Source organism: Myotis myotis, unplaced genomic scaffold, assembly GCF_014108235.1.
Source record: "Myotis myotis isolate mMyoMyo1 unplaced genomic scaffold, mMyoMyo1.p scaffold_m19_p_6, whole genome shotgun sequence".
NCBI lineage: Eukaryota > Metazoa > Chordata > Mammalia > Chiroptera > Vespertilionidae > Myotis > Myotis myotis.
The window spans coordinates 48,067,942-48,212,120 of record NW_023416368.1 but is presented as its reverse complement, the minus strand read 5'-3'; the positions used below and the strand labels follow the sequence as shown (position 1 = coordinate 48,212,120).

At 38.8% G+C, this 144,179-nt stretch overlaps 1 protein-coding gene and 1 pseudogene across 4 annotated transcripts; both read left to right on the top strand.

Annotated features, from left to right (window-relative positions):
• The first annotated feature begins 29,464 nt into the window (after positions 1-29,464).
• LOC118657960 lies at positions 29,465-30,936 on the top strand (annotated as a pseudogene).
• A 6,378-nt stretch (positions 30,937-37,314) lies between these two features.
• Positions 37,315-115,309, top strand: SLC7A11 (solute carrier family 7 member 11). 4 transcript variants are annotated; one of them, XM_036312758.1, is made up of 12 exons: positions 37,317-37,946; positions 41,864-41,990; positions 45,321-45,436; positions 56,566-56,691; positions 60,397-60,496; positions 69,854-69,898; positions 98,097-98,220; positions 100,031-100,134; positions 101,349-101,445; positions 102,893-103,042; positions 104,539-104,716; positions 114,593-115,309. In XM_036312758.1, exons 1-12 carry the CDS (start codon positions 37,670-37,672, stop codon positions 114,658-114,660), a joined length of 1,512 nt encoding a protein of 503 aa, XP_036168651.1. In that variant the 5' UTR covers positions 37,317-37,669; the 3' UTR covers positions 114,661-115,309. The 4 variants fall into 4 exon arrangements, 3 of the variants coding, with proteins under 3 accessions (XP_036168653.1, XP_036168651.1, XP_036168652.1); XR_004968153.1 differs by lacking the exon at positions 100,031-100,134; XM_036312759.1 differs by lacking the exon at positions 104,539-104,716.
• The last annotated feature ends 28,870 nt before the right edge of the window (positions 115,310-144,179 follow it).

The following is a 144,179-nucleotide window of genomic DNA, read 5'->3' as shown; positions in this document are numbered from 1 at the left end:
CTCGGGTAAGGATTAACAACAACAACAAAATGATCTAGTTAAGTCTTTGTAGTGATATCACCAATGTCAAGAGAGTAAATGAACAGTTATAACTGGAATTATTGTCCTAGCTAGCCATCTTGGCTCAGTGTTGGCCTGCGGACCAAAGGGTCCCACGTTTGGTTCCGGTTAAGGGCATGTACCTTGATTGCAGGCTCCTCCCGGCCTGGGCCCTGGTTGGGGCTCATGCAAGAGGCGACCAATCAATGTCTTTCTTTCACATTGATATTTCCTTTTATCTTTCCCTCTGTCTTCCACTCTCTCTAAAAATCATAGGAAAAATATCCTTGGGAGAGGATTTTAAATAAATAAATAAATAAATAAATAAATGGAATTATTGTGAATTCAAGCTTCATTATGGTGTCTGAAGATCAGAATAAATTATTTTGTCATTGTTGTGGTGCTTTACTTTTGTAGGTCAACTATGATTTTTATTTGTTTATTTCCTCTTGGGAAGTGCTTATTTTCACTGCACATAGCTATGCCTTGAGAATGGGTTCCTAATGAACACATTTTTGCTTTTGGCCACCTGCTTCTGTTCAAAATAAATGTAATATCATGAAATCCATTTGGTGTAATGAAATTTCAGATACTGTTGTATTTAGTAGATCCTTAAGGAATTTCCACCCCTCTTCCACAATAGTTTGGAATGTCTCTTTTCCCTGTACCAAGGGCCCCCCAAAATCTCATCTTTCATAAGAGCTTTGCAGAAGTAGTTTCAGACAAGCTTCTCTGACATGTTGAATCAGGCACTGATTCTAGGGGCCTGGAAGTTAATGACTTTAGCTAAAGCTGAAACTTGATTCTACATCTCCCTGGTCTGTGACATAGGGCAATTAGAGTTGAGTGAGATTGGTATACTGATTCTGCTATAACCTGCACAAATGGTGCCTTATCAATTGCAGATGAAGAAAGGGGCCTTTTGAATATTCATCCTAGATCACGAGGAAATAAAATTGCCTTTCATATTAGATTTTGTAGGTTTGTTTTTTGGTGTTTTTTTTTTTACTAAGTTATAATTCCTACCTTGAAATCTTTAGGGTTTTTTTTTTCCTACTTTTCAAATATTATATTTGTGTATTGCAGTTTAGTCAATTAAGACAATTTGGTCATCAATAGTGCAATTTGAAGTATGTGATAAAGTGATTTGCCAATTAGGCACATGATTACTGTCTTCAAGAAACCTATAATTGGTAAACATTATGTATATATTAGTATATATTTGAATAGGAGAATGATGTGATTCTTCAGATACTAAATATCCTTGGAGATTGTTGGAAGTTACTTAAATAATACATTCAACTCAACCTGATGGTATTTTTCTGTTATGATTAGGTTGCTACTTTTTAGATGTTATTGTTGAAGATAAAATGCTAAACTGAAGAGCATATTATAAAAGTGGAGAAGTTGAGCTCTGATACTTTTCAGAAAGCCAAAAGGGAAGAGGTGGAAATAGATTTTGAAAGGTATTTGTGAGGCTAAAATAATGATCTCAATAAAAATGCAGGAATAATATATAGGCTGTGCTCCTATAAACTAGTAACCTCCTTGGCTGGGATCCAAGTAATCATCTTTCAGACTGAGCATTTTTTCTTTAGAAAGAGGCAATATGCACATTGATTTTTCAGGAAAATATGCCCCTCAAGAATCCATTGATAGCAATTCAACTCTAAGTCTGAGAGCATTATTATATGCGATCTGATATTACTCATTCAGAAGACTTTGTTTTCCCACACATGGGATGTTTTCTCCATTTTAATTTTAATTTCTTAGTATAGAGAATCTGTGCTGACTCGAGTGTTTTTTCTCTCCCTTCCTTTGTTTTCAGTTTTGTCTGTATTCTTTTGTCTATATTCTGAAAAGGGCTCACTGTCAGTTATTGACTCTATTACTTAGTCAACTTTTTAAATCATTTTCTACTTGGATGCAACTTAAATCTTAATATGTCTCTAAGGACTCAAAAAAAAAAGAATGTGGTTTTAGACTTCAAGACTCTTTGGAAATGATGTCAGATCTTCCGCAGCGGAAGAGGCGACATAGCAAAGTGCCAAGAACATAGACTTTGGAGAGAGAGGGCATTAAGTTCAAAGCACTCCTCATGGGACTCACTAGCCATGTGTCAGGTTCCTGACACTCTGAACTGTCCCCCCGTCTGTACAATAGGGAGAGCAGTGTATGCCCGTTGTATTGTGAGCATTAAATTGGATAATGTGTGATTAGCAGAGTAAAGTATCCAGAACACGAATGAATGTTACAAAAGACAAAATTTTTATCAAATTACACTAAGGAGCTTGGAGTTTTTCTAATAATAGAAGCTATTCCAATCATATTTGGTCTTGCTCTGTGAGAACTGGGAAATAAAGTATATAATGTGGGTATGTGTGAAAAATTTTGGAAAGGAAGCCCCATGAACTAACTGTTTCTGACAATGGAGTATAGAAGAAAGGTGTTTAAGTGATGGTAGAAGTAGAGAATGCCTGGGCCCTGGGCTGGCTCTCCCTCAATAAGAAGAGAGTGAAAACATCAATTTAAATAAGGGCATCTGAATATCTTATACCCCTGTGGCCTTGTTCTAGGGACTAGGCAAAGGGAATGGTGCAAAGAACAAAATATACCGAATTTCCTGATTTCTTAGAGTTTATATAAGGGTGGAGAAGACAGACAATAGATAAGATAAATGGGTCATTTATAACATATAATAAGAAAGTAGATGCTTTGGAGAAAAATCAAACAGAAACTAGGGAATGCTCTTTGGGCAAAGAGCTATTTTCCCCAGCATGGTCAGAGAAGGCCTCTTTGCTCAAGATTTGAAAGAGGGAGGGAGTCAGCAGATTCCTGAGGATAAAATGTTCCAGGTAGAGAAAAGAGCAAGGTAAATGCCACGGCAGGAAGGAACTGGCATCTGTGTTGCACATTCTGTGAATGTGAAAGAGAAGATAATTTATTTAAAATCTTAAAATATGAAATTGAAGAATAAATGATAACAGTAGCAGCATACATTTTTAATGTTTTTATTGATTTCAGAGAGAGGAAAGGAGAGGGAGAGAGAGAAACATTAATGATGAGAATCATCGATCAGCTGCCTCCTGCAAACCCCACACTGGGGATCAAACCCACAACCTGGGCAAGTACACTGACCAGGAATCAAACCGTGACCCCCTGGTTCATGGATCGACACTCAACCACTGAGTCACACCAGCTGGGCAGTAGTAGCATATATTTACCAAAAGCTTTATCCTATGGCTCAACCCTGAATAGATTATCATTACATAATATCACTTAATCCTCACAACTAATATAGGTGGGAATGTATATATTTCCACATTGTGTAGACAGAACACTGAATTTATAGAGTTTAAGTAACTAAGATCACAAGGGCTAGTGAGTCACACTGAGAAGATATATTTCTAGATTCTAGAGTTTAGACCAGTGACGGCGAACCTCTGACACGCTTGTCAGAGGTGACACGCGTGTCAGAGGTGACACGCGAACTCATTTTTTTGGTTGATTTTTCTTTGTTAAATGGCATTTAAATATATAAAATAAATATCAAAAATATAAATCTTTGTTTTACTATGGTTGCAAATATCAAAAAACTTCTATATGTGACACGGCACCAGAGTTAAGTTAGGATTTTTCAAAATGCTAACACGCCGAGCTTAAACGGTTCGCCATCACTGGTTTAGACTCTATTGGGTCTTCTTTCCTTGATAAGACATTAGATGAGATTTTAAATTTTTATATGGTTATTTATATGCATGTTTATTTTAAATTTTTTCTTTAAATTCTGTCTTCTACTATGAAGCCTATATATATATATATATATATATATATATATATATATATACATAAATGAAAGTTTATTTGCCAAGTTTTCCACTGTAAAATGCATAATTCTGTATTATTTTCTGGACTCAACTCTGGCATAAATTCTTCTAACTGATTTTCTCCAAAAAGACATGTTTGGTGAACCAGTTGCTTCCATCCATGGACACCATTAACATCTTTGGGCATAATTATTAGTTTTTAATAAAACATTGCCTTTCGTATTAACGACCATGAATGATTGAAAATATCTTCATATTTCCACCTCCCAAAGGTTAGCAGTTTTCTGTGAATTATATCAGATTATTTAAATTAACACGAATGCTCAGCAATGGGAGGATATTAAAAACATTGATTCATCAATGTAGACTTGTTATGTCTTGACAGTCTTAAGCCAGTGCAGGTGAAAAGTTAACCTGATCCTTTTTGATATACAGTATATTTCTTTTTTTCATTTAAAGCACAATTTGGCATCCTAAGTAAGTCTTTCCAGAAAAATGCCAGATTTTGAAATGGTTTGAAATGAGCAGATATTTGCCTTGAATCTAAACCCTCTTCTCATCGTTGCAGCCTTTTCTGCTCAGGTTCCATTGACATCATTTAAATCCAGAGTACATTGACTGTTTCTAAAACTCTAAATATTTTTGAGAGCCATATGGAACTAGTGTAGTTTAAGTCCTAGTGGAAATATGATTATAATGACCAATCACAGTTTTAAGCATGTAAAAGGCATATCTTACTTTGCATTTTATACAGAAAGGCTAGTCTTAGTTTGCTGACTGTGATAGGCTGAATAATATCCCTTTAAAGATATCCATATTCTAATCTCTGAAACTTGTGAATTTGTTACCTTATATTGGGAAAAGAACTTTAAAGATGTGGTTAAGGACTTTAAGATGAGAAGATTATCCTTGATTATCTAGATTATCTAGATGGGCCCAATGTAAGCATAAGAGACCTTATAAGAGGGAAACAGGAGATCAGAGTGGAGTAGGAGATGCGCAACCAAACCAAGAAGTTGGAGTGATGAGAGGAGGAGCCATGAGCCAAGGGAAGCAGGCAGCCTCCAGCTGAGTAAGACAAGGGCTTAGATTGTCCTCTAGAGCCTTAAGAAGGAACAAGCCCTGCTGACACCTTGCCTTTAGTCAGGGGAGGCTGATCTTGAACTTCTGACCTCCAGAAGTATCCTATCTAATAAAAGGCTAATATGCAAATTGACCTAATGGCAGAATGGCTGAGCTATGGCGCTATGACATGCACTGACCACCAGGGGACAGATGCTCAACACAGAGGCTGCCCCCTGGTGGTCAATGTGCTCCCACAGGGGGGGCAGCTCAACCAGAAGCCAGGCTCACAGCTGGCAAGCGCAGCGGCAGTGGCGGGAGCCTGCCTTCGCAGCAAAGCTAAGGATGTCCAACTGCCCACGGGGAGCCCCAGACTGCGAGAGGACGCAGGTCAGGCTGAGGGACCCCCTCCTCTCCCCCCCGCCCCCCCCACCAGTGCACGAATCTCATGCATCAGGCCTCCAGTAGGATAATAAATGTCTGTTGCTTTTATCCTCAAAGTCTGTGATCCTTTGCTACAGCAGCAATTAGAAGCCAGCACACTCTCTTATTTCCCTTAGGTTTCTGCTCCCTTGTCATCTGACAGATGAGTCTTTCTCTGGACCTCCCTGTAAACAGCAGTGTTCTGCCTACCAACCTGCCACCTATCGTCCCCTCGCTCCTCAGTTTATATTCTATTCTCCAGCCTCTCGTTAGTGCGGGGCTTCATCTTGGAAGGCAGCCTCGTGTGGTTCATTTCACGAGTCCACAGTTCCTATCACTCCAGCACAGGCACGCCTCACGTTGTCCCTTTGCACCAGCCATGAATTGGGTAGGGCCTGCAGCGCTCACCTGTGGTTGTGATGGTTGCTCATAGCTGGCCCTGCTGAGTTTCCACTAGTGCCCCTTGGCAAGATGGGGCTACGACAGCTCACAGTAGTACCCTGTGCTTTTCCTCTGCTTTCTCCTCCACAGCTGCTCATGCTCTGTGGATTTCTGCTTTGGGTGGCTGAGATTTGTAAGGATGCTGTGTTACGTTATTTGGTTGTAGGTGTTTGTTGGTTTTGTGCCTTTGCTTGATATTCATGTGGAGGTTCATGAAAATCCCAAAACTATGTCTCCATTGCTGTCTCTTCCCAGAATTTTTTAATATCATTTTAAATATTCACAAATCTGGGAATGGGCTTTTTTCAAAAAGGGCTTGGAGAAACACAGAAAAAACAAAAATACATCACTTAGTGATTTTGAAACCAAAATTATTAATTGACACTAAATGAACTGTTGCCCTGGTACAAACTTATACTGAATGTTTTCCTGTGATAGGCCTCTCTTCTTTAGAAGGGAAGTCAAAGACATTTCACATGCTGTATGCCAGCACACGGCTGAGTAATGTAAGTTAAGTCACATATTCCTCATCATCTTATGAGGATGTGTGAGCTCCATGTGACACACAAAAATTCCAGCGAAGTGAAGGTATTTGGTTTGCTCAAGGAGGTGGGTGGATGTTTCCAGAACCCTGGATCCTGAGAGTAATGAAAACCCAAGGGCTCATAAGAAAGATGCAATCAGGGCAGGGCAGAGAAACCGAGGCAGAAAATTACCAACGTAAGCTGGGCTAGCATGTTGTAGGGTTGGAACTTTAGTAACAGGATGAGCATGTGGGTGACCAGGAGCTATCTCACACTTGACCCTGGGGGAAACAGTGCTAAGGCTTTCTCATCCTGACTCCTGAGTTGGGGATAAACATTCATGACCTGTCCTCAATACGAACTGGCTGGAATAAGAGGGGAAGAGTGTCATGGAGTCAAGAAGACGCCACCATGCTATGAACAGAGCAATAAGTTTTCAGTTTTTTGCAAGAGTCAGCAGCCTATTAGAAAATCTATTGAATTATTATGCAATTATTCTTAAAATACATGGAATAAAAGGTTACTCTATCTGAATAAGCAAGCAAGGAGTACTTTGAATGTTTTCATACCAAACAAATAAAAACAAACAAACAAATGAAACCTTTCTACACATACCACCAATTGATTTTAATTAGAAAATATCTTTTGGGGGTTGTGACTTAGCCACTCATATTGAGTATGAATTTCTTCAATAAAAGTTCTCTTTAAAATTGTTGTATGTAAAAGAAAGGGCGTTTGCTTTGAAGAAAGTATTACGGAGTATTTGTGTTATGAGGCACGTTAGTGAAAAGTGGATTCAGTTGGGGAATTTCAGCAGACCAAAAACATAGCAAAAATATTCAGTTAAAAGGAGGGGAAAAGTTGGTTGGAGGATGCCAGTAATATGTTTTTCCTAATTTGCCATTTTCCTAAGTGTGCCATTAAAAATGTTCTTTCTGGAAGACTTTGAATGCCATCAAGTACCCTACTTCACCTTTTAAAACAGCAGAAGTATTTTGATTCTGTCAAACTCATAAAAAAGGGTTGACTCCAATTTCTTTCTCTCTCATGTTTAAAATGTGTCAGATAAACATGACTTCTTGTACAGGTTCCCCCTGCTATCCAAATGGAGAGTGTTCCTATGAGACCTTTTGTGAGCCAAGATGGCATAAAGTACAGAAGCAATTACCTCAGGACAGACCCATCTTGCTCACAGATGCACAAACTAAGCCCAGAGACAGCACAGATGCTCACAGACACAGTTCCCAGGCCCGGGGCTTGATGCGGAGATGCTGAGTGTAGCTTCTGGGAAGGAGCTCGGTGGGGCCACTCTTGCTGCTTGGGGTGCTGCTGCCTCTAGAATGCTCCCTGCAAAACAAAGGCTGAACGTTACTTTTGCTTTTCAATGTTTTTTCCATAAAAAATGAAAGTCCTCTTCCGATTTCTTTCAGTTAGTAAAAACGGGTATTAATGTAGGTCATTCATGGAAGAATGTAGCATGCACGGTACATTCTAAAATGTTATATACCAGTTTTACCGCAATTAAAAAGTTTCTTCCTTAAAAAGTTCAGTAGCATAAAGCAACTTCCAAATAGCAAGGGATACCTGTAGTTGGATGCTTTTTCTCATATGGCATTCTCCTACTATAATTGAAATATAAAAAAATTATTAAAAAACCAAAAATGACTATAAGACACCCAGCTACCTACATATTATTAAAAAAATAACTCCCTTCCTCTCTCCATATTTTCCTTCTTTCCTTTATTTCTTTCCTCCTTTCCTTTTTTAAAAACGCAAATCAGTATTGACTCACTTTGGCAGGAAATGATATTTGACACTAATAGGTACAGTTTGAACCCTGATTTCATTGGCATGTTGCACACCAAATCTCAAAGCTATTATTGGTCCAATTGCTAACCATTTTTACCAAGAAATTTAAGCCACAAAAATGTGGCCAGATAACAAGCCATGATAAATGCATTCAGTGCTGCCACTGGGTATTTCACTAAAATGGCCACCTTGTGAGTTGACATGAGTGGAAGAAAAAAGGCTTTGGGGGCAGGGGGCAAATTAAAAGCTCATTAGAGCTTTGCAAATTTGTCATTGTCAATCATGCTGCATTTGAGTATGTAATCCCCAAGCATAGTGTAACTACATGTTTCAGAATGTTCAGCGTGCTCTCTGAGTCAGCTATACTTACCACCTTCCCCTCCTTTCAGTCTTCTCAGTCTTCTCATGAACACCTGTCAAGGCTTGCTACTTTTTTCTTTCTTTCTTTTTTCGTTTTGTTTCAAAAATGTGTTTGTTCCAGACTTACTGACACTTTCCCAGGATGTGATATGTGTTTTGGGTTAGCTCCAGCCTGGCTTTCCTTTCTGGCTCTTTCACAAGGTGTGTGTTTGATCATTGGAGGCTCAGACGGGACCTACTGCCAGGTTGCACTTCGAGCCTTAGCTTGGCAGGTTGATCAATTCAGTTTCCGAGGAAGGCCACACCAATGGATCACGTTGATGTGTTGGGTATAGTTGTCATTTGAGTGGCCACTTTAACAGGTCTTATGTTTACTATCCCCACCTTTCCAAGCAACATCTCCCCACCACACACACACACACACACACACACACACACACACACACACTTGTGGCTCTTTGACTTTCAAGGCTCACAACTCTGCTGCTATTTCTGAGGTTTCTGTTTTCTTTGTCCTCACACTGTGTTATGCCAAATATTAGACTTTTAATTACTATTTTAGGAACTGATAGACATACATACACATATATGTACAGTTGAACAAAACTTATATTTGTTGGACAGAATCTTATTATTATTGTTTCAGTAGAGTATATTGTACTATAAGGCACTAGCCAGAACTTTAAAACATATTTATTACTGCATATTTTACCTTTCAATATTATTTCTCAAGATTGATTAGTTCTGTTTGCTTTTGTTTTATTTTTTATTTTTATTTACAATATGCTTTCAAAATTGTAATAAGGAGGGAAAAAGAAACTGTCAGTTTAAGAGCTAGGAAAAAAAATCTATCTTCTGCAAAACAAATACATTTCTTGAGATAAGTGTTGGGATGGCCCATTTGTTTTGTGGAATGTCTGCCGGTGTAAGTATAGGCTGGGCTGGAGTGAGAATGCTCTGAATGATAAAATAAGAAGCCCGAGTTCTCTAGACATCCTGAGAATGAGCGAAAAGAAGAAAGCGATGAGGGAAAACCAACAACTAACAGCTTTCCAAGGTGGCCATTTTGTCTGGAAGGAGGTTGACCAGGCAATAGTCTCCTGTGTCAGAAATGGCTAAGAGACTTAAAAATTGGTACATCTTTAATTTGAATTAAGAGGTTTGGTGGACTTTACTGAAAATGAAGGGACAAGGTAACCTGAATACTATGGAGTGTTTACTGCCCGCAGGGGCTGTCATTTGCATTACAGTGTAATCTGTAGAGGAAAGAAGTGAGTATATTCATGCTAAAATACGAGTTTTAAATTGTGCATTTATGTTTGTTGAAATCCAAGGAGATAAAAAAGAATACAAATGAAAAGTGAAAGAAAGAAGAGCAAGGAATAACAAGTGTTGGTAAGGGTGTAAAGAGCCCTTGTGCACTGTTGTTGGGATGTAAATTCCACCATGAAAGACAGTGTGGAGGCTCCTTAGAAAATTAAAAATAGAACAACCGGCCCTGGCTAGCGGCTCAGTTGGTTAGAGCATTGTCCTGCTCACAAAAAGGTTGCAGGTTTGATTTCCTATCAGGGTACATACCTAGGTTGTGGGTTTATTCCCAGTCAGTGCATGCTTAAGAGGCAACCAATTGATGTTTCTCTCTCTCTCTCTCTCCCTCTCTCTCTGGTCCCCTCTCTCTAAAAATCAATAAAACATTACCTTGGGTGAGGATTAAAAATATAGAACAACCATATGATCCAGCATTTCTGTTTCTGGATATTTTTCTAAGAAAATAAAGCCCTAGCTGGTTTGGCTCAGTGGATAGAGCGTTAGCCTGCCTACTGAAGGGTCCGAGGTTTGATTCCGGTCAAGGGTACATGCCAGGGTTGTGGGCTTGATCCCCAGTGGGGGACGTGCAGGAGGCAGCCGATCAATGATTCTCTCTCATCATTGATGTTTCTATCTCTTTTTCCCTCTCCCTTCCTCTCTGAAATCAATAAAGATATATTTTTAAAAATAAAAAAAAATAAAATAAAAACACTAACTCAAAAAGATATATGCAGTGCACCCCCAGGGTAATTGCAGCATTCCTTATAATAGTCAAGATATGGAAACAACTTGTGTTCCTCGATGGATGAGTGGATAAGAAAGATACAGTATATATATATATATATATATATATATATATATATATATATATATACTCTTTTATATATATAATGGAATGCTATTTTAGCTATAAAAAAGAATAAACTCTTGCAATTTATAACAACAGGATGAACCTTAAAGGGCATTATGCTAAGTGAAATAAGTCAGAGAAAGACAAATAACATATGATCTCTCTTATTTGTGGAATGTAAAAACAATAAATAAAACCAAGCTCATAGATACAGAGAACAGATTGATAGTTGCTAGAGGCAGAGGTGGGAGATGGGAGAAATAGGTGAACTATTTGTTTGTTTGTTTTTAGTCAAATAAGTAGAATTAAAAAATAAGAGGAAAAGGGGAAAAAAGGAAAGAGGCAAAAGGCATGTCAGAGTTTTCCTAAAGAGATCGTGAATTTTGTATGCCAGTACCCTATCTCTCTTTCTTCTTTCTTTCTTTTTCCCTTCTTTTATTCTCTCCCTCCTTCCTGCCTTCCCATTCGCATTTTCTTTCTTGCAATGAAAGAGAACAGACTGGGGATATGAGTTGTGTGTAAGCATTTTGGGGGAAAGTAGCTTTCAATCAGTGATTCCTGCTTTCTCTTCGGTTTTACTTGTATGATGCAGGGAAATAACTGTGCGTGAGTGCTCATGTGATCTTTGCCTATTCAGTGGATGAAGTGTATTTACCTAAATATGGAGGTGGACGCTGAGTATGGGCTCATTACTGAAGAGCAGGCTGGGACGCAGCAGAGAAAGGGGTGAGAGGGAGGAAAAGGCTGAGGACGGTTCCTGAGGATATATGCCGGGAGCCGGTCCATCCTTGCTGCTTGACACAGTCTCTGCAGGGAAGAAACACCTGTACAGCATATGTTTCAAGGGACCTGGCGTATATGGCATACTGTTCTTAATATGCTTGCTCCCCTCCTTGGTGCTATGTGTTATAACCAAGGTCACCTCTCTGAGAAAGGTTGTTTCCCCAAGTAGGGATTTTCCCCTGAAGTTAGGGAGGGAATAAAACCCCTTAACTAAGTGCCAGGTGGGTAGTTAATCACATTAGCTATGAACAATCACGCTTAAGCTACATAATCTTTACTCCCTGGAATGGAGATAAGAAACGCCCTAACCTTTGGAATAGAGATTGATAGGATTGGAATCAACTGGCATAAATACAGATGCAACAAGACAACAGGACACAGAACTTAGACACAGAACCTAGAGACAGAAGAACTTCGCTGGAGAGAACATGGCAAAAGATCGTGGACAGAAACTGGCCACAGAACCTAGAGACAGAACCTAGCGAGAGAACCTGGCTAAAGAACCTAGAGACAGAACCTGGCTACAGAACCTGGATAGAACATGGCAAGAGAACCTGACTAGAACCTGGTGACTGAACCTGGCTGGAGAACCTGGAGAACCTCGCTGGAGACCTTGACAAGAGAACCCGACTATGATGATCACCTGAACGCTGCCTTTGTGTCATTCCTTCTTCGCTGACTCCGTCCACACCTTTGGGGACCCCTGGACCTGCTGGGGTTGGACCCCAGCAGATATAGCATTGGTTGTCAGAGAAAAACTATATTGAACAACTGGAGCAAGATGAAGAGGGTGGTTGGTGGAAAGCGGGAGCATGTCCTAATCTTTCTCAGGGATGTTATCACTGATGTTCAGACCATAACCCTGTCATTTAAGGCTCCTATAGGTTTCCTCCTTAGCATTTATTGTAATTGCAACCAATTTATTAGTTGCTACTTCCCTTTTAGATTATAAACTAGACCATACACTTCATGAAGGCATGGTTTTTAAAGTATTTATACATTACTGGCACATGACACATTATCATAGTCATCATTAACCACTAAATATTCCCACCCAATATAATGCCTGGCACATAGTAAATATTCATTAAATATAGGGTGTCCCCCCCCCAAATATATACAATTTAACAGCTGATAATTTACTTAATTTTTACTCCTTTTCAGGTTTAACTGATTTGAAATAATGGGTAAAGCCAGACTAAGCTTTGAACAAAGAAAACTTATTCTAAAGTACCACCAGACATCTTTAAGTTTATAGTACAAAACCAGCAACAGTCGACTAAATGAGGGCACACAAATACCCTAATGAAATGATTCTTGATGTTTACGATTTCATTGCTTTGCATTATCAGCAGTGCCTGGACCAGAATGATCATCAGTTTGACAAACAAGTTATTCATTTCTATAGATTCTTTTAAAATTTGAAAATGAACTGTATGTTAATAAACACTGACTTTATAATCATTCAAAGTGCATATACAGTTTGGGGACACTCTGTATTTGCTGAAATAAGGAATAAATGGACAGATGCACAGGGAAAAAGCATAGATTGAAGAGGTCAGTAAATGGGGGTGGTTCTTCCAAAGGGCATGTTCTCATCTAAGTGTGACATATAGGCAGGTATATGACTGTATATAATTTATATGCCTTCCAAGATGGTCAAATAGAAAGGGAATTTGGTTAGTGTAAATATTTCTCTCTTTTCCGCGTCCAGAGAGTGGTCTGGTTCCTGAGTAGGGGTGGCTGGGGATTAAGAAAATGAAAGAAAGAGACAGACACAGAGATGGAAGGAGAAAGCTGGGACCAGATGGGACCACTGTCCTCTGATGGAGAGACAGTGACCCAGAGCCAATACAGCGCTTTTATTTTATACAGCAAAAACCAGGAAAGTTTACTAAAGGTCAAGACAAAGGAGATTATGTGCTTTCTTGGGTGGGCCAGAGTCATATTCATTCCTGGTGCTTGGCTGGATTTAGATAACGAAACCCACCCCCTGGCGCCTAGGCTGAAGGTCAGGCTGACAACACTCCTGCCCCTGGCAAGGTGTGTTTCCAGGACGTGGCTCTGCCAATGCCACTGGATTCAGCTGACAATAAATAAAGAAATGCCCATGTGCCTTCCCAGGCGCTCTCTACAGGTTAGCAAAATAAATTCAACTATTTACAAACAGATTTGAAAATTAATCCAATTTTAGCAAACTTTTTTCTTCACTATATTATTTTTTATCACCATTTATTCCCCATGTACCCTCTCCCACCTCCTCCCATCACCCTCCCTGCCCCCTGCCCCCAGTCACCACACTGTTGTCCATACATTTTTTTATTTTGCAATTTATTTATAGTTATGATACCTGCTATAGTGAGTCAGCCATTTTATAAAAATTGTTTTGGTGAGTTCTGGCCCTGACTTTACATTGAGATTTTCGTTTGATTCATGACTGAATTAACCAGGTTTGAATTCACAGTTTATTGCTTTTCTTAAATAGGGAAAATGTGTGCATTTGTTTATGTTAGAGACAAAGATTCCACCCTCCCCTACTTCAGGAATGCTTTTATTGCATTTGCAACTACCCTCTGGCAAGTTCCTTTAATAAGCAGGTCCCATTACAAAGTGTGTAAGTACAGTGCCTCTAACGACTTCATCTAGTGAATGTTGATGTAAATCATATTGTAGATATGTTGTCAGTAGTGATGAAGGGTGTACCCTTTTCAGAGATTATAAGATTTTCTGCTTCCTAAAAACATAAGGAGTGGAAAGCCAAGTTGAGACTTGCCTGTAGTTATATTATAATGACTCAATACATGATTGAAATCAAAGCACATGATTCTTTTATAGCTTGCATTTTTGAGATGGAAATACCATAAGGATTATGGTATTTCAGTTGTACATAACAGCCATATTTATATGTATAACATAATTTTATTGTTTCTGAATATTTTTCTCTAGAGTTTACACATTTAAAAAAAAAATCGTATGAAAATTAAAGGTTTTAATTATTATACTCTAGGTGTTTTGAAATTGCTCATTTATGAATGATTTTTGTTTATTTAGATTTAATATAACCTCATCCATCTGTTACACAAGGGTACTTTCAGGCATTCTCTGATGGTTAATAATGGTTAATAAAAATTTATGTTATAGGAGGTTAAGTACTCTCCACATCTCTTCCATGTCACAAGTTAGGCTTAGTTGAGAAAAGTAATTGCAGACAAGGCTGGACACCTCTTATTAGTCCAAGGATTCCACAGATCTCCCTACTGTGGTGTGCTATGAATCCTTACTGCAGTGAGCACTGGGATGTTGGGTAGAGTTTGAGATGTCAGATTATTTTGTCCTGTAATGAAATGAAATTTCATTGATAAAATTATTCAAACCTACAGAAAAAAATATAAAATAATATAACAAACACAATTTAAACTTAACAGATGTTATTTTTCCATGTTTCTTTGACCTCACACCTTATTTTTATTTGCAAGAAATAAAACATTAAAGAATCCAGCAGAGACTCATCTCCATAATTCTTTCCCCTTCTGCTCCTCAAAGTTAACCACTCTTCTAGAGCCGGTTATATCATCATGTGTGTTTTTTGTTCTTTTGCTACATATGGAATGGATTCATAAACAATACGCAAATTGTAATGTGTACTTTTAAACTTTACGTCAGTGGTATCATACTGTGTGCCTCCTACTGCAACTCACTCTTTTTCGACTTAAGCTTACATTTTTGTGATGCTAGTATATGTAAATTTAGTTCATACATTTTACCACTTGTGTCACTTTTTTTTTAAATATATATTTTATTGATTTTTTAACAGAGAGGAAGAGAGGGGGATAGAGAGTTAGAAACATCGATGAAAGAGAAACATCGATCAGCTGCCTCCTGCACACCCCCCACTGGGGATGTGCCCCCACAACAGAGGTACATGCCTAGACCGGAATCGAACCTGGGACCCTTCAGTCCGCAGGCCGACACTCTATCCACTGAGCCAAACTGGTTAGGGCTTGTGTCACATTTTATAGGAATAAATTGCAGTTTATTCATTCCCCTATGTTGAATAGTTAGGACGTTTACACATTTTGGCTGTTGTGAAAGTTAGTGCAATGAAAGATCCTTGTATGTACTTGTCTCCTTTGAGCACTTGCGTGAGAATTTCTTTAAGATAGATTTCTGGAAGTGAAATTCATAACTCATTGGGGAAGTGCAACTTTAACTTTTCTAGATATTTCTAAATTGCTCTCTTAAGTTAAATTTACACTCTCAGATCAATATTTAGGTCTCTTTTTTCTTATAACTCCACTAACCTGTGCGTGTTATCCATATTAAGTATTTGTCAACTTGACAGGGGTGAAATATTAACTTTTCTTTTATTATTCTGTGTAAAAGAGATGGTCAAGATTTGTTACTATGAGACCAGAAGATACTATTACTTCTTTTTATTTCCTTTAAGTTGTCAGGCATAGGAATTACATTTATTGTATCCCTAGGTTCATGATACAAAATCATTTTAAGCCCATGGGTGGCCATTTTTTAATTTACCTGTTTGTTTATAAGTAATGTCCTGGACATCCCTGAACTCTCAAACCCTCTCCCTTTGCATTTTATAACCCTGAACTTTAGAGTGTTTATCATTTCCTTGCCATTTAGAAATTCAGTGTGTGTGTTGCTGCTTTTGCTTTTTGAACTTCATGAAGACAGTATCATATTGAAAAGCTTTTGCGAATATTTTACTTAACAGTATGTAAGATGCATCCTCTTGTTGCATGCAGCTATAGTTTCTTCATTTTCACACTCAATTGTGTGAATAAAACTCAGTTTATTTAACATTCTCCAATAGATGGGAATTTTTTTCCCATTATTTTTGGTAAGTTTTGCTTATGGTTGTTTTTGTGGACATCTCAGAGTGCACATATATAAGCCTTTCTCTTAGTAAATAGCTATGAGTAGAATTGGTGGGTTATAAGGTATGCAAATTTCCAACTGTACTAATCTTTGAAAGTTTTTGTAAGATCGCCTGCAAAAATGTCTGGATCTGTGTCTGTTAAAATCTTATAACTCTCCACTTTCTTTCATCATTCTAGTGCCATTTGAGTGTCTATGTCTTCACAGGTTAGTTTTATTAGGTTAACTTTCTATGGACTTTGTCCATTTCACCTAGGTTTTCAATTAAATTTAATAAGTTGTTGATAATATTCACTTATTACCTTTTAATTTCAATTGCATCATTAGTATTATGTCTCATTTATCATTTGTAATATTATTTGTACATCCTCTGTTTTACCAGAGGTTTGCTTTTATTTGTCACCCTTCAAAGAAAGACTTGGAGTTTATGGAACATCTTTATTTCATCTTTGTCTTCTATTTAATTCTTTTAGTTATCTCTTTTTCTTTATTTTCTTAGGGTTTATTGTTTGTTTCTAATTTTTTACAATGAACGTTTACTCTTTTTTATTTTATATTTTTCATTACAGTTTACATTCAATGTTATTTTGTATTGGTATCAGGTGTACAGCATAGTGGTTAGATAATGACATACGTTGCAAAGTGCTCCGTGCAATATTTCCAGTACTCACCTGGCACCATAAATAATTATTACAATATTAATGACTATATTCTGCATGTGTACTTTATACCCCATGACTATTTTGTACCTACTAAACTGTACTTGTCAACCCTTCACCTTTTTCATCTAATCCCCCAAACCGTCTCCCTTCTGGCAACCACCAGTATATTCTCTGTGTCTATGAGTCTGTTTCTCTTTTGTTTGTTCATTTATATTGTTCTTTAAATCTTCCATATAAGTGAAATCATATGGTATTTGTCTTTCTCTGACTGACTTATTTCAATTAGCCCAGTATGCTTTAGGTCTATCCATGCTGTTGCAAATACTAAGATTTCACTTTTTCTTATGGGGGAATAGTATTCCATTGTATCCTATATAATAAAAGCCTAATATGCAAAGTGCTTGACCGGGAGTTTGACCACTTGCTATGATGTACTTAGACCACCAGGGGGCAATATGGAACATGGCGGGCATCAGTGATGCAGCACTGGCAGCAGGCAGCAGTGGAGGCGCTGCCAGCTCCGATGGACCATGACAACAGCGGGACCACAGCGGGATGGTGGAGCAGGTGAGCAGGTGGCAGGGGCCCAATCACCCTGCAGACAGCGACCAGCGGTGGTAGTGAGGGGCAGAGCTGCCGCCCGGCTCCCATACACTGAGGGAATTGGGGTGGGGGTGGGGGGCGGGGGGAGGGACTAGCCCCGATCTATCGCCCTGTAGGCGGGATGGTGGAGCAGGTGAGGGGTTGGTGCCAGGCCACAGCAGGGTGCCAGGTGGGGCTGTGGGGCTGCAGGGCTGCAAGGCTTGGGGTGTGAGCTGGGGCCCGATCCCCACAGGCCATCTGGAGGGACCCCACCTGTGCACAAATTTGTGTACTGGGCATCTAGTGTGTGTGTGTATATATATATATATATATATATATATATATATATATATATATATGTCACAGGTTTTTTTAATCCACTTTGGACATTTATTCTTTAGTTTAATTTGTTCATCTTTTCGAATGTGACCATTTAAGGCTGTATATTCCCTTCTCAGAGAGGCCTTAACTGTTCTCCATAAATTTAGATACAGTATTTTCATTTTTATCTGTTAATTCTAAGTTAATTTTATTGTGGTCAGAGAACATGGTTTGTATACTTTTTCTCTGAAAAGTTGTGATGTTTGTTTTATGGCCTGATGTTTGTTCAAATGTGGTAATTTTGCCATATGTATTTAAGAAGAGTATTTTTTCCCCTCTTATTCTGTTTTGGATGAGACTATGTTAGCCTAGGGTGGCTGGATGAGAAGGTTTGTTCATGTCTAGGCATAATGTAGGGTAATTTATAATCAAATTGTGGATTATACACTTCTGAGATTGATAGATAAACTTGACCCAGATGAGGTAATCCTGGCACTTACCCAGACTAGCTTCCACACAGAATTGCTCCAGAATTATTTATGTGAGGCTAGATATGGAGAGCAGAAAGCTAGGGTGACCTCAATCATCTCATTCATGTGCTATGGTCTCCAACTGGTGAACGTGAACCTCCACCTGTGCTGAAGAATGTAACTGAAATCTCTGAGGTATATCTTGAATGCACTTGCTTCCTTCTCTATGCTTTAAGGAGGTAACCTCACTTGATTTTCCCAAGTTGATGCTGATCTTTCAGTCAAATTTATTATTGCCATTTGTCAAAAAAGGTGTTTGTATACCTTAATGAAGTAAATGTATTTATGTTTCTGCCAATGAGGTTTTCTTTTCTGTGAATAGTCTGATTAAATCCAATCTGTGTTAAGTTAGTTTTTTCTTATAAATTTGCATATTATCTTTATATACGCAGGACTTTGAGTCTTTCTCTTTTAGGCCATGTAAATGTTACCTTTTAGATATGGCCTTTTTCCATGGTTATGGTGATTTTTAATGAACAGAAGAGTTTCTAAATTTGTAAATGTTTTTCTTAAACTTTTTGTATTTTTATAATTCACAAATGAGCGACTGCTATGTGCGAGTTACTAGGTCTGAGGGATAGAGGAATGAAAGGAATAGACAAAAATCCCTACACCCATCTCTGCAGTGGTAATAATTGCTGTGATGAAAAATACAACAGGGTAATAATGTAGAGAATGTCAAGCATAAACTATGAGGACTAGTATTTTATATCTGATAGTCAAAAAAGGCCATTATCGCCAAAATAATGGCTTGGTTTGGCTCGGTGGATAGAGCGTCGGCCTGAGGACTGAAGGGTCCCAGGTTCGATTCCGGTCAGGGGCGTGTGCCTTAGTTGCAGGCACATCCCCAGTCGGGGTTGTGCGGGAGGCAGCTGGTCGATGTTTCTCTCTCATTGATGTTTCTAACTCTTTGTCCCTCTTCCTTCCTCTCTGTAAAAAATCAATATATAAATAAAAGCCATTATGATTAGGCGATATTACAGCAGAAAACTTATTAGCTGAGGAAACAAGTCATATAGATATGTGTTTTGTTTAAGAAATCTTGCATTATCTGATCATCTAAAATTTACTTCTGTACATTCTTTACTGTTTTTTGGAATTTGCTTTTTATTATTTAGACTTTTTATCTGTCTAAAATATTTTAATGTGTGTGTATAGTCTGAGGTAGGGGTCTAATTTCAAACTTTTCTGCATGGGTAGCTAATTCTATACCATATATCAAAACAGGCCACTCTGTCTCCACTGTTTTGTAATGTTACCTATTATATACCAATAGCTCCATATATATGAGTCTTGTATAAGCTCTATAGTCTGTTCCATTGGTTTATTTATTTGTTTCTGTACCAATATTACACTAAATTAATTACTATATACCTGTTATAAGCCATGGTTCCTCATTGGTTGAATCCTCTTCTTATTCATTTTTTTTTTTCTAATTTGTACTGGATATTCTTAGTTTTTTTTACCATAATATATGAATTTGAAAATGAGCTTGTTGAGTTTTATGAACTGTTAAGTTTTTAATTTAATTTATTAATTTATTTAGTGAGAACTGTCATCTTTAAGATGTTGAGTTAAAGAAAAGTGTATATATCTGTATTATAAATCTTCTTTTAAGTCTTTCAGTAAAGACTATAATTTTCTGTGCCACACCAGCCCGGCCAAGGGTGAACCTAAGGAGGGGCGGTGAAGGATTAAAGAAGGCAGACAAAGAGATTACAGCTGGAGTTTTGCAGATCTCCCATGCCTGGATGAGGACACAGAAAGATCCAGCCTACAAGCCGATGCTTTATTTTATAGTCTGATTAAAACAAGGGTAGATTAACATATATACAAATGTTCTTGTTTTGGCAACACTTGCTGCACCTCCCACAGCTCATTAGCTATTTAGGAAGGAATTAGGGAGGGTTACAAGGTCAGGCTTAATTATGCTAGGAGAGCTCTGTCAGCCAGAGTCTTGACCCTAGAGCTGTTCCCTACAATTTTCTAAACTTTTATTATATTTTTAGACACCATACAAGTTTGTTTAAATTATTAATGATACTTTTTAAACAAGGGGTAACATGGCATTGCACCTTTGTTGGTTGTTTGGCAGGTATCAGATAATCTATAATAATAAAAGCGTAATATGCTAATTAGACCGGATGTCCTTCTGTCCTTCCAGTCAGAGCCCAGTCCTGGGTGCCAGCAACGGGGTGAAGGAAAGGCTACTCTTGCAAGAATTTCGTGCATCGGGCCTCTAGTGTTTCATATATTTCTCTTAGCTTATTTAATCCTCTGCCACAGACCTATAATTTAGCCAATTTTAATTAATGATATTTTTAATTATTCTTTTTAAACTGTTATATTTTATACTTATTTATCCTATATGTTTAGAAATGCATTTTTTCTATAATGATTTTATATCTAGCAAACTTATTGAACATTCTTATTTTAGTACATTTATTTTTATATATTAATAAATATGTTTATCTAATTTATCTCAGACTTTCTATTTAGATAACATCTTCTGTAAATAACAAAGATTTCTTAACTTTTTGTTTCTTTTTCTTGTTTTTTGTTTCTTAGGAATTACAATAAAATGGTAAATAGATTATGTCTACATTTTACTATGTTTGCATAGATAAAAATAATATATTACATATAAAAGATATAACATTTGTAATTATAATTTTTCATTCAGCAATAATGCAATTAAAAGATTACACTGATTTTTATGTTATTAAATTCACTTTATATATCTAAGATAGCCTGATTTGATTATTGTGAATTAATAAACATATTTTTGAATATAGTTTGTTAATATTTTTAGGATTTATGTTAATACTTTAGCATGCATTTATCTGTGTTTTGAGTAAAACTGGACTTGCATTTTTTAATTTTTATTGTCTTTTTCTATCTTTTGATATCGAGATTATACTAGCTTAATAAAAAGAGTTGGAAGGTTTTTTTTTTCTCTTTCACTAATCTTGGGAACAGTTCGCTTAAGACTGGAATTTTTTGTTTTTTGAATGTTTGTGGATATTTCATGTATAACTACCAGTATGTTTTTGTTCATTTCTTATATATGATTTCTAAAATTGCTGATTCCTTAACTACTAAAGATTTCAAAATTTCTATTTACCCTTGAGTCATTTGGTAATATAGATTTCTTTTTCTAGAAAATTGCTCATTTAATCTGATATTTCAGATGAATTGGCTTGAGTTTGTACCACTTTATTAGTTTGTAAATTTATATTTGTTAGTAATTATGACCCTGTTTTTTTTTTTAACCTTGATACATACATCCTATCAAAAGTATGCTTAATTGTTAGATTTTCATAGAATCATATGATGCTTTTGTTGTCATATTTATTTTGTTGTTTTATCATATTTATGTCAATTTCTATTATTACTTTATTACCCTCTATTTCTTTGCAATCTTTGGAGCTTTCTCCATTGTTCTATGCTGCATTTTATTTTGTTGTTAAAATAGGTATTCATTCACAGTAGTTAAATATCAAAGAACATTTAAAAAAAAGTATATAGTGAAAAATTTTCTCCTACTCTTACCCTATCTGCTCAGTTTCCATGTGGAGGTTTAATACAATAATTTATACACACCCACACAATTGTTGTCCTTCCTTTGTTACTTAATGTGATTTCTATTATATTATATTAATTTTAGAAATCTATGTCAACATTAAGAAATTTGAAGTTTTTAAAAATAGCTGGTTAGGGAGAACCAAGATGGCGGCATAGGTTAACGCCGGAGTTTGCTGCCTTGAACAACTACTTCAAAAGTGAAACTAAAAGACGGACCGGACATCACCCAGAACCACAGGAACGCTGGCTGAGTGGAAGTCCTACAACTAGGAGGAAAGAGAAACGCATACGGACACTCAGAGGAGGCGCAGTGCTGAAGTCAAATTCTGAGGTGCGGAGTGTGTGGAGCGGGCTGGCGGCGGAGGGCACGGTGGGCGTTTTCAATCGGGAGGGAGTCGCAGACTCTGAGCTCCAGATACCGGCGAGTCTTTAGGGACCCAGACTCAAACGGGAGAAGCGGGACTGTCTGGCTTCGGTCAGAGCGAGTGCAGCTTTCTCTCCGAGGTTTGCAGCGGTCGCTGGGACTCAGAGAGGCAGAGCCCCTGGGGACAGGACTGAGAGCCGCCATAACTGCTCTCTCCGGCCCACCCTGTTGATCCTGTGTGACCTGACCCGCCCCGCCCAAGCCCTGCACAGAGGCATTTGCCGGATAGCCTCAGGCAAAGGCTAGATTAGCACCTCCCTAGAGGACAGAAGTTCTCTCACTGCAGACACAGCTGATTCTCACAGCCACTTGGCCTGGAGGTCAAACCCTCCCTGGTATTAGCTACAACAATCAAGGCTTAACTACAAGACTGCACACAAAGACCACTAGGGGGTGCACCAAGGAAGCATAACAAAATGCGGAGACAAAGAAACAGGACAAAATTGTCAATGGAAGATATAGAGTTCAGAACCACACTTTTAAGGTCTCTCAAGAACTGTTTAGAAGCCGCCGATAAACTTAATGAGATCTACAAGAAAACTAATGAGACCCTCGATCTTATATTGGGGAACCAACTAGAAATTAAGCATACACGGACTGAAATAACGAATATTATACAGACTCCCGACAGCAGACCAGAGGAGCGCAAGAATCAAGTCAATGATTTGAAATGCGAGGAAGCAAAAAACACCCAACCGGAAAAGCAAAATGAAAAAAGAATCCAAAAATGCGAGGATAGTGTAAGGAGCCTCTGGGACAGCTTCAAGCGTACCAACATTAGAATTATAGGGGTGTCAGAAGATGAGAGAGAGCAAGATATTGAAAACCTATTTGAAGAAATAATGACAGAAAACTTCCCCCACCTGGTGAAAGAAATGGACTTACAGGTCCAAGAAGCGCGGAGAACCCCAAACAAAAGAATCCAAAGAGGACCACACCAAGACACATCATAATTAAAATGCCAAGAGCAAAAGAGAAAGAGAGAATCTTAAAAGCAGCAAGAGAAAGAAACTCAGTTACCTACAAGGGAATACCCATACGACTGTCAGCTGATTTCTCAACAGAAACTTTGCAGGCCAGAAGGGAGTGGCAAGAAATATTCAAAGTGATGAATGCCAAGAACCTACAACCAAGATTACTTTATCCAGCAAAGCTATCATTCAGAATTGAAGGTCAGATAAAGAGCTTCACAGATAAGGAAAAGCTAAAGGAGTTCATCACCACCAAACCAGGATTATATGAAATGCTGAAAGGTATCCTTTAAGAAGAGGAAGAGGAAGAAAAAGGTAAAGATACAAATTATGAACAACAAATATGCATCTATCAACAAGTGAATCTAAGAATCAAGTGAATAAATAATCTGATGAACAGAATGAACTGGTGATTATAATAGAATCAGGGACATAGAAAGGGAATGGACTGACTATTCTTGGGGGGGAAAGGGGTGTGGGAGATGTGGGAAGAGACTGGACAAAAATCGTGCACCTATGGATGAGGACAGTGGGTGGGGAGTGAGGGCGGAGGGTGGGGCGGGAACTGGGAGGAGGGGAGTTATGGGGGGGAAAAAAGAGGAACAAATGTAATAATCTGAACAATAAAGATTTAATTAAAAAAAATAAAATAAAACAAAAATAGCTGGTTAGTATTCCATTATATATTTGGGTACTTATTTTGACCATTGCACTTTTGATGGGCATTGATGTTATTTTGAAACTTTTGCTTCTACAGATTATGATGCAATGTTAATATTTTACTATATTTGGCTTATCCCTCTTTACACATGTTCTTGCTGAACCATTTGAAAATATATTGCCCACATTATAACATATATATTTCACATACATCTCTGAAGAATAAAGATATTCTCCTATGCAATCACAATTTTATTATCACACCTAAGAAAATTAATAAAAATTCCATATCATCCAAAATGCATTTCTCATTAAAATTCCTCAGTTATCCCAGATATCTTTTATATTCTTTTCAGTTTCTTCTAATATAGAACAGTCCCTCTTCCTTTATTTTTTTAATTATATTGATGTCTTTGAAAATTCTAGACTTGTTGTTGAGTAGATTTTCTCTGTTATGGATTTTTATGATTGTTACCCTATCAGTGGATTCAGGTTAAACAGTTTTATCAAGAATTCTACATAGATGATATTGGGTTACCTATATAGGTCCTATCAATAGGCACTATTGATGATATTTATTTTGATCACTTAAGGTGGTGACAGTATTGATAAAAAAGTAGGTGTCCTTGTTTTTTAATATTCCTTTCTACCTGCACCCCTTTTCTTACTCCCCAGGGTTAACACATTTCCTCTGAACCTGAGTTTTCTCATTCTTTGCTCTTGGATGTTATCCAATGACCCGCTGATCTGATAATGTGAAAGTCTGACACCCATGCCTTGGGTTGAGACGAACTCTAGGGTATAATTTACCCTCAAGAGTTCCTCCTGCAGGATCAGCTGGGGCTTTATCTGAAATTGTATCTTTGCTTGTCTTCTTTCCCATCCCTGCTCTGCTCTCGGTATTCCCTTACCTGTATTCATGAAAGCATTACTTTAGCAAATCACTTGGATAGGATTTATCAATTCATGTTCTTTTTCTATCTGAAAACTAAGACAACTGATACTAAAAGTATTATAGTCTAGAATGCAAACTTTAAAAAAGTGTAGTTACTCACCTGTCAAATGGCAGGAAGGACCCCATCACTAGTAGCAAGCAGAGTATTGATAGCCCTGTCAGGCTGTTGTATTGCGGTTATTAAGCCTTCCACCTGGGGTGAACTGGGATAAAACAGTTGGAAAGGGATGCACTGCCTTGTGCAAGCTCTTTGGCCTCCAAATCTTTAAATAATATGCTCCTGTTATTTTTTGGTTATATTTATGTTATATATCAACTTTCTACTGTGAAAGATGATGACTCAGCTCTTTTGCTACTCCTCTCTCTCCCTAACCCACCCCTTGCACTCTCCCAATAGAACTCTATAATAACATTGTTTATGTTTCCGGGAGTTAATAACGATCAAATGTATACCCAGTACTTACTACTTGGTAACAGACAGATGGGCTAGGCATTTTGAGATGCAGAAATAAAAAATTAGTCCAAGATCAGGGAGTTCACAATCTAATGAGGGACAGAGAAAAGTAAAACAAAGGAACTCTGCAATGTAATGATTGCTGTGATAAAAGGTACTACAGGAGGTGAGAGACTGAAATGTCCAGATATTATGGGAACAGAATCGCAGGCAGAGGGAATAGCAATTTCAAATGCCATAAAGCTGGAGCATATCTATCTTGTAGGAGTAACAAGCTCTGAATGAGCAAGAGGAGTGAGTAGTAAGAAAAATCAAGGAAGAAATGGGTTGTCAGTTCCTGCATATTCTTTTAAGCCAGGTTCAGCAAACTTTTTCTGTAAAGAGCCAGATGGTAAATGTTTTCCGCTTTGTAGACCATTCGGTGTCTGTTGCAGCTACTCAACTCTGTTGTTGCAATGTGAAAGCAGCCAAAGACAGTATATAAATGGGTGGGGTTTTAATAAAAATTTATTTATAAAACCTTTGTCATAAGTCATTGCAATAGCTCTGAGTGTCTTATCCTTCGCAATCAAGATATTATCAGACTAAAAGCTGGCAAGTTCCCCAGGAGCTAAGAACAATTTTTACATTTTTAAAAGGTTATAAAACACACACACGCACACATGCACGTGCATGGTATTGGCCAGAGACCATATGGGGCCATAAAACTTAAAATATTTATTACCTGGGCTTTTACACAAAAAGTTTGCCAACTCCTGCACTAGATTCAAAAAAATGAGTTGGATAGTTCTTCTTTTTTTTTCATTCTCTTAAATAACTTCTCTAAGAAAGAGATTATTTCATGAAAATTTGGTAGGCCTTACCTGTAAAATAAATGATGCCTAGTTTTGTTTTGCTATTTTTTTTTGAGTCAAATATATCCTTGCTTACCAATTTTAAATAGTTTATTTAATGTTTCAATTTTACTACTTATTTTTTTCTTATTTCTTATAGTGCCATTTCAGTATTTGTTTTCCAGAAATATGTGCACTTATTCTAGGTTTTCATATTACTGGCAGATAGCTGTTCATTACATTCCTTCAGTATTTATAAACTCCAGGTCTCTAAGATATTTTCTCTTTTTATTTCACTTTTATTAATTTCCTAATTTTTTTCAGTTTTGTATATTATTTGTCTTTAAAATAATTAAAATTTTCTCTTAAGAATATTTTCTATCACTTTTTTGTTCTTACTTTCCTCAGTCTTAGAATTATCTTTTTTTCCTACTTTGAATATAGCCTTTTTCTCCAAAAATTTGTGTTGACTATTTAGCTTACTTGCTTTAAATCTTTCTTATGTGTTGATTAATGTAACTTATAGCTTTAAATTTTTCTTTAAGTAATTTTAATGAGTCACACAAATTAGAGCAGGCTTTTCATTATTCAATTTTAAGTATTTTGTGAATATTTTTCTCACATTTATTAATTTTTTAAAATATATTTTTATTGATTTCAGAGAGGAAAAGAGAGGGAGCGAGAGAGAGAAACATCAATGATGAGAGAGAATCATTGATTGGCTGTCTCCTGCACACCCACTACTAGGGATCAAGCCCGCAACCTGGGCATGTGCCCTTAACCAAAATTGAACCTAGGACACTTTAGCCTGCAGACCAACATTTTGCCCACTGAGCCAAACCAGAAGGGCCTCACATTTATTGTTTAATCAATAGATAAGTTTATGGTATGTTTTTAAATTTCCCAGACATACAAAATTTATTTTTTAGCTCTATAATTATTATTAACTAGAGGCCCGGTGCACAAAAATTTGTGCACTCAGGGGGAGGGGGGTCCCTCAGCCCGGCCTGTGCCCTCTCGCAGTCTGGGACCCCTTGGAAGATAACGACCTGCTGGCTTAGGCCTGCTCCTGGGTGGCAGAGGGCAGGCCCAATCCCTAGGTGCAGCCCCTGGTCGGGCTCAGAGCAAGGCTGATTGGGGAGTTGGGGTGCCACCCCCTGTCATGCACAGAGCAGGGCCCATCAGGGGGTTGGGGAGCTCCCCCCTGTCATGCACAGAGCAGGGCCAATCAGGGGGTTGGGGAGCTCCCCCATCACTCACAGAGTAGGGCCAATAGGAGAGTTGGGGCACCACCCCCTGTCACACACAGAGCAGGGCCCATCAGGGCGTTGGGCACTGCACCCTGTCACCCTCAGGGCAGGGCCGATGGGGAGATTATGGCTCTAACCCGTCACACACAGAGCAGGGCCCGTGGGGGGGAGGGGGGCGCCACCCTATATCACCCACAGAGCAGGGCCGATCAGAGGGTTGGGGAGCTCCCCCCTATCAGGCACAGAGCAGGGCTGATCAGGGGGTTGGGGCACCTTCCCCTGTCACGAACAGAGCAGGGTGGATAGGGAGGTTGTGGCCCCACCCCCTGTCACACACAGAGCCACAGGGCGATCAGGGGGTTTGGGCGCTGCCTCCTGTCATGCTGATCCTGGTGCTGGGAGGCATATTACCCTTTTACTATATAGGATAGAGGCCTGGTGCATGGGTGGGTGATGGCTGGTTTGTCCTGAAAGGTGTCCTGGATCAGGGTGGAGGTCCCCACTGGGGTGCCTGGCCAGTCTGCGTGAGGGGCTGAGGGCTGTTTTCAGCCTGGCAGGTGACTGAAGCTCCCAACCGCTCCTTTTTTTTTTTTTTTAATTCTGGGCCAGCTTTAGCTCTGAGGCTTGGCTCCAGCTCTTAGGCCTCCGCTGCTGAAAGCAGGTATCTGGTTTGTTTCGGTTCTATAATCGAAACACTGTTTCAACTCCAGCTCTGAGATCCCAGCTGGCTGAAAGCAGGTTTCTGGGGTTTTGTTTAGCTTCTATATTTGTTACAATGTTTCAAACTGCAAGCTCAGAGGCCGTTAGCAGCAGGCAGGGAACATTGGAGTCCTCCGTCACTGAAGCAAGCAAGCCTCATGTTCGCTTCAAGCTGCCTGGCTGCTGGCCGCCATCTTGGGTGGCAGTTAATTTGCATATAGCCCTGATTAGCCAATGGGAAGGGTAGCGGAGGTATGGCTAATTACCATGTTTCTCTTTTATTAGATAGGATTTCTAATTTTATTACATTATAGTAAGAGTGTATAGTTTTCCTGTTAATTCTTTAGACCTTCTTAAGGTTTCTCTTGTACCTTAGACATGGCATATTTGTTAATGCTTTATATATGTTTTAAAGTAATCTGTATTTTTTATCTGGTGGATAGATAGTTCTCTATGGAATGACTGTCCTAAGTTTATGAATCACTCTTCAAATTTTCTATAGTTTTGCTTATCTGTCTGCTTGATTTTTGAGAGAATATCATAAATTTTCTACTAAAATGCTTATTTTTTTTTAAAAGTTGAATTTTACATAAAGAAAGGTAGAAAACTATAAGTGCACAGCCCATTGAATTATCATAAAGTTAAGACACTCAGGTACCTACCACTCAGGTTGTAAAGTAGTACATTACTAGGACCCTACAACTGTCTTCGTGCCCCGTCAATCATTGGAATCCGACTATCCCCAAAGGTAACAATCAGCGTTCTCCCCCATAAAGTTCTCTTACTTGTTTTTAAACTTTATGTAAATTGAATCATTTAGCATATGTATTTTTGTAACTGTCTTCTAACATTATGTGAAAGTCATCCATATTATTTACATAGTTATTGTTAATTCTTTTTTATTGTTTTGTAGTATTTCATTGAATAAATACAATGGCACATGTATTCATTCTGCTGTTTATGGACATTTGCATGTAATATGACTATTATAAATGATGTGCAATATGAATATTTTCATCCATGTCTTTTGGTATGTGGATATCCTGCAATTTTATTGGGCATATTCCTAGGATATGTGTATGTTTAACTTAGTCAATATTACCCAACAACTTTGCATAAAGATGCAACAACTGCTCTGTCCTAGAATGCTTTAGGGCACAAAGGATACCCACGTCATCTTGCCTCCTTCCAAGACCACCCTTTTATGTATTCCATGCATGGAGTTTGTAAGGAAGGAGAAAACTGTCGCTACTCACATGACCTCTCTGACAGTCCATATGGTGTAGTGTTCAAGTATTCTCAGTGAGGGTACCGCGTTCATGGAGACTGATGTGGATATGAACATAGCAAACCATCGAAACAGGAAGAAAGAAGCAACTGCTACAGATCTAACTGCAAAATCATCTCTTGCTCCTTCCTCAACTCTCTCGTCAGTAGTTGGACTGATTGTTGAAATGAATACAGGCAAAGCTGCGTCAAGAAATTCAAACTTTGCAACTGCAGGAGCAGGTTCAGAAGACTGAGGGAATGCCATTGAGTTTGTTCCTGGCCAGGCCTACTGTAGCCGCACTGCCGCTATGCTGAGGTTGGGGTACACTAAAGCACCCCTTCAAGGCTCAGTGACCAAAGAAGAATCAGAGAGAAGGTGCCAATAGCAATGGAGACAGAGAAGTAGCTTTGCCCCTATGCTGAGGTTGAAGAGTGCTCGTATGGGGAGAACTGTGTGTATCTCCATGGAGACTCCTGTGACAAGTGTGGGCTGCACATCCTTGTCACAGGAGAGATCACAGCACATAAAATCTTGCATTGAGAAGGACATGTTGCTCTCATTTGCTTTCTAGCACAGTGAGGACAAAGTGTATGGGATCTGCACAGAGGTGATCTAAGAGAAAGCCAACCTCAATGAGCACCACTTTTGGATCCTCTCCAACTGCAACCACACCTACTGTCTCAAGTGTATGCACAAGTGGAGGAGTGCTCAACAATGTGAGAGCAAGACCATTAAGTCCTGCCAGAAGGCCGGATCACATCTAACTTAGTCATTCCAAGTGAGTACTGGGTGGAGGAGAAAGAAGAGACGCAGAAACACATTCAGAAATATGAGGAGGCAGAAACCGGTTTGGCTCAGTGGATAGAGTGTCGGCCTGCGGACTGAAAGGTCCTGGGTTCGATTCCGGTCCAGGGCATGTACCTGGGTTGCGGGCACATCCCCAGTAGGAGATGTGCAGAAGGCGGCTGATCGATGTTTCTTTCTCATCGATGTTTCTAACTCTCTATCTCTCTCCCTTCCTCTCTGTAAAAAATCAATAGAAATATGAGGAGGCAATGAGCAACAAGGTGTGCAGGTAGGTATTTTGATGAGGGACATGGGAGCTGCCCATTTGGAGGGAACTGTCTTTACAAACATGCGTACCCCGATGGCTGTAGAGAGGAGCCACAGAGACAGAAAGTGGGATCATCGAGCAGACACTGGGCCCAACAAAGGAACCACTTCTGGGAGCTCACTGAGGAAAGGGAGAAGAGCAACCCCTTTGACAATGATGAAGAAGAGGTTGTCACCATTGAGCTGGATGAGATGCTGCTTATGCTTTTAGCTGCAGGTGGGGCAGCGAGCTGACTGACTCTGAAGATGAGTGGAACTTGTTTCAGGATGAGCTGGAAGACTCTTATGACTTAGATCCATAGCAGCTTTGCGTGGTGTGTGAACTGGTTTGCTGAGCCCCAGACAGTAGCTGTCCCCCGTGGTGATGTTGCGGTACCCGTGCTTCTCCTAGGCAGGCCTAGCAGCTCCAGGTGCTGTCATAATACTTCTCCCCAGGGCCTGTCTTCTCACTGCCTCACCTTTCCCCAAGGAGTATGTTGTTTTCTCTGGTTTAAAAAGTTACAATAGTAAACCTTAAAGTTAGCTTTTTGTGACACAAATTTAACAGTCAAGCAGCTGGTGTACGTTTGTTGCATCATCTGTTTTCAACCAGATTCACACCGTTGGAGGGTGTTCAAAAGTAGCAGCATTGGCCCTATATGAGGGGTGATGGGTGAAGGATCTGAACTGTGGCAAGCAGCCTGTGCTACAGACTTAGAGGCGGATATTTGAGGTTTCTGGTGAAATCTGCACATCTGTGTTTTTATATCTGTTCCTTATCCAACAGTCCCCACCCTGTGCACTTGTCCTGTGGTTTCAGCCTCTCGTTTTATTGCACACAAGTAATAACTACTGGGTAACCATAACCAGGTGCGAATGTGTTGAGATTTTTGCTGTTTAGTATGACAGGAATATTCTGGAAGAACACATATGAAAGATATACTGGCGTAAATGAAATGCAGAATTGAGGTTGACTCCCAAGAGCTGATAGATTTGGTATATGAGAGTATGAGTGTGTGGTAAGCTTTTCATCCCTGCAAAGATGCAGCATCCCTAGCCTTAGTGGAAAACCTTGGCTTCGTGGTTCAGCATAGTGTGGCACTGGATCTTAAAGGACAAAGCAGTATGTTACTAGTTATTACTAGAGCAGTGCTACTTTTGTCTGTCTATATAAAGAAATGGGCTTAGCTATAGAGGGTAAAACTACCTGGTTATCCCATATAGTAACACAAACTGGGTCTTGGATACATGGTTGCTTTTAATGCTTAATGATCCTTTACACTCTACAGTTCAGGCGCCTTTTGTCAAATCTTTGTCCTCGTTTGAGGGGTTTTGTTGTGGGGTTTGGGTATTTGTTTTTGTGTGGGTATTTGCCTCATTCCATGCCTGTGCTTTGCAGGTAGACAGATTTGATTCAAAACTTTGTTCTAAGGTGTTTCTTGTAGTGGAGTCATTGGTTTGCAGTAATAAATTATGCTTTCCCACTAACGGGGGGAAGTGTTGGCAATCTACAAGACAAGGTAAATTGTTAGAAGAATTCCTCGCTTGGAATATTTAGCTTGCGTTTGGTTGCTGTTTCCTGAAAACAATTTGGAGATGCTCTGAGTTGTCCCATCTACTGCTTTGATTCCTTGGATTCCCACCATTCTCTCGCTTTAAGAAAAAACAACTCATTGTTACTGAGGTCTCTGTATTTTACAGCTTCCCTTTTCCTCCAAAAAAGAACAATAAAAAACAAAAAAAGAACAAAAAAGATGCAACTAACATTCCCAGCCCCAGAATATAGGTGTTCTAGTTGCTCCACATTTTTACCATTCCTGGTATTGTCAGTCTTTCTCAGGTAGCCCCAATGATGTTGGGGATTAATAACCAATGATCTTTTTAGTGTTAATTGGCCTCATGACAAATGCTGTTGAGCAGTTTTTTACAAATGTATTGACCACTTTATCACATGTCTATAAAATGTATGGCCCATTGAGCTGTCTTTTTCCTTTTGATTTGTAGGAATTTATTTATTCTGGATATGAGATCTTTGCCAGTTGCAAATACCTTCTCCCATTTCATGGTTCACTTTGACATTCTCTTAATCATGTTGTTTGATAAAATGAAATTCTTTTATTCTCCTTTTAAATATGATTTTTATGAATTTTAGAGAGAAAGAAAGGGAGAAAGAAAGAGATACACATATAGAGAAACATTGATGTGAGAGAGAAACATTGATCAGTTGCCTCCCATATGCACTCTGACCAGGAATCGAACCTGCAACCTGTATGTGTCCTGACCAGGAATTGAACTTGCGACCTTTCAGTGCATGGGATGACGCTCACTCAACTGAACCACACCAGCCAGGGCTGAATATTTTAATTTTAATATATCCTAATGTATCATCATTTATGGTTAGTAATTTGTATGTCCCTTTTAAGAAATCCCTGCTTACGCCAAGTTGAGAATTATATCCTCTTTTCTTCTAGATCAGCACTGTCCATAAAAACATAATGTGAGCCACAAATTTGAACCACATATATAATTTTAAATTTTAAGTAGCCACATTAAAAAAACAGAACAAAACTGGTGGAATTAATATAAACAATCCTATCTAATAAAGAGGGAATATACTAATTGACTGCCCTGCCCTCAAAGATAGCAGCACCCACAGTCAATAAGGGGGGAATATGCTAATTGACTCCCAGGCCCTCAAAGATGGCAGCACCCACAGCCAATAAGGGGGGAATATGCTAATTGACTGCCAGGCCCTCAAATATGGAGACGCCTACAGCCAATAAGGGGGGAATATGCTAATTGAGTGCCATGCCCTCAAAGATGGTGGTGCCCATAGCCACAAGCTGGCGGTGCCCAGTCCCCTCAGCCCCACCGGGGTGGCAGGTGAGCCTGCCTCCGGAGTCCCCCAGTCCCCTCAGCCCCCCAGCTGCCCAGGGTTGGCCCAAGGCTCAGGTAACCAGGTGTGATGGGGCATCGCCTTCCCCTGATCACTGAGTCACCTCCCGCCCCTGAGGGCTCCCGGACTGTGAGAGGGGGCAGGCTAGGCAGAGGGACCCCCCTCCAGTGCATGAATTTTCATGCACCAGGCCTCTAGTATAATTATAAGAAGATATTTTTTCTTCATTCTTTAAAAATAAGATTTCAAATTCCAGTGGATATTTTACACTTACAGCACATCCCATTTTGAACTAGCCACGTTTCAAGTGACTGTAACCACATGTGTCTAATGGCTGCCATGTATCATATCAACCCCACTTAGGAGATTTAAATATCATACCACTTCCATTGAACCCTGCCAACCATGTGTAACTGTTCTCTGTGTGTGGCACGAGGCAGCATACCTAGCAAGGAAAGGAGGTAGCTTTTTATTGATAGAAATAAAAGATCCTCAGGACCCACAGCCAATCTGGGTCCCTTAGGAACTAAAACAGGGCCCCACGATGCTGGCACATTCTAAGTTTCTCATCTCTGCATAGTCTCAATTTATTTCATGGGCATTTTTTCAACATGACAGGGGACAAGGCACCCAGTTGTTCTGGAGTCACATCTCCACAACTTCCAACAGATGAGAAAAGATAAATCTAATTCTGTTTAGAAATAGCCCAGCTCAGGTCACATTCCTGTACCCCACTGTCGGGGAGATGATTATTTTTGGCCAGGCCATTATGTGCCCATATTTATAATCACAGCACAGAAATAATTTATTACCAAGGGGAAGCTACCGTAGTACATATATCATGTCTGTTTCTTCCGTGAGACATGTTTAGGGAACTGGGACTATTCCTTGTGCCCCATAAGCACTAGATAAATATTTGTAAATAGCAGAAGAATAGTCTCCTAACTTGATAGGAGGGTTTAGGACAGTGATGGAGAACCTATGACATGGTCAGAGGTGACACGCGAACTCAGTTTTTTGGTTGATTTTTCTTTTTAAATGGCATTTAAATATATAAAATAAATATAAAAAATATGTCTTTGTTTTACTATGGTTGCAAATATCAAAAAACTTCTATATGTGACACGACACCAGAGTTAAGTTAGGGTTTTTCAAAATGCTGACACGCCGAGCTCAGAAGGTTTGCCATCACTGGTTTAAGAGAAGGCCTAAAGCAGGAGGAGGAATATAAATGCATGTGTTTGGAACTCATTTCTGTGATATACACCTAGTTTATCACTGTTTAGAACCATTGACTATTAAGGTTGGTTAACACTAAAAATAACAGCATTTTCTTTGTAATAGCCATTTTCTGCCAATATCTAGGCATTAGAAGAACTGTACTGGTGTCTTTCATAAATATTTCTCTCTTTTCTGCATCCAGCACGGCTAGAGAGTGGTCCAGTTTTTGAGTAGGGGTGGCTGGGGATTGAGAAAATGAAAGAAAGAGACAGACACAGAGATGGAAGGAGAAAGCTGGGGCCAGATGGGACCACTGTCCTCTGATGGAGAGACAGTGACCCAGAGCCAATACAGCGCCTTTATTTTATACAGCAAAAACCAGGAAGGTTTACTAAAGGTCAAGACAAAGGGGATTATGTGCTTTCTTGGGTGGGCCAGAGTCATATTCATTCCTGGTGCTTGGCTGGATTTAGATAACGAAACCCACCCCCTGGCACCTAGGCTGAAGGTCAAGCTGACAACACTCCTGCCCCTGGCAAGGCGTGTTTCCAGGACGTGGCTCTGCCAATGCCACTGGATTCAGCTGGCAATAATTAAAGAAATGCCCATGTGCCTTCCCAGGCGCTCTCTACAGTCTTTGGTAACTATGTGCCACTTTATGGAATTTTTTAGTGTGACTCTGTCTTATCCAACAGTACAATCCTTTTGGCCATTAGTCTAACTTTAGTGATTTTTCTTCATTAATTTTTTTTTTAAATAGTGCAAAGAAGGAGACTGTTCTTTCATATTGAAAGAACATTTTTTTCCTTCTTTAGAATTTATCTAACTTCCTCTCTGAGTGAGGTCTTAGTCTCAATTTATTAGTTCAGTCATTTAGCACAAAATGTAAAATTACAGTGTGCTCTGTGCTAGTTGGAGCCAGAACGCTGTTCCCTGGGATGCTGAATGTTCTACTTTTAACTCATATTTCTTCAGAGCGAACATGTTCCCCCTTTGGGCAGACAAAGGCCTCCTCTCTCCATTATGTTCATTCATCAGGAGAATTGTGTGAGTGGACGGACTTGGAGGAGGAAAAATAGAAGAAGAATCTTTCCTTAGTTTTCATCTTTTAGGACCTTCCAACAAGATTGAATGAGAAAAACTATCCATTTTTGCTTTTTTAAAACATAACATCTGGGTGAAAGTATTTACTTTGGCTGTAGAAAAAAACCCTGATTTTGGTCTACCCAAAGCAAATTATGTAGGGCCAGGTAGACAATATAAAAGGAAATGATGTAGCCTCAATTATTTGGATGGTAGAGTATTTATTGATGTGGTATAATTTTCTAGGTGCCAACAGCATGAAATAGTTCTTACCTCCTGCACACTGCTCTCCTAGTGGCTGTTTCTTTCTTATGTCATCCCAAACCTCTCCCCACCCCACTTGCTGTGTTTGTTCAGAAATCCCGAAGCATATTTAATAGTGTGCGTAACTGTAGCTTCAGGGTAATGTTAATGTGCAATTCTCATGGAATCCCAGACCACCTAAACCACAAACGTGATATCTGGGATTTCTTTTTTTTTTGGTATTTGTTTTATGGACCCGATTAAGAAAAGTTAGTAGGGTTTAAAAATGTTTTGCTTTTCTTACTGTTTCAAGGTAAACAATTTTATCTTAGCTTATGGTTTTCATTCATTTTAAATTTATAATCATAATATAACAATAGTTCATACACTTTAGAAAAAAACTTTATACATGATGTCATTACCTTCCAAACTATTATTCTGTGTGTTCCTTTTAAAGCTTTTGCTATATGCACATTTTTATGCCATTGTAATTATTATTCAATTTTTAAATTAGTGTTTTTTAGTAATTCAATGAAGTAATGCAAATTCAGTAATGCAAATGAAGAATATTTACCATTTATTTAGTTTAGGGGATCACCTAGGATTAATGAGAACCAGAAAATGACAATTTTCTAGAATCATTGGGATTTTAAAACTTGTCACACTAAGATGATGATTTTAAATACTGGCTTATTATTGGCAGTAAGAATTTTTATCTTTTAATGTTGAGTAAGGTTCATAATTGTTATGTGCATGACAGCAGCCATACAGAATCTTTCTAGCTTTGTAAATATTAGATTTGATTGTGTTGCTAGGAAACCTCTCTCAAAATAAATAAATAAAACACGCAGGAAACAGGTTATAAAATCTAAATTTTGTTTCATAAACAATGCATTCTGGGTTACATACTATTATCAAAACAGTTGCTTGTAACAGAAAAAGGGAACTCCACTATGCTCTTATCATTTCCTGTTTCATTTAACACTTTCTTTCTTGGGTCAAGAGTTTTTGTCCCTCCCTAGGCGTTGCTTTAAATCTCTGGGAAGGTCTGTTATGCATTTACTATTCCTGGATTGGTTAGGATCCCTTTTAAGTGGGTGTGCTTTGCTTTGTTCTCTGACAAGCTTAGGTCATTTGAGCAACATCCTGCTACTGTTAAAAAAAAAAAAAAAAAAAGAGCTGAGTCATGCTGGAGCCTTCTCATGTGGCTGATGCAAACCTGGAGAATTTGCATCATCATTTAGCTGGAGTAAGTTGGTGTGACAGGCAGGAGCTTAAATACCAGCCCATGAGGAAGCTGAGCTGATCTTAATGATAGGGCAGCCGCGGCGGCCACAGCACAGAGGTAGTCGGAGGAGGTGGAGGAGCAGAAGCCCCAAGAACTCACAGGTGCTCCTGAGGGGTAAATAGCTGTGAAGGAGAAAATACACCTCTGAGTTTTTACCTGTGATCACAGTAGCACTGAGAGACAGCCTGGGAGCAAGGAGGAAAAGATTGGTTCCTCACACCAAGAGACATCAAAGTTGAAAGTTTCAGGTTTTGTTTTTTTTTCTTCGTTTTTTTTTTCTTTTTTCCCCTCCTCTGTTTCATTTTTCCCACAGTGTGTCACTACAATGACCAGAAAGCCTGTTGTGGCCACCATCCCCAATGGAGGTTACCTGCAGGGGACTGTTAAAGGGGGGCTGCCATCCCCGGGGGGCAAGGAGCCCCCTGGGCAGGACACAGTGAGGCTGAAGAAGAAAATCACTTTGCTGAGGGGCATCTCCATCATCATTGGCACCATCATTGGATCGGGAATCTTCATCTCTCCTAAGGGCGTGCTCCAGAACACGGGCAGTGTGGGCATGTCTCTGATTGTCTGGACCGCCTGCGGGGTCCTGTCACTGTTTGGTGAGTGCAGCTTCTTCTCAGGGGGTGTGTCTGCGGAGCTGGGCAGTTCTCTCTCTGGGAAAGCAAAGGGTAATGTTTAAGCAGTGAATGAAATGGCCAAGGCTGTCCTCCAAATTTTCTGATTTCTGTTTAGATATGTGGGCTATGCAAACGCAGCGTCCACTATTGACAGGATCCTGAATTCCTTCAGGTCTATTCCTGCAGGCTGTCTTCCCTTTTCCTAAGACAGACTGTTTCCTGACTTTTCCCTGGGGCGACCAAAGCAAAGGCTAACTTTGATGGCCCAGTGAAATCCATGCGAGCTTTCTGTCCCGGGCGGCTGTGCTCCGCTGTGAGTTCGGGGCGGCTCAGCAGCTGGCACGCTGAATGCAACACCTGTGAAGTGAAAGCTGGCGTGGCCTATTTAGACACGGAACTGAGTGTTCAGCAGAAGTTTTACTGACTTTTTTTTTTTTTTTTTGCCAAACAAATGGGTGGCAGTCTTTTCCTTTTAAATTTTTTAACTTCATGTGCTTGTCAATTCCTAGGACTCTTTCAAAAGTCCTTGATGTGGAAAGATGTGTGATGGCACATGACTCAATCATTATCATGAGTGGATGTATTGCAAGGGTCTGAGCATACTACAGATTTTTTTTTTTAACCTTTCATCTCTCACCTATAAATTTTTGCAATATAAACTGTGAAAATGGAATTGGGCATTAGTTTGCTGTGCTTGCTCAGAGCTGTTTTCTTCATTTATAGTCCCCTTGGTCTCTAGAGATGCAGTCCATTTGTCTACCTGTTCACTGAATGGAACTGCTAGGAGAAATATGATTATTAATTTTCCTTCGAGATCAAGATTTCTTCTATCGATTTGACAGTTAATAGTAAAGAAGTAATAAATGTCCCCTTTTGAGGTGAACAAATTACTAGAAAGCTTACATGAGTTCGTTGTAAAGGTGACAAAAACTGGTGAATGGTCCAAAAAAAAAAGTTTCTTTTTTGCTGTGGGGTAAATGGTAAATGTTTAAGATATATTTGCTTTTCTCTGGAAAATTGTGTGTTTTGATTTCAAAAGACACTACTCTGTAAAGGTACTAACTCTGTTATAACTCTAGGACCAAGTAAGTACTAGCTCTTGGTTCTGCACATATCAATCCATTCATTCTTAAGGCCTTTTGATGTTTTAATTCATTGGTTTGAGCATTCAGAGGTTCTCAACCTGTGGATCGCGACCCCTTTGGCGGTCAAACGAACCTTTCACAGGGGTCGCCTAAGACCATCCTGCATATCAGATATCTACATTACGATTCATAACAGTAGCAACATTACAGTTATGAAGTAGCAACGAAAATAATTTTATGGTTGGGTCACAACATGAGGAACTGTATTTAAAGGGCCAGAAGGTTGAGAACCACTGATTTAGAGAACTCAAATTTCTATTATTTGTAACAAGGCATTTATTTATTTTAAAAGAAGAAGGTATTTTGAATAAAACTTGTTAAACCAGAGCCTTAGTACAAACAGACCCATGCAGGAAAAATTTTTAGATTTTTAAAAGGAGGTCGTGGTACTCACATGGTCTGGCATGTACATCTATAGACAAAGAGAAACCTAATGGTTGATCATCTTAACAGGAAGCAAAGCAAAATGTAAAAGGAAAACTCTGGAACTAAAAGTAAAGAATCTATATATTTGGTTTATGATTCTTTTTTAAAGCCAAAGTCAATACATGGATTTTTATATTCTGTTTTGAACTTTTTTTGTGAGCTTGAGAATTTTAAATGAAAATCTCATTTCCCCAGAATTCAATTTAAACGTAGTTTAACCATCCTGGAGCTTCTGCAAAGCATGCACAGGTCTAGGTATTGGTTCTCTGACAATAAATACTGGGGACTTAAGACTCTTTACAATATCTTTTTATATTGGATGCTTTTCTGCACAGCCTATCAACATGGTTTCCAACAGAGTGTAAATTGCAGATAGTTATAGTTAATTATAATTAGGCAAACTCTACCAGTGATCCCCAACTGTCAATCTGCGGACTAGTTACTCTAGATTCTAGAGTCTAGAATCACCTGTGCAAATTTTAAAGTATTAGATTACCTTGGATTCTTTTATTGGAGAGTCTAGACCCGTGTTCGGCAAACTGCGGCTCGCGAGCCACATTCAGCTCTTTGGACCCTTGAGTGTGGCTCTTCCTAAGCCTTAGGAGTACCCTAATTAAGTTAATAACAATGTACCTACCTATATAGTTTAAGTTTAAAAAATTTGGCTCTCAAAAGAAATTTCAGCCCTCACCGGTTTGGCTTAGTGGATAGAGCTTCAGCATGCAGACTGAAAGGTCCCAGGTTCGATTCCCGTCAAGGGCATGTACCTTGGTTGCGGGCACATCCCCAGTTGGGAGTGTGCAGGAGGCAGCTGATTGATGTTTCTCTCTCATCGATGTTTCTAACTCTATCCTTCTCCCTTCCTCTCTGTAAAAAATCAATAAAATCTATTTTTTAAAAAAAGAAATTTTAATCGTTGTACTGTTGATATTTGGCTCTGTTGACTAATCAGTTTGCCGACCACTGGTCTAGATTCTCTTGGTTAGAGTATGGGTCTGGGATATGACCCTAGAATCTGGTTTTTTGTTTGTATTTGAATAGAAAATTCCTCCTGGGTAATTCTGATAAAACGCTAGGCTCAGGAATAGGATAAGTGATATTAAGATTTCACTGAGTATCGAAATTCTATTCATGTTAGACAGTTGTACCTAAAGTCTTGCTGACTATTGATAATTTCCCATACTTTTAGCCTCTGAAGTAGCTCAAGCAAAAATCAAGTGTTACATTTGAATACTTAGCAGTATGGTAGGACTTTTTACATCACAACAAGATATATTTTCCATTTTCCTGATAAGTAATTGTTCAAATTAATGGATATAGCTGTTTTTCAAGAGGTACTGATTCCAAGTGTGAGACCCAGTCATGTCCTTGGCACCTATTATCACATTGATACACAAAACATGACACTGAAATTTTAGGAGGTTACATAACTTACTTAAGCCCATGTGAATTGTATTGCTAAATGTTAAAATTTGGTTCACATGAATTTTATCAAATGTAATAAATACAACTTATAGCATCTCTTTTTTAAAAGTATGTTGTTTCAACTACTCAGAAGTATATACTTTTAAATCATCCAGGAAAATGTTTTTCATAAATAGAATATCTGAATTAAATTCATTTTGTTGCACGAAAGACATATCCTACAAGATAATTAAAGCTTTTCAAGACCTAGAATTTATACTTTTCTGAAAAACAGATAAATCTTCTTTTATTATTTACTGGTAAGAGAGAGAGAGAGAGAGATAAATTTTGTTCCATTTATTTATGCATTCATTGGTTGATTCTTGCTTGTCCTTGACCTTGGATCAAACTCAGTACCTTGGCATATCAGGATGATGTTCTAACCAACTGAACTACTGGGCCAACGCTAGATAAATCTTCTTTATTTTGATGTAGCACAGACATATTTATTAAAAGGATTTTCAATAGCATGAGGTCAGTTTGGGATAACATCTTAGTGTGAAGTTATGCTTTAAAAATAGGTTACTATTATTGGCATCGATCTCTTCTTTTTCCCTTGTTCTCAGGTTTGTGATTCAAAATTCTTAATAATATGATATTGTTTTAGAAGTTTGTCTTTACCATTTCAAATAAATTTACACTGTTCGAACAGAATGAACTAGATATCAAATTTAAGGAAGTTACAAGAAGAATTCGGTGGCTCTCTAGCAATTAGATGACCATAATTTGTCTTAAAATAGGATGTCATTTATACCAAAGCATGTAATAATATTCCATGCAATATAAACATTGTTGTTGTAACTCTGTGGCAGAATGACTTGGTGATATTTATCTTAGTACCTGTTTATTATAAATATTTCACAGGAGCCATGTCCTATGCTGAATTGGGAACAAGTATAAAGAAATCTGGTGGTCATTACACATATATTCTGGAAGTCTTTGGCCCATTACCAGCTTTTGTACGAGTTTGGGTGGAACTGCTCATAATCCGGTAAGTGCATAAGTAGGAAAAAAAAATAAGGAAAAATAAACCTATTCATTACACCCTTCTTTGAATTACCATGATTATTTTAACCAAATTAAAACATGCATGCCATGTGACTATACTGTAAATATGTCTACTTTAGGACACAAAGTCTGTGATGAAATACCTTTTCTCAATTAATGTTTTACATGCAGTTTTGCCACAGACAGTAGTTTGCCAACCATGCCAAACTTTTTAGCAGCTGCTTTTCTTTAATCTTCAATTATTCCTTATGACATTTCAGGCAAGATGTTAACCTGAAAGGACATGAAGCATCAAAATCCACCTGGATAGCCATAGTCAGTTTGGCTCAGTGGATAGAGCGTTAGCCCACAGACTGAAGGGTCCTGGATTCGATTCTAGTCTATGTCACGTACCCCAGTTGCAGGCTCAGTCTTGGTTGGGGCCATGCAGAAGGCAACAAATTAATGTGTCTTGCTCACATCGATATTTCTCTCTCTGTGTGTCTCCCCTCCCTTCCAATCTCTCTAAAAATCAATGGAAAAATATCCTCAGGTGAGGATTAACAAAAAAGTCCAGGTTGATAAATCACATCTTTTGACCAGCCAGACAAAATGAAGCCCTAGGCTAGAAACTGGCGTTGTCATTCTTGTGGATTACACCACTAAGGCATTTCACTTTCCTCAGTTTTTGTGACTAGGAACATTCCGTGCTTCTTCACAACTTGGTGTGTCACCAAGTTTAAGGCTTTACAAAGAAATAAGACTTTACTCGACACAAATGACTCACATCCTCAAGTTAAACACATCAGTGGACTACAGTTGCGAAAATCTTTTTTGACTTTACTCTTGTAGCACTGTGTTCCTCTTCCCGAGACTCTTGGTTCAGAATCAAGCCCAGTTGTGCCAAGTCACCCTGACTAGAAAGTTCCTTTCAACTTCATGGGAAACTTATGATGTCATTTAAAGTATCCCAACCCCTTAAGTTTAATTGCTTTCAGAAAACACGACCTGCACATTCTGATCACAGAGCTTAACAGAAATAACTAGGAAAACTTGTTCTTCCTGTAAACTTACCAGTAACACACACCTGAGAGCTCATGAGCTTTTATCGTATCTAAGTGGCAAAGACAGCACTGATTTATAAGCATTGACTTAACACTAGTCTTGATTTTTATAGTCTTAGGAGTCTCTTTTTTAACAAAGACCTTCAGAGTGGAATTTACTTCTTTGATAAGTCTGTTCTCATTTTAAACAATTCTACTTCATTTAAAACTTGTTATAATGAAAAAGAACTACTTTGTTCTTTTTATAAAATCTGGGATTTTCCCAGAATGTGCCTTCCACTCTTTTCTGGTGATTTAAATCTTACTCCTCAAAGGTCAACTTATATTCCGTCTTTTTCACAGTTAATTTCCTGTTCACCCTAGTTAACGGTCTTTCTTCTCTAATTCTTGTGAAACATGCAGTCTCTGCTTCTCCTTTGACGCTGAACATACTATCTGTATTCTTACTTCATATTTTAGAAGTCTGTGTTCTGGTTCCCTGTTAAAATTGCCAGTAATCATCTGTAAAAGGTAGATTTAAAGAAAAGAAATATCACACATCACTACAAAGCAGGGGCCATTAGATTGAATTCACACATTCACCATATAGTCAATATTTATTGGGTTTCTATTACATGATAGACATTATACTGAACACTGGGGATAAAATAGTGATTAAGATGGACACAGTTTTATATGCATGGAGCTCAGGGTCAGAGAGGGAAATAGTTATCAATCAAGAAATCACATAAGTGAATGTAAAGTTGCTACTATGATAAGCACTGTGAAAAGGAAGCCAGGGGGTTCACTAAGAGGGTATACCAGGGAGATCTCACACAATCAGAGGACTGGAGGAAGATTGAACTAGCTCTGAGTTATAAAAAACTGTCAAAGAGTTGCAGGGGCTCCAGGCAAAGGGTATGAGGATCCTTCTAGTGGGAAGAAGCAAACTGAAAGAAAAAGGGAAAGTTTACACTAGCTGGAGCCTGGAAATGAAGGATTTTTGCATATCTGGAGCATGCTTTGAAAGCACTAAAATGACATGATCAGATTTTAATTTACACATCAAAAGACTTATAAATGATGGCGAACAGGAAAAAGAGTCCTGTTTTGGAGTAGAAAGGGGGTCTCCAGGAAAAGAAGGATGTCAGAGTTGTAGTGCTGTCTGGTGCCAGCAGGCCACACAGCCTACTCTAGGGCAGTGATGGCGAACCTTTTGAGCTCGGTGTGTCAGCATTTTGAAAAACCCTAACTTAACTCTGGTGCTGTGTCACATATAGAAATTTTTTGATATTTACAACCATAGTAAAACAAAGACATATTTTTGATATTTATGTTATATATTTAAATGCCATTTAACAAAGAAAAATCAACCAAAAAAATGAGTTCGCGTGTCACCTCTGACACACATGTCAGAGGTTCGCCATCACTGGTCTAGGGACTGGGTGTGGGTATTGGGTGACCACAGGAAAGAGGAGAAGCTGGAAGGGAAAATTGAGAAATTAGATAACCCCATGGCTTCTCTGTGTATACAAAGAATGAATATATATATATATATATATATATATATATATATATATATTTAAACTAAAAAAGACATGTATAATTTTAAGAGAAATATTTGAAGAATTAAAAATGAAAGGGCCTATTACCTATTTTGCTATATACCTATACATATTTCATTTTCTTATTTCACACATATTTTCTCACTTGTGTAAAATTACAAGAGTATTTCTATTTTTCAGCTTATACTTTGAATCTAAATATTTCCATGGAATTATGGAATTAAGAATAATCGCTTGGCTCTTCAAGTTTTTGTCCATACTGGAAAAGTAATAATAGTGTCAAGGATGTAGGCATATATTTACAATAAACACTAATTTTTTGTTGAGTTTTGTGTTCATTTTCCTGACCATGCCCCATCCCATTAGATATGCACTATTAACACATTCTTTCTGTGGCTTTAGTGAGAAAGAAGCCTGCTTTTGGTGAAGCTCAGCTCTGTCAGGATCTCGAGTAATAAACTAGACTTTTAAGGGGGAAAAGGGCAAATATGGGAGAACAGAGCCTTGCTCACAAAGAAATGGGAAGTTTAAAACTATCCACCAAAGTTATTGACAAAATTTCACTTGAAATGTTGGTGACAACCTAATCAAATATGTAGTTCTGAAAATTATAAACTCTCATGTTTAACATGTTCCATGTGCTTGAATAAAAATACCTCATAACAGAAAAAGTTTATTGAAGATGCTATTTTTTTCTGTAGTAACCTAAATATATATGTTTTCTAGCCCTGCCAGCACTGCTGTGATATCTCTGGCATTTGGACACTACTTCCTGGAACCATTTTTTATTCATTGTGAAATTCCTAAACTTGCAATCCAGCTCATTACAGCTGTGGGCTTAAGTGAGTATGAATATGAAATACAAAAACACACCACAAAAATGATTGGAGATAGTTCTTCAGACTTTTTACATGGTCAAACCTACTTCCTACATCATGTTCTTTTTTTGCTTATAGTTCCTTGCCAAATTTGTGTTGGAAAAGAATAGTATTTGGAGAGATACCCCATTATGTTACATGTCAGTTTTCCATTGGCGCAATATCCAGAATAGCTAATCGTTTAAAAGGCAAAGAAAAACCACCTTGTTGGTAAAATAGAAATTGGTTACATGGGGAGGAAAAACAATTACAGATGAAAACCAAATTATTGTTTTTTTAAATATATATTTTATTGATTTCATAGAGGAAGGGAGAAGGAGAGAGAGAAGCATCAGTGATGAGAGAGAATCATTGATTGGCTGCTTCCTGCACACCCCACATTGGGGATAGAGCCTGCAACATGGGCATGTGCCCTGGCTGGTAATTGAACCATGACCTCCTGATTCTTAGGTCAACACTCAACCACTGAGCCACTGCCAGCAGGGGGAAACCCAATTATTTTATAGATTTTTAATATTAGAAATTCTCCTTCCTCAGTGATAAAACATGCTGAATTATAACTCATTTATCCTCATGGAGTGATGTGTGTGTGTTGGGTGTGTATGTTGTGTTCATACATTTTATGGTGTTAGCAGCTGTCTCAGTGTTATGGGTTTAGTTGCCCATTGGTAATCACGATGAGTCTTCTTTCTATATTTGATTATTAGTAGCATTTCTTAGCTAGGAGTTTTCTTTACAATCTCCAAACTAGTAACTTGCTCATTTTTATCAATGGGCACAGGTTGTAGAAAATTTATAGAAACAAATAAAAAAAGAGGATTTTGCACAACATTACGTAAGAGATATAAAAGCCAAGTATGACTAAGTTTTTAGAAGGGTGTAGCTTCCAAACCTTTGACTCTTACTGGAAACGATAACTTAATTCTAGATGCTAATTGACTCAAACTATTTTAAGAATCAACATTTGATTATTTAAATTACTCAGAAATAGAAAGCTACACAGAAATAACTGAATTATATACTCATAGAATTTTTAGTTATGTGTAGCGCAGGTATTTCGATGGAACAATGAGGAGGATGAGGACGATGCACATTTGGTAGCACAGAGGTGAGTGGTTAGTTTTCAGGAAAGAGGAGTCACACATAAAAATGTGGTGGTGGCTTTAGCTCAGGCTCTGGAGGCCAGCAACCAGGAATTGAAACTTCATGTCTCAACTGCTTAGTTGTGTGGTTTGGGCCTAAAAATTAAACCACTTTAAGCATCAGTTTTATTTATTGGTAAAACACCTGTGAAAAGATCATTTATCTTGAATGGCTGTAGAAAGATGAAGCTATGTTAAATGTTGAAGGCCTTTAGCAGAGCTGCCCATAGAAAATTCTTGATAAATCTGGTATTCCACTATGGGACACACTAAAAGCCAATGTTGTGCCCATTCTATTCTGGTCTCTGGATTGACTGAGGCAGAATCATACTACAATTATTATGTTTGAAAAGAGAAAGGTAAGGGTAGTGTGTTTGAGGGCTCTATAAATTGCCAATAGAAGTTACTAATTAAAAACCATAACTAGCAAACTTTAAATACATTCTATGTAAACATTTACAAATCCACAAATATTGCCCACTTTGGCCTGGAAATAAGCTGGACAAATGTTAATACATTACTATTTTGGGAAGCCTAGGTGACTATTTTCTTATATTTACTCAAATTCTATTTACTCAATTCTTTACTCAAATTCTTATTTACTCAAATTCTATTAAATAATTTTAAGGGAAAATTTGAATTTTAGGGAAGTTAATGGTAACCATACAAATTAAAATTTTAAAGCAATTATATGTAAGGATAACTAAGCATGTTATAGTTTGCAAAACTTCTTTATGTAGTAGAGATTGGTGACCGAATAGTTAACAAAGAGTCAGTAAATCTTGGATGGAGCTAGGCATTCCCTTCTATTTCTGCAATTAGTTATAACATTTGTTTACAAATTCTGATGTTCTTTTAGAAGCTTGAAATTTTGAGGAAATGTGTTCCTATAATAAGAAGCATTAAAAGAGAAAAAAAAACAAACACCCAGATATTCTCATGACTCAGTGGGAGTTAATGTAAGTCAGTGGCTAATTGGGAAGAATTTAGCTTTAATGGAGCAACGGGAACTGGAGATGGCAATAGAGAAGGAGAAATTCACCTGGGGCAAATTTCTCACAGTCTGCATTATTCAAAGAAAGATAGGTGACTCTCTGCTTGCTGGGGGTGGAAGATTAGTGAGAAGTAGAAAGTAGAGTTTAATTGTATGAACTGCTTCTTCTATTCCCTGGAGAAGGAAATCATTTGTGGTATTTCAATATAGAAGAGCAAACCTGAAGGGTTGTGTTATAATCCAATCACAGGAAAAAAATGAATTTCAAGTTTTTTGAAATGTTAGCCCACCATTTAAGAAATGAGAGTGGGGTGGGGATGGAGAGTTACTGAATGCTAATTTACTCCTCATCCCCCTTTAAAAAGTACAGAGGTCCCTGACTTAACAGTGGTTCGACTTATGATTTTTATTTTTTTAAATATGTTTTTATTGATTTCAGAGAGGAAGGGAGAGGGAGAGAGAAATAGAAACATCAATGATGAGAGAGAATCATTGATCGGCTGCCTCCTGCATGCCCCCAACTGGGGATTGAGCCCCAAACCCAGGCATGTGCCCTTGACCATATTGGAACATGGGACTATTCAGTCTATAGGCCAGTGCTCTATCCATGGAGCTAAACCGGCCAGGGAGACTTACAATTTTTAGACTTTATGATGATACTATAATGATTCACACTGTGGACGAAAGGGGCCACATGCTAACCTGACTAGCTCAGGGAAGGCCTGTGTGGCAGTCTTGCAAACTCAGAGACCTAAAGTAACCACAAAGGATGGTCTGAAATTAAACTTTAACTAAAAGCAGTTATGGTGGGTAGTTACATCCTAGGCCAGTATCCTCACTGACAAGGTCAGCCTTTACCTTAACTGAGCCTATCTGTCTTTTTGCATCTATGATGACATATCCTTGAAATGTCTGGGTGACTTGTAACTTCCCTTTTTTCTGGACCCCTTGGGGCACAACCAAATGTGCCTGGGCACCAGGACAGATACCACAAATTCCTTCATTGTTATCATGTTCATTGTTCCTGTACCCACCTAAGTATGTGTCTATCATTTTATTTTTTATCCAATCCCAGAGGTTTCCCCACTTTGCTTTCTCCTGCCTCTCTAGTCTATCACCAGTGGATTGCGCGTAACTCACCTACATCCCTTTCCTTTGATTGCAATGTATAAATACAGATGTAACCCGCCATTCTCGGGAGCATTATCTCAATTCATTGAGGTTCTGCTTCCTGGCATATGTCGACAGTTTGGCTCAAACAAACTCACAAAAATTCTTTACAGGTTGCAATGTTTTTTTTATGTTAACATTACTAAGTAGAACCCAAACTTCAAATTTTGATTTTAATATTTTTTTACTATATTCTGAGCATATTTAAGGTAGGCTTGGCTAAGCTATGATGTTCAGGAAGTTAGCTGTATGAAATGCATTTTCGACTTAGAATATTTTCATCTCACAAAGGATTTATCTGGTTGTAACCCTATGGTAAATACAGGAGCATCTGGGCTCTAGTTCATTTCTGTCAAATTAATAAGGATGAGAAGCTGTGTTTATTCAAAGTCCTCTCCCTTGGGGTAAACATGCGAGTCACATGGAAGTGTAACTGGGAAATCTTATATTCAAGTTTGGCATTCCCCTCTTTCCCAATACTGACATTACTCCCTTTACCTTCGGTGGAACCCCACGAATTTTCACTGTTTTTGTAGTTTCAAGAAGCACTGATATGCATATGTTGAATATTTAAAATGATATTTTGTCTGTTGTTCTGGTCTCATGAAACTAAATCCTAAATAAGCATACACTCTAAAGGAAGAATAATATAATAAAAATATTTTTTCAAAATGTGAGATCTACTCCCAGATCCAACCCTCACAACCTCTCTGAGTTTTTGAGTTTAGTTTATGTAGGTGAGTAGACAGCCCTGCCCAGCTTCTCATGCCTGTGAGAATAATTAGGGGAAGCAAACAAATTAAAAATAACATGTGATTGCATTGTAAGAAAAAATTAGCCAGTTCTACAAATGCATTACTGTATGTTCCTTTCTAAAACTGTATTTTCCTGGCATCAGTGACTTACATGAAAGAAAATCTAGGACCAGTTCTGTGCTAGCATTTCTAATATAGCACGTGGAGTGGATTTGTTTCATCTTCTGAAGTCTGGCTGTACTTATTCCTTTTCTACCATAACTAAATTACCAAGACAGCCAAGTCTTAGGTAGATATGCATAGTATTTAAATCAGGGGTACTCAAACTACGGCCCGCGGGCCACATGCAAATACAAATATTGTATTTGTTCCCGTTTTGTTTTTTTACTTCAAAATAAGATATGTGCAGTGTGCATCGGAATTTGTTCATAGTTTTTTTTTAAACTATAGTCCGGCCCTCCAACGGTCTGAGGGACAGTGAACTGACCCCCTGTTTAAAAAGTTTGAGGACCCCTGATTTAAATACACAAGTACTGCAGACAACAACCATTTTCTTCAGGAGGATAACAATGAAATGTGTCACTGAAGTGTCCCGAAATCCCAGTCAAGACAAATATGAACTTTAGCAGAGAGGGGGAGTCACCAGAAGTTTGGAAGAACCAGGTGTTCCAGCGAGATCATATTCTTTGAGCTACTTCCTCCTTGTTACCTAGGAACTAGTGGCAAAAGTGAGGACTCTGAAGGCAGCCTACCTTGGCTCCAATCCTATCTTCACACTTACCTATGTGAACATAGGCATGTTCAATAATGTCCTGAGTCTTATCTGAAAAATAAGGCCAGTGATGGTAACCACATCATAGAGAGGTGAAGATTAAATAACATATCCGTGTCAAGTCTTTGCACTGTGTCTGCCATGTAATAATAGTTTGCACTTGTGACCAGCCTAAAGCAGTGTCTTTGCCTACACACGTCAAGGCCCAATAAGACACCAACAGGAGTTTGTAGCAAAGTAAGGGTTTATTTTTAGGAAGTGGCTTACGCCTGGAGACAGGTGAGCTAATGCTCAAAGAAATGGCTCCCCCATGGCTTCCAGGGCATGGGTTATATAGGGGAAAGATCATTAATCACGGTGACTAAGGGAGATCCGGTCATGGTCTCTACTGATTGGTCAGAGCTAGGTGCTGGGGTCCAACCCCAGCAGGTCCAGGGGTCCCCAAAGGTGTGGACGGAGTCGGCGAAGAAGGAATGACATGGAGACAGCGTTCAGTTGATCAGCAGCCTAGCCAGGATCTCTAGCCAAGTTCTGGTCAGGATCTCCAGTGAAATTCTGGTTAGGATCTCCAGCCAGGTTCTGTGTCCATGTTCTCTTGCTAGGTTCTCCAGTCAGGTTCTCCAGGTTCTCCAGCCAGGTTCTGTAGCCATGTTCCCTCGCTAGGTTCTCCAGCCAGGTTCTGTCCAGGTTCTCCAGCCAGGTTCAGTCACCAGGTTCTAGTCAGGTTCTCTTGCCATGTTCTATCCAGGTTCTGTAGCCAGGTTCGGTCTCTAGGTTCTTTTGCCATGTTCTCTCGCTAGGTTCTGTCTCTAGGTTCTGTGGCCAGTTTCTGTCCAGGATCTTTTGCCATGTTCTCTCCAGCGAAGTTCTTCTGTCTCTAGGTTCTGTGTAGGTTCTGTGTCTAGGTTCTGTGTCCTGTTGTCTTGTTACATCTGTATTTATACCAGTTGATTCCAATCCTACCAATCTCTATTCCAAAGGTTAGGGCGTTTCTGATCTCCATTCCAGGGAGTAAAGATTATGTAGCTTAAGCGTGATTGTTCGTAGTTAAAGTGATTCATTACCCGCCTGGCACTTAGTTAAGGGGTTTTATTCCCTCCCTAACTTCAGGGGAAAATCCCTACCTGGGGAAACAACCTTTCTCAGAGAGGTGACCTTGGTTAAAACACATAGTGCCAAGGAGGTGAGCAAACATATTAAGAACAGTATGCCATATTATCCAGGTCCCTTGAAACAGCAAGGATGGACCAGCTCCCGGCAGCTAGGGTAGGGGGTTATTAGTCAGTGCATTTGGTCCTGGTGTCAGCGATGGCATCTCTTTGTCTGGTTTTGCCACTTTTTTTTTTTTTCTGGACCTGGAGCTGAAACACAACTGAGGCTTAGCTGTTATCTCTCATTTGACTTTGACTGTAACTCTATCTCTGGGGTCAACAAACCGGAGGCTTTGTTCCTCAGGTCATTTGATGCTGATCAGAATTTCTTTGTCCTGAAGGCTTAACCCAGCGGATCTCAACCTGTGGGTCACGACCCCTTTGGGGGTCGAACGACCCTTTCACAGGGGTCGCCTAAGACCATTGGCAAACACATATATAATTATATGTTGTTTTTGTGATTAATCACTATGCTTTAATTATGTTCAATTTGTAACAATGAAATTGGGGGTCACCACAACATGAGGAACTGTATGAAAGGGTCGCAGCATTAGGAAGGTTGAGAACCACTTAACCTTTGAGGGAATGGCCCTGCAAGAGAGAAGGAGGTAGGTGAGTCAGGATGCCCAATGAGGCGGGTAAGAATCAAAAGGAAAGAAAGAAAGGAGAAAGGGTCATATTAAGAAATGAAGTTTCTACAGTTACACATGATTTAATGCTTACAACTTTTATTTCCAATAGTAAGTTCCCTAGATATAGACTCTCTGTTTATTTACTGCTACACATTTTCTCTGAAATTAGTGCATCCAGGAAATAAATGCTAACGAAGAGATAAAGGCAGTCGAGGCAGCTATTAGGAAAACAATGACACAATCCAAGTTAGCTCAGCCATCTAACACCCATACAGCATTCATATATTTCACCAGGGTAACATGAAGCAGTCAGAAGTCCGAGCCAGGGAAAGCCCAATATATCCAGGTTCAGTAATCTTAACTCTGCAAAAGCAAGGCAGACTTGAATTACAGTAGTGCAGCAAGACATCCTGCCATTCTAAGTCACAGACTCAGTCCTTAACATTTCCCTAAACATCCTCTTCAGAAATAGTTCCCTTCAAATATGTATTTCTTATCTCCAGGATTTGTACATATGGCTTTCCTGGCTGCATTTCAAGTCTTAGGAGACTGCATCATAAATAAGTGCCAAAAAACTCTAGGTCCCTGAATTTTCATTTTGGTAACATTTAGGATAAGCAACACTATAGTAATAATCATTATCATCGTCATCATCATCATCATCCCAAATTTATATAAATATATAATGTGTGAAATTAACAATAATTATTCAATGAAAGTAAAACGAGGACCAGAGAGCTTGCTCAGATTTCTTTGATTATTACATTGTGGGTAGTGTATCAAAAACAAAGTAGGCATTATTTGTCTCAGAAACTCAGAAAGCTCTTGCTATAGTGAGTCCCAGATCCTTTTTCAATATTATTGGATAAGCAGCATTCATAGACTTAACTTTCTCTGTAAAGACACATGATGAAACAGCAGTTTCAGCCAAGTGAGAACCTTCGCTGCGCCTCTGTACTGGCCGCCTTGTTCCTGGTTCAGCTGTATCCTTCAGGGTGGCAGAGGTACACCCCAGCTGTACCACATAATGAGTGCAATGTCTGGATGCTCAAATAAAGCAGCGTTTTGAGAAATCTTTGAGAGAAACCAGTCTTAACCAGTGTTTTTATTTCAGCTGTCTGAGAGCAGAGCGAGGTGAGATGATCAATTCCTAATATCAGTTTAATTTTGTCTTCCATTTTTCTAAGAAGACTTAATCAAATACAAAAGAAAATCCCAAATACTTTTTTTCTTTTTTAATAGGCACTGAATACTTATATTCTTTATGAAAGTTACAAACCCTCTTCCTCTTCTCAAATATATAGAGCTTCCAAAAATAAGAGTGCCTCTTTCTCTTTCTTCTTCCTCCCCCATCCCTTCCTCCCCTCCTCCCTTCCCTCCCTCCCCTCCTTTTCTCCTCCCTTCTTCCCTCCCCTTCTCCCTTCCCTCAATCCCCTCCCTTCCTTCCTCCCTCCCTTCCTTTCCTCCCCTCCTTCCCTCCCTTCTTCCCTCCCATCCTTCCCCTTTCCTTCCTTTTTTCCCCCCTTTCTCCTCCTAGTTCTCTCTTCCTCTCTATGCAACAGCTCTTGTCTACTGTGGAGTACTTCCAGAAATAGTGTTTGGGGTTTTAGGAGCTCTGTTTAAAAGAAAACAGTGCTCTTTTGTTGGTGGTGGGAACATAAGTTCCATTTTCTTTTAGGCCAATGCTGAATCTCCTTAACTGAAAAAATAATCCCCTTCGTATGATGATTCATTTATCACAGAGTCATTTGCATAGAAACAGGAGAAGAAATCACTGGATGACAAAGATGAGAGCAGAGTTGCATTGTATTATTTTTGACATATAAGTACTTTATATTGGAGAGAGAAATAATTTTATTTTTTATCCTTTCTCTGATAAAATAATGCACTGTGCCATTAATGCTGTGTCTGTTTCTTCAAGTTTTAAGCTTCAAACGTAGGTAAAAACTTTCTCTTAACCTCCCATGTAGCTTATTCCAGGCCCAGCCTTTCTGATCATCCTTCCTTTAAGCCTTTCTTCACTAGGAAACTCCAAGCTCACTATATGGGGGATCTACAGAGCCCTTAGTTTTTCCATCTTTGAATTTTTTTCAAAAATAAAAATTGCTTTATTTATTGCATAAAAATGCTGCATGTTCATTATAAATTTATTGAAATAATGCAGGAAAATAAATAAAAATTGAAAATTAGTTAGTGTTCTAACATCTATAGATACCTTCTGCTAATGGTTTAATACATGATTTTTTAGATTTTTTTCATTTCCTTTCTGCCTTTGTGTGTTTATATCTGTCTATCCATCTCTGTCACTTGCTTTATTGGTCAGTATTATATCATGAACACCCTTTTGTATAATAAATATCTGACTATATCATGATTTTAAATGCCTGCATAGCAAACCATTAAGAAATGTCCGTTAATCCACCTTCTTTTAGGGGTTTAGGCTATTAAGTTGATAACATTTGTACTGATTCTTAAATTCTGAAATGAGTCAGTGATTATGTCAAGCGGTGGAAGATGAAAAGATAACTCATTGCTGCACATAAGGAGAGTTTCCTGTTGCAATTTGAATAAGAGCTCTGTGTTTTGTTTTATCTGTGGAGAAATATCTTTATACATTTTTTGTTATTTGTTTGGGAGGAACATACATTTTAAAAAATAAAGCTTATAGATGATAGCTGCAACTATGGAGTTGCTTTTGGGTGGGAAGAGGTGGTTAACACAAAGCATAAGGCTTTATAAAGAAGCATAGCATTGCCAAAACCGGTTTGGCTCAGTGGATAGAGCGTCAGCCTGCGGACTGAGAGGTTCCGGGTTCGATTCCGGTCAAGGGCATGTACCTGGGTTGCGGGCACATCCCCGGTGGGGGATGTGCAAGAGGCAGCTGATCGATGTTTCTCTCTCATTGATGTTTCTAACTCTCTCTATCTCCCTCCCTTCCTCTCTATGAAAAATCAATAAAATATATTAAAAAAAAAAAAAAGAAGCATAGCATTGACATCCACTGCCTGGCCCTAGAGTGACCCCTGTCATTCCTGCAGAGTCCAGGAGGCAGCATCTATCACCATTCATGTCATGCCTTTTTGGCCCACGGTAGTGGTTTTTGGTTTTGTTTGTTTTTTAAACTGAGTATCCAGCTCATTCACTCATTCAACAAAATGGAGCTGATGATCTTCCTAGGGCAGGCGTGAAGCTGGATGCTAGCAACGCAGAGATGGATATGGCTTGTATTCTCCTCCAGGCTCTCATGGTCCACGCAGGGTGGGTGGCGTGGCTGGTTCTGTGCTGCTGAAAAACCACAGGCAGCCTCCTTAAGAAAGGGACATGCTACTGGCTTCGGACCCAGGGTTCATCCTAGCCTGGGTGCTCTTTTGGACTCATCGCTTACAATGGTTTTTGTCCAAGTCCCAAAACATGTCTTGGGAGACGCTTTGTTTTGGGTAGGTTGGGAGCCACTCTTGGCCGTGCTAATTGGACAGTGGAGAGGAACAGCAAGATTGCTGGCCAAGGCTAGTCCTGTGAGTGAAGAATAGGGTCCCAGCCATGTTCTTAACATCTTACTTCTTCTTGAGTGTGATTCTCACTGAGAGGTGAATATGCACACAATCACTGAGGGAGGAGATAGTTGCTGCCTTAGCAAGCTGAAGAGTCGCATTCAGCAATCTGCGCACTGCAATGACTTCAGGATTTGCTTAGAAGATATTTTTATATAATCATTAGGGCACTATACTATCAATTCACTCTTATATTAAAAAAAAAAAGAACAAGAAATGACTTCTCACTGTTCAGAGGTTTTATCTAAAAGCTTCGCAAACTTTAATGTGTATAAAAATCACCTAGAGATCTTGTTGAAATGCAGATTTGTATTTCTTGGGTCTGGGCCATGCCCGAGTTTCTGCATTTCCACAGTGCTTCCAGGTCATGCCAACACCTCTGGTTCCCTGGATGGCCCTTAGAGCAGCGGTTCTCAACCTGTGGGTCGCGACCCCTTTGGCGATCGAACGACCCTTTCACAGGGGTTGCCTAAGACCATCGGCATATCAAATATTTACATTACGATTCATAATAGTAGCAACATTACAGTTATGAAGTAGCAACGAAAATAATTTTATGGTTGGGTCACAACATGAGGAACTGTATTTAAAGGGGCAGAAGGTTGAGAACCTCTGCCTTAGAGCCATGGTCGGCAAACTGCGGCTCGTGAGTCACATGTGGCTCTTTGGCCCCTTGAGCGTGGCTCTTCCTAAGCCTTAGGAGTACCCTAATTAATAACAACGTACCTACCTATATAGTTTAAGTTTAAAAAATTTGGCTCTCAAAAGAAATTTCAATCGTTGTACTGTTGATATTTGGCTCTGTTGACTAATGAGTTTGCCGACCACTGCCTTAGAGTAATCAGGACCTACGATGTCTTCATGCCAATAAGGATTCTCCTTTTGTAACTTTGTCTGTTTTTTGTTTGTCATTTGTTTGTTTGCAGCTGCAGTGATGGTCCTAAATAGCATGAGTGTCAGCTGGAGTGCCCGGATCCAGATTTTTCTAACCTTTTGCAAGCTCATAGCAATTCTGATAATTATAGTCCCTGGAGTTATGCAGCTAATTAAAGGTATGGACTGAAAAATAAATGCTTTTTAAAGTACGTATCTGCTTTTGGTCTCTCCAACACTAACTTTCGCTTGTACTAGCAGAATCCCTTAATTAGTCTCTACTTGTGGATCTTGGAATCTATACTGTCATCTAATTGATATGAAAGCTTGCTACCCTGAGGATGAGTTGGTATTTAGAGCTAAATGGCAACAAGAGCATTAAGACTGGGCCAAGCAACAAAATAAGGCATCAGTGAATTCTTTCTCGGTGTAAACTGTTTGAAGTGAAAACTCAAAGTGGAAAAAAAAAATCTGCGGTTAAACTTTAAACTAGTTCAGGGACAGTAATGAAGATTAAAGATATCTGGAACATAATAAAAGATGATCAATAATTCTTTTTCTTTATGGTTACTATTCCCTTTACCTTAAGAATAGAATTTTGGCAGGGAGACAGATAAGGGAGTAGCATTCCTAAAATCCAAATATTATCTGACAAAAATGGTGGTGAGTACTCAATTATCATTGTTACATTACTCTGCATTTCAACAGAAATGTAACACCATTTTCTGGGAATACTTGCCTTTACAGAGTTGACTGTTTAGTAAGAAACCTGAGGTGGTTGAGGGGGTGATGTCATTTTGAGTTTCAGTTGTTTTAGGGAAGGAGGCACATGCTATAGCTTGGGTTCAGGGGAAGTTGTTGGAAAAGAAGCAGGCCCAGGTGAGTTATTTAATTAGCAATGGGCATGATAGTAGGAAGTAAATAGGAAAGTGAGGTGGAATTATATGGGAGTGACCTATAACTTGAGCATGTAAAGTATTTAATGTTTACATGGACATTGTCAGTTCCAAGGAATTTATTGGGAAGTTTAATGAAGTTGCAGAAGAATTACACAAGGCAAAGGATATGCCAAAATTCAGCAAAATGGTAGAGGCATTAAACCAGTGGTTCTCAACCTTCCTAATGCCATGACCCTTTAATACATTTCCTTATGTTGAGGTGACCCCCAACCATAAAATTATTTTCGTTGCTACTTCATAACTGTAATTCTGCTACTGTTATGAATCGTAATGTAAATAGCTGATATGCAGGATGTATTTTGTTACAAATTGAACATAATTAAAGCCTAGTGATTAATCACAAAAACAATATATAATTATATATGTGTTTTCCAATGGTCTTAGGCGACCCCTGTGAAAGGGTCATTCGACCCCTAAAGGGGTCGAGACCCAAAGGTTGAGAACCGCTGCATTAAACAATAACAAACGGCAAAAGGTCAGGGAAAGGGATTTGCTGTTGTCCAGTTAAGGAGCCCAGTGGGAATTCTTAGAGTCCTCCTGGCTAAATGTTTGCATTCAATCCAGCAACCTTGGCCTACTCAGAATAAACACAATAAAGAGAAGACATGAGCTGGCTCTCCTTATTCACGTTGGTCTCCACAGAGCCGGCCTGCTCAGGTTTTTATCTGATCCGTGAGAACTGTAGGGAAAATGATGTCTTGTTAGTGCTTTCCTTTTCTGGGCTAACTCTTTAGTCTTCTGTAAGGCGCTTCTTCCATTTTTGGAAAGTGTGGAAACTCTAGATCATTGACCCTACTTTAGTTCTAGCTAGGGTTCCAAAAGGTGACATATCATCCTTGAAAACCAAAATCCCTTCCCTCCTTATCCTTTTTGGTGTAATGTATGACTGTAGTCAGTTTTTATCACTTACTTAAATGTGTGTGTGAGATGAGAGGAGGTTGCCCAAATACTAATGTGTTGTAGATTCCTTGAGAAGAGAAGCCATGAGATACCTTTTGGATTTTTCTCAGCACTTTACACTAGAATGATCCTTAGGATAAAATCTTCGAATATCCGTGTTTAATGTGACCAGGCTTCCTTATATATCTAATCTGAAAAATGCCCCAAGAGTATTACCACATTCAAAGTAAATTTTAACATTTTGGAGAGCATTCTTAGCAGGTATATTTACTCCAGGACTATGAAATGGTGAGTTTCTTTTTCTCTAACTAGATCATATATTTTCCACATGAATTTGAAACTCTCAGAGAGAAAAAGGGTGTTTGTTGTTTTGTTTTGTTTTACTAATATAGGTTGTGCATTTATGTCTACTCTAATCAGATCCTGAAAAATAGTTCTATGGTCTCTATTTACTTATGAGAATGTGTTAAGCTTTCCTCTGAAGATCATGACTCCCCTCTCCCCGAGACCTCTGTGATGCAGTCGCAATATCCCTGGAGTTCAGCAAATCCTCTCTTCTGTAATACTCTAAGAAGGCACTTACCAGGATTTGGTTTCTCCTACTGATTATTCAGTGCTGTTAGGAATCCTTAGGCCAAGGATAAAAAAAAAAAAAAAAAAGATACAACAGATGTTTTTATCAGAGTTCCAGCATTTATAGTCCCCACTTATGCAGAAGAGATGTTTTAGTAAAATAGGTATTTCTGAATTCACTATATCATTTTAAAAAATGAGCTGCATTCGGGAATTGGATGCTTAGAGGGAAAAATCGTTTAGTGTATAATTCAACATTCTCCACTGTTGGTCTCAAAACTCACACATATGATGTTGATATATCTGTTGTTGCTGGGCAACCCAGGCAGCAACTGAGATAGGACTGAAGAGAGAGGGTCTCATGTATCAGCCACCTCCTTTAATTTACTTATGTGAAGACCAATTTTGAAACAGTGTCACACTTCCTATTAGGATAATCTCATTTGCTATTTGCTTTGGGACAGAGACTTTTTTTTATGCTTCACTTCAGATATTGGCTGACTAAATCTGAATTCTTGTTTTTTGGTTACTGTCTAAAAGACATACAAGAAAAGGGCCCATTATGATTCACAAAGTAGAGAGAAATGTGATCAATAATAGTGTTCAATCCACATGTTGATGCAAAATTTGTTAAAATGTATCTATTTTAAAGTTCAGTATAATTTCAGTGTTTCTAGAAGGAACCCATGCCATTCTCTAGAACAACATCAGTGGACTGTCTGCACAGGGCCGATACTAAATCTTCTTAATTTTGCGTGCCATATGGGCTCTGTCACAACAACCCTACCCTGCTGTTTTAGGGTGACATCAACCATAGACTGGCGGTGTCAACCATAACACTAGTGGGCCTGGCTGCACTCCAATAAAACTTTATTTACCAAAGCAGCTGGGGTGGTGGTGGGGGCATGGGGTGGAGCAAATTTAGTTGCAAGGTTTTCCAATTCCTGTTGGTGTCTCATGAACTACTGGGGGAAAGCAGGAAGTTAAATAACATAAGAATGTGCTTCAGGGCTTTCTTGCCACCTCCTCCTTGAGAATAAATCATGGATATTTCCTCCCAAGCATTCTATTATCTTCATCTTAAAGAATTCTATCACACTCCTATAAACTGTAGGTTAGCAAAGATCCTTTAATCTTCACTCATGGTCAAACTCTGTCAAGAGTAGAGGCACACTCAAATAAAGGATTTTAAAAAAATACCATTTTCCTCTTTGCTATAATTTTATTAGAAGAGAAGTGTAAAGTAGTGTTAGTGGTGATCAATATACTTTGGGGACTCCATCTCTAGAATGAATACAGTATTAATAGATAACATTGGCAATGGGCAGATGGTAAGAAACCTAGACCCCAAACAGTATAGTTTTTATCCAATCCCCCCCTTCCCCCTCCCCATGTTTATGAATAATAACCAATTCTTTGAAAAGTCTTCAAATCTTTTCCTTCTCATTGCAGGGCAAACACAACACTTTAAAGATGCCTTTTCAGGAAGAGACGCCAGTATCATGGGCTTGCCACTGGCTTTCTATTATGGAATGTATGCATATGCTGGCTGGTAAGTGGATAACTGTAGATGGTAGTTAGTCTAGGTTCATTAGCTCCTTCGAGTACTTCAATTTATTGCCAAGCAAAGTGCTAGGCAAATGTAACAATCCAGTGCGATTTACTTTACTTGACGTGAAGAAGATGGCGTGGCTCCACCAGGCCCATTCCTGAACATGTAACTTAATGTGAACATAACTGAGGTTCCCAGTCGAGGTGACTGCTAGATTGAGCCTAATGTCATAAAACAAGCCAATGCCGGGTCTTAAGAACCAGTGCAAATCACTTGTAAGTGTGGATCAGGTAGGACATAATAGTGCCAGGAGATATTAACGATGGCTACTTTGCTCGTCAAAAGACCTTTCAGCTAAAGCTTTAAGGGTGTTTGCAAATAGCGACTGATGATTTTTCTCCACCTTCCCATGAGAAAGAAATAATACAGATGTAGAAATAAGTAAGATTTCATTGTTACAAATTGAACATAATTAAAGCATAGTGATTAATCACAAAAACAATATGTAATTATACATGTGTTTTCCGATGGTCTTAGGCGACCCCTGTGAAAGGGTCGTTTGACCCCCAAAGGGGTTGCGACACACAGGTTGAGAACCGCTGTGCTAGATAATCTGTTACGTTTTAAGGGACCTTACAAATTCCTTAAAACGTTCTCAACATTTGAAAAGAAAATATGCAGCCAAGTTCATGAAAATCACCAGATGATGGAAGTGCATCTTTGAGGCACATCCAACTGTGGTACCTTCCCAGGGAACATTGGAACTTTGTATTTGTGCCTTGTTTTGTTTGGGAATTTGAATAACAATAACTGTGGATAAGAGTGGGATTTTTCCTAATTTAATTTTATTGATTTAGTACAGTGATTTCCAACCTTTCTCATCTCATGGCACACATAAACTAAATTTTGTGACATACCGAGAAATATATTTTTTGCTGATCTGACAATAAATAGTTATAATTTTGATTCATTCACACCAGACAGCTTTTGTTGTGTTGGCTGTTGTCATTTTTTTTTTTTTTTAATTTGACAGTCTAAGGCAGTGGTTCTCAACCTTCTGGCCCTTTAAATATAGTTCCTTATGTTGTGACCCAACCATAAAATTATTTTTGTTGCTACTTCATAATTGTAATGTTGCTACTGTTATGAATCGTAATGTAAATACAGTGGGGCCTTGACTTACGAGTTTAATTCGTTCCGTGATGGAGCTCGTAACTCAAATTACTCGTATGTCAAATCATAAAGTGAACGAGTGAGACACGTGATGCTGGGCTGATGTTGTGGCGTTCACTGTGACGTTCGCTGCGCCAACTAGCGGTGGGGTATCTGAAGCTGGCTCGTAACCCGAATTTTAGCTAGCAACTCAAAGCAAAAAATCAGCCAAGAGACGGCTCGTATCTCGAAAAACTCGTTAGTTGGGACACTCGTAAGTCAAGGCCCCACTGTATCTGATATGCAGGATGGTCTTAGGCAACCCCTGTGAAAGGGTTGTTCAACCGCCAAAGGGGTCGCGACCCACAGGTTGAGAACCGCTGGAAGGGAAAAGAGGTCAGTGCCCCTGACGAAATAGTCAGATATTGCATGTTTAACAAATTTTTGTGGCACACCAGTTAAAAATTGCTGACCTAGTAAGATTTAATTGAAGCGACTTTAGCTAGAAAGCCCAGTAGGTAGAAATATATTACTTAAATATCAAAATTATTGTAGTCAAATTAAATTTCACTGTTTTGGAGTGATTAGTAGCAATATATTTTTTAATTATTTATAGAGCTAATAGTAGTACAGGTTTAGCTGTGAGAATGTTCTGGGTCTAAAAATAATATCAGGAAACTACACTAGTTCAAAAATTATGTAAATACATTTCAAACACAAATACAATTTCCTTTTGTTTCTTTAGTTTTTAACATCTTCCCTTCCAGCTAATGCATGGCATATACAAATATATTTCAAAGTAAATGGAGTGTTTACCCTGTTAATCTCATTGAGTTATGAAAATATAGCAGTAGAGGAGAATTAGGAGAGAACGGGAATTTAACTTAAAATTTTAACATGGCTTTTGCAGCAAAATATGTTTGAAGGTTGTTAAAAGATTGTAGCTCTAAGGAATCTAGCATAACCTATTTGTATATTACTGGAATATTTTTATATCCATTGCGTGTGAGCGTTAGTCTTGAATCCCTCAGAGTTTTGAAGTCTTTTTAATTTTTGTCCAAAGCACAATGTGGTGCCGGGCAGAGAAAGGAACGGAGTTGTGATCACAGGGTTAGCATTGGAATCAGCTCTTCTGTGGCTATTCAGCCTGGATCAGAGCTCTGCAGCCCTGGGGCACCAGCCAAGCTACTGGGAAGGTCACTAGGAGACACCAGCGTGAAGTGGGGCGGTGGCAAAAAGCTTTCAGCCAGAGCCAAGTGCCTGGAGCCTGGGAGTATTCAATCAAGAGTGTGGAATGTGGAGATAGTCACAAGGGAGATTTGATTAATTCTATTGAATGAAGTTTCTTGTGGGTACGATGCATCTGTTCCCACGGAATATTAAAAGGTTCTTCTACCTAGCTCTCTCCCCGCCGCTAACAGCACTGAGTATTCAGGTCACCTTCTTCATCTGGAGCACATCTCTACTTCTGTAGGCTTTTGAGGGCTGATAGATTTCTTTATGAATAAAGACTCTTTTCATGTTGAATTATCTTGTTACTTTAATTTTTTTTATTTTTTTAAAAATATTTTTATTGATTTCAGAGAGGAAGGGTGAGGGAGGGAGCAATAGAAACATTAATGATGAGAGAGAATCATTGATTGGTTACCTCCTGTATGTCCCACACTGGGATTGAGCCCACAACCCTTACATGTGTCCTGACCTGGAATCGAACCGTGAGTGACCTTCTGATTCATAGGTTGACGCTCAACCACTGAACTACGCTGGTCAGGCTATATTTAATTTTATTGACATTGAACCCAAAATGTTACTCTTGTTAAAATGATTTAAAAAGACAATGTAGGTGATACAAACAATCGTGATTTAGTACTTCATAAAGTGGGCAGTCTCCACTCTCAAGGGTCCACAGAACTGCACAGTGGAATGGCAGACAGGAAGCTTTTATTGGGTAAAGAGTAAGGAACAAAGAAGAGAAAAACAGAAAATGAATAAAGAGCAAGGAAATAAGTATAGAGCCCAGAGTTGGCTTGGTTTTGGGGGATCCAGCAGCTCCATGTTGGGCCTAAACATTTATCTCAATACTGTTTATAGGGTAAATGGGGTTTACATGAACCTTTACCCATATAATCCTCATGTCTACTCCCTGTTTTAAAGAATAGGAAACTGTTGCTTTTCTTATATTCTTGAGGATTCAATCATCGTCCTGGAAATTAAGGCCAGGATTTTAAGTGAAATGTCATCTGATACAAGTGGCTTAGGTAGGGGACAGATAAGTAACTATATTTCGATCACAGGTGGTTATGCTACCTGAAAGCTGCTTTGTGGATAGGCAAAAATAGTCTGGTTGTAATCTATGGCCATCAGCCTTAGGAAAAAAATGAAGCTGTGTTTAGAAGAAATAGTCTGTTGGCCTGAAGTTCCCTCAGAAAAGTTAATATCTGGATATAAATGGAACAAGAGGGAGACTAAAAGAGTTCCCAGGGAGAGGGGTGTTTATTAATTTTTCAGATGTGATCCTTTCTCTCTGACCTCTCTCTGACTTTCATGAGATATTTACAAGACCGGGTTGTGGAATTATAAATGGGGCCCTAAATGAGCCTCCACTCCCTCTACTGCTGTGACAATGTTGATGGAAAAAAATAAAAAGTATGGGGGACATTGCACAGAAGTAAGACAGAAGCTGCAATTGTCATCAGAACTTACCCACCTGGGGTGTAAGTGAAAGCAGCAAGAGCCTGGTTGTCCTGGAGGTCCGGCTCCGTGCGCAGTTCACCTCCCGCGTGTTGAATAGGAAAAAGACACTGCCAGGCCTTGGCTGGGATGCCGGAGGACGTTGGCTGTGAGGAGTGCAGAACCTTTTTAGAATGATAAAAACTCCTTCACAGAAACATGATTAGGGGGAAAGAAATCATTAACCCAGCCAGGTCACAGAGTTGGGTCAGAACAACTTTAATATTCTTGCCAATGTCTGTATTCAGAGAAATATGCCTGCCTGTTTCCCTTATGGCCCAGGGGAGTTCAACCAATTTCAGCCTCATACCTGATCCAAAGCTAAATATTGGTTGGTGGGATTTTTTTTTTTTTTTTTAAACTGCATGATAGAAAATGGGTTTTTGGTGTCTTTTTTTCTTCCTTTTAAATCCTATCCTCAGTGGATTTGGTCTTTCTAAAGCACCTGTGGGGATTATTTTGTACCATTGTGTCAAATCCCATCTAAAGAATAAGCTTCTTTTTAAAAGAATTCACATGGTTGGGTACTGGAATGCATTGTCAGCATTGCGGTGCCTTTTATACACAATCGTGGAAAAGCTGAGACAATAGATCTTGTGAACATTCTCTGGAGGCCTTGAGGAGATGTAAGGCAAAGAGGATGCTCTTGGACTCATTGCTAGAGGCAAGGAGAACATAAAGGTGTATTTCCCGCAGGATGGTAATGTTTGGACCAAAATAAGAAGCTTTCTTATCCCCACCCCTACCCTGCCCCAAGCCCTTTCCTTGTCTCTATTCTCTGGAGCTATGACAAATATTTGAAATTGTGTTCTTTTTCATAAATATTTCCTTTCTTGCTTTAACATTGTTGGAAAAAGACATTTCTAAAACAAGTGTTAAGACGGAACTGGTTATTTTTGATATGAGAACCTTGGAAATATTTCTTCATTTGTGTGCTTTTTGTTTTGTTTTGTTTTGTTTACATTTTCTTCCTGTACTTCCCATTGCCTTGGGCTTTTAACAAACACATCAAATCCCTAAGAGTGCATATTCCAGATGTAAGTATTGATTGCTGCTTGCCTTCCTGGTATAACTACAACCTCTATTTTTAGAATGTACACTTTAGTCATTAAAAGATATCTTTGGCTGCTAACTTAAAAAAAAAAGTTTTTATTAATTTTTTTAGAGAGAGAGGAAGGGAGAGGGATAGAGAGATGGAAATGTTGATGAGAGAGAAACATCCATCAGCTGTCTCCTGCATGACCCCTAATGGGTTTCGAACCTGCAACCCATGCATGTGCCCTGTCCAGGAATCAAACTGGGGACTTCTTGGTTCATTGGTCGGCTCTCAACCACTGAGACACACTGGCCTGGCTGACTGCTAACTTTTTATTTATTTATTTTTATTATTTTTTAATATATTTTTATTGATTTCAGAGAGGGGGAGAGAGAAACATCAATGATGAAAGAGAATCATTGATTGGCTGCCTCCTGCACGCCCCCTACTGGGGATCCAGCCACAACCTAGGCATGTGCCCTGACTGGGAATTGAACCTGTGACCTCCTGGTTCATAGTTTGACCACTGAGCTATGCTTGCCAGGTAGGCTGCTAACTTTTTAGGTCAACATTATCACTACCATTTTCTCAGCTATTTCCACTTAAAACATATCTGTAAAATATTAGATACCTTAACCTTGTTGAAAGATAAATTTATAAAATTAATAATTCCAAGAGTTTATTTGAGCAAAAAATGATTCCAATTGGGCAGCTTCCCATCTAGCAGATAGAAAGGAGCTCCAAGGAGCTGTACAAAATGCAAGACTTTTATAGGCAGAAGGAAGTGGGAACAAGAAAGTTAGACTACACTACACCAAAAAGCAGGTTGGTTACTGCAAGGTTACTTACCTGTCTATAGGCAGATGGCCCAACTAGTTCTGGTCAGATGATTCCTGATTGACTGGTTTCAGAGTCCATTTCTGGGAGAGCTGGAACTTTAATTAAGTCTCAGTTTGGTGACATGTGGCTTAGCATAAGTGACTCCATTGGGGGCCTGTTGTCTTGTTTTGAACAACCATGATCATTAACTGCCTACTTATTAATTTAGATAAGTGTTTTATAAAGATGGGATGTGATAGGCTTTCTCATCTTTGTTGTAAGTCACGAGAAAGTTTAAGTATATTAAAGGCTGATGGGCTAATAGGCCAGCCATTTGGTTTTAGGTTATGAAAAATTTGTACTTGTGGACCCAGGCTTTTGTGCACCTAAATAATTGATATTTTACCTCCTAAGGAATACTAAGAGAACAGAAGGGTACATTGAAAATATCACTTAATTATTTTGTGGAAATTTCCTAACCTATGAAATGAAGAGGTAGACAGGTCTTTTTCTTTATATGTTCAGCTTTCCCCTTTATGAACCCTTAGTTTTCCCATCTTCATGATCTAGTTATCTATGTATGTGTATTTGAGGATGGAGTCTGCCTCAATCTTATATATTTCGGAACCCTGAGAGGGAACTACAGGGCTTTAAAGGGTCTCTAGCAGTCCTTTTGGTTGGAAAAAGAAGTCATGTGTGCAAGGTGGTGGACATTCCTGAATGGGATAAGTAGGGTCGCAAGTTAAAGAAAAGGAACCCCTAAATTCTTTTGGGCCATAATTTTAGGGCAATATTTGCAACTCTATAGAACTTGAAAATGTAATATGTTTGCCCAGAATGCTTCCTGTCATGTAATAGACCCAGAAAAGTGTTCAGGCCTTGAGAAATATTCTAAAAGTTCTGCTCTTGCCTGGCCAGTGTGGTTCAGTTCATTGAGTGTTGTTCTATGCACCTAAAGGTTGTAGGTTCAATTCCCAGTCAGGGCTTATAACCAGGTTGTGGGTTTGACCTCTGATTGGGGCATGTACTGAGGCAGTCAATCAATTTCTCTCTTTCTCCCTTCCTTTCTCTAAGCAAGTCCTTGGGTAAGGATTTCAAAAACAAGTTTTGCTCTTTAGTTATCAACTTTGTATAATGCCTAACACTGTGCCTAAACTTAGTGGCCTAAATATACAAAAAAGAAAAATAGCAACTTCAGAACCTAGTGACTTGAGCTTATTTGGTGGGACGCATACTGGAAAAGAGTGAATTAAAAGGGAGAAGTGTGAATTGAGAATTTATTATCTGTTATCCCATTTCAGTTCCTACTTATCCTCTGTTTATATCTAGAAAGCCAGTTCCCTAAAACTGAGCAATGCTCTTGTCATACTTCTATTGCCCTACTAGTTTTGATAGACTTGACACCACTACTAAAGTCTGGATTCTCAGAAGCCAAAGGCTATGTGTACTTAAATTCTGTCCTCACTCCCGTGCCACAATGAGTGCTGTAGAATACTCAGTCATACATTACTCATGCCCTGTGCTCATGTGCTCTACTCAGTCTGGGATGTCCTTACACCACTTCACCAGGGTAAATCTTAAACAGTTTTGAGGACTCAACTGAGGTGATGCCTCTTCTAAAAATATCTTCCCTGACCTGCCCATCTGGGTTAGACCTGCCCCGGCTCCCATGGCGCCCTGTGTGTGCCCCCCAGCATTGCCTCCTATGCTGTATCACACTATTTTATGGACCAATCTATAAACCATGAACTCCTTGAGGACAGAGACTAAGTATTTTCCACTTTCGTGTCCCCAGTGACTGACATATGGTAATCTCATCTGTTACTGGAGCAGATTTTAGAGATGGTAGAAAATAGTTGGCAGTAAACATACCCACCCTATGATCCAGCAATCTTATTCTGAGCATATAACCAAGTGAAATGAATGCATAGACATGTACAAGCATATCAATGGTGTCTATATTCAAAATAGCTATGAATTAGAAGTAATCCAAATGTGCATCAACAATAGACTGTATAGTGCTACATTCATTCCATGAATAGCAACAATGGAAAATACTGAATCACTGCTACACACAATATGGATGAGACTCACAAACACAAAGGCCAGCAAAAAAAGCCAGACACAAAAGAATAAATATTGTAAAATTGTTATACAAGCAAATATCAGCCTGTTGTGATGAAATAAGCAAATCTAATCTATGGTGGTAAAAGTCAGAACAGTGGTTGCCTTTGCAGGAGAGTGGGGGAGATGGTATTACTGGAAAGGGCTATGAGGAAACCTTCTGGGAGGCCAGACATGTTTTATCTCTTGATCTTGTTGTTGGTTACACAGGTGTGTAAAAATTCATCATTACACATTAAGATGTGTGCACTGTACTGTTAGTATGTTATACCTCTATAAAAATGTTAAATAAAAAAGAACTCCATCAATGCAGTTTAATAGGGAACTGATTTGCAGGAGCTTTTGGTTGTGGAACATTTCCATCTTACTGTAAGTGTTTGCTTATAAAGTTTTCATAATTCTCAGGTTGATTTTAAACAGTTATACAATATATGCCGGGAGCCGGTCCATCCTTGCTGTTTCAAGGGACCTGGCATATATGGCATACTGTTCTTAATATGTTTGCTCACCTTCTTGGCACTATGTGTTTTAACCAAGGTCACCTCTCTGAGAAAGGTTGTTTCCCCAAGTAGGGATTTTCCCCTGAAGTTAGGGAGGGAATAAAACCCCTTAACTAAGTGCCAGGTGGGTAATTAATCACTTCAACTACAAACAATCATGCTTAAGCTACATAATCTTTACTCCCTGGAATGGAGATAAGAAACACCCTAACCTTTGGAATAGAGATTGATAGGATTGGAATCAACTGGTATAAATACAGATGTAACAAGACAAGAGACAGAACTTAGAAGACAGAACCTAGACACAGAACCTAGACACAGAACCCACACAGAACCTAGACACAGAACACCTAGACACAGAACCTAGACACAGAACCTAGAGACAGAATAACTGCTGGAGAGAACATGGCAAAAGATCCTGGACAGAAACTGGCCACAGAACTTAGAGACATAACCTAGCGAGAGAACCTGGCTGAAGAACCTAGAGACAGAACCTGGCTACAGAACCTGGATAGAACATGGCAAGAGAACCTGACTAGAACCCAGTGACTGAACCTGGCTGGAGAACCTAGCGAGGGAACATGGCTACAGAACCTGGCTGGAGAACCTGGAGGACCTGGCTGGAGAACCTAGCAAGAGAACATGGACACAGAACCTGGCTGGAGATCTGTTCCAGAACTTCACTGGAGATCCTAAACAGAACTTGGCTGGAGATTGTGACTAGAGATCCTGGCTAGGCTGCTGATCAACTGAACGCTGTCTCCGTGTCATTCCTTCTTCGCCGACTCCGTCCACACCTTTGGGGACCCCTGGACCTGCTGGGGTTGGACCCCAGCAAATATACAGGTGGCATGTCATAGAATTGTATACCTGAAACCTATATGATCATATTAACCAATGTCATCCCAATAAATTCAATAAATGAATAAATTTTGAAACTTTGAATTATGATCATAAAATATATTAATTGCTTATAATTTATTTATATCTTTTTAGGTTTTATCTCAACTTTGTAACTGAAGAAGTAGAAAATCCTGAAAAGTAAGTATCCATATTTACTCTGAAATACTTATGAGGAATAAATGTAAGGCTATATAGTTGAAAAGTAGACCTAAAGAAGAAATTTAGTGTGGGCTAATCAACTTTATACTTATCATAATCATCATTCTCTTAGGCAGATAAAATTTATTTGTTTTTATCATAAATTAGATGCCAATAACTTTATTGTATCTTCTACATTTAGCATTAAATTATAGAACCTGAAAGCATAAAATAATAAAGTTATATTTTTGGTAACTTATTTTATACATCTATACATACACTTAACATGGATTTAACAGGGCCTTAACTTCGCACATTGATAATATCAATGTTTCCATATATATACAAATACTGAGGGACAATGATGTATTAATTCAGTGTTTTTTTTATTGCAAAGAAAGTTCATCTCAAAAAAAATGAAAATACTAATAGCATCTGCCTCATTGGGTTGTGGAAATGAGTTAATGTATATAAAGTACTTAGATTAGTGACTATTGGTTTTTATTCTCTACACTAGAGGCCTAGTGCATGAAATTAGTGCACAGGGGGTGGGGGTGTCCCTCAGCCTGGCCTTCACCCCCTCACAATCTAGGACCCCTCGGGGGATGTCCGACTGCCGGTTTAGGCCTGATCCCGCTAAACCAGCAGTTGGACATCCTTCTCACAATCCGGGACCACTGGCTCCTAACTGCACACCTGCCTGCCTGCCTGATCACCCCTAACCATTCTGCCTGCCTGCTTGATCACCCCTAACCACTTGCCTGCCTGCCTAATCACCCCTAACCACTCGCCTGCCTGCCTCATCGCCCCTAACCACTTGCCTGCCTGCCTGATTGCCCCTACTCACCTCTGCCTCGGCCCCTGCTGCTGGAGCTTCATCCAGAAGGACATCCAGAATGATGTTTGGAAGGTTGTTTGGATGTCCGGTCTAATTAGCATATTATGCTTTTATTATTATAGATAATTGTTTGGTTGTTGTTACTATTATTATATCCTTATTTTAGGAGCAAGGTAAATATTACCCATGTAAGAGTGTTTTCTATATTTCAATATCCTAAGCTATTCTCTTTCTTCAGTGTTTTTGGTAGAAATATGAAAAATTATTTCACACCATAGTGAAGCTTGTTCTCTGAACTTTCAGTACTAAAGTTGGATGTGCATTTTATGATCTCTCCTATTCTTGTGTACAGATTCATTGAATCTTTATATTTAGAGAAAATAAACTTGCATTTTAAAAGAGAAACATCAGCTATAAGAGTTTTATAATAAATTAAAGTAACAAATCTGATGTAGACTAAGATTATTATCACTGGTTACCTTGGATAAAATATTTTCATTTTCTGGAACTCATGATTCTGAAAACTATATTAAATATTCCTAGAATACTTTTATTTTGATATGACATTTTAATGTGTTAAACTAAGGAACTTCTCAGGAGAATTTAAGTAAGAATCTCTGGATTTTTAGGTCAAGATAATGAGTAACTATTGAAACTTCAGTTGAAGAAAGACCTGTCTGGCATTATTCTTTTTTCATACTAGATACTCAGATATTTAGTTTTTGCATGGAAGATTTTACATAAGACTTAGCCAACACATTTATTTTCTCAAAATCAGAATCCGAGATAGCCACAAAATCCCCTTAATGAAAACTACTGATTAAATTTGTACTATGCATTATTTATCAACCAAAGAAATTCAGGGTTTTGAGCAATTTATTCAGTGTATTAAATTAAAAAATAACATTTCCCTGCAATGTTGACAACCAGTCCAAGCCTTTAAAAAATAAATCTTATTTTTTTTAAACACAAAGAATGCTTTGGGACATACTCATGGTTGAATATAGAGAACAGATGGTAAAATTATGTGGACCTATTCCAGATGTGTAATTTGTATTATTTTGTAGGTCGACACAGCTCCAAAATACCTTTCGTTACAAGGGAGAATAATTATAATTTCATCTCCTTTGTGACGTGCCAAGATAAATGTGTTTCCCAAACAGTCGCAGTGCGTGTGTCCAGGTGTGCGGCAATGTGCAGCTCTCTGGCAGCTGGTGAAATGAATCATCAGCTGCAGGTACAACACCTTGTGGTATCCTCCTCTGCCGAGGCAATAAATTTCACCTTAAATTGTGATGGAATAGAAAAAGTGGTCATTAATTTCGATCAGCGAAAATGTGATTTAAAATATATAGAACGGAGAATACGGTTTCGTGATCACTATTGACAATCTTTTATATATAATTTGATATCAGTGGAAATCTTTCAAATTACCTAACATTACTCTACAGAATAATTTCTTAACTTCTAATAGGAGCATGACTTATGGAACAGTTCTGTAAGTGTATGGCAAATGAGAGATAAGCTGGGAGATTAATATCATCAAAATAATTAGTTTGTGACTTCTTTCTTATTATCTCACCCATTCTTAATAGCTTATAAGACACTAATCCTAAAATTTGAGGCAAAATTCCTGCTGTATGATTACATTTGTAATGTTACAAAAATGTTCCAATGATATTTCTTATAATGTTTTCTTCTCTAAAAGCAGCTTTGGACTATAGAAGTAGCAATCCTTAAAAGACATTTACCATTTTTATGTGAAAATGCAATAATATCTTTGACATTTTGCAATAATATAAAAATATTGCATTTAATAATTATCTATAGCATGATGACTGGCTCCACAAATGAATATATTAAAGTAAGAATAGTATTTTGAAGAGCATAAAAGTCCAAAGTTTAGATCACATAAGTGATAGAATCCCAGTGAATATCTGAATTTTAAAATAATATTGCCCCTCCCCCCAATGAAGTGTGTAGTAGTAGTGATTGCTAATGAGTACCTTTGCTTTTAAAAATCAAAATGTTTTTATTTGTAAATCTAATAGGCTTTCCCTATGATATTACTTTTGTGGTGACTGCAATCCATCATTGTTCAAAAAGTTACACAGTGCAAAGAACATATCATTGAGATGTATAATGTTTGTAATCCTGCTCTCAGATTGATAAATCATGTCTTGTGTTGATGAAAGGCAAGAAATGAATTGCTTTACTTTGACCTTGGGAGTCTGAGATTAGTCGGTTTGCCTATTAGCCTTGTTTCAGTGTTCTTCTCACTTCATTTATTCCTTCTGTTCTGAGGAGTTGGAAATAGTAGACTTGGAGGAAGTCAGTAAAGCTTGATATCATCAGTCATTTTTGAAGAGCAGGCTATCAACATGCTCTAAATAATCAACTGTAATAGGAGGTTTAAATAATCAGAGTGTCATGTTTAATTAATACTATGCCTGCTGCCAATTTATATTAATTGATGCCTGAAAGTCATCACACCTTGTACCAATGATAACTTCAAAGAAGAGAAACTTGGATTGGGAAAAATGCCCAAAGACATTTAAGGCATTGTGATGCGATCAGACTGGTTCATAAATGGTCCACTATCACGTTATTTTCATACAGTTCAGTCATTGCATGAATTCTTAGTATATGGGTTTTTATCCTTATTGATTTGTATTAAGCTAGTGTAAAGGTATCTATAATAATAAAAGTGTAATATGCTAATTAGACCAGACGACCTTCCGGATGAAGCCAGGGCTTCAAGGGAAGCCGAGGTCCTGGTTGCCAGAGGGGAGCTGGTGCTGGCAGCTGGGAGAAGGAAGGCCTATTCTTGCACGAATTTCATGCATCGGGCCTCTAGTCTATATATATAAAAGCCTAAGTGACCGAATGAACAAATGACTGAATGACCATTTGACCAATCGCTATGACGTGCACTGATGGGCGCCAGACACCAGGCTCAGGGCTGACAAGCACAGCTGTGGTGGTGGCGCGAGCCTCCCGCCTCTGCAGCAGTGTGCTACCGAGCGGGCTGCAGGCACAGCAGGGCGGGATGAGCGGAAGTAGCGCGGGGCTGGCTGGGGCTCAGGCTCCTCCCCGGCCACCTGCCACATCACATACTGCTACATCCTTCAGGGACTGTTGGACTGCCAGTTTTAGCCTGGTCCTGGTCTGCGGGGATCAGGCCGAAACTGGCAGTCCAACATCCTTCAAGCGGTCCCAGATTGCAAGAGGGCTCAGGCCAGGCTGAGGGACCCCACCAGTGCACGAATCTGTGCACCGGGCCTCTAATTTATTAATAATGCTATATTTTTTATAAGGCCTATTTCTTATAGGACATATAAAACTATTAGCCTGGTTAAAAACATAGCAAAAGAAAACAATTTAAAGATCTTGCCCAAATGTGCTGTAGTGAAGTTGCATGACGGCGCATTAAAGGTTGAGTTAAAGTCATTGATCTTGTATTTTGGCATTTTAAGAGTGCAGTTTTCTATGAGAGACAAATTTCCCTGTTTATGTGTTGTAGCTTTCTAACTTAACAGGTGCTAGGAAATAGCATATAATGTCTCAATTATATGTGCAGATTATAGCAACATTATGTTTTTTCATTTTTTAATTACAAAGTAAGGTTATCTATATTTTCAGAAAACTTGCAGTTTCCTTCACAAATACTCAAATAGTATATGTTTTTAAGGTACATAAACTAATTGTCACAGAAAATTACCTCATTGTAAATAAATGTATATAGAAAAATCTAGGTTATTAAGCAGAATTAATTTGTAAACATATTTGCTGAATGAATCTCTTAAAAATGATGTCTCCTAACCAAGTTGAATTTTAAAATTGAATTTATACCCAAGTTTATAAAGATTTCTTTGGCAAAATGAGGCATCTCTTTATCAATGACAACAAAGCATTGTTAGAATTATCTTAATATGTGACAGTACATTTCTTCAATTGTTGAAATCATTGATACTTAAATTAAATTCATTCTATTCAGTGCATTTTTTTTTCTGGAAACAGAAAAAGTTTTGCAAATCAACTTTTAAGTATGTTTCACAGCAGGAGTATAATTGTACTGGTTGAGCCACTGAGGCAGGCAAAAGGTCAGGATTTGGCCAGAAGTTACAGAAAATAGATGATTCTATATTTAGAGATCAAGGTCATCAAGTTACTCATCCTTGCCTTTGCTCAGTTCAAATATTTCTCACGAATGGGACATGTGTTGATGTGCCCTAAGTTCAAAATGCTTGCATTTCTCAGCTTCATATACGTATAAAAAATACATTTGGTTGAAAAAGTTTGTTCTCATAAGGTTAATGTGCCAAATATGTGGTACAAAATTATAGGATTATATTATAATATTTTATCAGGCAATAAACAAAGAAGACAGATATTAATCCTTCAAGTGCTTTGTGGAAGTCATTTAGATTTTTTAATTTTATTTTAAGGATTCTAAACCCCATTTTGAGACCAAAATTTGAAGGTCAATGCTTTTAACTGTTCTACATCCTTTCATATTAGTTGTTTCTAAGTTTGAATTTTAATATTATTGAAATTTATATTTTCAGTGTAGACTCATAAACTCATTCTTTAGGGGCAATAATAGTGACTGATTTAATTTTATCCTCTGTTTTTGTTCTCTTTAGTTATCCATAAGATATTCAAAAATTTTCAGAATTAGAGGGGACCATGGATACTATCTAATCTAGCCTTTCACCACGTGCATGAATCTCCTCAATACTATCTTTAAACAGATATAATCCATATACAATAAAATGAGAATCTTACTGTAACTTCCTTGAACTGAGCTACCAATATGTTCACTTGCATGTGATTAGCAACCTGCTAATTCTTATGACCATTCCAAGCTTTGATAAATTGTGCCTTGGGTGGCATAGGTAAGTTAGGCCAAATGTCATGACTGTAATAGGCACAACACAATGAGAAATTAAGTGACACACACTGGAGATAACAGAGTTGTAATCTTCTTATCTAAAAGGAAATACTTTCTACAATCAGAAGCAATAAGTCAGCCATTAGTATAGTCTCTGCTTTTGAGTTTACACTTTAGTAACTCCCTTAATTCATATTCTCATTTATGTAAATCAGCTATCCTTCTCTATGCCTGGATTTAAAAGTTGATGACTATACCCGATAGGTGGCTCATAAATAAATTTTACATTCAGAATTATATTATTCACTAATCTCTAGTGTGTGGCCTGCTGGGTGGCATTCATTAAGATTCAGTGTTGTTTTAAGATTCTCGCAAAAATAGGATAATATCCCATGTTATTTATTATAGGCAGAGACAAGATGCATCCAGGCCATTATACTGACACTTGCGGTGCACTGAAATAATTTTGATAGTTTTGTTCTAGTCATATTCAAACATTGACTCTGCGTATCAATCTACTCAGGAAATTGAGCAACTTTTGAATTTGTATAGGTGCAGCTAGAATGTGTTACAATGTAAACATCTAAAGTTAGCCAAGTGAAGTTGAGACTTTCCAATAAAGAAGGATTTCCTTCACTTTTATGAACTGTAAAAATACTCACTTTCTGAGTCTTTGAAAACAGCACTGGTTCAGGAAACCAAAATTCGAATCCTGCCCTCTTTTAACTAGCTGTTTGACCTTGGATAGACCTCTAAATTGCTTCTGAATCTGTGTTTACCACTTTTAAATAGAGGGTAATAATCTTCCTATTACAGTTCTCATGGGATTGTGTGGATAAAATATGTGAAATTCACAATGTTAATGAGCTCGACAGGCAATATTCAAACACCATCTGCAACCAAAACCTATATTCATCAAAGATTAGAATATTTCATAATCTTTGAAAAAAAATTAGAGGATTAGCATAATTGTTTTATGAACGTGGGTGCCTCTTCTACACACATGACCTATTAATCAGCTTGAAAAGTTGTTCTGCATCATCAGCAAAGTACCGATTATTAGTAGTTAAAAGGTTCAGAAGATGATGAGAACTGCTTTTTATTTAATAGTCTCTAACCTCCTTCAGGTGGGAATACCCTCACGCATCATAATCAGAATGAATTTCTTGGCAGATTTTTTTTTCCTTCTGAACCAAATATTTCTATGCCCACACCCAAACTGTCATCCTCACACTGTTGACTGATGGCGCAGATATAATGGATGGATTACTTGTACTTTCGCTGCAGTCACCTATTTTTAGGTTCACTATCTTACCAAGAAACTCTTTATGAAATCTGACAAACAAGGTCTTGATCTGAGTGGTTGGTATCACGTATTTAAATTGTTATTTTTATTTGTAGAAAAGAAGCTATTGAGTTGATACAAAACTGAAGAACACCAGTGTTAATTTACCCCCAAATAGTTTTTATGAATTTTTGCTTAATTTAAAAATGTGTAACTTTTATTAAAACTATCAATGGTATTTTTCAGTCTGAATACTAGTTGGATTACAGGGTAGCACTTTTAATAATATGATGTATTATTTCCTTTCTTCAGTTGAGAAAGTTGAAGCTCATGAAAGTGAGGTCACCTTTCGTGGCCACGTCGGTAGTCCATGAGAAGACTAGGATTATAATCCACGTTTGATACAAGGCATGGACTATTTGTCTGGCTCTAAAGCTCATACTCTTTCCAACCTGCCAGTTTGTCTCTTTAGGAAGCAAAGCAAAGTGAACCATGGGTGTGCCAGGTGGTGTAATGACTGATTAAGGAAGTAACTTGACTATGGAAGAGGAAGTTGGAAGAAAAGTAGAACTCAGAAAGGTCAAATAGAGAAGTGAAGGCATCTGAGACAGGGAAGGGTATACCTCAAGCCTTGAACTGTTTAGTGGTTCCAGGCAATAATGTGTAAACTGCTCTCCCTAAAGCAAAGGATTGTGAAGAGTAGAAGACAAAATGGTAGTAATGTTTGGAAGCTGGGATGTGGTGAACCTTAGCCTCCATTACAAGAGTTTTGGACCTGATCCATTGGCCAATGGGACAGGGTATGGGGGGCTACACTGGAGGTTTTAGTGTATGTGAAGCAGTGCTTGGGGAAGATGAATGTGGTTGCAAGTTCAGTAGATTTTTTGCTGTTATATATACAATTTAAAGGGAATTATAATCTGAAAAGTTGCATTTCAATCTTTTTTTATATGTTCGTTTTTAATAAAAACAAATGTCATTGTAAAGCTAATTGCCTTCTAGAGTTGAACCATTGCTAGAGTCAAACAAGGTGACATATCATGTGGCAGAGAATTCTGGTAAATAGCATCATACTGTCCCAGCCCAAAGATATGGGCTACAGAACTGCTTAAAGAGAAAGGATGAATCAACATAGTGTTCACATATTCTCTTCCAAAGCATCAAATTGTCTTGTTTTTTTTATGAAGAGAATGCTATCATTTATTAGTATTCTGCATGCTAATGGAAGAGCTAATGAGATTAAAATAAATGACAAGAGTTTATTTTAGGGTAAAATGTATGTTCAAAAGTGTCAAAGAAAGGGAATTTGGTTTGGCATTGGAATTCTCAAAAGAGATAAAAGGGATTATCATTTAGCTGTAATTCTTTAGATATGCAGGTTGAATAAAAGAGGCAGACCATTGTCTGAGTTTGCTTCCAATTCTATACTATTATGGCTCTATTGTTAGGCTAGTGAATGTATAGGAACCAATGTGGGGAAGCATGTACTACACAGGAGTGTCTGGTACTAGTAAGATAAAGGAAACCCTCAGATTTTAAGGTCAAATGGAAATCCTAAATCAGAGTTTGGAAATATTTTAAATAAGATCTGTTAAAGATCTGACTTTTAAACATTTGGTATTCTAGGGGAAAGGTAGGATTAGAAGAGGGAAATAGCAAAACCAGTATAGGACAAGAGTCGGCCTGGGAGGCAACTGGCATACCAGGCACAGTGAGATTCACTCACGCTGGTGTTGTGAAAAGTGATCCACACTGGTGTTAGGAAAGGGGCTCTGAACTTAGAGTCAAGTGACTAAGGTTCTAGTTCTGGTTCTGGAAATATTTAATTTTGTGACCTTAGCTACATCTTTTATCCTCTCCGAGCCTCCGATTTCTCAGCGATAGAAAAGGCATGGTAGAGTAGCAAATTCGGAGTTTCCTTTCAACTAACTGAATATGTGTTATAATTCTTGTAGATGACACACAAGTACCTGGTTTGACAAGTAGAAAATATTATTTTGGGAGCATGGCCAAGGGATAGAAACATAGGCAGGAGATCTGTCTCAGGCGTTAAAAGTGTCAAAAATACTGACACACAAATGGGATTCTGTGGCCAATTTCTAGATCTCATGACGAATGGAAGATTATATAGGACTAAAATTTTTTGAGTTATTTCAGAAATGGTAAGTTTGAAAGGATGCATGTGGACAATGAAGCTGGATTGGCACCCCAATGGCAAGGGGACTTGATTATTAGGTCTGAAATCTAGGGTTAGACCAAACTCTGGCATCTGATTCAGTGGGTCACCTTAAGTACAGGGTCCGTGATAGGTGGAGTGCACCAGGAAGAATATAGATGTTAATAGACTTGTTAGGGTAGTCAGTAATGTAGGGTAATAAATCCTGCATTCTTCTCACTGTTATTATCATACTAGAGGCCTGGTGCATGAATTAGTGCACCAGTGGGGTCCTTGGCCTGGCCTGCAGGATTGGGCCAAAAACGGCTCTCTGACATCCCCCGAGGGGTCCCAGATTACGAGAGTGCGCAGGCCAGGCCAAAGGACCCCACCAGTGCACGATCGGGGCCAGGGAGGGACGTGGGAGGTTGGCCAGCCGGGAAGGGACCATGTGAGGGCTCCAGGGCATGTCTAGCTCGTCTCAGTCCCGATCAGCCGGACCCAAGCAGCAAGCTAACCCCTGGTGCTCAGTGCACATCATAGCGACTGGCCAACTGGTCAACTGTCTGCCCCCTGATGGTCAGTGCACATCATAGCAAGTAGTTGAGCCGCCTTAGCATATCATTAGCATATTACGCTTTGATTGGTTGAATGGCCAACTGGTCGACCAGACACTTAGCATATTAGGCTTTTATTATATAGGATATACCTACAGAAGATATAAAATGGTATAGAAACCTCTGTGCTACAGGATGTTCATACTAGGCTTTTACTGTGTGTTTATTTTTCACAAGAGTCTACATACATATTGAGGTAATTGCCTATGCAAAGAGGTATCTTCTCTGATAGGTCTATTTTTTAATTGATGTTATATTTTAGAGAGAAAGAGAGAGAGACCAATGTGAGAAACATCTGTCTGTTGTCTCCTATACACCCTCCAACCAGGATCGAACCCACAACCTGGATATGTACCCTGACTGGGAATAAGACCCATGACCCTTTGGTGCACAGATGAAGCTCCAACCAACTGAGCCACAATAGCCAGAGCTGATAGCTCTACTTTAAGCATTAGACATTTCCAATAATCCAGTTACGATTGCATTATTTTTTTTTTTATGCTGTCTACCTAAGGAAGGGGAGAGAGAGGGAGAGAGGGAGAGAGAGAGAGAGAAAGAGAGAGAGAAAGAGAGAGAGTTTTATATTTACTCCTTACCCAATGGTAAAGTGGATTCTAATATGCATTCTAATGCTTATTTTGCAGCATTTTTGTGAGAATTAGAAATAACATACTGATTGATGTGTCTGACAATACCTTGCTTATAGTAGACACTTATTTAATGGTAGACCATTTAGTTTTTATTATTGTCATCAAATATCATGTCTTTAGCTCATTTGTAATCTAATAGGGATTATCAAATCAGGATTTGGGAATGTGGGCAAACTATTTCTTTCCTTCCGCACTGCCTGTGTTTTGGGTTTGAAATCCATTATGAGGAAGTAAGGGATACCTTGTTTGAAGCCATAGAGATGGATTAATTTGTCTATATTTACAAGTTAAAATCCCGATTCCTTTCTAGTCTTCTTTCTAAACAGTTAGTGTTGTTGAATACCATGGGAAGGGAAGCAGAAATTATCTCAGTCTCAGAGTGAGGCATTTCTAATCTCTGACATTTGGAAGTTGTTTTTAAAAAACATATAGTATTTCATTGATTTTTTTCTTTGGAGACAAGCTCATAGCTTTCAAAAATCAGACGGTTTTCCCAGGTAACTCTTTACTACTGTGCCATATTCTCATTTTCCCTTTTTTCTCATATTCCCTTTCTTTTAGATGTAGAACAGATAGGAAAAGCTATCTATGACAAAAACTTAACAATATTCAATACTATGCATATTAGTTGAGTATTTGGTGGCCAAATGCTAAGGCCACTGTTTTATACAGTACGATGTACGATATTATATGGAAAATAGTTTATGAAATGAAGTCTATGGCATAACACTAATATTTTATAATAAATGAAAAACTAAAGCTTATAATATATAATGCATAATGAGAAAAAGACTGAAAATTATAATGCATGATTTTATCAGCAGTCATTTCTTGATCCTGGTTGATTGCTCACCATACAGTGCTTTTTATAAGCATCTTATGTCTCAGTTTCTCCAAAGTGTCTTTCCTGTTAACCTTTCATGATACCACTTCTCCTTCCTTGACATTCTACCATCATGTTCATTCTCTCAGGGATAGGATAGGATAATGTCTCTAAATTGTTTGAATTTTATATGACCTGTGTATACAAATAGTTCTCTACACATTTCCCTTCTTCCCTTCACATATTAGCATGGCTGGCCAAGTTTATTAGTCTAATTCACTGTCACAGTTAAAAACACAATGAACTTGACCTTGAAAGAATAAATTACAAAGGCCTGGAATGTTAGAATCAGAAGTAGCCCTCAAATTATCCAGCCCCTTAATTGTAAAGATAAATAAATTGAAGCCATAGAGATGGATTGATTTGTCTATATTTACAAGTTAAAATCCCGATTCCTTTCTAGTCTTCTTTCTAAACAGTTAGTGTTGTTGAATACAAATCTGAGGGAGTTGGATATGGCAAGATTGTAGCCTAATTTCAAGCTGGAGGAGGGATGTAATCATTAGAAGTGACCTGTATGTCATTTAAGAATGGAATAAAACTGCTTTTAAAAATGTGTAAAAGCATTAACATTTGCCTGCATTCAACTTTCTAAAGCTGTTATTCAAACACATAATGGATGAGGTTTGGCTAGCAGAATTAAATAATCTATTCCAGGTCATTTGTTGAAGGTCATTGGTTACAAGATTAAAACAGAAGCTTTAAGATTAGAAACTGGTAAAATGATAGAATATTATCAGGAAATAGCTGCTTTTTATTTTCTCTGACATCTTTACAGATATACTAGTCCTTTAAATAGTTCTGATATCTATTTGGGGGGCAATATTTATTCTTTCTGTATTGGTCTTGTCAAATAATCAAAATCTCACTTCCTATATTCTGGCCTGAGGCAAGCGAAAGAGAAATTGATATAGGAGACACAATAAACTTTGTTTTGAACCAGCAAATGACAAAAGAAATGAGTGAGATAGAGAGGAAGAGGAGGTCATGATTTTGAAATCCTGTTTTGTAGCTGCCCAGGGTCTGGTGCCAGAAAGGTTAAATGTGTCTTAAATGTACATAAGTGTTTGGCTCTTTGGTCCCATAATGCTGCAACACTTGTCAAGGAGAGGTGATCAAGTTGCAAATGTTGGGAAAATGCAACTGCTCATTGATCTCAGAGATGTCCCTCTCTGGGTCTTGGAGCTGTTTGTCTTTAAGCCAAGCCACAGCCTGCACTCTGAAGTGCAGTGGGGAGGAAGCTGCAGTTTGGGTTCTTAGGTGCTTTTCAAACCGTCATATGTGTGATGCAAGCCTGTGACTAGACAGAGTGGGAGTTTCCTGTTCTCCCCCAAATATGTAAATTCTATTCCTGTGGTTGCCATTTCTATAGCAACTCCTGGGCCTGTACCCTCACCTCTCAGCCCTGCCTGCCTAACTGCACACTTCTGATCTAGGGCTACCAAGAAGCACAAGATATCCTGAATATCTTTGTTCTCATATTTTCCTAACAGACATAACTTGTTTATTCCATTCTTAAAGGCCCACAACACAAATCTCCACCCAATTGTTGTGGTCAGATGATCCATTCAATCAAGTGATAGAAAGGGGAAAAAATTATGTATTCTGTACCCTAGGTGGGAAAAAAAGTCAAAGTAAAACATGATGATTTTCATAACTTTTCAATAACAATATGTAGCCTTTCCCTCTTTCTTTTGATAATAGTAGGTGGTCCATTTTCAAGTGCCAAAACATATGTAGAAGAAAATTAAAATCACCTATCATCTCATTTTCACATCAAAGTACTATCTGTTATTATTTTGACAGGTGTTTTCCACTGTGTGTGTGTGTGTGTGTGTTTGTGTGTGTCCCAGTGGCATGCATGTGAGCACTACATTATAATACTTAAGATAAATGTACACATGCATGTTCTTTATTACCTTGGCACTATATGCTATACTTACTTGTTTGTTTATTGTCTGTTACCCTGTGAAGACCGGAGCCTCCTCTGTCACTCATTGCTGTATCCCCAGCAGCTTGAAGCTACCATGAAGTCTCTCCTGCCGCCTAGATTTGCTGTATCTTGGCTCAGCTTTACCTCTTTCTATTCATATTCTAGATCTATCCTGCTTTTTTCACTTCATGTTATTTCATTTATTTTTCCTAGATCTTTAAAGTCTTAGTAAATGCCTTTTTTGAAAATTTATTTCAGAGAGAAAGGGAGGGAGAGAGAGATAGAGAGATAGAAACATCAATGATGAGGGAGAACCATTGATCTGCTGCCTCCTGCATGTCCCCTTCTGGGAATCAAGCCCACAACCTGGCCATATTGCCCTTGATGGGAATAGAACCTGGGAGGCCAACACTCTTATCCACTGAGCCAAACCAACCAGGGCAAAAAATACCATTTTTAATGGTGGTATAGTATTTCATTGGGTAGATGTACCAATATTTACTCATTTTCCTGTTAGGCATTGAAAATGTTTTCAGTTTTTCTTAGTTTAATAATGCTATAACATGCACTTAACATACAAATCCTTGTGCATAGTCAATTATTATCTTAGGAAGAATGCTAGAAGAGAGTTAGTATATCAAAGACAGTCCTATATAATAAAAGTGTAATATGCAAATCAACTGAATGGCAGAATGACCAGTCGGCGGGGGGCAGGGCCGGCGAGCAGGTGGCGCCAGTCTAGCCAAGGAGCATGCCAGAGGGCAGAGGGAGGGAAGAGCAATGGGGGTTGGGGGGTGGCAACCAGCAGTGGTGGAGGGGAGATGGGGAGGGGCTGGCATCATCCCCTGATTGGCCCATCGGGTCGCCTCCCACAGAGGGAGGCCAGGCAGCAACTGCAGAGTGATGGGGACAACACTGTCCCCTGATTAGCCGGCCCGGTCGCCTCCCACAAAGGGAGGCCAGAATGTGGCTTAGGCCTGCTCCCCATGGGGAGCGGGCTTAAGCCCTTACCAGCGGTTCTCAACCTGTGGGTCATGACCCCTGAAAATACATCCTGCATATCAGATATTTACATTACGATTCATAGCAGTAGCAAAATTACAGTTATGAAGTAGCAACAAAAATAATTTTATGGTTGGGGGTCACCACAACATGAGGAACTGTATTAAAGGGTCGCGGCATTAGGAAGGTTGAGAACCACTGCAAGCCGTCAGTAGGACATCCCCTGAGGACTCCTCGACTGCAAGAGGGTGCAGGCCGGGCTGAGGGACTCCCCCCCATGGTGCACACATTTTCGTGCACCAGGCCTCTAGTGAACTTATAAAAAGTCTCTTTGTGGGTGACCAAGTTGCTTTCCAGAGTGGGTATATCAGTTTCCTCTCGAAATAGCTATAGCTAAGAATACTTAATCAGCATGGATCATTATTGACAAAAATCTTTGTTAATTGAAAAGCAAAAATTACATTTCATTGTTTTAAATTGCATTTTTTTAAAATCACATAGGAGGCTTAATATTTCCCCCATGTTTAGTAGTTGTATGTGTTTGCCATTTGGGAGCATGAATATTTGTGATTCAACAGAATTCTTTATATATTATGGGTACTAATTCTTAATTATATATTTTGCAAAAATTTTGTCATACACTTTCATGTAAATAAATTTTCTTTATTGAGTCAGGTTATAGAACTTTGCATTTAAATATATTAATTTAATAAGCTAAATATTTAAATTGAACTGCGTTTAACTGTAATCATGTGTTTTTCACTTCTGTATATTGCTTTTATATTATAAATCTTTCTGTATCCCTAGATCATTTAAATCTCATTGGGATTTTCTGTTTGTTTTTTCTTGATTTCTTTTTATGTCAACTTTTTAACTAATCTGGAATGGATTTCTTTTAGTGTGATTCAATGTAGGCTCTAGATTTTCCTCCAAATATTTCAACATTTATTGAAAACTCATATTGCCCCTCAGTTTATGATATTTTTACTAGTTTATAATACTCACATTATAAATTTTGACATATATCATTATGTTATATATTAAGTTTTTATGTTTTAAACTAAGTTGTTTTTTAAGTTAATCTATTCTGCTTCACTTATCCTTTCTATTGATATATCTGCCAATTTTTATACAGTTTTTATTATTAGAAGTTTTAAAAAATATATATTTGTATTGATTTCAGAGAGAAAGGGAGAGGGACAGAGGGATAGAAACATCAATAATGAGAGAGAATCATTGATTGGATGCCTCTTATATGACACCCTCCATTGGGGATCCAGCCTGCAACCCGGGCATGTGCCTTGACCAGGAATTGAACCATGACCTTCTGGTTCATAGGTCGACGCTCAACCACTAAGCCATGCTGGCCAGACTATTATTAGAAATTTTAATACTCTATTCTTCTCTGGGGGAAAGGTGGCATTGATTATTATTCTTTTTCTCCAAATAAATCAGCATTAAGTATAACTTATACTTGTATGAAGGCCATTTCTACTTTTAGCTTTTCATGCATGGGGAAATAATCTGTATAATGCTTTGCAATATAAAGTTCATAGTTTTTAAGTTGTTCTGGTTATATTATTTCAATATAATCTGTGCTATATAAGTATATATTATACATGTATGACTAACTCCCTTTTAATCCAGAAATTTCTTTTGACTACTAGGGTTAGTTGTTAAGGTGGTTTCTTCATTTTCTTTTTTCAGATTAAAAAAAACAGTAGCTAATGAAAGTAACCTACAAGATAGCTGCCAATAATATTAGTTTTACTTTTTTACCATTTTGGCCTTTTTTTTTTTTTAAAAAATAAAACCTCCTGAATTCTACTAATAGAGTACCTTTTATAATGATTTTCTATTTTCCAGAACATTTTTAACAAAATGCCCAAATATTAATGGAAATGTCAATGGAAACATGCAAAAATTATTTCTTTATGATCCTTATTATTATTGAAACTGACCTATAAGGGATTAAAAATGAATGAATTTAGTTATTATATATGTATCCAACTAGTTGATTTATATTTCTGAGAAAAAATTCTTTGACAAATAGGTTATAAACAGAGTATTACATACAGTTCCTAAGAAATATATATTAGAAAGAATAATAACTTTTTTTTGACATCCTTATTTTTGAACCAAATATCTGTTGGAAAATATTTGAATCATATTTTTACACATTTCTTAGATGTATCTACTCTTCTTACTAAATTAGAAAGGCAATATTAGGTTATTTAATTACTAGCCTTTGTTTTATTTTTTTAAATTTTTATTGATTTCAGAAAGGAAGGGAGAGGGAGAAAAACATCAATGCTGAAAGAGAATAATTAATTAGCTGCCTCCTGCACGTCCCATCTGGGAATTGAGCCCACAACCCAGGCTGCCAGGGAATTGAACCATGATGTTCCTAGGTTGACACTCAACCACTGAGTCACACCAGCTGGGCACTACCCTTTGTTTTCTCATGGTAGTTCCAATTCACTTGATATATTCTGAATTTATGTACAAAAATCAACATAAAACACAGTTGTGTTGCTCTCTTAAATCCAGCAGTTGTTTAGGAAGCTCAGTATTTTGACCAAGAGTGGGAGCTACCTGCTACAGTATATGTAGAAGTGAGTGTTCCTTGCACCCCTACCCTTCCTTGGTGACATCATTTCAGTCTGTGGCCCGTTTCCATTGGCTGCTTTCTCTAGGTCAGCGGTTCTCAACCTGTGGGTCGCGACCCCTTTGGGGGTCGAATGACCCTTTCTCAGGGGTCACCTAAGACCATCGGAAAACACATATATAATTACATATTGTTTTTGTGATTAATCACTATGCTTTAATTATGTTCAATTTGTAACAATGAAATTGGGGGTCACCACAACATGAGGAACTGTATTAAAGGGTCACTGCATTAGGAAGGTTGAGAACCACTGATCTAGATTGTGAAGCCTGATCCTATCCATGGTTCTGACACCCTGTTTGTACTGGTACTGCTGACTCCCCATTGATGGCTGCCCACTGGTTATGTCGTGCTGTGTTTCTGTTTTATGGGAAATGTTCATGAGGGCTGCTGTGTTTGATATTAAATCTGAGATGAACTTCAGGAGGTTTCCAGTTTTTTATTAAAAATGATTTTGGCTAGGGGCTGTGTTATCTTGTTCATAAATCAGGTGTTCTTAGAGATTTAATAATTTACAATTCACATGAGCATTTGGTGTAATAACATTTCTTTTCCCTGTTAAAGCTGTCTCTTAACTGTGCTTATTTATTAATTTTTTTTAATTTTTTCTCTTCACTGCTTCCATTTATTTTTTTAAGTCTTCTTTGGGGAGGTTTGTACAGATTTATCTCACAGCTGTGTAAATAATATAAGAGGAAGAGTCAAAATGATAGCTTGGTTTGATTAAAGTCATTTAAATATGGTCAAGCTTTGCATGTCTTCCCATCACTACTGGAAACAAGCTTTTATTTTAATTGTGTGTGCGTGTTTTTAAATCCCAAGTTATATCTTCTAAAGTAGTTACCTTATCTCTCTGTTTTAACGAACCATTTCTTTTAGGACATATCTTAGAAATAAGAGGTTGATAAAACAAACAAACAAAAATATCAAAGGCCAAGGAGGCCAACAACCCTTTCCCTACATGGTTACAAGCGACACAAAACGCAGAGTTATCCTTGAGGGTTAAAAACATTCCTGGCAACCCCTTTCAAACGTGTTTGCACTAGACATTTAGAGCAAATACTTTGAAGGCACTTTATAATGCTCAGTGAATGGTTTTACTTTCTTTGTAGACTTTGGTGAGTATGGATACATAAATAAAGATATTTGAAAAGACAGGAGTTAGAAGATGTTTTGTTTGTTTGTTTGTTTGTTTCTCATTAAAAAGAGTAGTGGGTGGGTATTACTGGAGCAGGGAGTGTACTTAGGAAAAGAAGGGAAGATTTTCCTGAGAGGGAGACTCTGATTTGGGACTGACAAGATTGAGGCAACCATGTGCGGACCCAGGGATGGTGAGAGAACTGTGTTCCAGGAAGAGGGCCCTGCGAATCTTACCTGTTGGAATTTTAGATTCCATGGGAGAATACATTTTTTTGTTGTTGTGGCTAATATCTTTATCCCTTTACTTATAACAATGCCTAGCATAAAGAAGTTATTTGATAAACATTGGTTAAATGAGTAAACTCTATATAAAGGACTTTGATAGAATGCACATGATAACATCCTTAACAATATTACTACAAATGCCCTCCTGAAATTCAGGTGGATTTAACAAATTTGTTTGCCATTAAGTTTTGATGAATCTACAGGTATAAAATACAGCAACTTATAAAGACAGTCCACGAGTGTCTGTGATAATAGGTTCCACATATGTAGCCTTTTGGAGGCCTGGCCTGATCTTCAGACCACATTTTAGATTCTAGAAGAGTGAACAGTCCACTTATCCTTTACATGATCTTCGGTAATGATCGATTTTTTCCCAGCCAGGCTGACACTTTGAAGTTGTAGTGATGGGAGGTGATTTAATGCGCTGGTGTTCCTGGTTGAGAATAGAATCATAATCTTCAGAACACAGGAGAAGAGATTGTAAAGTTGGCATCCTATTCTCGCCTCTGATTGACAGAACAAGGCAAAGGCAGAAATTTCCTTAGGGTGCTCTGATAGATGAGCAGGTGCCCAACTGACTTTTCAAAGTGTTCTGTTAAACAATCTTTATGGGTTTACTTTATTTGCTAAAGGGATTGAATCATGAAATTTTAACTGGAATGGACTTTATATTTCATTTTTCAACACCCTTTTCAACTGATGAGTAAGTTTAAGCCCAGAGAGATCCAGTGATCCCCTGTGTGCCTTCTAGTGACTGGGACATGACTAGACCCAGCCTTGAGATTGCTGTCCAGAGAGTTTTTCTTAATTCTCTGAAATCAAGTTAAAGCAAATGTCAAAGGTGAAACTCCGGAGAAAAGATGTTGTGAAAAGACAATTTACACTTGAGATAGTATATATAATTTTTTTTCTTTGTGGTCATGTTTAGTTGGGTAATGGGACTAAGAGAAAACGTGGAAGAGAAAGGAAATTAAGTGGTGGGTATATCTAAGGACCACCTCTACTTCCCCAGGACAAATAGTCCCCAGGCCAGTGCACATTGTGCGTGACTTGAATAAATTATCCCTGGAGAGAGGCTTGCCTATGAATCTTTGTAGTCTAAGAAAAGTCATAATACATATAAAATGAAGGCACAAAAGCTTATTTTTCAAAAGATTTAACTTTTGAGCTGAAAGATAAAAGATCACAACATTTCCATGTCTGCTGGGAATATGAATCTCTGTAAATGGACAGCCTGAGGAGAAGAGAGGGAGGGCGTGCGGAGGATCTGCCATCCGTGGGCCTTTGTGACCTTTTCAGGGAGCTGTCAACTGTTCCAATCACAAGTCTTCATCATCTCATTTTTTGACGATGACATATCATCTCTTTAAACTAGCAGGGTGCTTAACCCATCAACTCTATTTCTTCTCATCTTCGCTTTTCTTTACTGCTCCATTCAGCCGCTGTGTCATGTTCTCTGTGGCCCTGCCATGTGGATTTACCTCTTTGACTAAAGCCAGGCCATAGCTATTGGTGCTCCTATCCCTTTATAGCTTTCCCACTAAGAATTTTCCCCTCAGTTACCCTGAGTATAACAGGAATTTGTTGCATTGAAAAATTATTTTAACTTCGTAGGGTCAAATATATACATACTAGTACATACCTACATAATCATTCATATATAGCCACTTTATGAAACCGACTCACATATTTTTAATACTCAAGGAAGCCATCATTGGCTCCAAAAACATTATCTAAAGACATAATTTGGCCGAAACCGGTTTGGTCAGTGGATAGAGCGTCGGCTTGAGTACTGAAAGGTCCCAGGTTCGATTCCGGTCAAGGGCATGTACCTGGGTTGCGGGCACATCCCCAGTAGGAGATGTGCAGGAGGCAGCTGATCGATGTTTCTCTCTCATTGATGTTTCTAACTCTCTATCTCTCTCCCTTCCTCTCTGTGGAAAATCAATAAAAAATATATATTTGAAAAAAAAAAAGACATAATTTGACTTGCAGAATCTAGAGCAGTCATTTTAAAATTATTTGAAAGCATTGGTTTATTTCAGTTGTCTGGCAGAATATTAATACATAAAACAAGTAAAGAGGACTGATCTGGTTGAGGTGAGTGCAAACAGAGTAGCTTGTAATCCTATTAATTGTCCTTTAAAAAAAAAATCCTCACCCGAGGACATGCTTAGAGAGAGGAAGAGAGAGAGAGGGAGACATCAATGTAAGAGAGAAACATCTATCAGTTGCCTTCTGGACATGCCCCAACCAGAAATCAAACCCACAACCCAAGTATATATGTGCCCTGTTGGGGAATCGAACCGGCAACCTTTTGGAGCACAGGATGATGCTCAACCAACTAAGCCACTCTGGCTGGGCCGATTGTCCATTTTCTATTTTGGTTCCCAGAGCACCGAATTGGAAAGCCAAATATCCACTTGACCACCAGATATCAAATTGAAATGATAAATAATAATTAGACTCATCATTGTTGGTCAGAAGAATTGAATCAATTCATGGTGGTAGAAGCAATGGTTCATTTGTTATGGGTGACTGTTCCCATGTTTACCTGTTCCATTTCCTATTGTGTGCTAATCAGAAAAAATGTGATTAGACCTGATTTATGTGTATGTAGAAGTGTTATCAGTTCCTTCTAAGATATGTGTTAATGGCATGAGGGAATTTTGACCCTAATTCTCATTTACTATGCCAAAGTGGGTGTATTTATTTTATGTGGTCTTGTTTTTAGTATATTAATTTAGCATCTCATTATCTTATTATGTATCCTTGGACAAAACAAGGGGCAATTGTGCTTTGGTATTTGCTGCATTAGTGAGGGTTCTCAGGCATGCAGGAGAGTTTATATTTTAAAATAATGGGCTCTATATTTGCTCTGTTTCTGGGCAAAGTTTGAATAATAAATTTTTCACTACCCTAGCTTTTTTGGGGTGCAAATATTTTTATTTGATTTTGTCATTTGGGACATTATTTGAAGAATTTTATATTACATACTGGTTTATTATAAAACAAGAATAGTATAGGACCCATTTTAAGTTTTACCTAAACCAATGAATTGAGATTTACAAACAGTCTTGATATAATGTAGCCCATCATTGTTAGGGTAATACCAGCTGCTGTAACAAACAAACCACACATTTTTAATGGCTTTAAATAACCAAAAGTTTAATTTTTAACTTAAGTAACAGTCATCCGCTGTTGGTGTCCCTGGCTGACTGGTGGGCTTGCTTCCACAGGTTGGTTCTGTGACCCAGATTCCTTCCAGAATGTGGCTTTGCTACTCTTTAGTTGTCAGCAGAATGGGGTGACAAGGCAACCCACTTCTTAACCACCTCACCTCGGCCTTTATTGTCACATTAATTGAAACACAAGAATGAGTCACATTCCCACCTAGAAACAAGAGAGTCTGGGAAATGTGGTCCATCTGCTGCTTCTCAGGAATAACGTCTACTTTGGAAAGAGCAACACAAAATCGTGATGGGTGGTCTAAGCCATATACCCGAATCTCAGGAGCTCCGTTATAAAAAAAAAAAAAAAAAAAAAAAAAAAAGGTTCACTGAGATGTCGTATTATACTTTAGACCAAATCCTGAGGAAAATAATGACAATTGAAGAGGTATATTTTAAAAACAATAGAACAAAAATAAGCCTTGAACATTGGTGTGAAACTTAAGTTATTAAAATATTCTGTCTCAGATATTTAATTGCTAACATTTTATTGGAAACCAATTTCCTGTTTGCACACTCAAACTCACCTACTAATATTTTTAGGTTTACCCATAAATATGGACAACTGTAATATATATGGAAGACATACTCTAAATCTTTAGACTATGAGAAAAATGAGAGGCAGACGATGCAAATTTTTACTTGTATGAAATTCAAGCAAATGAAAATTTACTCTCAAGCTACATTTTGCTGAATAATTCTATTTAGGCATGAATTTATTCTAATAGTAGGATTAAAAAATAAAGTATTTTAAGGGATAAAAATGCTCATACTAATGCTTCTGACTGCTTATTACCCTGTTCTGAATTGTAAATTTTAGTTCATTTTTCTGTGTGGTTTTGCTGCACTTTTCTCCCTCCTTTATGTGTCCACGTACATTTTTCCAGGAGCCTCCTTTAGCCCTGCAGTCTCTTAATCTGTGTCTGTTCATTTCTTACATCTCCCTACAGGTCTCTCTGTCTTCTCTCTTTATTTATGGAGTTCTTCATCTGTGGACAATGGAAAATGGTGAGATTTAGATGAGATGTCAGTGGTATTGAAATGCAAAATGTCTCAGTGAAAACAGCCATAGCCTTCATGTTACTGTAAGAAGCAGAGGGCAGGTGTTTAATGCTTGAAATCAGTGGGATCGCTGTGTACCTATATGTGACAATCTGCTTCTCACATCACTGTGTTCAGCTTTGGCCCAGAAATTGTCATTAAATTAGAACATGAACCATGGATCTTTAAGGGTGTTCATAAATAGGTTTATTAAATGTATTCTTCCTCTCTCACTACATTTGTTTTCTTCCAGTACAACCCATGCCATATCTCCAATGACTTGCTGTGTTTTCACAAATGCATTTCTTTAAAAAAAATGTTATTAACAACGCAATCCCCACTCATGATGGAAAACAAAGATATAGTAATTGCACTAAATGACAATGAGGCAAAATCACTGAAAACACATAAAGGGATTCATATGAGTGCAGTCATCTGTAATCTAATTGTTTCAAGTCTGGAAAGCTATCAATCCCTGCTAAAAATATCAAAAATCACATAGCCAAATAGGACAGCTCCATTTCTAGGGATTTCTGGAAAGTTTGGAATGATCAAGAGTCAGGGAAAGTATGTAAAAATGTATGGAAGAAAAATCATATGAATGAAAAATATAGATAATTTTTTTGATATATACTTTATCTTTTTGTCTGTAACATGACAAAATTTTGAGGAGTGAGATAAAATTAACAGCAGTGGTAATATAAAATCAACAGTAATTCTGCAAAAAATAATTATAAGTAAAAAAGAGACATGCTCGAGTAATTTATGGGTCAGATATAAAGGAAAGCTTTCAAGATCTCCTTTGGGTCATTATAAAGAAAATGTGAAATAAGTATGATTCTAAAATGAATACTTGTAATCAAAAGATACTTAATGTAATTTTAAATACTTTATGTTGAGATGAATCACAGTTACGTTTCAATATATAAACAAATAGTCTCTAGTTTGCTTACAGAATTGAAAAAATACTTTGAAAAACCCTGTTTTCCCTTTCTTTTCTTTTCTTTTTGGTATCTCACATATTAAGAAGTTTGGCATTTTCTTATCCTTATGAATCCCTCCTCTTATTCCTCCCTCCTTTTTCCTGATTACAAATACATGTGTTAAAATATTAATGATTTTTAAATAGAAAGTGTGAAGCATCAACAACTTGTCTTAAAGATTTCAGAATACTCAAATACCCTAGGGCAGTGGTCGGCAAACTCATTAGTCAACAGAGCCAAATATCAATAGTACAATGATTGAAATTTCTTTTGAGAGCCAAATTTTTTAAACTTAAACTATATAGGTAGGTACATTGTTATTAACTTAATTAGGGTACTCCTAAGGCTTAGGAAGAGCCACGCTCAAGGGGCCAAAGAGCCGCATGTGGCTCGCGAGCCGCAGTTTGCCGACCTCGGCCCTAGAGTAGGTTTTAACAGAATTGTCATCATGGCCAGCCCCCTGGCTCAAAGACAATTTTAGATGCCCCAGGATCAATGACTTCTGTGATTCCCCATTGTGTGTGTCCAACACAGGGGATTGTATGGAACTTATTTTGGTTCATACAAATCTCAGAAGATTTTGTTCAGATTATAAAACAATGTTAGTAGGATCCTAAATTCAAGTAATTATGGAATTACTCATATGTTCCGCATATCAGATATCCCTGTAACCTTTAGTTGTGCTCAACTCTCTGGAGAACCACGCTAGGTTGACTCATTCTGCTTCCCTACCAAGTCTTTTTAGCCAATATGAAGCCCTGGGAACAATGTTTTTTCCTGGATCTATTATAGTTGCAAAGCATATGAAAAATGCAACCCATGCTGCATGTGTATTTGTGATGACTCTTAGCTATGTAGGAAAATATTTTTGGCTTGAAATATGTCACATTGTAACAATCTGATATTTGTGTCACTTATATAAAATATCATACCTGTTTGTCAACATGTAAGGGTACTAGGGACCTTGTACATAGAGTTAAAGTAGGTACAATGCAGCCATGATATGATAAGATATATCATGGATGTGGAGCTGAGAGCTGGAAGGTCTAGGTTCAAGTTCCAGCCCTTCCATTGACTGCTTTCATTACTTTGACCATGTCACTTAACCCCTCTTAGCCTTGGATCCCTTGTTTGAAAATGGGAGTATTACCTCCTATTTCAATGGTTTGTTGTAAATTTTGTTTATTCATTATTCAGACTGTAGCCCATTCCACACAAAAATCTGAAATGACGTGTAGATTTGAAGATCAAATATATTTGCTAGTGCTTTGTAGATTATACGAATGTAAACTATGAGCCATTACTACTGGGACCATTTGGATTCTTAGAATAAAAGTGCTCTGAAGCGGCTCTTCCAGACTTCTCTATGTAATAATTTCAAATGAAACAAGTATTTATCCATAGATATTTGTTGACATAGACTGGTCATTGGTACCAATCCAAAATAAATCTATGAGAAGGGTATTTCAAGACCTTTTGATTGAAGACCATTTGCAACTAATATGAAAAATACCATATTCTCACAAACGTAATGCCTGTTACTTGAAAAGACTATGTATAATGACAAAAAGCTCTTAAGGATTAAGTGACTCTTTTCAATACATTTGTATTTTGTCAATCAGAACAAACATTCGCAAATACTTGAGAAAGAGTAGACCTCATAGGTGTAAGTCATTTTTATTCAGTGTCAAGATGATGGTTTTGTTGCTCTTGGAATTAGGGGCTGCCTCCCAGTCACACAGCGGCTGTGAAACATCAGTGGCCTAGCAGTTCCTGCAACTCCTTTTATTATCATGTATCATTTGCTTTAATCTTGGGTTACTAACCATGCTTATCTCCCCTCTGTGTCTAAAGCCCTTCTGCATGCCAAGCCCTTCTGAACAAATCAACTGATTTACTCCTGATTGCTGTATAACTCAAGGCAGCCATGATTCCCTCTCTTCCTTCCCTATTTTGCCACAACCCTTCCCATTCCCGGGGCTTAATTTTACTTGGAGAGGAATTACTAGGTGTGTTAGGAATTGCAGCAAGGTTAGGCCATCTCTCTTGTCACATACTTTAGGCTCCTTTGATTCCTCCTCCCCCTAATATCTATCTAGTATATTCAGCTGATAGTAAAATTGTTCATCTAGTTCAGTTTACCTGACGAGCATGCTTGCTTTTCCTTCTTTTCTACAAAATTAATTAAGTTAGCCTCTATTGTCTTTTTAATTTTAAAAAGAAAATCTACTACCTAAACAGTGAAACTATACATTATAGTTCATGTTACACAGGGAAACTGTAGAAATCATGGAATAAGTATTTTCCCCTCATTCATGGCAGCTGCATTCTCAGTGACTGCATGAGAAACACAGCCTTGAAAAGAGCTCTCCAATAAACATTATATTCAGCAATTACGATTTCTCTGAAAATTAATAGTCAGTGTTTGAGGATCCACACACAGGAGACAGTGTGTGCATATTAGTGGTTAAAATGCTTTGACTTCAAGGTAGGCGAGACCTTGCAGCTCAACTCTGTTTCCACTTACCAGCTGTGTATCCTTGAACAGTTATTTAAATTCTCTAAGACTTCATTTCCTCATATATAAAATAGTGATGATGTTTCCAACCTGCAGGATTTTCCAAGGATAAAATCAGGCAAACATGTAATGTGCCCAATAAAATGTCAAGCACATAGCAGGCACCACATAAATGGCAACAGCTGCTGGTGTTTTTGTTGTTGTTGTTGACAAGCTGAGGGGGGGAAAAACTAACCTGGAAAGTTAGGTTTTTTTGTTTAGTTGTTTTAGGAACCCTTCTGTTAAGATCAATTTAGAAAACTTTTCTCAGAAGCACCATAATCCCCAGGCAGGAAACAGAGGGGGAAGCTGGCATTCTGGCTACCATGCTGGGAGCCCACAGCCCAAATTTGATACTTACTTCTCTCTACTGTTTTGCAGCATCATGTGGTGAGACAGGACTACCTGTCCTGGGCGGTTAGGTCGCTTCACTGCCCTGAACCATAAGTCACCTCACTTTTTATTACCAGAACCTTTTCATTGCTTGACCATTTCTTAATTTCATTTCTTAATATTATTCTTTCAAGGAATACAGAGTCTCTCTTCCCCTCTTCCTGTTTCTCTCCTCCATGGAAAGAACTTAGCATCCCATGTGGGCACATTATAAAGCTGAAAGGGTTCAAGTTTATAACAATTCAGTGAGTGATTGAAAGGTTGTCTATACGCCTTCATGTTCCTCTTCATTCCCCTTTGCATTTCCATGTAACCTTTCTTTCAAAGAAGCAGAACTCATCTTTAATTGGCCTTGTGCCATTCACTCTTTTGTATCTAATTGGCCTGCTGGTTTCCTTTGCTTAAATTGAGCATTTATCCATCACAACTGGCAGCGCATGTGACTGTGTTAAGAGGAAATTCCGCAGGACCCTCCCCGCACTGGGGAAAGGAAGCATCTGCTCCTTTCCTAACGGGATGCCGGGATTTAGAGGTCAATGTGTTTCTCCATCAAGGCTTAAGACTTTGGGGACCAGGGGAGTGCCAGGCTCCAAGCAGCATAATGAATGGCAGAGGCTGGCTGGCTAGGTTTGCCTGTTCTCTACAGCACTCTTTAGCATAATGAGCTGGGACTTAGCGTGCTAAAACCTGCCTGGCTTGGGGAGTGAGGCAGGCTGTATCTCCCCCGCCCCCCCCGCCCCCCTTTTTCCCCTTGGTTCTGAACTGTATTTTCATCTTGGAAAAAATTATTTATATTGAGGTCTTCATTAGTGACATCAGCAGGGTTAAGGCTCCATGAGGGCTGATAAGTTCCATGGCCAAAAAAAAGAAAACCCATCAGCCTTTACGCAGGGAGCTGAAGGTTTAAGTTGCTTGAACGGGAAAGAGTCTGAAGAGGTGATTATGTGAAGCAAGTAATGTGTATCGGTAACATGGAATCAAATTATTGGGGTCAGTAACTTCCTGGCTTTCCAAGTGCATTAAATGAAGACATAACCTTGCATTTGCACTGGGTATTTCTTGATGCTGCGTCCTGTCAGCACCGTCCGGCCCTATGTGCTTCCCAGCACGTCACCTCTGATTTCATGGGATTATCTTCGCTGCTGCTTTAATAGACATTCATGATCTTAAGCTTCCTTTGAACTCGCAGCAGGGCCATGCAAAGTCATTATTGTGAGCACTTCTGTGCTTTTTGTGTTCTATGCAAAATTATTACTCCTATCATTTAGAAAGGTGGCTATCTCCTGCTCTCAGACTTCCAAAAAATATTTTGGAAGTATTATTTTCTGGTAAGGGAAGTTCCTGAAGGGGAAAATCCCATGAATGTGAAAGATCATTTGGGGAGCTAGTATCAGAAAGGTGCAAAGGCAGCGAATTAGTACTTGAAAGGTGTAGCGGACAATGGTTCTCAAAGTGTGGCCCCCTGGACAGCAGCATCAGAATCCCCCAGGTACCTCACTCCAGTGAAATGTTTATGCATACCCAACAGAGCCTATAATGATCATACCTACCATTTAATTTTTTGTTTGAATTAGCCTATCGTCCTTGATTTTGGAAAAAGAATAACGAAAGATGACTAATAAGCGATTCCTTTGTGCATTTCAGAAACATCCCCCTTGCCATAGGTATATCCATGGCCATCGTCACCATCGGCTATGTGCTAATGAATGTGGCCTACTTTACGACCATTAGTGCTGAAGAGCTCTTGCTTTCAAATGCAGTGGCAGTGGTAAGTCCAAGTTGGGGAAATGCCAATTTGAATTTAGGTTAATGAGTTGATGCAATTTTATACTAGTTCCTTCCAGCAGAAAAGGGTTTTGAAATTCAGTAATCTTTTCTTGACCTGAATGATAATGAGCATCTTAAAAAAAATTAGAACACACCTTAGCATATTCCATTTAACTGATACAGCTAAAATCCTATATGATTTCTCTGTAGTGTTAATGTCATGTAAGACATTTCTGCATATACATGCTTGAAAACACATTTCCACATATACACAGTCTTCCAACATGTCTTTAAGGACAGGTAGGCAGAATTTAAAAGAATGCAGTTTGGGGTATGCAAATCGCAATTATTCTGTACTCTTTCCCATTTGTAAACTTTTCAAACATTTTTCCCAAAGTACCACTTCAAGAATTTCCAACTTGACCGTATATGTTTGTTTTTTTCTCTTATATCCTTTTGAATACTAGTCATGGGATATTATTAATTTGGGGGAATAATGAATTATTCAAAGTTCACAGATATCATTCCTGTAGCACTTCTCAGAATAATAAAATGCTAATGTGCATTTTTAATTCCTTAAAAAGTGGATACTCATAATTTTACATTTTCCACAATTTATGAGACTTCAGAACTGTCTTTGCTCCCAAAGGTCGTACTATGGGACTGTTATTCTGTGACACATACTTTTATTTTGTAAAAAATCATAGGTAGTAAGACAGCCTTCACTTATGACATCATAACAATGAAGGGGGGTAAAATAACTTCCAATCATTAGCTGTCAGTTCCTTTAAAAATAGTCACTATTACCTCATATCAGCAACATCCATGGAGAAAAAATGACCTCATTTCACATGAACCTATGTATGCGTTCACTGCAGTTAAAAAAGGCTTCAGCCAGTGCTGTAAGTTCTAGCAGACACCCACATGTACAAGGCTTACTGCTGTCCGGCCAGTCATCTCATCTTATTGGACAGAGAGAGGGCAGCACTTATTCCTCGAGCGTAATGTGGTCCATTAATTACACAGCACCAGTTGCATCAAGGACAAATAAAGAATCCCACTTTTTTTTTTTTTTTTTTTACAATACAGCCTTTATGTCATGGCATAAAAGGAAATTTCGGAAGTTTTGTTTATCTGTTGTCTTTTCTGTGGCTTGATTTCCTTGGACTTGTATTTGTAGTCTAGCCTTTGCATGGGAAACACAGAAGGAATTGCCAGATAATTGATTTGATAAACACAGATTCAGCTGATGTGATTATTCTAGGAAAAAGATTTTCAGAACATCTCATAGATATGATATCTGTGATTAAGTCATCAGTTATTTTCTGCCACACTTTTACATCACGACGGTGGGATTGGTATATGAAACAAGTGTCCATCATTCTTCTCAGTGTACATTTATGCTTCACTATCCAAATGTGGCTTTCTGGGCTAAAGAGAAGGTATTGTGCAAAAGGATTTCTGTCTCCAAAAGCAGAAATTTTTCTGAAGAAGCTTTTTCCACTTACCAGAATGATAGAAGATTTTGGCCACAGTTTATAAAGATTCGGTAAATGGATCGTTGCCTTTTGAAAGTAAAGAATAGGTACTTGTTTAGACCTTTGCCCACATTTTTGCAACAAGCAATGCCATGGCACCTAATTTTGATTATTGTCTACGGAGTTAGCCTGACCCTAACCAAAGAGAAGGGTTATAAAGCATACGCATATCACCAGGCTAACAGAGAGTCATAGAGCGCGTCTGGCGTACATTGTTTCCTTTATTCCACTTTCCGGCAAAGCACTAGTTCGCGTCCTTCTGTCTTTCACTAGACCTTTGCTGAGAGGCTCCTGGGAAATTTCTCATTAGCAGTTCCCATCTGCGTCGCCCTCACCTGCTTTGGCTCCATGAATGGGGGTGTATTTGCTGTCTCCAGGTGAGTGAGTTCAAGCATTTTCAGAAATGTATTTCTGTTTTTGAGATTGGATGTGATAAGGATGACTTTACAAAGAAACAGTGCCTCCTAACCTGTTGTTTTTAAAGGGACAGGCAGGATTGAAGTCTTTGTCCAAGTAGCAACAGCATGTCTCCTTCTGCCCATTAGAGGGCACTGCGCCTCTACTCATAGCCGAGTCTGAAGCTGGGCCTGTGGCATTTTTTTTATAGTATGTCTACAGAGTCTAACAACAGCATTTTATTTCTGGTGATAAAATCTGTTGTTTCTCTAAAGGTGACAAGAAAAAAGTAAAGTAAGAGATGCCAGAAATCACCACTTCACCCTATCTCTATCCCTATTGCTTTCTTTGATGTAAAAGTACCTTTTGTTTTAATAGAAGATTAAAACCCAATCAGATAAATATGAATGTTAGATGTGTTGTCATCCTTAAAAATGAAATAGCCAGTTGTTTACCAGAAAAATGAGATTATTCGGAAATAGCAGAGGAATCGCAATTCAGAACGTGCAAACTATGGCAAAACCACAGGAGCATCCTGAGAACAAAGGAGAGGGGCTTGCTTTTACAGAGGAAGGGAAGTCGTTGGGCGTGGAGTTTTGATGGAAAGGCCGTTGGAATAGAGTGGGATTTCAGGGTTGCTGTGGCTTCTCTCCAGCTGGGTTATTGCTGGGTCAGGAGATAATGTCTTTTCTCCTGTTGGGGGAGTGAAGAAGGCTTCTTTCTGTTGAGGCCCTTTCAGGCCCTCCCAACTCTATTTTAAATGAGGTTTCCTTTATTCATGTTCACAGTGTGTATGTACATGTGCATGCAGAGTGTGTGTGCATGTGCATGTGTGTGTGTGCATGTGCGTGCATGCGTGTGTGTGTGTGTGTTGTTTTGGTTGGATAGACAGCACACCTACAGTACTGGAACCTAGAACTAAATTCATTATCAGCTATTTATATGTAGGGAGAGCCATGCTGAGTCAGATGTGGCTATTGTTCTCAAAGAAGAATATAACAGTTGGCAGATTTTATAAAATTCCGAGACAGACTTCTCATGATGGTCTGAAAAGTGAAATCTAAGTAATCATCTAAGAAATGTCAAACCATTTGGGATGAAAAAGATGCAAGTTTTATCTTAGGGTTCTGGGATATTTTCCCCCCTGCTATGATCAATTATGCAGTCAACCCCACCCCTGTTTTTCTCCCACCAGGTTATTCTATGTTGCGTCTCGAGAGGGTCACCTTCCAGAAATCCTCTCCATGATTCATGTCCGCAAGCACACTCCTCTGCCAGCTGTTATTGTTTTGGTAATGCACATTAACAAGTGTCTCTCGTTATAACCTCTAATAGCAGGTTAGCAAAGCGGATCTCACCCAGACATCAGAGTGCGTGACTTTCTCCTTCATTGAGAAATGGGCTCTATGGAGATCTTGGCAGCGTGTGGGAGGCAGGGTGTTTTCCGCTGCTTCCCTTGACTCAGTATTGCTGATGCATATTTGATGGTATGGGGCAAGAGCCACATCACTTTTTCTTCACCTTTGTAGAAAGTAGTGAGGTGGAAGGGAAATTAGTTTGGCTCCTACCATTGACAAAGGACCTGGTAGAAAAGGATGCAGAGTAATAAATCCCAATTCTAAGTGCAGAGAGTGGAGCTAAAAACTACAGTCCAAAATGACCCAGATGTCGCATAGGCCCCTTATAATGAAACCACACAAAATTATAGAAAATGCAACGATGAAATTCTAGACAGTGCAGTGATTCAGTGATTAAAAGTGAGACCTTTGAGAGCAACCCTAGAGGGAAGAAATAAAAGCACCGAAACTTAAATTTCGGTTGTAGGATTCTTTATGCCGAGACCAGTACCTGGGATACAAAAGACTGCGTAAGGTGTAACAGTCCTCAAACACCCACTGGCAATGTTATGGTCCCTTTGTACCTACCATTTTGTAACATTTTTCTCAAATGCAATCTGCTGCCAGAATTCATGGAACATTTCTTCTCCATGCATTTAATTTGTTTGAAAATGTTTCCTTGAAATTTCTTTGTAAAGTACACAGTACTCTGTGTGAGGAATCCGGAAGGCAGCGGTCACTTGTGGGAGCAGAATGTATTATTCCGTGAAGAGGGCTTCGCTTTAAGCCTCTGCGATCAGTCATGCTGTCCTCGGCGGGCGCGGCAGAGACTCCCTGTGCTGATCTCTGCGCCGCATTCCTTTGTGCGGTCCTGAGGGTCACCCGTGGCGAACACACGGGGAGAGGGAGCGTGGAGGAAGGAGAGGCCGACGTTTTGCATTCAGGGCCTGGCAGAGGCACTGAGAAGTGGCCCGTGTTTCATGTGTGCGTGGCCAAGAGCGACGCAGACCCCACTGGCAGAGCTTTCTGCAGACTCCCCAAGAGGGGACACTTGTGATGTTGATTATTATTTATTAGTCACCTCTGGGTCCTTACATTTTCAGTCACTGACTGTGACTTTGAAAATATAGTCTCTTCAGTCCAATGTAAAAGCAACTAAACACCAAACATCCATATAAAATTCCTTCTCAATAAGTGGCAGGGACGATGGCCCTCTCATTCTGTTACTGGCATCGAAAGGGATTTTAAGAGCAGAATATGGAAAGGAGGTTAGGTTTTCATCAACACGGTAGTTTAAGTAATCATTTGAAAAGGACAGTAAGAATGTCTAGGTATGTGATGCTTCGCTATCACCTGTGTTCCCTGTAACTCACCGAGTGTGGTTTTGTCCCCCTCCTCGCAGTATCCTTTGACGATGGTGATGCTCTTCTCTGGGGACCTCTACAGTCTTTTGAATTTCCTCAGTTTTGCCAGGTGGTTTTTTATTGGGCTAGCGGTTGCTGGGCTGATTTATCTTCGATACAAACGCCCAGATATGCATCGTCCTTTCAAGGTAACCTCAGCAATCTTGATGGGTTTACATAAATCTTTCTCCTAATACCTAGTCCTCCCTTTGTCATAGCTTGATGATGGGGAGCTTGGGCGGGCGGGGGCACCATCCTCTGTCATCAGGTGTTTAACTGTTGCAGGCAGTGCCTTCAGATTGGACTGATTTTCCCTTGGGAAATAGTTCATCACATTGTTTTATGTGCTGTGCTGAGCTCTTTAAAAAGAGGTGGTATTAATAGAGGATGTTTGTTATGCTGGTTGTTCATGACATGTCCAATGACCTGATAAATTCAAAGCATGGGATACTCTGATCTGCCTTTATGCTGAACATTTGTGGACAGCCAGACTGAGAAAGAGTGATGCCAATACGTATGGACTTGTGTCACTCTTTAAAACTCTAAAATGGATGCCGCTGTACAAAATAGGCATTTTCAGTATTTTTAAAGGTTATGACTTATTACATTGCTCTTTTTTTCTACATTATACACTCCAGAAGGAATAAAAATGTAAAATATGGAGGGAAAGCGAAGGTGTATGAACTTACCACTTAATCGAAAGCACAGTTCCCATAACTAAGCATTCCTTTGGGGCGGGTTGAAAAATACCCTCTTACCTGTCTCTTTCAGCCTCCAATGCTCAGAGATTGATTTGGCCTCACTGTTCATTTGCTTTGAAGAAATAACAGATCAGTTTGTCAGTTACATTGTCAGAATTTGTTTCTAATTATATTCATTGCCTAATCCTGGCAACATCTTTATTAGAGGTCGAATAGGAGTTGGCCTGTTTTGTTCTTGTCCTCTCTTACTATGAATCTCCAACAGAAAATCAATTTTCCCTGAAAGGATTTAAGATGTAACTAGCAGCCCATGGTCTTAGCTCCACATTAAAGTGGACTCTAATCATAATTATCAAAGAGCTCATCTTTTAATACCAAAAACAGAAATTATAGTAGTACTTAAATCAGGACTTCTATAATGAAACACACTTATTTATCCTTAGAGTTTTTTCCTATCCAAAGTTTTTTTTTAAATTAAGGGAATATCTATAATAATAACAGTGTAATATGCTAATTAGACTGGACAACCAAACAACCTTTCAGATGTCCTTCCGGACAACCTTCCGGACAAAGCCGGGGCTGAGTGGGCCAAGACCCTTGCAAGAATTTCGTGCATCGGGCTGCTAGTGTTTAATATATTCTCTGTGTCCTTTAAAGAGACTTCGCTACTGCCCAGCCAGCGTGGCTCAGTGGTTGAGCATCGACCTATGAACCAGGAGATCATGATTCTATTCCCGGTCAGAGCACATGCTTGGGTTGTGGGCTTGATCCCCAGTAGAGGCATGCAGGAGGCAACTGATCAATGATTCCCTCTCATCATTGATGTTTCTATCTCTCTGGTTGTGTATGTCACCCAATGTCATGACTGATGGGCTCACCTTGGACCACTGTCCATCTCTTGCACTGTGTTAAAAGTGATTTTTTTTTTCTGTGCTGTGTTCCAGGTGCCGCTGTTTATCCCAGCTTTGTTTTCCTTCACGTGCTTCTTCATGGTTGCCCTCTCCCTCTATTCAGACCCCTTTAGTACGGGGATTGGCTTCATCCTCACACTGACTGGAGTCCCCGCATACTATCTCTTTATTATCTGGGACAAGAAGCCCAAGTGGTTTAGGAGACTGTCAGGTAAGCCTCTGAACCTTTTTATAGACCGTGTTGTAGAAAACTCATCTATGTGTACACCCATGACACACAGTTCTTAAAGTTCAAATTTATAAGTGGGACAGCTGCTAGTGTGAATGCGTTATTGCGTTTCCATTAGAACTGGAAGAAAGAAAAGTGGAAGGATGTTTAAGGTGCAGCCACTGATGGCTTTCAGAGCAGGATTCAGTTGGGATGCGTAGTCACTTCTTAGGACAATGGCTTGCATAGGGAGAATTTTATCAGCATTTCTGAAAACGGTCTCATTGCTCTTATGAATCCTTTCCTAACCTGATTCCTTTTATTCTGGGTTGAATGCAGGTTAGTGATTCTATATCATAACAGACTACTTGATGAGTGATATGAGATTTGGTAGGGAGTTAGGCAGAGACCTGCAAAGGTCTTAAATATCATGATTACAACTCCACCCTATTTAATAGACATGGTAAGTCACACATGCGTCACAAGACCAGCGAGAACAAGGAAGAGAAGAATAACAGCTCTCATTTACTGTGTGATTCTATGGATTAGCACATACATGACCTTATTTATTCTTTAAAACCCGTAGGCAGGAAAATTATTATTTCTATTTTATAGACTTTGAGTTATAGCATGGGAGAACTCACACCACTTCTTACACATCACATAGATATTAGGTAGAAGAGCTAGAACTCAAACTCAGGCAGTTTTATGCTTTAGAAAAATCACCCTGGAGGCAGGGAGCCTGGGTTAGAGGGAGTCGAGGCTGAAGACAGAGAATAGAGGTTAGTTGACTCAGTAATCCTGACGAGGACGGAGGAGGGTCTGAACTCAGGGTGTCAGCAGGGTCCAAGGGAAAGGAAAGATATTAAAGAGGAAACGCCCACAGAGCTTGGTGACCAGGTAAGTTGGAGGAGAAAATAGTAGATCAGTAGGAGGAAGGGTGCTTAGGAAGGAACAGCCCCGGTGGGAAGCCCAGCCCTCTGTCCCAGACTCTGCCGAGGGAGCCCTTTTCCCCGCATCATCATCTCTCTTAATCCCCCACAAGATTCCTCGCGAGATGGTGTTACTCCTACAGCTGGGTGGGGAACTTGGGACTCAGGGAGTGGGGATTTTATTTTTGAGTGTACAGAATTTAAACCATTAAGCTAGGATTTGAATCCACATCTGCTGGATGGGGTGCCTGGGGGGACGAGAGAGAGGGGTCAAAAACACAACTCGAGAAGCATATAGGTTCTTGCTGGTGAGTTTGGTGAGTTTAGAAAACAAGTTTTGTTCTCATTTGTTTTAATTTACTTATTTTGCCATAATTAATTTTTTGAAGTTCAGCAAAAAGTTCAGAGAGATTTCTGGTAAAATTTGTTTATAAATATTGTCAGTGCTACTAAAAAATAAAATAACAATGTGGTATACATATTAAATCTCGAGTGTCCTACACGAACTCCTTCAGAAAGCAGTCATTTAAAATAGAGTTTTGCTACTATTCCTCTTTATTAGTTTTTAATTGGTATTTGGTGTCTTTAGACCTTTTATATACTATTTATACTGAAATTTGTTTTCTAGCCGGCAACACTATTCCCCAAGGAAGTGTTACTATGAAAATTAGGTTCTTTAAGGCTAACACAGGCACACTGATCGCCTTGCAGGGCATTTAATCTCTACTTCTTGTTAGATCACATTCATTTTCTGTAGAATGGTTTTAGTTATGTTTTTCCACTTGTAGGCAATGCGATTCTGAAAAAAACAAGACTTGGTAAACAGTATTTACCATTAGGATTGCTCTCCTCGTTACCAATGTTCAGGACAGATTAACGCTCATCACTATGAGATCTGTGTCTATCTCAGATCCTGGCCAGAGACAGTTAAAACCCCTGAGCGCCATAGAAAGCCAAGAGAATGCAGGATGGAAGAGCTGGCAGCCGCAGGGTTGGACCACATCGAGAAGGGAGCACTGTGAAGGAGCAAATTCCTTGCTTGCTCCCACGTAGTAGGCATTGTGTTCCTCCTGTTCGTAGCCAGCCTACTGCAATACTTCTTTCCTTCGGCTAACATGTGCGTACTTCATACCACGCTTTTGCGAGTGCATGCCTATTGCTATGTTCCATGCTTGATCTTTCTTTGATGTGTTTTCCTGCTCATGTAATTTTCAAGTTTGGGGTTATTTTTCTGTCTCTAGTGATGTTTTGGTCATCTCCAAGGACTCCAAATTTAGTGTCAGCCACTTGTGAACATAGCAACAATGTAGCAGCCCCATAATGATTGTTTGGTTCCCAAAAATGCCAGTAAGCCTCGCCAAGGAACATGACAACTCTGCCGTTTAAACTGCGATCATTGTCACCCTTTATCTCTACAGCTGCCTTGAAAGCCTTTCCTCAATTTTGTTTGATTTTCCTCTTAGGCAGCATTCTTGTAATAAAGTAAAGTAAAAATTCATAGTATTTATTGCTGCAGTAGCCAGTATTTTCCTCGCCTTTGGCCAAAACAGAACACTCACACACAGACACACAAAACAGTGGAGTCCTGATCCAGAACGTCACCTCTCCCCCCAGCCACCTCCTTGTCAGAGACAAACTCCGTGTGAACATGGAGGCCAGAGAGCCTTGGGCAGTGATTACAGATCCGGTTGTCTTGGTGGCTAACATTCTTTAGCCTCTGTATTATCATTTCTCTTTACCCGAATACACACAAACCCATTAGCCCTGTGAAATGTCGGTAGATCAGAACACACCTCACTGAAGGTGCTTCCATAAAAAATGCGAGGCAACCGGACAGCTCTCAGAAAACGCTGAAAGGCTGCTCAGCCCAGACAGCCAGGGCATGTGACGAACCCGAGGATGGGAGAGGTTCAGAGATTTGATGAATTCCTCTGGCCACAGGATGCCAGTATTGAACCACGTTCTGTTTGACAGATTCCTAGGGTGAAATGAAGAGGGGCTCTTGGGGGACTAAACACACAGAAAGCTTTCTTCTGCCATCTGTGACAGCGTGCTTAATTCTCCTGGCCCTTTATGTATTTATTTGTTTATAGAAACACCAGCTTCTCACCCAAGGAAAATGGGCCAGAATAGCCCTGATATATTTAGCAGATAACTGGGTGATATCCAGCCCTGGCAAAACCCAGCCAGGCTCCCAGCAGCCACTTTACTTGACAGTCTGGGTTTACGAGCCAGGCCCCGTCACGACCGAGAGTGAGTGGGGTCACTGGAAGTTGGTCCCTGTTGCTCAGGGCGAGAGAGGAGGACAGCTGCATTTAAACAAAGTATCTGATTGTAGGGACTCATACTGGGCAGCACCAGCAGAATGACTATCCATCTCCGTGATGGTGACTAGGCAATGCCCCAGTCCTAAAAGCATATGCTGCTTACAGTGTGCTGCTGTGACTTCATTTATGATTCCTCAGTGAAAGCTGCTTAGTGCATTGGACAGATGCTTCATGCAGACTGCAGTGCCACATGTGAGATTAGTTAAGCTTGCCCACATTTCTTGGGGGCCCAAACCATCTTCATTGTAGGATAAAATGAGACCATCCATGTGAAAAGGTTTTGAGGTCTTTAAAAAAAAAAGATATTATTCTAATCCCGACTTCTGGGGAAGATGGTTCTTGTGCTAGTATTTCACGACTTCTGGCTGTAGTTCCTGTGATTGTACCAGGTGTGGTTGGGAAATCAGATTCTGCAAGGTCAGTTGTTTCAACTGGTTTCAGGAATACCTACTGAATATGAAAGGTAAAACTGAAAATACAATTGCTGTTTGGTCTTGTATCTTGTAGTTACTGTAAACAGCAAATACAGACTCACTGGCTCTACTTTATTAAAAAAAATAGTATCATGGTTGATTATCCACAAAGCCGAAGGACTTACATGAGCACGAGTGTAATTGAATGCCACACGCCTGGGCTTTCCTGCAAGCAGGAAGCTTCCTCAGAGGCTTACTTGTGTCTGTTGAGACCCCATCAAACAGCATAGCTGTAGATAACCTAGAAGAAAAAGTTGGTGTGGCTCAAATAGCTAGTCAGAGCCCAAATCAGCCACTCCATCCAAACCTCCATAATGATGAAGATTATCCAAATCTTGAGCATAAGAAAGCCACAGGAAACATAGGACTGGTTGAATGTGGAAGAAGAGAAAGGAAGGTGTGAAGAACTAGAAGAGAGTGTTGGCCCCAGATATGCTATTGAATAGAAGATCTAGACTGAACATTCAGGAAGGAGAATGTCACACTAGGAAAGCATCAGGGTCCCAGCACTGCTCTCCCTTTGTCTAGACCCAATGCAGTGTTGTGACCTGGGTAAGCAAGTTGGCTAAGAAAACAAAGGGCTGATGGTCCCAGAATAGAGAAACACACTTTGGAAGATGCTTCTGTTAGGACATGGAGGAGCAGCTTAAAAAGTCAGTTATTAAAAAAAGAAGAAAGGAAAATCTCAGTAGATAAATGCATGGACACACACACACACACACACACACACACGGCAGTTGTGGAGATAGTTCAGTTAGCTACAGCAGACTTCTCCAGTGAGGAAAAAAGGGTTGATGAGGATGTCAATTTAACCCCACTGTTTTTGCATTTGACCACTGCAGACAACTACAACCCTTGTTTCACCTTATCAGATGACTCTAGCTCCTTCTCTGCCTATAAAGCCACCTCTTCCTGCTTTTGATTGACACTTTTCTTCTATTTGTTTTTCTAGGATAATCTTACCATTTCGCCATTTCCCTTTCCTGTAAGCATGGAGTTTCATTGCTCTTGAGTGTTCCCTTGTGCTTCATGTACATCTCAATGTAGAATGGACTGTGACAAAATATAATTTATTTGCGAAACATTTACATAGAGTTTACCATTTGCCAGAACTGTGCTGGGCCCTGTATCATAAATATTGCTTGGAAGGGACTATTACAAGTGACAAGTCATAAAAGAGGAGAAATGCTATATGTCTAGATGAGAGGTGATCTGGGTCTGAAGCCACCAAAATGACATGGTAGGCTTGAGAGGCTCCAGGGCCGTGGTCGGCAAACTGCGGCTCGCAAGCCACATGCAGCTTTTTGGCCCGTTGAGTGTGGCTCTTCCTAAGCCTCAGGAGTATCCTAATTAAGTTAATAACAATGTACCTACCTATATAGTTTAAGTTTAAAAAATTTGGCTCTCAAAAGAAATTTCAATCGTCGTACTGTTGATATTTGGCTCTGTTGATTAATGAGTTTGCCGACCACTGCTCCAGGGCCAGTAGTAGTCTAAAGAGGTTCTGTAGAGGTTGATTACAAAGATAAGAAGTGACCAAGAAGTAATGTCCTGGGAAACCAGTCACAGAGTTCAAGGACTACCAAGATAAAATGACCTTAGAAATGATCTAGTCTAGTGGTTTCTACACTCTAGTGACTAGTCTATCTGAATCACACATTTCTAGGCTCCACCTTCAGTTTCCAATGCAGTGGTTCTAGGGTAGGGGTTGTAAAGATGCTTCTTGAATATCATAGCTGGTCTGCAGAATACACTCTGAGAACCACAGACCGAGTCCAAGTCCCTCATTCATCTTTGTTAAATTAATTTATTTTTATTGAGATACTAGAGACCCAGTTCATGAATTCGTGCACACGTGGGGGCCAGCTGGGGGAAGGGGCCCCAGGCGGTTGGCGGGCTGGCCCCACCCCCTGGTTGAACTCCAGTCGAACTCCCAGTCAAGGGGACAATTTACTTATTACTCTTTTATTATTGGCATATAACATTGTGTATGTTAAAAGTGTAAAATATGTTGGTTTGATAATTTATATACTGCAATATGATTACTACAATAGCGTTAGCTAACAATAGCTTTATTATGTCATGTATTTATCATTTCTTTTTTGTGTGTGTTGAGAATAGTTGAGATTTAGTGTCTGAGCAACTTTTATAATATGGTACATTGACAGTAATCACTATGGCATGCATTACATAGAAATTACTTATTTACTAGTTTTAAGTCTGCATCCTTAACATCTCCCCAATTCCCCCACTCCCTATCCCCTGATCATCAACATTCTACTGTCTTTACATGTTCAGTTTGTTTAGATTCCACACACAAGTTATTTCATATAGTATTTGTATTTATCTGATTTATCTCACTTAGCATGATGTCTTTATTTTTTTAAATATATATTTTTATTGATTTCAGAAAGGAAGGGAGGAGAGAGATAGAAACATCAATGATGAGAGAGAATCATTGATTGGCTGCCTCCTGCACATCCCCCAACTGGGAACCGAGCCCGCAACCCAGGCATATGCCCTTGACCGGAATCGAACCCATGACCCTTCAGTCCTCAGGCCAACGCTCTATCCACTGAGCTAAGCTGGCTAGGGCAGCATGATGTCTTTAATGTCCACTCATGTTTTTGCAAATGGCAGGATTTCCTTCTCTCTCATGGTTAAATAATATTTCACTGTTTATATGTGTGTCACATCTTCACTCATTTGTTGATGGACACTTGTGCTGTTTCCAAATCTTACATATTGTGAATAATGCTTCAATGAACATGAGTGGGCAGATATCCCTCTGAGATACTGATTTCAGTTCCTTTGGATGCATACTCAGGAATAGGATTGCTGGGTCATATGGAAGTGCTATTTTTAATTTTTTGAGGAACACCCATACTGTTTTCCATATGGCTGTTCCAATTTACATTCTCACCAACAATGTATAAGGGTTCCCTTTTCTTCTTATCCTTGCCAACATTTGCTATCTCTTGGCCTTTTTAAAATATTTTTTGGAAGAATATGAATTTTTTTTTTATTGTCTCTCTTATGTAAGGGTTTGGTTTGAATGTTTTGGCCAGCAGGCCTCTGTGCTCCATTTAACCTTCAGGAACCCTGGTCTCTTCATCCCCTGGGGCAGTGCCACTTAAAGTATGGACTGCAAACAAATCTAGCACATGAACTGCTTGGTAACAGTACTATGAATTGAGTCATAACATCCTAACTTATGTAAGGTAACATCTCATTGTGGTTTTGTTTTGCATTTTTTTCTTTTTGACGATTAGTGATGTTGAACAACTTTATGTATGTCTGTTGGCCATTTGTATATCTTCTTTGGAAAAAGGTCTATTCAGGACTTTTGCCCTCTTTTTAAATTGGATTATTTCTTTTTCTGCTATTGATTTATCTGAGTTCGTCGTATATTTTGGAAGTGTGCTTTGCTAATATTTTCTTCCATTCTGTAACTTGTCTTTTCAACTTATTGTTTCCTTTGCTCGGCGGAGGCTTTTAGTTTAATGTAGTCATAATTGTTTTACTTTTTGTTGCCTGTGCTTTGGTGACTTAACCAAGAAATCATTGCCTAGATCAGTGGTCAGCAAACTGGCCCCTTGAGTGTGGCTCTTCCACAAAATACCAGGTGCGGGCGCACACGTACAGTGCGGTTGAAACTTCGTGGCCCATGCCACGGGGCCAAAGACCTGCATGTGGCTCGCGAGCCCCAGTTTGCCGACCATTGGCCTAGATCAATGTCAAGGACCTTTCCCCCCATGTTTTCTTCTAGAAGTTTTGTGGCTTCAAGTCTTACATTAAAATTTTTGGTTCATTTCAAGTTAATTTTTGAGTGATATAAGGCAAGGATTGTTTCATTTTTTTCTTGCATGTGGATATCCAGTTTTATGTCCTTTCCCTGCTGTGTGTTTTCTTGGTACCCTTCTACAAAATAAGTTAATTATATAGGGAGGTTTGTGTATCCGTTCTCTATTTTGTTCTACTAAGTTATGTGTCTATTTTTATGCCAGGGCCATACTATTTTGATTACTATAGCTGTGCATTATAGCTTGAAATTAGGTATCATGATGCCTCCAGGTTTGTTCTTTCTCAGTATAGCTTTAGTTATTTGGGGTCTTTTGTGGTTTCAAACAAATTTTATGACAATTTTTCTACTTATATTAGAAATGCCATTGGAATTTTGATCAGGATTGCACTGAATCTATAGATCATGTTGGGTCTAATGGACATTTTCTCAATATTAATTCTTTCAATCCTGGAACACAAAATATTTTTCTATTTCTTTGTGTCTTCTTTAATCTCTTTTATCAGTGTCTTATAGCTTTCATTTCCTTGATTAAGTTGCTTCCAAGTATTTTATTGTTTTCAATGCTATTGTAAATAGGATCACTTTCTTAATTTCTCTTTTAGATAATTTGTTGTTAGTGTTCAGACATGCTATTGATTCCTGTATGTTGATTCATACCCTGCAATTTTACAGAATTCATTCATTACTTCTGACAATTTTTAGTGGCTTCTTTAGGATTTTCTATATATAAGATGTCATCTGTGAACAGAGATAATTTTACTTCTTCCTCTCTGATACGGATATCTTATACTTCTTTTTCTACTTAATTGCTAATTGCTCTGGCTAGGATACCAGTACTATGATGAGCCATCCTTATATTTCTGAGATAAATCCCACTTGATCATGGTGAATGAGCCTTTAACATGTTGTTGAATCTGGTTTTCTAATATTTCGCTGATAATGTTTTCAGCCATATTAATCAAAAAAGTCTTGGTGTTCATTCTTCATGTTTGGTAGAATTCACCAGTGAAACCATCTGTTCCTGTATTGGGAAAAATTGATGGGTTTGATCCTTGAGCTGCCTGGGGAGTGGGGCCAGGGTAGTGACAGTGCCCCTAGCAATAATGGACTAGAGCCAGTACCTGGGACCCAGGGGGCAGGGCTTGGGGAAGCAAGAGCTATTTCAACAATGACAGTTCAGAGTCTTGACCAGGATGGAGGGAGAGGAGGGTGAGGCAGCACCAACACAGCCCTAAATAATGGCAGGCAAAGTGTTACTTGGGACCCTGGCGGCTGGACTTAGCAGGGGAAGCTGCCTCAGCAATGCTGGGAAAATGCCTGACCTGGGCCCAGTTGGGCAAAGAGAAGTGGCAGCTCAGGTCTTGTGTATGGTAAGATGCTGTGGCACCCAGTCCCTGAGAATGGGGCACAGCAACCAGGGAAGCTGAGGCCATCTCACTTCAGCAACAGCTCCAGGATCTGAGAATAGATTCAGAGGTGGGGGCGCTCCAGGCTGCTCCATCAGGGGATCAGCATGTTCAAGACTGTGGGAGACCTCTCTAGCAAAAGTTGCAAATGTCCACACTGGTGTGGTTTGCTGGGGTTCTCCTGCTCTCTTTCTCTGGGAACTTTCTTAGATGTCTGGCTGGGGGATGCAATGATGTAGGCAAAATACTTTTCTTACTTAACTATGTGGCAATCCTTGATTTCTGAGCTCTGCCAGGTTTTTGCTGCATTTTTGTTGTTGTCTAGACTCTAGAGCTTTTCCTGAGCTATTTTCTTCCATTTGTAGCTATTTATTGTCCTTGTTTTCTTAAGGCGGTGATGAGCATTGGGACCTCCTAGCCTTTTAGCTTGCTGATGTCACTCCCAAGTCCCTCATTCCTATAGATGAGGCAAATGAGGTCCTGGGAGATGAAATGTTTTGCTCAATAATACACTACAAGTTTGAGACTGGAAATTTTATTCTGATTCTTCTCTTGATTTTGCTGAGGAATTGATTGTAATCTCATAGGTACAAAAACAAAGCAATTTAAAACTGAATATGAAATGTGTTTTTGAACAGTTATTTACATCTTGATCCTATTGTCTCAGAATATTTTCAGCCTCCCGATTCATAAATAAAAGTCCTTATTTTAATAGAAAATATTAACATATTCTTCTGAGACGTCATCATGGGAAGTTATAGAAGTGACATGCATTAATTGAGCATGATAGGATTCTAATGAAGTAAATAATTCTTGTAAGTGCTCTATGAAATAGTTGTGTGTTTTCAGTATTCCCAAATAATTCACATTTTTCTGTTTTTTAATGTATTTCTGATTTCTGTACATTTTTAATTTTTCTTCATTATTTCTTTGTAGGCAGAATAACCAGAACATTACAAATAATACTGGAAGTTGTACCAGAAGAAGATTGTCATAAATTATAAATTAATGCATTTGAAATCTTGGCAATCTATCCTTGGCTTTGTTTCTGCCCAAAGGGCTGAAACAAAGTATGGACATTCACTTCATTTTATGAAAATCCAGAGGAACTGCGGCTTTGGTGATGGAATAAAGGAGTCAGTCATTTTTATTCAGATCTTTTAATGTATTCAAACTGGTTTCTAAGAAATTTAGTTATAACTCCATGTAATTGTAGAAAGCTGATATGCAGCTCTACCATGAGTTCACGTGATTCTTGTGTCCCTGATACCTACCTGTTGAGGTGAGGGGAAAAGACTACGGGATGGACAATTACCTCAGTGGTCTTTCTCTGTAACATATCATGGCTAAGAAACTTCAAATTGAAGACTGAGGTGTTTTCTGTATATATAGGTTTTGTAAAAACATTTTTTACCTACTATAGAAGGCCATACTGTGAAAAGTGTTTTCTATTCTTCTAGAGAAAGAACAAAAAAAGCGTACGTCAACACTATGGACAGAGGAAAGAAAGAAATTTATGTTACATGGGCATTGCATTGCTTCCCCTTTGGTGCCAACTTAGATGTCATTCATCTTTTAAGGGTTAATACTAACAGCATTGTGAACAAAGGACAGAGGGGGTATGCCTAACTTTAATAAATACATTAAAGAAGAGCTTCTAGGAGCTATTGTTTACAAATTCAGGAATAATGTTTGTATAAAAATCTTTGAGAACTTAATATGTTGGGATATATTTTCTTCACTCCTCATCAAGAAGCTTTGTGGTTGTCTGACATTTTGTTTTCATGGCAGCCCATTTGATCAGGAAAGGATGTAAGTAACATCCTTCTTACAGCAAAGCAATAGTCAATTTGGTATTAAATCCTTTTAAGCACCATTACCTGTTTCACAAATAACTTGCCCTTGATAAATATATCTAAATATGTGCATTTTCAAATCTTCAAATTAAAATACCAATGTTAAAACAGAAATCACCAAGAAAGAAAATGCCCAAAATATTATACTTAACCCTATAATCATATCTATGTGCAATGATAGCAATTCTGGACAATATTTTTAGTTTATAGTTATTTTTACATGGTGATGAATTTTGACAGGTTCTACATTTCCTAATTGTATTTTATATTGTTAAAATATCTCCAGATAAAACTGTGCAGATCAATTAGGAAATGACATATATTTACATAAAAATTGAGGAAGAAATGCCACTGCTAATAAGATTCACAACTGATGTTTTAAAAATTTTTCCACTTCTATATCTAGGTTTTGTCAATAATTTGTTCACCTTAATTATCATTTAATCTGCAAAAGAGAGAACTGGTAACAGACTCACTAAAAGAAATAGAAATTGTGCATGCATGTGTATATCCAGACAGGTGTTATTATGCTAGGTTCAGAAGCTATTGTGCAATTTTCTAATGATAGTAATATCATGATGACATTTGTTAACTGTTATTTACACACATCTAAGGTTAAGTAGTTCATCATAGCCAGAGTTATGTTTCATCCTTTAATTTTTGTCCATTTGAAAATAAGAATTTTTGAAAAGAATTACACTGGTTAAAATCATTCAGAGAAGATGTAGAGCCCACAGACAATTGACAAAGTAGTAATGATATTTCATAATTTGAGACAATTCCAATTCACAAATTTCAATTTTTTTCTCTTGATAACATTTAAAATATATCCAAGATTGACATTTCTTAAACAAACCTACTGTTTGGGTCTATAAGTGAATTCATAGGGTTTTCAAAGCTGATGTGTAGTCTCTACTTCCTATATCCATTTAGCCATATCTCTTCCCACTATATTGTTGCTGGAGGTATTGCGATCTAGGCCCATATAATCTAAACCAGGAAACTCTTCTTGGATTTTTATGTAATGAGAAAAAAGGTAGAGTCTCATGGAGAGAGGTTTGTGTGGTTCTTGATTATTCCTGAGGTTAATGTTCTTATAGCAACAGGTAGGTCTCTGCATTTTATTTATTTGTTTATTCTGGGTTCTAATTTCTCTTTAAATATACCATTGAACTGGCTAAATAGAATACATATTCATTATTCTTTCATCATATCAAAATGAGTTTTCCTTACTAAATTTCTAATACCATTGTAATACCATTTTAACCAGACAGAAAGTCAGTCAGTAATTTTTAAAGAAAATAATGGAGATTATGAAACTTTAACTTATTTTTAGGCTAATCATGACAAAACATGTTTTCTGTGGTTGGGGAGTCAATATTCATAATTGTTCTTCACAATTGTATCATATCCTAGGAAAGGTGGCTGACTCTAGACCACACATAAATGTTAGGTGTGTGCACACACACGTGCTATGTGCTTGTACAGTATCTCCCCCCAGCCCCGCTGGCACAAAACTAGGACAATTATTAGGATATGGTAGAAATGCATGACAGTTTATCTAACACTAAAACAACTACATTGAAAAAAATTTCCAGATTGTCTTATGTGTCTGGTAAAATTATTTCCCCAATTGCCATCCTATATAATAAAAGCCTAATATGCTAAGTATCTGGTCATCCGGTTGTTCATACAACCAATCAAAGCGTAATATGCTAATGATATGCTAAGGCCACTCAATTGCTCACTATGATGTGCACTGATCACCAGGGGGCAGGCACTCGAACCAGTAGGTTAGCTTGCTGCTGGGGTCTGGCGGATTGGAACTGAATGAGACTGGCCAGACATGCCCTGGAGCCCTCCTCCAGTCCCTCCCAGCTGGCCAACCTCCTGCGTCCCTCCCAGCCCAACTGGTGGGGTCCCTCGGCCTGTACCCTCTTGCAATCTGGGACCCCTCAGGAGATGTCAGAGAGCCAGTTTCAGCCCAATCCTGCAGGCCAGGCTGAGGGACCCCACTGGTAAACGAATTCATGCACCAGGCCTCTAGTTTAAAATATCAACAGATGGTTAACATTCCATTGTATCACTCAATGGAATTCTCCATGCACTGTAATCAGTCTTCAGGAAAATCAATATTTTATCTCTATTAGCAGACAAATGTAATGATAACTAAGAAAGGGGGCATTTTTGACCTATAGTTGATTTCTTATTGAGGTATATGCTATGAAAAGATAGAAAACTGAAGTTCAGAGTGGCAGGAAATGAAAGTAGTAAATGATTGGAGGTAACAATATTTTGGTGTAATTTATTATGCAGTGTAGTGAGAGAAATATTAAAAATTCAGTGCCTGCTGCACATAGGTGGACATCCTGAGAAGCTAATGAAACTTAAGCTTCAGTGCCGCTCACTTACACATGCCCCTTCCAATTTTGCATGTACCTAATTTTGCATTAGGAATTATGTATTAATTTTCTTGAAGAAAATCAGCAAAATTGTATATACTTCTGGCCCTACAAAATCAAATACCCCTTTGGTTAAGGTAAAAAAACTTCCACTGCTTTTTCTGTTAGAAATAACATGGCGTATTTATAAGATATACTTTTAAATAAGGTTGTGAATTAGTTAAAGTATCTACTAGTATATATAAATGACTTTCTCATAATATACATTATATGATATATAAGGAGAGAGTTTCACCTTTCACATATTTGTCAGTTCTAAATGATAGAAAAACAATAAATAGGATTTTAATTGTAGCTCTTTTTTTTTAGGTTGGCTGAAAATATAGAGAGATTTGGAATTTGAATGCAGATGAGTCAAGAAATTTAATGTTACTTAAATATAATTTTGCTTCATTTTACTCTATATGATGGGCTATATGTCGGTGCTGATAATGCCTACAGGGTTACATTTGACTTTCCTAACCAAAGTCAGGAATTAAGCACATCATTGTGTAACTGGCAATAAGCTCATGGTGGATATAAATTAGAGTAGATAATGAGTCATTTTGACAGCTTCTGTTTACATTATTTATAGATAGATAATAGGATTATTACCTATAATGTTTTTAGGATAATTTTCTTATAAACGGCATTTTTAATCTTTTCCATCATATATCATACCTAGAAGTGTAACCTCTAGGTATGCACTTAAAAAGATATTTTAACAGTTATATTTAAGAAATAATCCTTTCTTCTTTCTATTGCATTTTTCAAATTAGTTGGTATAAAAAATAAATGCTCAGTCTAGTTTTAGATTTGACATAAATTCACAAAGGCATAAGTCATGGTCTCACAGGAACTTCACTAGTTTTCCATGTTGTGAGATATTGTTTATAACCTCCAAGGGTATTAACTTGATCTCTTTGAACTATTTCTGTTTTCTTGGAATGAATCAATGACTCATTTTGTATTATTTTTGGCATGATATCCTCAAGATAGGAGTAAGTCTTATTTGAATCTATACAATTACTGATATTCTTAGATTTACTTACAACCACTTAGGTTTACTTCCTTGGTAGTCCCCTCCCCCCCTCTTGTGTTTCCATTGACTTGAAAACATCACTGGTGGATGGTTACAGTCTGCAAATAGTTATCTGTTACATGTGTATTTAAGCTATAGATTGAGGGGGCATTTATAATATCAATAGTCACCTTAATATTTTTATAGATAACAATCCACTCAAGAAACTGGAGCATTGGGCATCTATCTGAATGCCATACCAAATGGGTGCACTGGTTTGAAAGTGAACATCCTTTTCCCCCTCAACATATACACTACTGGTATTTTTTAAAGAATGACTTTCAAGTGAATTAACTTATTGGTTAGAAGATTTGCTTGTTGAATCCATATTACCTCTTGCTGAAGTCTCTAAAGGCCAGGCTGAAAGCTAGAGGAAAAATAAACATGAATGCACAGTTATCTCTTTTGCAGCAGTGACTGTATTTTGAGCACCTTGTGTGATAGGGTATTTTGCACTGCATCTTGTGGGACAACATCAGGCCTTTGGATATTACAGCTGTAACGGTTGGTTTGTGAGTGCTCTGACTTAAAGGAGGATTGTGACATTAGACCTCAATTATTCCTGCTAATGCTTCCATGCATGCTCAGAAGCACATTCATCTCACACTGGGAAGCAATACAGTGTGGTTCTAGGTTCAAACTGTCTGATTTAAAAGTATTTCTGAGTTCTTTTGTCCCTAGCATTTCTCCTTTGTTCCAAATTTCCTTTTATTGAATAATCTCTCTCTATATATAAAAGCCTAAGCAACCAGACAACCGGACAACCGGCTGGTAGCTATGATGCGCACTGACCACCAGGGGACAGATGGCCAACCCAGGAGCTGCCTCCTGGTGGTCAGTGCACTCCCACAGTGGGAGCACTGCTCAGCCTGCAAACGGGCACCAGGTGCCTGGCTTACGGGCTGGTGAATGCAGCTGCAGCAGCACAAGCCTCTCCCGTGGACACTCGCCCTGCGTGCCCGAGAAGGGGCGGCAGGCACAGTGGGGCCAGATGAGCAGGAGCAGCACAGCGCCCACCTGGGCTCGGGCTCCTCCCCGGCCACCAGCCACTTCCCACACGACTTCATGCTGTGCGGGATCTAAGCAGACAGCAGACTGGAGCCTGCGGAGCTGGTGGGTAAGGCCGGACTCCGGTGGCATGGAGGTCCATTGATCCCCACAAGCCAGGCCGAGGGCCCCCACCAGTGTTCAAATTTGTGCATTGGGCCTCTAGTGTAATGTAAAACTATTATATTTAAGTAGAAAAATAGTTTGGAGAAATGAAAGATTGTTTCAAATGAATGTGTGCTTATAACAGAATAGAACTGACCTACATTAAACTACTATGTAAATTCATAATTTTAGACACTACCACATAGCACTTTTTAAATGCTCTGGAAATAAAGAACAATATATATGTAGCTGCGGTTATCACACAAACAACAAGGATCCTCCAAAAATTTTAAGTAATCTGGGATTATTTTGATTCTTTCCTTGGAGAAATTTTTTACCTAATAGTTTTCCCTGGTGAATGTTATTTCTACTGGTATAAATCTGGAACTAAACTATTAATGCTTACATCTTGAAAACTGGGATCTTTTTACATTCTCCATGTTCGGAGAATGGCATATCCCTTAACTCTTTTAGGCTATTTAGGGCCAATGCCCGTGTTCAAAATAGCCAATGGTACCTGCCAACTCTTTTGAGAATTTGCAAACGTAAGCATCAGATGTGCTAAGAGTGCATTGCTTCGTACCATGAGACAGGGTGTCTCCTCTCTGTGCCATGGGTGAACAAACATCTAGTTGTGCTTTAGTGATCACATGCTGGCAACCTGTGAATGTCTAATAGGCACAAGTCAGAGAAAGGCTAGCCACGTATCTGCCTGGACTGAATACTTGGGGAACTTAATTCGTCCTACTTTTCTGACTAAGATTTTACTCAAGATTTTGTAGAGCTTGGTTTTTGCTTACCATGGAGTGGATTAGATGGTAGTGATGCACTGGTAGAGATGGTTTTTAGTTACTGACTCAGAATTCATCTCATGATGAATCATTAATATCTTTTTATTATAACTTTATCTGTATTTACTTTATAAAAATGGGTTCAGTGAGTTTTGTGTTAAAATTTGACTTAGTAATAGTAACTTCTTTTTCAGTTCTCAAGGAGTAGAAAATTCTGTATGTGTGTTCATATTAACATATCATTAAGTAACATATATGAATGTATTTAAATGTCTTTTATATCCTATGTCAATTGTCAGTAATTTGCACCAATGGAATCAATTGAGCCCAGTGGGGAAATAGTAGTTGGGTTATCTGGCGGGTTGTGCTGGCAGCCAGCTCTTTGATGTGTGCTTAAACTGTAATTTATAGACCAGCTATACCCCTTAGCTGGGGTCTGGAATGTATTTGTCATGACCTTGTACCATTCCCCTAATTGGTAGGGGTCAGGGGAATGGTGGGTTTGTCCTGGTGATCTAAAAATACAGGCTCAGAGATGCAGCTGTGGAGGAGTGAGCCTCAGTTTCCTCAGTGGTCCTCATCTGTGGTCCTTCGCTTTGACATTGTGATAGTGAAACTTGGTAAAGCGGATGGTGTGTATTTTATACTTTTACGCAATGTCTTGTATTGATAAATTCTTAAGGAGCAAAACTCCTTTTCTGCACCTACATTCCAATCATATTTGGAGTACTAAGATATTTAACTATAAAAATATAAATGGTGCACAGAGAATTTCATTCGTAGATTATGTTGCGTTTCTAGGGTTCTCTGGCACAGATGCCTATACCAGCATGTGATATGTGAAATAAAATGGATTTTTTTACAGCTTAATGATTTCCTTCTGGGGAGAGTTCTGGTGCAGAAATCACACTGCCAGATGGTGTTTATGGGCTATTTGTGTAAGTGGTACGATACTATGAAATAAGTGTGATTTCATCTGGTGGAAACTCTTGACGCATATGTTTTGTATGGAAGAAATTCTGGTGCAATATGATGTCACTCAATTTTGCATTAAATTTAATTTCAATTGTGTTTATGTGTAAGTATGCTTGAAATGCTTCCAGCTCATTAAACTTTTGTATATATATTTTTGTACATATTTTTTACTTGAAAATATTTGAAATGGAAAGTAAATAAACATTTGATAGTTTACATAATAAAAGTCATGTTTTGGCATTTGTTTTTAAGCACTGTACATTTCATTCAACTGAAAGTTTGGGTTTTAATGATTAGATTTATCTGTCACTGATTCTGTGAATTTGTTGGTGGCTCCCACTTATCATCAATTTTCTGTACTAAAAATTGAAAGAGGTGACAGTCTCAGTAAACACCGTAGACGCTCTTCTCCCTTATGATCTGCATCGTTCTGTCCTCTGGTCTAAAATAGCCAGCAACTTCTTTTGTTTTCACTTGCCCCAGTTCAGTCTTGCTATTTCTTACCTCTTAACAAAAGTCTCATCTCTTGTCTCTCTTTCATTCATCCTTCATATGTTTCCCCAGAATGTTCTTTCTGAAACAGAAATACTATAAAAATCATTAATAGTTTCACTTCCCCCACCCCCCCGGATAGATAAAATCCAAACTTCTTCGTGTAATATACAGGACTTCCCATTATCTGCCACCTTTCTCCAGCTACAAATGACCACTTCTGTATTCCCTGAAGCCATATTAGATGCATTTTTTTTTTAGTAGTTTAACAAAGATGCCCTTATTTCATTTGACACACTGCAGATTTACAGGAATTATATTTTCCTCCCCCATTCTTATATCCTACTCCCCACCTAGCACACTTCTATCCAAAAGTCATCTCTTCCAGAAATGTTTTCCAAGCTGGTTCAGACCTGACCCCTGAGCACCTTCGTTATCTATATACCTGTTGGCCATTGGTATGTCTTTTTGAAAAATGTCTATTCAGGTCCTCTGCCCATTGTTAAAATAAATATTTAAATTTATTTTTTATTCTGTTGAGTTATATGAGTTCTTTATGTTTTAAATATTAACCCTTTATCAAATATTTTCTATTCCACAGGTTTCCTTTTCATCTTGTTGATTGTTTCTTTCACTGTGCAGAAGCTTTTCAGTTTAATGTAGTCCCAGTTGTTTATTTTTTCCTTTTGTTCCATGTGTTTAGTGTCATCTACAAAAAAAATCACTGCCAAGACCAATGCCAAGAGCTTTTTCTCTGTTTTCTTCTAGGAGTGTTATGGTATCAGGTTTTTACATTTTAGTATTTCATCTATATTAGATTAATTTTGGTGAGTTGTGTTAGATGGGTGTAAGTTTTCATTCTTTAAATATGGATAACCAGTTTTCCCATCACCATTTACTGAAGACTATTTTATTTTCTCCAGTGAATATTCTGGATGCCATTGTCAAGTACTGGTTGACTGTTCATGTATGCATTTATTTCTGAGCACTTGACTCTATTCCATTTGTCTGTATGTCTGTTTTTTGGTGTTATTTATTTATTTATTTATTTATTTATTTTGCCAGTATCATTCTGGTTGATTACTAGAACTTTGTAATATAGTGTGAAATCAGGAAGTGTGAAGCCTCCAGCTCTGTTTTTCTTTCTCAAGATTGCTTTGGCTATTTGGGATCTTTTGTGGTTCCATAAACGTTAAGATTGTTTTTTTCTTCTTTTTCTGTGAAAAATCTCATTGAAATTTTAATATGGATTGCATTGAATCTATAGGTCACTTGGGGTTGTATGGGCATTTTGACGATGTCAATTCTTCTGATCTGTGACATGTGATATCTTTCTACTTATTTGTGTCTTCTCCAGTTTCTTTTATCGTTGTCTTATAGTTTGCCGTATAAAGGTCTTTTAACTCCTTGGTTAAATTTATCCCTAAGTATTTCATTGTTTTGATGCTATTGTGAATAGGGTTGTGTTCTTTATTATTTTTCAGATAGTTTGTTGTTAGTAAACAGAAACAGAATATTTTTATATCTTGATTTTATATTCTGCAATTTTACTGGATTGATTTATTGGATCTAAAAGTTTTTTGGTAAAGTTTTCTAAATGTATGATCATGTCATCTGCAAAGACAATTTTACTTCTTTTCTGACTTGGATTCCTTTTATTTTTGTTACTTGCCTATTTTCTCCAGCTAGGATTTCCAGTACTATGCTGAATAGGAGTGATGAGAGTGGGCACTCTTAGAGGAAAAGCTTCACCCTTTTATGATTGAGTATTCTGGGTTTGTCATGTATCACCTTTATTATGTGAAGGTATGTTCCTTCAATACCCAATTTTTTTTTAATTAAATCTTTTATTGTTCAGATTATTACATTTGTTCCTCTTTTTCCCCCCCATAACTCCCCTCCTCCCAGTTCCCGCCCCACCCTCCGCCCTCACTCCCCACCCACTGTCCTCATCCATAGGTGCACGATTTTTGTCCAGTCTCTTCCCGCATCTCCCACACCCCTTTCCCCCCCAAGAATAGTCAGGCCATTCCCTTTCTATGTCCCTGATTCTATTATGATCACCAGATTATTTAATCACTTGATTCTTAGATTCACTTGTTGATAGATGCATATTTGTTGTTCATAATTTGTATCTTTACCTTTTTCTTCTTCTTTCTCTTCTTAAAGGATACCTTTCAGCATTTCATATAATACTGGTTTGGTGGTGATGAACTCCTTTAGCTTTTCCTTATCTGTGAAGATCTTTATCTGACCTTCAGTTCTGAATGATAGCTTTGCTGGATAAAGTAATCTTGGTTGTAGGTTCTTGGTATTCATCACTTTGAATATTTCTTGCCACTCCCTCCTGGCCTGCAAAGTTTCTGTTGAAAAATCAGCTGACAGTCGTATGGGTATTCCCTTGTAGGTAACTGGGTTTCTTTCTCTTGCTGCTTTTAAGATTCTCTCTTTGTCTTTTGCTCTTGGCATTTTAATTATGATGTGTCTTGGTGTGGTCCTCTTTGGATTCCTTTTGTTTGGGGTTCTCTGTGCTTCCTGGACCTGTAAGTCTATTTCTTTCACCAGGTGGGGGAAGTTTTCTGTCATTATTTCTTCAAATAGGTTTTCAATATCTTGCTCTCTCTCTTCTTCTGGCACCCCTATAACTCTGATGTTGGTACGCTTGAAGCTGTCCCAGAGGCTCCTTACACTATCTTCGTATTTTCAGATTCTTTTTTCATTTTGCTTTTCCAGTTGGGTGTTTATTGCTTCTTCATGTTTCGAATCTTTGACTTGATTCTTGTGCTCCTCTGGTCTGCTGTTGGGTGTCTGTATAATATTCTTTATTTCAGTCAGTGTATGCTTAATTTCTAGTTGGTTCTTTATCACAACATCGAGGGTCTCATTAGATTTCTTGAGGATCTCCCTACATTTATCAGTCTTTTTGAGGGCCTTACTAAGTTTATCGGCAGCTTCTAGACAGTTCTTGAGAGACCTTAAAAGTGTGGTTTTGAGCTCTATATCTTCCATTTCTGACATTTGCATCCTGTTTCTTTGTCTCCGCATTTTTTTATCTTTTCTTGGTGCACCCCCTAGTGGTCTTTGTGCGCAGTCTTGTTGTAATTAAGCCTTGATTGTTGTCGGCAATACCAGGGGTGATTTGACCTCCAGGCTAACTGGCTATGAGAGTCAGCTGTGTCTGCAGTGGGAGAGCTCCTGTGCTGGATCTCTAGGGCGGTGCTAATCTAGCGTTTGCCTGAGGCTATCTGGCAAATGGCTCTGCGCAGGGCTTGGGTGGGGCGGGTCCCCGGGGATCTACAGGGCAGGCGGAGCAAGCAGTTATGGCTGCTCTCAGTTCTGTCCCTAGGTGCTCTGCCTCTCAGAGTCCCAGCAACCGCTGCAAACCTCGGAGAGAAAGCTGCCTTCGAGTTCCGACCGAAGCCAGACAGTACCGCCGCTCTCGTTTGAGTTTGGGTCCCCAGAGACTCGCCCGGATCTGGAGCTCAGAGTCTGAAACTCCCTCCCGATTGAAAACAACAACCGTGCACTCCGCACCTGAGTATTTCACTTCAGCACTGAGCCTCCTCTGAGTCTGGGTATGATATTCTCTTTCCTCCTAGTTGTAGAATTTCCACTCAGCCAGCCTTCCTGTGGTTCTGGATGATGTCCGTTCCATCGTTCAGTTATATCTCTGAAGTGGTTGTTCGAGGCAGCAATCTCCGGTGTTAACCTATGTCGCCATCTTGGTTTCTCTCCCCAATTTGTTGAGAGTGTTAAATCTATACTAATAAAAAGGTAATATGCTAATTAGACCAGGCCAACTGGACATCTTCAGGATGTCTGACTTCCTTCCAGACAAAGCCATGGTGGCAGGGGCCGAGGCAGAGGTGGTTAGGGGCAATCAGGCTGGCAGGGGGGCAGTTAGGGGGCGGCCAGGCCAGTAGGGGAGCAGTTAGGGGGTGGACAGGGCAGCAGGGGCAGGGGAGCAGTTAGGGGTGGCCAGGCCGGGAGGGGGACAGTTAGGAGGTGACCAGGCCAGCAAGCAGAGGCAGTTTGGGGTGATCAGGCAAGCAGGCAGGTGAACGGTTAGAAGCCAGAGGTCCTGGATTGTGAGAGGGATGTCCTATTGCTGGTTTAGGCCCCATCCCTCAGGGGTCCCCGATTGGAGAGGGTGCAGGCTGGGCTGAAAGGACCCCCCCCCCCCGCATGAATTTCGTGCACCAGGCCTCTAGTATATTATAAAAGGATGTTCTAGTTTGTCAAATGCATTTTCTGCATCTATTGAGAAGGTCATATGATTTTTGTCTTTTATTCTATTAATGTGCTCTATCATATTCATTGATTTGTGTTTATTGTCCTGTCTTTGCATCCCAGGAATAAATCCCACTTGATCATTGTGTCTGACCCTTTTAATATGCTGTTGAATTTGGTTTGTTATATTCATTAGGCTGAGCTCCCCAGCCAGCTGGTGTCATTGGCTGGACTCTGTTCAGTCTGGGCCGCAGGCTCAGTTCCATGATTGGACAGTCACCTGGCTGTGCTCCACTCTTGGGCGAGGTCTTTGGCTGGAATCCCTGGTGAAGTTGGGCTGCAAGTTGTACTTTGCATTTAGGTGTGGCTGGAGGCTGTGCTCCAGGATCAGTCAGGGCTGCTATCCTATGCTCCATGATTGCACAAGGTGGCTAGATGGGCTCTCTGCCTGGAAGAGGCCACTTGTTATGCTCAGCAATTGGGAAGTACTGTAGGCTCAGATGCCAAGGCTGCCTGGGGTCACTGTGTGGGCTCCCTTAGAGATGGGGTGGAGGTTATGCTCTGCAGTTGGACAGGGCTTCTGGCTTGGCTCTCTGCCTGAGCAGGACTATAGCATGGACTCCTCACCTGCCCAGGTTCTCTGGCCAGGCTTGCTGGTCAGACAGGGCTGGAGGCCAATGCCCAGCAGTTGTGTGGAGCTGCCCACTTGCTTTACTATCTGGGTGGAGCCGTAGTATGGGCTCTGCCACTGGTATAGCCTGCTGGCTGTGCACCTAAACTGGGCAGAACTGCCGACCAAGCTCCCTAGTCAGAAAGGGCCACTGGCTTGGTTCTACGGATAGGCAGAGCTATTGTCTGGGATCTAAGGGGAGGCACCACTGCCAGCAGGATCGCTGTCTGCCAAGATCTACACACTTGTTGCTGTGAACCCTGTTCCACTTCTCCTCTAACTGACCCCCCAGGGAGCCCTGTCAGGCAACACCTAAGTGTGCTTCCTAGGAAGCTTCCTGGAACGTGGAGAAGCTGGGTGTCCACGTCTGACTCTCCTTTTTTTTTTTTTTTTGATTAATTAAATCTTTATTGTTCAGATTATTACATTTGTTCCTCTTTTTACCCCCCATAACTCCCCTCCACCCAGTTTCCACCCCACCCTCCTCCCTCACACCCCACCCACTATCCTCATCCATAGGTGAACGACTTTTGTCCAGTCTCTTCCCGCATCTCCCTCACTCCCCACCCCCACCACAGAATAGTCAGTCCACTCCCTTTCTATGCCCCTGATTCTATTATAATCACTAGTTCATTCTGTTCATCAGATTATTCAAGTGATTTTCAGATTCACTTGTTGATAGATGTGTATTTGTTGTTCATAATTTGTATCTTTACCTTTTTCTTCTTCTTCCTCTTAAAGGATACCTTTCAGCAATTCATATAATACTGGTTTGGTGGTGATGAACTCCTTTAGCTTTTCCTTATCTGTGAAGATCTTTATCTGACCTTCAATTCTGAATGATAGCTTTGCTGGATAAAGTAATCTTGGTTGGAGGTTCTTGGCATTCATCACTTTGAATATTTCTTGCCATTCCCTTCTGGCCTGCAAAGTTTCTGTTGAGAAATCAGCTGACATTCGTATGGGTACTCCCTTGTAGGTAACTGAGTTTCTTTCTCTTGCTGCTTTTAAGATTCTCTCTTTGTCTTTTGCTCTTGGCATTTTAATTATGATGTGTCTTGGTGTGGTCCTCTTTGGATTCCTTTTGTTTGGGGTTCTTTGCGCTTCCTTGACTTTTAAGTCTATTTCTTTCACCAGGTAGGGGAAGGTTTCTGTCATTATTTCTTCAAATAGGTTTTCAATATCTTGCTCTCTCTCATCTTCTGGCACCCCTATAACTCTGATGTTGGTACGCTTGAAGCTGTCCCAGAGGCTCCTTACACTATCTTCGTATTTTTGGATTCCTTTTTCATTTTGCTTTTCCGGTTGGGTGTTTTTTGCTTCTTCGTATTTCAAATTGTTGACTTGATTCTTGTGCTCCTCTGGTTTGCTGTTGGGTGTCTGTATAATATTCTTTATTTCAGTCAGTGTATGCTTAATTTCTAGTTGGTTCTTTATCACAACCTCGAGGGTCTCATTAGATTTCTTGTAGGTCTCATTAAGTTTATCGGCAGTTTCTAGAAAATTCTTGAAAAACCTTAAAAGTGTGGTTTTGAACTCTATATCCAGTAGTTTGCTTTCCTCCATTTCTGTCATTTGTGTCCTTTTTCTTTGTCTCCTCATTTTTTATGCTTCCCTGTGTTGATAAAGTGGTTTTCTGTGCTAAGTGTCCTCTAGGGCCCAGTGGTTCAGCCTCCCCAATTACCTGAGGAGGACACTTTGGTGCACCCCCTTGTGGTCTTTGTGCACAGTCTTGTTGTAGTTAAGCCTTGATTGTTGTATGTATCACTGGGAGGAATTGACCTCCAGGCCAATTGGCTGTGAGAATCAGCTGTGTCTGCAGTAGGAGAACTTCTGTGCTGGCGACACCCCTCCGGTGCCGGGAGCCGGTCCATCCTTGCTGTTTCAAAGGACCTGGCATATATGGCATACTGTTCTTAATATGTTTGCTCACCTTCTTGGCACTATGTGTTTTAACCAAGGTCTCTGAGAAAGGTTGTTTCCCCAGGTAGGGATTTTCCCCTGAAGTTAGGGAGGGAATAAAACCCCTCAACTAAGTGCCAGGTGGGTAATTAATCACTTTAACTATGAACAATCATGCTTAATCTACATAATCTTTACTCCCTGGAATGGAGATAAGAAACGCCCTAACCTTTGTAATAGAGATTGATAGGATTGAATCAACTGGTATAAATACAGTTGTAACAAGACAGCAAGACACAGAACTTAGAACACAGAACTTTGAACACAGAACTTAGAACACAGAACTTAGAACACAGAACCTACACAGAACCTAGAGACAGAAGAACTTCGCTGGAGAAAACATGGCAAAAGATCTTGGACTGAACCTGACTACAGAAATTGGCAAGAGAACCTGACTAGAACCTGGTGACTGAACCTGGCTGGAGAACCTGGACAGAACCTGGCTGGAGAACCTAGCGAGGGAACATGGCTACTGAACCTGGCTGGAGAACCTGGACAGAACCGGGCTGGAGAACCTAGCGAGGGAGCATGGCTACAGAACCTGGCTGGAGAACCTGGAGAACCTAGCAAGAGAACATGGACACAGAACCTGGCTGGAGATCCTAACCAGAACTTCGCTGGAGATCCAGACCAGAACTTGGATGGAGATCCTGGCTAGAGATCCTGGCGAGGCTGCTGATCAACTGAACGCTATCTCTGTGTCCTTCCTTCTTCGCCGACTCCGTCCACACCTTTGGGGACCCCTGGACCCGCTGGGGTTGGACCCCGGCACTCCGGGACAAGACTTGCTTCAATGGGGCTTTGGTGTTCACTGAGTCTGCCCCCTGAGTGTGTCCTTTATGTTTCCACGGAGCTGCAAACTGGATGGTCCCACTCTGATCTCTGGGTACACTGGCTCCTGGATCTCTAGGGAGGTGCTAATCTAGCCTCTGCCTTAGGCTATCCAACAAAAGCCTCCCTGCAGGGCTTGGGCAGGGCGGGTCCCATGGGTTCAACAGGGTGGGGCTAGCAGTTATGGCTGCCCTCAGAGGCTCCGCTTCTCAGTGTACCAGTAATCGCTGCAAGTCCCTCCAAGAGAAAGCTGCTCTCGAGTTCCAACCGATGCCAGACAGTCCTGCTTCTCCCACATGAGTCTGGGTCCCCAGAGACTCACCCGGAACTGGAGCTCAGAGCCTGAGACTCCCTCCCGATTGAAAACGACAACCGCGCCTTCAGCCGCCAGTTCTCTCCATGTGCGCCTCTGTACCTTAGTATTTTACTTCCACACTGCGCCTCCTCTGAGTCTCAGTATGCTTCTCTCTTTCCTTCTAGTTGTAGAATTTCCACTCAGCCAGCCTTCCTGTGGTTCTGGATGATGTCCGTTCCATCTTTTAGTTGTATTTTTGAAGTGGTTGTTCGAAGCAGCAAACTCCAGTGTTTACCTATGCCACCATCTTGGTTTTTTTCTCCGTCTGGCTCTTCTTTACCTACTGGAGAAATTGTAGCCGAGGTGACCCCTTGGGTGTGGCATTGCTCTGGCCTGAAGGAGGGGATATGCAGTCAAAGGGAAACCATTCCTCTAACCCCACTAATGCAGTTTTTCTTGGTTTTTGTGTTCCAAGGTAGGTGCCTTAGCCTCACCTCCAGAGCCTGGGGTCTTCACAAAGGCATCTTGTCTATAAGTAGTTGCTAGTTGCTCTTTCTCTGAGAGGAACTAAAGTCAGGAACCATCCATTTTGCCATCTTGCTCTGATACAGTTTTTTATATCCAGGTTTCCCTTACCCGATGTTCCATTACCAGATGTTTTTCTATGCACTTATAGTGACATATTGATTTCCTTAAAAGAATAATTTGATATCATCCAGGTGTGCCTAATGATAAGAAAAGGTTAATGTAGAAAGTCTATGATTATTAGTTAAACCCTATCTCAAATTAAAGCTCTCAGATTTCAGTGAGAGAATATTGAATCAAAGGACTGAAAGAGCAGAAGAATTGAACAATGGTTCAATTCTGTAATAGATGCTATTTATCATTTTTATTAAACTTCGTAGTAGTCATGTGCTTTGCATTGACTAGGATACTCCTCACCACTCTCTGTGAATAAGACAGATGACAAGTCTTACTTCCATTTTTGGATTAACAAAGTAAGTCAAAAATAGCTAAAATGGCATGCTTAGAGTAACAGAGAAAGTCAGAGGTCAGAACAGAAATTCTGATTATCAATTCACTTTTAAATTTCAGAGTATTTAATCAAGCCATCTCTTAGGTGAAAAAAAATTGCTTTTTTAAAATTATAAGTCAAATATTTACTCCAAATCTCCTACACAATTAACAATGAATTTGATGGTATGGGAAATGTATCATGATTCCTCAGCTCTAGGAACTCACAGTAATTCTGCTCAGATAAAGGAGAATCTTTAATAAGCCACAGGACACACCATTTAATATAGTGTGTGGTTGGCTGTGAAACTGTGTACTACAACTGTAAATGCATGAAGAGATAAAAGTGTTGGTCTTGACACTAGTCCTTAAACATTTGGAGAAGATGGTTAGAAGTTGATTTTGACAGTGTGTGTGTGTGTGTGTGTGTGTGTGTGTTTTACAATTTGAGACAAGGCATGTATGCAAAGCATACTATGCTTTTGATTCATAAAAGAGCTAAGTCTGAGTGGAGCCAAGGATAATAAATATAGCAGTGTTGATTGTAACATGTCTACTTATGACAGAGCCTTTAAATCAGGATAATGAGTTTCATCTACAAATGGAAGCCATGGAAGGCATTTATGAAGAGAATACTATGATGAAAGTGGCAACTGAGGAAGGTTATACTGTCAACTCTCTGAGAAAGGAAAAATTAATGAAGAAAAATCTGAAATCAGCAAAATCTAGCTGATGAGCTTTTATTTAAAAATATTTTTTTATTGATTTCAGAGAAGAAGGGAGACAGAAACATTAATGATGAGAGAGAATTATTGATCAGCTGCCTCCTGTTGTCTCCCACTGGAAATTAAGCCTGCAACTCGGGCATGTGCCCATGACCAGAATCCAACCCAGGATCCTATCTGCTGAGCCAAACCAGCTAAGGCAAGCTGATGAGCTTTTGCAACAAGTAGCTATGAAGTCTAGATTAGGATTGGAGATAAAAGAGCAGAAGAATGAGAAATTCTGGAGAAAAAACAACAGATCTTTGTGCCTAGCTTACTATGGAGGAAGACAGAAGGAGGAGTTAAAGTAACTAGGGTTTCAAGCCTGAATGAGCTGATGAATAAAGGAGCATGTGATTGAAATAGGCATATTTAGTGGTAAACTTCTGATTTCCTTCTATGAGGAAATTGAAGCACATTTTCATGATGAAGTATTGAGGCTGAGGGTATGAAAATGCCATCTGGGTGCATTCCCTGAAAATTAGATTTCGGGCAAAAGCTCAGGTGAGAGGGGAGGATTTGAAGCATATATTGTTAATATTCTTGGGAAGGCTTATAACATCACTTCTCTTCCCTACTTGAATTATAAATAAATGAAGACATAAGTCAAAATTGTCAGACAGGTAGGAGAACAAAATACCACCTTCATTGCTGATAATAGCTAATATAGAGGAATGTGATTCATGACTATGGGCAAGTAGGCTTTCTAATATTGAACTCGACAGTTAGAAAGATTTGATCACCCCATTGCAGGCAGCCTTGAGCCTGCAATAGCCTCTTCCCATGGATCCCTGACCTTGTAAGACTTAAGGCCTGGAGCAGCACGGTAAAATTAATTCCCTCTGAGGTCAGGATGCCTCCCAAGAAAGAAAAGCTACATAATAATTCCCCCCAGAATTCTTCTAGGATGAGGCTAAGAGTGTTTCCCTCTTCTACAGGGAAGTAAATATTAGGGTTGGGAAAGAACCATCTCCTCATCTCCTTCACCCATCACATTTAGGAGCACTCTGTGTAGAAATGCACCTTGGGTTCAGAAAACATATATATATATATATTTTTTTTTTTATCTAACTTAAGCATGGTGCTTGGCAAATGTCACTTATTCAACAAATACTTTTTGATTAAATGAGTAAATAAAGCTTGCAATTGAAGATGATGTGAATTGATAGCTTTCAACTGAGAGAACGTAAAAAGAGTAGAAGAGGGTGGCCCATGGAGTAAGCTGGCATGAGCTGGGTAGGAAGAAGAATGAGGCAGGGAACTAACTGGGAAATGAGCAATAGGCAACTACTAAGACTCTTCGGATATAAGATGAATGTCTGTACGTCTGTTTTGGATGATGACACAATACATTGTAGTTTCAGAATAACTTCCATTGATATCATTCTCCATTTCTCATATTTTCTTCAAGTTGGCCGCCATCCTGAGCTTTGGAATTTTGGGTATGTGGTAATTGAAAAGATGTCAATGATTACTGTGTTATCTTCTGATCCCAGAAGCAAAATCACAATTTTTCAACCTTAACAAGCATGTTTCTGCCTTAACAAGCTTGTTAAGATGTATTATATTACTTAGGATTCTTTAGGATGCAAATAACAGAAACCAATTCAAGTAATTAAAGCAAAAAAAGTGAATATTATAAGAATAAAGCTATGTTTTGAAGAACTGTTTGTCAGGAACACAGTCTGGCATCAGAACAGGCCTCACATCTAGAACAGAAAAGCTCCAGGAATCCAGGCAACACGCTCTCTTCATTTCTTACCTCTATGTCTCTGTATGACTCTCTGTACTGACTTTCTCTGTATAATGCCTGAGTTTATACATCTCCTCCAATCAATTAAAAAACTCAGGAAAGACTCAATTTTTTAGTCACAATTATAGGTAATACACTTTAACTCCAAGCAGAACGCAGTTATTGCCCTTGGCCCTCAGGTCCCCTGCACAAGTGAATGGTTGACTGCTTTGGGGGAAGTAGAATTCCCAGAGATTATACTAATTTTAAAAGGTCTCCCCACCTCTCTCTCTCCCCCACTTCCCATAGACATGCATGCACACAAAGCATAAATAAATCAAGAAGTTGAAAAAAACAGAAAGAATGAAATACAGCCAGAGATAAAATAACTAACATTTATCAAATATGTAGTATGTGCCTTTAGCACTATTCTAAGCACTAACTATATACTAACTCATTTAAACCTCATTACTTTATAAAGTCCACATTATTATGAGTACATAATAAAGGCAAATTGTAGTTTAGTAGTATGTCAAAAGTCACACAGTAAGTGTCTGGCACATTTTAAATAAATCCTCCTTAAAAGTATTCCTATCCTGACCACCAAGTGTTTTATTTTCAGTTCATTCAAAGTATTGAACTTTATTTGCTTACTGGACAAAAAAAGAAGAAACTTCCATCAATAGGAGGAGTGATGATGGATATTAATGCTTGTATCGGAAATCTATAGGTCACAGGGCATACTGGTGTTTATCTGGACAATGCTTCACCTGGCTATGGGAAGATGTTAAGAGTGGAAGTATTATTTGTTAAATCAAACTGACAAGACATGAAGTTATAGAATGTGTGAAAATAACAATTATATGTAACTATGTATATTTTATATTAAGTTATATATTTTGTTATTTAACTATAGAGAATTATATATTTATATGCAAAAGTATACACATATTTAATACCTGATAGGCAAATATTATTTTTGAGCATCCATGGACCATTTACAAAAATTGAGTTTCTTTTGGGTTCAATGAATCAACTAAATATCAAGGAAGCAATACCTTAGAGAATATGACAATAATATAGCAAAATTAGAAATCAATAATAAAAGGATATTTGTTAAAAAATCTGGATATTTGTTTAAAGTATGTATATTTGTAATCAAAATAGACTGCTAAGAGATTTTGGGGTATAAAAAATAGTTAGAATTATATGGTAATGAAGAAAACAGCAAGCCATCACTTTTAGGCTACAGCCAAAGCATTTTAAGAGAGAAATTTAGAAGGCCAGGGGCACGGAGATGTGGATCTAGGGGGAAATAACATCAATAACAAGGACACCACAACAGCAACAACCAGACCAGAAGAGGGACTGTACTGGCTGATCAGGATGGAGGATCATGAACTGAAGAACTGCTTAATAGCATTTTTAAAGACGATAGTTTTGAATAAACTGAATAATGCAATGATAATGTGTTCCATTAAGACCAGTTTTTAGAATGGAAGAGGGTTTAACAGGAAATTAAAACGCTGTTGAGGAGCTATGGTAGGAAAACATGTACCCGGGCTATAACTGTCAATGTATGTTGTAAAATACCACACCTTTTTCAGTTATTTTTACATCAAGATCCCTAAAAGAGAAAGGAAAAAGAAAGAAAAAGACCAAGGGTGGTTAGTTGGCCATGTCAGTCCATCTCACCCGTGGATTACAGCAATCCCCTGCCTGACCATCAAAGGAATTCACTACTGTTCTCTAGACTTCAGAGGGAACCAAGCAGAGAACAAACTTTCTCACTTCTCAGCTTGCCTGGCAGAATCTCTGACCTAATAATCTGAAGTTCCCAGATAGTGTAATTTTCAAACACTAATACCCATGAATCATAAGATATTCTCCACAATTTACCTTTAATGCTGTAGTAAATGAAGCAACAAAAAGAAGACTTGAGATGGGCTTATTACCTTTTAGCTATGTAATAAGATAAATGTGGCCATGAAAGATCATTCCAGAGACTTTCATTTGAGTTCCAATATGAATATGGATTTTAAATTACTGCTTTTCCCTATAAAACCTTTTTCCTTCATTTACCAAACATGAGTCTTATCTTCATCATACAAATGCAAAGGTAATTTATACTTTCAACTGGAAATTTACCACCGCAACCCTGATTTACTTTGTACAACATTTCCTATCTTAGACGAATTTTCCAGGTTATAAGTAACTGAATGAGTGGTAATGTTTTATGACGTGCTTTAAAATTCCTTTCACTGGTGACATATGTTTCTCAATATCATTCCAATTGCTGTTGAATAAGTCCCTTTCCTTTACTAGAAACTGCTGTTTTTACTCATGTACAATATCATATTGTTTAATTCAATAATTTCATTCAACAAATAATAAGCAAGTACTATATGCCACGTTGAGTGTTGTGCTCTCAACCATAAAGCACAGTTTTTCTCAAGTAATTAACAGCCTGATGAAATAAGGACCCTTAAACCCATATAAGACAGTATTTTAAGGCACTGATAGAGGCAGACATGGGGTATTGTGGGAGCATTTAAGGTAACATCTAATCCCACAGATGAGATTCTGGAGAATATGATTCATAAACTGGGATTGCAGGCTACCCAGGCAAAGTTCTTTTTGCCATGTAAGGTAAGGTAGGTAACATATTCACAAGTTTGAGGGATTAGACTGTAAGCATCTCTGATAGCCACCATTCCACCATGAAACAAAGTCAAAACATATTTGGGAGGACTTGGTAATTTATGAAGCTGGTATGGGGGAGTGAAAGAAAAAAGTAAAAAGACTCAAAGGTGTTTAATTTAGCTGAGTGTAAGAAAAGGGATCTCATCAGCTGAAAGGAAGTACAGGCATACCTGGCTTTATAGTTGCTGTTGTGTTTTACAAACTGAAGGCAAGATCCTCCACCAGCAAAACAATTACGACTCGCGTTTTCATGATACGTGCTTTATTACGGTGGTCTGGCACCGAACCACAGGATCTCAGAGGTCTTTCTGTACTAGAGGAAGAATCATTGGGGTGCGAGGTGTGCAGCAGGTAGAGATGGGGGAGACTGTGGAACCTGAAGCCAGCAGGAGGTGTCTGGCAGGCATGTTGCTGTCTACATCTGAAGCCTGGAGAAAAGTTGTGCTGGAGGTTTAGACTTGGATGTGCTCAGCTTTTAGGAGCAGAGCTGAAGTCATGTTGGATGAAAACACATAGGGAGAGATCGAGAGTGAGAAAGTAAGAGGAAGCCTGCATTTGGAGTGTTTGGGAAATGAGGAGCCCTCAGTGTTGACTGGGGATTTGTCAGAAATGGGAAATCAGGAGAGAGTATCTTGGGAGCCAAGGGAACAGAGCTATGGTTTTTACAATGTTCTCCCCAAAGCCCCACCAGGGGTTGTGGCTGTGTCACCTTAGTGGAGAGAGGCGAATAGATGGGACTCCACACCTCTCATCAAAATCAAAGTAACTATGCTTTTGAGCTACCAATTTACATTTGTTCACTGGGTTTTTATTTGTGGTACAATTGTATTTAAAATTAGAAAACCTCTGCAGTAGAGAATTTGAGGTCGAGTGAATAATGAATCACACATGGTCGCTTGGCTGGAGCATGGTGTGAATGTAGCCAAAACAAGGCAGCTACCCACTGATTATTCTATTGGTCTGTGTAATTAATGGTGAGCATTGTTGGTCCCTGTGTTCTCACAGCGTGGTGGGCACAGCTCTATGATGGTGCCATTCATACTGTTTTTATTTTTGTTGTAACTTCTCTGTGTCCCCTTCTAGATTGTAAATACACTAAAAATTTCTCCAGTGACTTTCATCTTTGTATTGCAAGTGTAAAAAAAAATGAAGAAAAATTTATTCACTAGGCCTCCTCTTAAGGAGAAAACTGCCTGTCTTTAAGTAGAGAAAGACAGACCTCAAAAGCATGCTCAAACAAAATATAATGCTTACTAAACTGCGATACAGGAGAGAGATGAATTGTTTTGTTCCTGAGGAGAAAGATGAGGAAAAGGAAGAATGAACAAAAATAAATAAATAAATAAATAAATAAATAAATAAATAAATAAATAAATAGAAAAAGAAAGATAGCAAAGAGAAGGTAGGAGATGTTAAGATGCAACTCTGGCCCATAAATTTGTCGGTAATATTTCTACATTTATAAATCATTTATTTTAAATTAATAACTAATGAAGGTTATGAATTTTTGGCTGAGCTAAGATAGAGCAAAACAGATACTGTGTATTGAGGAAAGTGCCGTGAAAATGTAATATCTGGGAATTTGAAGAGATCACGAAGAGGCTTTGAATTTTAATACTCTAAAGGTATTAGAAATACAATATTTTAGATCAGTGATGCCTGATTGAAACACAATGAGTCACAAAAGGCAATCCACATATGAAATTTAAAAGTTCTTATAGGCACATTAAAAAGGTAAAAATAATAATAAAATTAATTGTAATAGTATATTTTATTAACAAAATATGTGCAAAATATTTTATTTAAGCATGTAATCAATATAAAAATGTTAATGAAATAGTTTATATTCCTTTTTAGTACTAAATCTTTAAAATGTGATATGCATTTTATACTTACAGTAGACTTCAATTTGAACTGGCCAGATTTCAAGTGCTGAATTGCCACATGTGGCTTCCATGTTGAACATCAAAAAAAGAAAAAAAGTCTAGATCTCTATAGTATAGGTAACTTGCAGCCAATATTAACTTTTCATTTTCAGTGCTCCTCTGGGATTATTGAACTTGAACCAAATATGGACCTGCATCTGGGATGCTGCATAACCAGTAATAAATGCATGCCAACATGGCTGCCGAATTTTTGGATGCATGTAAGTTAGGACTCAACAACATCCATGAACACACCACACTTCAATCCATTCTCTCCCTTTACCTGAAAATGCCTCTAAGAAAGAATAAAGTCTACCCAGTCAAGTCTTCTTATAAACATTCTCATTGCAGAACTCTTGGGAAATGCACTAAGTATTTAGTCCTGGGGGAGTCTTTTCTCTAAGGGATGCTTTGAGCAGATGTACCTGGCTTGTTGATTGCTTATGCAGTCTGGGCTTTGGGGAAATGGGATCTATGGATCTGTACACATAGATTATTAGGAAATGTCATGAAAGCTATTTGGGTATAAAGGGGAGATATTTTGTGATTAACATAGGTCTCTCTGGGTAAGTGCTGTAGTTACATACATCGTTAGTGCTCTCTTTTGTTAAGGAGGGTCAGAAGGTGTTCTGATGTGGTGAGAAAGCACCAGGGGAGCTGCACTAGGGATCCTGACATCTCCTCGCTTTGCCTGGGCCATGGCTTCGTTTAAAATTCAAAATTATTGGTAGAGCTTGAAACTCTGGATTCATGTGAGTCTGGTTTGATAATTTAGCCTTTTATGTTATCTTCATTAAGAGATTAGAATATTAATATGAAGAAAATGAAGTCTATGAAGGAAGATGTGCTTAATAACTTGGTGAGCAATACAACTCCGATTAATAAGTGAGTACTTGAATGCCTGGCCGAGGTTACTTTATCTAGAGAGGTTGTTGTTGTGTAGGGTAGCCACCAGACACATGTGGCTATTGAAGTGAATTAAAATGCAATAAAATTAAAAATTTAGTTCCTCACTTGCGCTTGCCACATTTCAAATGCTCAATAGCCACATACGCTGGTAGTTATTTTATGGACATTTTCATCATTGCAAAAAGTTCTATTGAACAGCCCTGTACTATAAATTAGAGATATTACTGAGAAATAGAGTGTCACAAACTAGAGAGAGGCTTTGTTTTGACTTAGGACATGTCAATAAAATGAGTCAGAGATGTCAGACATACAACAGGAAAATACTTTGTTTTGGCCTTGATGGATGAAGGAGAGTGATAAAAAGGAGAAAGGTATAATCAGGGAGAGAGGCAGGAAACAAGAGAAATGGGAGAAGGCTGTGTATTCTGCCATATCATTCTATACTTGTGAGTCCTACATTTTTAATAGCATTACTGAACTTGAGAATAAGCAGGGGCGTGTGTGTGTGTGTGTGTGTGTGTGTGTGTGTGTGTGTGTGTGGTGTGTCCACTGTTAAAGGAACCAAGTTTCAGACATGGATAGGTTTGGAAGCAGATAGCACCAAGATCAGGCAGGGGTCTGGAATCACAGCAATTGTGAAAAGCCTTTGGCTTTTCTAGTGTTTTAGAATTTGTGATTCAAGCCAAATATCTAGGTCCTTAAGAGAAACAGGGATGAGACACTTAATATTTTTATTATTAAGTACATGACATGATGTCTGATGTAAAACAGTCTCAATAAGATGGTTGAATGAATGGATTAATCCAGTACCAATTGACTTTCTTGAAGCAACTATGAACTTTGTTCATAGACAACTATTACTGTATGGCAGCTATTTTCAACCTTTTTCATCTCATGCCACACATAAATTACTAAAATTCTGAGGCACACCAAAAATATATTTTTGCCAATTTCATTTTTAAAAAAGTTATAATTTTGATTCATTTACGCTGGGCAGCTATTGTGATGGCTGCTGTCATTTTTTAAATTTGACAATAGAAGGGAAAAGAGGTCAGTGCCCCTGTCTAAATAGTCAGGTATGTATTGCACATTTTAAAAATTCTTGCGACACACCTGTTGAAAATCGCTGGTATATGGAAGGTTAATGCAGCACAATTTTTTGACTTGCTTTGATTTTGCAATGACCACGTAAATTTAGATCAATGGCAGTTCAGATGGAAGTACTCTTGGAAGCTAAAAGATAAGCCAGCTTCCCCTTAACCTTTGGAAGTCTATAGTGCAGTGGTTATCAACCTATGGGTCGTGACCATCGGAAAGCACATACAGCATATCAGGTATTTACATTACGATTCATAACAGTAGCAAAATTACAGTTATGAAGTAGCAACGAAAATAATTTTATGGTTGGGGGTCACCACAACATGAGGAACTGTATTAAAGGGTCATGGCATTAGGAAGGTTGAGAACCACTGCTTTATGTTAGATTTATCACTATATTCAAATCTCTGAAGTAACTAGGTTTACAAAAATCTGTAGCACATCTTCTTCAACTACAGAATAAACCTTGTATGTTGAAAAGGAGTTTGCAGACACCATTAGGTTGAAAAAAATACAAAAGATAGATGACATGAAAACATTGATTTTTTTTGACTCATTGTGATAAAGGCAATTCTAGAAGTGCAGCTCGGTTTTGATCCCAGCAAACTAGTCCTGAGGACTGATGGAAGTGTTGAAATTGTCTTGCCTGGAAACTGGTTTAGATTCAGTGTTACGGAACTATATAAAAAAGGCTTCATTAAGTTAGCTTTCATTCTGTTTATGCCTTTGTCATTTCCTTCAGTGTTTAAGTAAAAATAACACACAGGAAATCATTGCTGACAGGCCTAGAATTTATCTTCTAGTATTTATGGTGATAGTCCTCTCTCCACCCACCATTATATTTAACAAGTCAAATATCAGTTAAAGGGGGTGATTAAGACCCTGTAATTCACAGCACGTTATCTGTTTTGACTATATTTAATGGCCAGCACTTACTCCAAATGAGTTAAAGCATATCATTGTGCAAGCATTTATTTTTACTGCTTTACTGCCTTGTTAACATTTCCTCTTCTGCTTTTCTGTTTTCTTGTAAGTTTTAATCAAGGATATAATCCTATCTAATAAAAGAGTAATATGTAAATTAACCATCACTCCGACACAAAGTTGGTGGCACCCATAGCCACAAGATGGCAGTGCCCAGTCCTCTCAGCCCTGCTGGAGTCCTCCAGTCCCGGGGGGCAGCAGCTGAGATCAGGGCCTGCTTGGCCATGGCCTGCGGTGACCCGGGAGCGGCTAAGAGGGCCCCACAGACAGCAGAGAACCATGGGGAGCGGGCCTAACCCATCAGTAGGCCATCCCCTGAGGGCTCTGGGATTGGAGAGGGTGCAGGTCAGGCTGAGGGGCTCCCTTCTTACCTCCCCCCCGCCCCGCACAAATTTTGTGCACCGGGTGTCTAGTTAGCTAATAAATAGGATTAGGTACTGCATGAACCAGGTTGACAAGTGCAGGAAATTACCACACTGACAAATGGATAAGTGCACATATGTACATCAAACACCCTGGTCCCACATTTTCCCACATGTCTAAACTACATGAGACTTTTTCCCTTTAATTGCACCAAATTTGGGTTTCCCACTTATAAAGAATGGCATTACCATTTATTTATATTTTTGCTCAAGTAAGAAAATTGGCTTTCACAGTTGAATCAGTCAAGATTTTGACTTTCTCAAATCTCATTGTGTTTAATAGCTTTCAATTTTTGAATAAGAAGGGAAATAGAGATTTGGACATATTAAAATATCAATTTTAAGACAATTTTCTTAAATTGTTTTATAAAGATCTCTGACGAGAGCTTCTTGGACATCTATATTAAGTGTAGAATGAAACTCAGTTTACACACTAGAACTAGCTTTCATGTAAATACATGGAAATGTTTGTAAAGTTAGGTCACCCATATTAAGAGAGCATTTGGTCAGTTATCTCTATAAAAGCCAGAGAAAATTATGTTCATAATTATAATTATTAGTATGAGCTCTGTATAATTTACTGGAATATGTATCAAGGGAGATTAAGAGAAAAAAACATAATATCTGCATATGAAGAGCTATAATCTAATGCAAAATATAATACAAAAAGAGATTTTAAATAAGTAAAATTCAGTCATATAAGGCTTATAAAATTATATACTCAATCCTTGAGTATCAAGATTAAAATATTTTAATAGTATCCCTGACAATGGCAAATGATAGTACACAACCTAATAAGTAAATAGTAATAACCTAATAAATAAATCAAAAGACAGAGCATAACCATTAAAAATGTTGCTTTCCAAAAAGGTTTAAAACATGAAAAGTGCTCACTATTATGTTGAGTAAAAGTAACCTATGGATCAGAGTCGAATTCATAGTGAGAAAATTGAGTCTATGCAGCTTCCAGAAATTTACTGTCACTCTAATGTAAAACCCAGAATCTCTTCTGCTGCTCAGTTCTTCCAACTGTGTTTTGCTGTACCCCTTCTGGTTGGTGTCATCTATTGCATCCCCCATCAGTTTGTTAAAGCTTTGACATCCAACTTATATCCATCAGATTAGGTTAGTCTTCACTGCAGTAATAGACAAAAATCTTATGAACTTATAAGGATAAATATCTTTCTCTGCTAATATCCTTCTCTGCTTAGCTCTGGCTCTACTCCTTGTTGTATTTCCTCTAGAACTAAAGGTGATGGTGTGCTCTCTCTCTCTCTCTCTCTCTCTCTCTCTCTCTCTCTCTCTCTCTCTAACTTTGTCTCTACAGAGAGCACGGAGACATGGTAAACCACACATAGGCTATTAAAGCCTCTGCATCCCATCTACGCACACCATCCCATGCACATATAATTGGCCAAAGCAAGTCCAACTCACCAGTGTGGCAATGTGGAAGTATTCCTCCAAGAGGAACACTAAACAAAGGGAAGTACTAATATTTGATCTCGGAGTAAACAGTGACCCCCCACCTCTTGTTTCTCTTATTAAATGGTTTTCACCACGATGCCACTTTGATTATCCATATTCAGGTCATATCCTATATGATGGTTTTTGCCTCTCAAAGGAGCTCAAACACTGTTTCCCTGCACAGCTTCTTGTCTCCTGATTCAAGGAGAGAGAGAAACACTTCACTTAATGGTCCTCTAGTACATGTGTCACTCAAAGCCAAAGATGCACATTATAATTCACCTGATAAAGGTAAGGGGCTTTCTTTGTGTTGAGTGATCTGGTCCTGAGGTGGCCTGAAGTATCCTCTTTCTTATATATGGTTGGAACTTCTGTATTTATCCTCTCACTCCCTTTCGGATCCGTTCCCATATAACCAGATAGGATGGGCGAGTGCAATGGGGACCAATTAGCTCTTAATAAAAATTGAAATAAATATTTTTGGTCTCTTAAATATCTTAGTTATTCTTCTTTCTGCTTTTTTTTAATGGTGGCCTTTTCTTACATTAAATATGCAAAAATATATTGACCATTAATTAGGCTGTGGTCTACCAGTAGAAAGGAATTTCCTATTTAACACTTTAGCTCAAGAATTTTTAGACAAAAAAAATCACAGTGGGTTTTCTCTAAAATTTAGTGATTGTCTCTGCCTTGTGGGATAATATATAAGTTATTTCTTTTCTTTTTATAGCT

Excerpts from the sequence above, each read along its gene's own strand:
- SLC7A11 (XM_036312758.1), top strand. The coding sequence starts at position 37,670 with ATGACCAGAAAGCCTGTTGTGGCCACCATCCCCAATGGAGGTTACCTG. Across the intron at positions 41,991-45,320 it reads GTGGAACTGCTCATAATCCG|CCCTGCCAGCACTGCTGTGA; the intron begins GTAAGTGCATAA and ends TATGTTTTCTAG. Across the intron at positions 101,446-102,892 it reads TGCCAGCTGTTATTGTTTTG|TATCCTTTGACGATGGTGAT; the intron begins GTAATGCACATT and ends CCCTCCTCGCAG.